Source organism: Anomaloglossus baeobatrachus, chromosome 6 (genome assembly GCF_048569485.1).
Source record: "Anomaloglossus baeobatrachus isolate aAnoBae1 chromosome 6, aAnoBae1.hap1, whole genome shotgun sequence".
NCBI classification, from domain to species: Eukaryota; Metazoa; Chordata; class Amphibia; order Anura; family Aromobatidae; genus Anomaloglossus; species Anomaloglossus baeobatrachus.
The window spans coordinates 381,427,524-381,571,702 of NC_134358.1; the positions used below are offsets into that span (position 1 = coordinate 381,427,524).

The 144,179-nt window shown below is 48.2% G+C and overlaps 1 protein-coding gene across 1 annotated transcript; it reads left to right on the forward strand.

The window, feature by feature from the left end:
* The first annotated feature begins 293 nt into the window (after positions 1-293).
* Positions 294-84,662, forward strand: DCLK3 (doublecortin like kinase 3). Its single transcript, XM_075315071.1, has 5 exons — positions 294-519; positions 53,251-54,998; positions 66,522-66,654; positions 73,609-73,776; positions 74,001-84,662. The coding sequence occupies exons 1-5, from the start codon at positions 390-392 to the stop codon at positions 74,195-74,197; spliced, it is 2,376 nt and encodes a 791-aa protein (XP_075171186.1). The 5' UTR covers positions 294-389; the 3' UTR covers positions 74,198-84,662.
* Positions 84,663-144,179: the final 59,517 nt, after the last annotated feature.

Below are 144,179 nucleotides of genomic sequence, written 5' to 3' on the forward strand. Positions count from 1 at the left end.
TGTGTCTACTATGAGAACTGGCAGGGTTGCTAAGCTGCCTGCTAAATATCCAGGGTAATGTCTTGAGCCCTCGCACAAACCCCAATAGAGCTGCATAGTTTATCTCCCTAGGTCTTGTTGCTGAGTGAGACTTGGAAGACACTGAAACATCCTATACAAAAACCAAGGTCAAATTAATATGAGGACAATAAGAAGACACACTAAGAAGATACATAGAGACAGCAATTCTTCATGCTGGCAGCCTCAGACGGTGCTGGTCCCTCCTCTCCCTCAAGTCACAAGTCTCCTGAACAACAGAACTTCATTATTTATCGCCAGGAGTTAAAGTGCTGCAGAAAGTTAATGCCATCATCTACAGACATAGGCGCTGACCACGGAAGCACCGGCCTATGAATTACAGATGCAGCAGAACTAATCAGTGGCCATTAATTAACCCCATTCCTGGGAATTGCAGAGGTATCATGCCAAGTGGGGCTTTGGTTACTACTGAGCCGGCATCCTGTACCTGCAGGCACCATGGTAAATAGGACCTTTTCTATTAGGATATGTTTGCTATAATGTGTGTGTTGTGGTTATATACTGTATGGACATATTTTACATCACAATTTAGAAGCTGCTGGTTACATTAGTTGTTTGTAATTTCTTTAATGATAATTTTTATTAATTTTTTATTAATTATTTCTTTCATAATGTCTTTTATTTTTATCCCATAAAAAATGAGTTTTAAATAAAAGGCATATATATATATATATAAAAGCATTATAGATTTTAATACAGGGGAGAAACTACAAATGATTAGTGTTAAATCATAGTTTAAAAAGGCTCCAATATCAGATGAAATACAAATTTAGACGTTTTGACATTTGCACTTTTCTTAGTAAGTTACTTTGGAGCATAATACTGTACATTGGAGGAACTATATTTGGTAATGTGCGTCTTGTTCCCTTCCGTGATTCTGTAAATGGTGGTAAAAATGGATTGATTTCAATAACTTGTTGGATAGACTGCATCCGTCACGCTAAGCTCTTCTGCTGTATGGTTAATTTTACTAATAATGTCTGAAATAGAAGATGTGCAGCTTAGTATGTGATCTTATGTATCTGTTAGCTTTTTGTGTGGTAACATTGAATACTTTTCCCAACTTAGATCATTTTACATGTGTGCATTTTGGTTTATTAGTCAGTAGTTTGGATCAGTAGTCTATAGTTTGTGCTTTCCACGTATAGTGCTGTGTAAAGGTTGTAGGCAGAAGGGGTAAATTGCTGTGAAGTAAGAATGCTTTCAAAAATTGAACTGTTAAAAGTTGTTTTTGTATCAATTAAAATGCAAAGTGAATGAATTAAAGAGAAATCTAAATCAAATAAGTTTTGGTGTGACCACCCTTTGCCTTCAAAAAAGTGTCAGTCCTTCTAGGTACACTTGTACACAGTTTATGAAGGAACTCAGTAGAAAGTTTGTTCCAGACACCACAGATATTCTGTGGATATAAGATTGCAAAAATCCATCTCTGTCTTCATGTAATCTCTCACAGACTTGATGGCGTTGAGATCAGAGCTCTGGGCCCAGTGGTGTAACTAGTGTTTGATGGGCCCTGGTAAAAAGTTTGGACCTGGGCCCCCCCTCCACGTACACCGATACTCGAGGTTCGGGATAATGACGCTAACACTCAGGGTACGGTATAATGACGTTGACACTTGGCTTTTTCCCTCAGCACCCAGGTTTCCCATGATCTGAAATCACTCTTTCTATCAGCATCCAGCTTTCCTATGTTCTGAAATCCATCTTGTCCTCAGCTGCCAGCTTCCACATGCTCTTCTATACATCTTTCCATCATCACACAGCTTTCCCATGCTCTGATATATATCTTTCCCTCTTTCCCTCTTTCCCTAATATCAGAGCATGGAAAAGCTGGGTGCTGAGTGAAGATGTATAGCAGAGCATGGGAAAGCTGGGTGTTGATGAAAGAGCCTCTTTCCCTCAGCACAAAACTTTCCAATTCTTGTATCTTTGCCCCCCCTCATATATAGCTCTCCAAATACTATAATGTCCCCCACATAGCCATCCATATAGTATGATGGGTCCCACATAACCCTTCATATATTAGACACATAATCCTCCATGTATTATAATTCACCCCATAGTCCTCCATATATTATACTGCACCCCATTGTCATCCATATATTATAGTGCACCCCATAGTCCTTCGTATATTATAATGCAACCCCATAATCCATGTATAAGGTAACCCCATTAGTTCTCCATATAATGCAGTTCCCTTAGTCCTGCATGTATTATAATGCAGCCCCATAGTCCATATTGCATTACTCAGCCCCATAGTCTATATTGCATTATGCAGCCCCATAGTTCAAATTGTATTATGGAGCCCCATAGTCCATATTGCATTATGCAGCCCTGTAGTCCATATTGTATTATGCAGCCCAATAGTTCATATTGTATTATGGAGCCCTCTAGTCCATATTATATTATGCAGCCCCATAGTACAAATTGTAATATGCAGCCCTATAATCCATATTGTATTATGCATCCTCATGGTCCATACTGTTTTATGCAGCCCTATAGTCCATACTGTATAATGCAGCCCCATAGTCCATAATGCTTTATGCAGCCCCATAGTCCTCCATATATTATAATGTACCCCCATAGTCCATGTATAAGGTAACCCCATTAGACTTCCATATAATATAATGCAATTCCCTTAGTCCTGCATTTATTATAATGCAGCCCCATAGTCCATATTGCATTATGCAGCCCCATAGTAAAATTTGTAATATGCAACCCTATAATCCATATTGTAGGATGAAGCCCCGTAGTCCATATTGTAGGATTCATCCCCATAGTCTATATTGTATTATGCAGCCCTATAGTCCATATTGTATTATGCAGCCCCACAGTCCATATTGTATTATGCAGCCCCATAGTTCATATTGTATAATGCAGCCCTATAGTCCATATTGTATAATGCAGCCCCATAGTCCATATTGTATTATGCAGCCCCATAGTTCATATTGTATAATGCAGCCCTATAGTCCATATTGTATAATGCAGCCCCATAGTCAATATTGTATAATGCAGCCCTATAGTCCATATTGTATTATGCAGCCCCATAGTCCATATTGTATCATGCACCCCCATAGGCCTCTGGCCACCGTGTGCTCACTCTTTAAAAAAATAAACATTAGTAGTCCATATTGTATTAAGCAGCCCTATAGTCCATATTGTGTTATGCAGACCGATAGTCCATATTGAATTATGCAGCCCCATGGTCCATATTGCATTATGCAGCCCCATGGTCCGTACTGTATTATGCAGCCTCATGGTCCATACTGTATTATGCAGCACCATAGTCCATATTGTATAATGCAGCACCATAGTCCATATTGTAGAATGCAGCCCGGTAGTCCATATTGTATAATGCAGCCCCATAGTCCATATTTGATCATGCAGCCCCATAGTCCATATTGATCATGCAGCCCCATAGTCCATATTGTATAATGCAGCCCCATAGTCCATATTGTATTATGCAGCCCCATAGTCCATATTGTATTTTGCAGCCCTATAGTCCATATTGTATTATGAAGCCCCATAGTCCATTTTGTATTATGCAGCCCCATAGTTCTCCATATATTATAATGTACCTCGATAGTCCATGTATAAGGTAACCCCATTAGTCTTCCATATAATATAATGCAATCCCCTTAGTCCTGCATTTATTATAATGCAGCCCCATAGTCCATATTGCATTATACAGCCCCATAGTAAAATTTGTAATATGCAGCCCTATAATCCATATTGTATAATGCAGCACCATAGTCCATATTGTAGGATGCAGCCCCGTAGTCCATATTGCACAATGCAGTCCCATAGTCCATATTGTATAATGCAGCCCCATAGTCCATATTGTATTATGCAGCCCTATAGTCCATATTGTATTATGCAGCCCCATCGTTCATATTGTATAATGCAGCCCTACAATCCATACTGTATTATGCAGCTGTTACGCTCACCGAGGAGCGGCGAGCGTCCAGAGGTGGACTCACTGGACCGTGCCCCGGACTCCCCTGAGAAGGAAACCAGCAGCGAACCCCTATACAGGGACTGTGCGGTGCCTCCCCAGAAGGCCTAGAAGCACGGCAGCCAGGAACCGGTGGTAGGAGTCTCTGTACGGCCAGGCGTAGCTCGGGTACGACATCCGCAGCAGGCAGAACATGGGTGTGGCACCGGAGATGATCACAGCAGGTGGCACGGAGACATCCACTGCGGGTATGACCGGTGACATCCACTGCGGGTATGACTGGTGATGTACACTGCGGGTATGGCCGGTGACGTCCACAGCCGGAAGGTACAGATGGCACTACGGTGAGATAGAGTATTAGTAACGGGCAGGAACACACGGATAACAGTAGTACAAAGGGGCCTGAACACTAGCAGGGCTCTGGTAGAAGCGTTGCTCGGGCGCCTGCTGCCGGGGGAGGTGAAGTTAAATAGTCTTTAGGTAGCAGGTGGCCTCTGAGGTCACTTCCATAAAATGAGGCACTGCTGCTGTAAGAAAGGGGGCGTGGCCTCGCGTGCAGCCTAGAGTTGCTCACTGCAGAATTGTGTGTGGACGGGAGACAGGAAGAGACTACAGCAGCTCCAGGAAGAGGACGCCTGACCCGGGAGTGAGCAGAGCCATGGGACTGGTAAGAGGAAGCACGTCGCTGCCGAGGGCTGGGACCGGGAGTGCACGTGGGGGCTGTGCTGGGGCTGGGCAGATGTGAGGGAGAGCGCCCCCCTCGGGATCTGGCGGGACCAGGCGCTACAGCAGCCCTTTAGTCCATATTGTATCATGCAGCCCTATAGTCAATATTGTATCATGCACTCCCATAGTCCAAGTATAAGGTGTCTTTCATATTGTATTATGCATCCCCCATACTGTTTAATGCACCCCCATAGGCCTCTGGCCACCGTGTACTCACTCTTTAAAAGAAAAAAAATAAACAAGTCCTCAACTCTCCTCGTTCCCCCATGCTCCAGTCAGGGTGTCCTACCGTCCCGCACTCTGCATGGCTCAGCACAGCACTCACGCTGTGTTGATGTCACCGCGCTCTGCTGCACTGAGATGTCGAGCGCAGGCACAGGGGTAGAAAGAAGAAGGATGGAGCGGAGCACTTCGCTTCATCCATCATCATTGCTGTGTGTGATGATAGCGAGGGCCCGCGGGCAAGGGGGGCCCAGTGCCGCCACTGGCACTGGGCCCCCCTGACACACGGGCCCCATAGCGTACGCGTGGTCTGCTGTTACACCTCAGCTCCTCTCTCACAGAGGGCTGCAGGGCGGGCGTCGTGCCCCTAATCCAGCCGGGCCCTGTTGCAATCACGATCTCTGTGACCGTGGTAGTTATGCCCCTGTCTGGGCCATACTGTATCATCATTTCCAGATCACCTTTTTCTTTACTCTGAAGATAGTTCTATATGTTTAAAGTCATTGCCCTGCTGCAGAATTTGAAGGTAATTGGATAACTCCCTAAAGGTTAAGTATCTGCCTGTACTTCTCAGCATTGAGGACACAAAGAGATGGGTAACATTGAGGATCACAGATGTAGTGGTCAGCCAAGGAAATATAGTGCAGAAATCCTGTCCAAATCCCCAACTCCATTTGCTGAAATAGAACCCCACTTCTGGACAGACTTCTCCAAACATTAGATGGGTGTAGCGGGGTCCCATTGGTTGCTGTCAGTTTTGAGTTGATAACATTGCTGGGCATCTTCCAGTTTCGAAGGCAAGTAAGAAAGCTGTGTCTTTGATCTGCTGCACCAAGTTTTCATACCCAACCACTGCATCTATGGTTCTCAAATTGGCCCATATCTCGTTGCTTTTTCAAAAAGTTTGAACAGCACATGTTGAAACCCCAGTCTGCTTTGAAATCTTTGCATGTAAGATACCTTGCTTATTCAGTATAACTACATTTTGTTTGCTGATATGCTCAGTATTGCCATGATGTATAACCTGTAACATGAAACTGTCTTCCAGAACCTCAACTTTGCACCAGAGTTTTGCTGTTCCTCAATGAATTCTAAGCAGGATCGGACTGGGCCACCAGGGTGTTGGGCCCTGGGTCCTTAGTGGTCCCCCCGTACTTCACATAGGGCCCCAGGCTGTCAACCGCAGGCTGGGCTAGGGCAGGGGGCCCCAGGCGGCACCACCAGCAGCAGTGCAGAGTCCGCGGGGCTGCCTGATTCTATCTCTGCCTGGTCTGCAATGCGCCGGCAATGTCACAGTTAACAGACGCGGCCGGGTCTGCTAACTGGGACGTCATGCAGCGCACCCTGCACTCAGCACTAATGCTTACCGAGGATCTGCGATGGGGCCTGGGTTGTAGTTAGATTCCAGTGGCTAGCAGGACCTTCCTAGTGGGCGTGATCGGCTTAGTTGGGGGCGTGGCCATGTTTCCTCCCGTCCACTATATGGTACAAGGGGGGAGTTTCTTCCTGGTATCAGCTATGTTGCCCCACCCTTTCTGATCACATGTGAATGACATCAGAACAGGTCCTTTAGCCCACTGGAATTTAGACTCTACCATTGAGCCTGTATGGCGGACGGGAGACAAGCCGAGGGAAGATAAGAACTCCTCTAATATGTGTATGTCTATGTACAGGGTCAGACTGGGGTGTGTGTCTGGGTGTGCATGTATAAGCCTGTGTATGAGTGGGCCTGATTGTGCTCTGTGTGCATGTATGACATTGATGTGTCTGTGTATTAGTGCCCATCTATGAAAGGGCCTGACTGTGCTCCATGTGTGTGCATGTAAGACATGTATGTGTCTGTGTATTAGTGTCCGTCTATGAGTGGGCCTGACTGTGCTCCATGTGTGTGCATGTAAGACATGTATGTGTCTGTGTATTAGTGTCCGTCTATGAGTGGGCCTGACTGTGCTCCGTGTGTGTGTGTGTGTGATGGCCCTGGACTATCAGGTTATCACAGGGTATTGTACAATCTGCCCTCCCGTACAATATCCACATCCTTCTTAGTTATGGGTCCCCAATTACATGGTGTTGCCCACATCAGCTAATCAAAATACTAGGTACACTCTGCACCACACCCACCAGACACACCAGTGGACGGCCTGAGTGGAATAGGGTCGCCCACTTGGGGGGTTGGTAAGGGGAGGTCAGGAGTGTCAGTCAGTGAGTCGAGGGAAGTGTTGAGGAAGTGAAGGAGAGAGAAGGTCAGGAGCCGTGCTCCTTGGAAGCCATCTAGGTAGCAGACGGTGGTTTGGGCCTAGAGGGGCTAGACCCCGGTCGCAGGGTATCATGGCAAGGGTTACGGAACTGTCGAGGAGGACAGCTGGCGGCCTTGCACCATCACCGGGCTGGGACCAGGGCACGACTGGGTTCGTGGACCCTAGGTCAGGGAGTAGCTTCAGGCAACCCGACTAGTTCCATACTACCGGGACCAACAGAGAAGTAACTTAGTGCAAGGAGGAAGGTCACGGATCACCAGGCAGCACCATTGGGAACGGGACCCGAACTAAGCTCCGCTCAGCGGCAGCGGTATACAGAACTTTGGTTTATCCAGTTGTCGGTGTTAGCTTAATGGACTGAGTGAGTACGAAAGTGACCCCTCTGCACCCAACAGCACTCCCCGAACAACATCACCGAGTCCCGGGGCATTCCCCCTACCCGTGGAGGGTCCTAACACCTGGCTGCCCCACTCCATCGCCCCCGGGCACTCCCAACTGCAGCGCTGGTACTCCACATTACCATACACCATGGGTGGTGTCACGAACTCTAAACACAATCCCCTGTAAATACCCCCTTCATTTGAGTGGCCACACGACCCCCAGGTCCAGACACCCCTCGAGCCACCGCGGATCTGGATCCAAGCAGCTCGGCTGCTGGCACGGGGGCAGTGTGAAGCCCCGCCGGTGTTGTGTCGGTGTCGGTGCATTACCTTCAGGGACTCCACGTTGCTGGACCTCCGTCACTGGTAGGAAATCTTCTTGTTTGATCGTGACGCCACTCTCAGTATTGCGGTCAGTGGGGACCGCCACTGCAGGTTAGGGGACGCCTGGGGCTGATGGTGGGTGCAGTCGGATGTAGTAGCCTCCTGAGAGTGAGGCAAGCCCCAGGGCCCGGTGTAGGTTTGTAGTACTACAAGTCGCAGAATGACCACACAGGCAGAGTGTCTTTCAGGGTTTTTACTCACATTTGATGGCAGGGTGAGTAACCCGGGCGTAGCTGGGACGAACCAGGTGGAACCAGGTATCCTTCAGGCTGACTTTATGAGGGTGACTACTGACTCGCCTTCCTTAGCCCTTGGTGGTTTGGGGTAACCCCGACTTTGAGTCCCTATGGGGGTCACCCAGGGAAGATGCTCCAAGCCTCTCTCCCCTTCTTGTTTGCCGTGTGCTTGTTCCCCGGACCAGGCCACTCCAGCCTCTTGCCTCCTATGACCTATGGGCCCTCACTGCGGTTACGTGGCTGCGGCTTTTGTAGTGTTGTGGTGTGGGCTTTAAGAGCCCCACACCGGCAGGTTTAGCAGGGAAAGGTGAATCTATCCTCGCTTCGGGATCTGCCGCCCGGTTGGGCCTGGTGCTCTCTAGCAGTCTCCTTACTTCCCACTCCGTTGCACTCGCTAGCTGAAGCTGGCTTTCAGGCAGCACTCCTAGTTGACCGTTCTCCCCCGTCTGTAGCCACTGCGCGGGCGCTGTTAGACAGCAACAGCCCCACAGGTCTGCTCCTCACTGAGCCCTATGGAGTTCTGCTCTAACTGACTCACTGCTCCTCCTCTCCTGTTCTTGCCTACGCCACCTAGCAACCAGACTCTCTTACCACACCCCTTGAGAGGAGATGGAGGCTCTACCCCCTCCACTATTCCAGTGAAGGTGAAGGCTTGCCCCCTCCTGGGATCCCCAGGGGTCCTCTCATGGGTACATGTGTGAGACCTGATCACTATGCGCCTGTGTTCCACACCCCAGTCAGCCTTCTGGATTACCTGTATTGTACTGTCCCCAGCATGGGTGCAGTACTCAGTGGTGCCTGACCAGGTCAGGGGCGCCACAGCAGCACATGTGCATGTATGACATGTATGTGTCTGTGTAAAAGTGCTTGTCTATGAGTGGGTCTGCCTGTGCTCTGTGTGCATGTATGACATGTATGTGTCTGTGTATTAGTGCCCGTCTATGAGTGGGCCTGACTGTGCTCTGTGTGTCTGCATGTATAAACCTATATGTGCCTGTGTCTGTGTAATCTGTGTATTAAGGGTGCTTTACACGAGACGATCTATCGTGCGATAGATCGTCGGGGTCACAGTTTTTCTCGCTTGTGACGTCGGGCTGTGTGAAACCTCCAAGTGACGCAGTATCGCTCACGAATCGTGAGTCGTGTACTCGTCGCTCGGTTTCATAATCTCGTTCAATTAAAATGGCGCTACCGTGTGACACCCCGGGAACGATGAACAGCAGCTTACCTCCATCCCGCGGCACCTGCGGAAGGAAGGAGGTGGGTGGGATGTTTACGTCCCGCTGATCTCCGCCCCTCCGCTTCTATTGGCCGGCCACTGTGTGACGTCGCTATGACGCTGAATGTGGGCGGCGAACATCCTCTTCCTGAAGGGGGAGGGCTTCAGGAAGAGGATGTTCGCCGCCCACAGCAACGTCGCACAGCAGGTAAGTGCGTGTGACGGGGATTAACGACTTTGTGCGCCACGGGCAACTAATTGCCCGTGACGCATAAACGACGGGGGCTGGTACGATCGATCGTGAAATTGCACAATAGATCGCACCGTGTAAAGCAGGCTTTAGTGTTTGTTTGTGAGTGGGCCTGACTGTGCACTGTGTGCATGTATGACATGTATGTGCCTGGGTGTCTGTGTATTTGTGCTTGTATATGAGTGGGCCTGATTGCGCTCTGTGTGCATGTATGACATGTATGTGCCTGTGTGTCTGTGTATTAGTTTCTGTCTATGAGTGGGCCTGACTGTTCTATGTGTGCATGTATGACATGTATGTGCCTGTGTTTCTGTTTATTAGTGTTTGTCTATGAGTGGGCCTGACTACACTCTGTGTGCATGTATGACATGTATGTGCCTGTTTGTCTGTGTATCAGTGCTTGTCTATGAGTGGGTTTGACTGTGCTCTGTGTGCATGTATGACAGGTACTGTATGTATCTGTGTATTAGTGCTTGTCTATGAGTGGGCCTGACTGTTGTATGTGTGCATGTATGACATGTATGTGTCTGTGTTTCTGTGTATTAGTGCTTTTATATGAGTGGGCCTGATTGCGCTCTGTGTGCATGTATGACATGCATGTGTCTGTGTATTAGTGCTTGTCTATGAGTGGGCCTGACTGTTCTATGTGTGCATGCATGACAGGTACTGTATGTGTCTGTGTATTAGTGCTTGTCTATAAGTGGGCCTGATTGCGCTCTGTGTGAATGTATGACATGTATGTGCCTGTGTTTCTGTGTATTAGTGCTTGTCTATGAGTGGGCCTGACTGCGCTCTGTGTGCATGTATGACACGTATGTGCCTTTGTGTCTGTGTATCAGTGCTTGTCTATGAGTGGGTCTGACTGTGCTCTGTGTGCATGTATGACATGTACTGTATATGTCTGTGTATTAGTGCTTGTCTATGAGTGGGCCTGATTGCGCTCTGTGTGCATGTATGACACGTATGTGCCTTTGTGTCTGTGTATCAGTGCTTGTCTATGAGTGGGTCTGACTGTGCTCTGTGTGCATGTATGACATGTACTGTATATGTCTGTGTATTAGTGCTTGTCTATGAGTGGGCCTGATTGCGCTCTGTGTGCATGTATGTGTGAAGCCCCGCCGGTGTTGTGTCGGTGCATACCTTCAGGGACTCCACGTAGCTGGTGCTGGTCACAGGTAGGGAATCTTCAGTTTTGATCGTGACGCCACTCTCAGATTTGCGGTCAGAGGGGACCGCCACTGCAGATTAGGAGGCACCTGGGGCTGATGGTGGGTGCAGTCGGGTGTGGTAGCCTCCTGAGAGTGAGGCAAGCCCCAGGGCCCTTTGTAAAGCTGTAGTACCACAAGTCGCAGAATGACCACACACAGGCAAAGTGTCTTTCAGGGTTTTTACTCACTTCAGGTGGCAGGGTGAGTAACCCGGGCGTAGCTGGGATGAACCAGGTGGGAACCAGGTATCCTTCCGGCTGACTGTATGAGGGTGACTACAAACTCGCCTTCCTTAGCCCTTGGTGGTTTGGGGTGACCCCGACTTTGAGTCCCTATGGGGGTCACCCAGGGAAGATGCTCCAAGCCTCTCTCCCCTTCTTGTTTTGCCGTGTGCTTGTTCCCCGGGCCAGGCCACTCCAGCCTCTTGCCTCCTGTGACCTATGGGCCCTACTTGCGGTTACGTGGCTGCGGCTTTTGGTTGTTGTGGTGTGGGCTGTAAGAGCCCCACACCGGCAGGTTTAGCAGGGAAAGGTGAATCTATCCTCGCTTCGGGATCTGCCGCCCGGTTGGGCCTGGTGCTCTCTAGAAGTCTCCTTACTTCCCACTCCGTGCACTCTCTAGCTGAAGCTGGCTTTCAGGCAGCACTTCTAGTTGACCGTTCTCCCCCGTCTGTAGCCACTGCGCGGGCGCTGTTAGACAGCATCAGCCCCACAGGTCTGCTCCTCACTGAGCCCTCTGGAGTTCTCTGCTCTAACTGACTCACTGCTCCTCCTCTCCTGTTCTTGCCTACGCCACCTAGCAACCAGACTCTCCACCACACCCCTTGAGAGGAGATGGAGGCTTTTAACCCCCTGCCACTATTCCAGTGGAGGTATAGGCTTTGCCCCCTCCTGGGATCCCCAGGGGTCCTCTCATGGGTACATGTGTGAGACCTGATCACTATGCGCCTGTGTTCCACACCCCGGTCAGCCTTCTGGATTACCTGTATTGTACTGTCCCCAGCATGGGTGCAGTACTCAGTGGTGCCTGACCAGGTCAGGGGCGCCACATTCCCCCTTAGTTATCACCAGCACGTCCTCGGGCTGCAAGACAACATTTTTAAAATGCATAAAACATTAAAACATGTTAAACATTTTTAAAACCACCATGTATCAGACATCACCACCCTCCACCCACAAGTCCGTTAACCCACCCAAAACCCTCTCAGGAGGCAGGTCACCGGTCCTGTTGGTAACCAGGTCTGGGCCATCCGTTTCCCCAGACCTTTCCTCCAATCTTCCTCTCCCGTTGGCCGCGACTTCAGCCACTTCTGGCAGGATGTAGAGGCGGCTTTCATGGGCTGGTGGTTTCAGGGTATACCTGGCCTGGTGGATCCGCGCCGTCAGCCTCTTCTGGCAGGTTGCAGAGGCGGCCTCCACAGTTGGTGCTGACCAGGTACCCTCTTTGTGGTGGTGAGCCAAGGCCCCATAAACAGGCGTGCTCTCTGGTCGCAGGTGAGCCAAGGCCCTTTTCTACGGACGGGCCCCCCTGGTTGCAGACGAGCCAAGCCCCTAAACAGGCTGGCCCTGGTGGTGGTGCCACTGGTGTAACTATTTACACTGCGAGAGTTTGTGGCTATAGCAAGTTCATAGCCTTAAGTTTATTTCTCACAATAGTTTTTGTGGGCGCATTTCTTTAACGTTGCAAACAAAACTTTCAAAACTTTAACTGGTCAAAACAGTAACTTCTTACTTTCCTTTACTTTACTTTTTACTCCTCTTTTTCACTAGGGCGAGGGCACGTCGGGCACTGGCACCTGTGACTTTCCTGCTCTTTGTCTCTGTCTTGTCTTTCTTGTCTTTCTTGTCTTTCTTGTCTTTCTTGTCTTTCTTGTCTTTCTTGTCTTTCTTGTCTTTCTTGTCTTTCTTGTCTTTCTTGTCTTTCTTGTTGCAGGGGATGGCTGTAAGGTTTGTTGGGACATAGCGTTACGTCCAGAGCATACAATCCTCTTTCGCCTTGATGCAGGGTGAACTGAACGGAATCTCCCATCTTTAGATTTCTGCAAGGGTGTCCTCTTGGCAGATGAGCGTTCACATCTCTGCGGTTTACAAATATCCCTTCTTTTATTCCTGGTGCTACAATGAAGCCATAACCACTTTTCAAGTTGAAATCTTCCACTACGCCATAACACAGGGGTCCTCTAGCCTGGGCTTTGGACTCTCTCAACAAACGCTTCTCCTTTAGGTCTCTGGCGGTGACTGCTCTCTGTTCAGGAGACTGTGGTGCTGGAGCAAACTGTGTTCTTCTGCGCCGTGTCTTGCGGGCTGGATCCATGCCTGTGGGCTCCCAGGTGAAGCTCTTAGGCAGCTCTTCTTCTGCAGAGGGGGTCAGGTCCTCCTCGTCCCAGCGGGAGTATGGCAGCATTTCCGGCTCTGAACACACAACTGCTACTGGTGGCACTGGAGTCGGAGTCAACCCTTCTGCTTCCTGGCCTCCTCTCCCCCTTAGTTCTTCCTGGCACTCCAGCTGTGGCAGTGCCGGGGATGGATGCTCTTCAGCCGGCCCAGGTGAGGGACTCCTTGGTGTAGCTGCTGCAGGAGTTAGCAGGAGACTCTTTGGGGTATGCGGAGGGGGTATGTACTGGCTCACCAACCATTGTGGGAATTTGGCCTCCAGGTCAGCCTTCATCTGCCAATATGCAGGGTCTTCACCCACCGTGGGCTGCCTATCAGGGACCTCTGTGGACCGGGGAGCGGTGTCTGCTCTGGCCTTCCAGGCCGGGGTAAATGCTGAGGTAGTCTTTTCTTGGCGGGCCGCGCCTGGCATGGCGGCGGCCTGGTCTTGGCGGGCCGCGCCCTGGATGGCGGCGGCCTGGTCTTGGCGGGCCGCGCCCTGGATGGCGGCGGCCTGGTCTTGGCGGGCCGCGCCCTGGATGGCGGCGGCCTGGTCTTGGCGGGCCGCGCCCTGGATGGCGGCGGCCTGGTCTTGGCGGGCCGCGCCTGGCATGGCGGCGGCCTGGATCAGTGTCGCTGTTGCAGGGGGCTCTGTGCAGGCTGGGCTGGACGTCGCTGCAGCAGTCTGGGCTTGGCGGGCCGCGCCCTGTATGGCGGCGGCCTGGTCTTGGCGGGCCGCGCCCAGGATGGCGGCGGCCTGGTCCTGGCGGGCCGGGCAGGGCATCGCTGCAGGGACTGGGTCTTGGTGGGCCGAGCAGGGCATCGCTGCAGCCGCTGGGGCTTGGAGGGCCGCACCTGGCGTGGCTGCGGCCTGCTTCAGCGTCGCCGCACCGGACGCCTCTTCAGGGACCGCGGACGTGGCAGCAGGGGTCGGGGCACTTGCGCGGGCCGGGGCATCATTCGACTCACCCGTTGTTGGTAGCACTGGGGTCTGCGTCGTCGCCGTCCCGCCTGACACCCGGCATGCAGCTCTCCCTTCATAGGCCCGAACCGCCGCGGTCAGCTCCTGCAGTTCCATCCGTTCCTCCCGAATCTGCTCCACGACCCGGGTCTCCAGCCGGTTGCAAAACTGGGCCAGCTCTCGGTACCACCAGGCAGCGGAGCCTGGTTCTGGGTTCCTGCGGTCAGACGCCATTTCTTCTGCGCCGTCTTCTGCACGGTCTCCCAGCAGTGGACTCTTCGCTGCCTTCTGTAACAAGCTGTCCAGTTTCTGCTCTGCCTCTTTCAGTAGCTCCTCTCCCAGCAGCAGGCTTGTGGCTTCCTTTCCTTCCCGCCGTCTCTCGACGCTTCCACTCTCATAGCTGGCAAGGTCAGAACTCTGCAGGGGATCTCTGGGTAGCCACACCTCTTCGTGGGCGGTAACTTCTTCCAGCGCGGGCTGCTGTTGTTTTTCAGCGCGCTTTTCATGGTGGCAATATGGCGGCGCTTCCAATTTTTCAAGCGGACCGCCTAGGCACATGGTCACCTGTCTGGACAGGTCTAGTCCTTATCCTGTTCGTGACGCCAGATGTGAAGCCCCGCCGGTGTTGTGTCGGTGCATACCTTCAGGGACTCCACGTAGCTGGTGCTGGTCACAGGTAGGGAATCTTCAGTTTTGATCGTGACGCCACTCTCAGATTTGCGGTCAGAGGGGACCGCCACTGCAGATTAGGAGGCACCTGGGGCTGATGGTGGGTGCAGTCGGGTGTGGTAGCCTCCTGAGAGTGAGGCAAGCCCCAGGGCCCTTTGTAAAGCTGTAGTACCACAAGTCGCAGAATGACCACACACAGGCAAAGTGTCTTTCAGGGTTTTTACTCACTTCAGGTGGCAGGGTGAGTAACCCGGGCGTAGCTGGGATGAACCAGGTGGGAACCAGGTATCCTTCCGGCTGACTGTATGAGGGTGACTACAAACTCGCCTTCCTTAGCCCTTGGTGGTTTGGGGTGACCCCGACTTTGAGTCCCTATGGGGGTCACCCAGGGAAGATGCTCCAAGCCTCTCTCCCCTTCTTGTTTTGCCGTGTGCTTGTTCCCCGGGCCAGGCCACTCCAGCCTCTTGCCTCCTGTGACCTATGGGCCCTACTTGCGGTTACGTGGCTGCGGCTTTTGGTTGTTGTGGTGTGGGCTGTAAGAGCCCCACACCGGCAGGTTTAGCAGGGAAAGGTGAATCTATCCTCGCTTCGGGATCTGCCGCCCGGTTGGGCCTGGTGCTCTCTAGAAGTCTCCTTACTTCCCACTCCGTGCACTCTCTAGCTGAAGCTGGCTTTCAGGCAGCACTTCTAGTTGACCGTTCTCCCCCGTCTGTAGCCACTGCGCGGGCGCTGTTAGACAGCATCAGCCCCACAGGTCTGCTCCTCACTGAGCCCTCTGGAGTTCTCTGCTCTAACTGACTCACTGCTCCTCCTCTCCTGTTCTTGCCTACGCCACCTAGCAACCAGACTCTCCACCACACCCCTTGAGAGGAGATGGAGGCTTTTAACCCCCTGCCACTATTCCAGTGGAGGTATAGGCTTTGCCCCCTCCTGGGATCCCCAGGGGTCCTCTCATGGGTACATGTGTGAGACCTGATCACTATGCGCCTGTGTTCCACACCCCGGTCAGCCTTCTGGATTACCTGTATTGTACTGTCCCCAGCATGGGTGCAGTACTCAGTGGTGCCTGACCAGGTCAGGGGCGCCACATATGACAAAAAACAAAACGTGATGAACAGCTGAAAATGCCTGAGCCATAATAAAAGACGTGCTTTATGCTGGTGAATAACCAGGTGGAGGGAAAGAAAAAAGTGCTAGTTGTGTATATAGAGCACACCACTAATAAATGACAATGAAAAAACTTTATTAAATACCACACATGTTACAAGTATACAAATAAAACCATTTAAAAGCACGGGGTATGAAACCCCAATAAGACCATCAGTCACCCAGCCACAATATAAACAATGTGAAAAACTGGAACCCCAGAAAAGTCAATAATGCTGCACAATAAACAATACATGTGGGCAGTGGCGTAGCTAGGGTTTCAGCTCAGGGGGGGCAAAACATCTGAGTGGGCCCCTTACCAGGTAACCATGATAACTACGGTAGCGCAGACTAATCGTGGGTATAGTGGAACCTCGGCAGATGACACTGATATTACCGCTATATGGTGATACAAGAGATCACAGTGCAGATATAGATGGTGACTTACAGCTGACGTTCTTTCGGATGGAGTTGTTCACCTTTTCTGTGTTTTCCATCTGGTCCAGACCGACATTACAACTTCTTCCAGCCACAAGTCATCTACAGAAATTACAACGAAGACACATTTGACTCCTCACACTTCCGGCACCGTACCCCATCTAATCCCAACCTGCACAAACTCCTCATCCTGCCATCACCGCAATACTGAGCTGCTGCTGCTGCTGTTGTATGTGTTCTTATTACGGCACCTACTGCTCCTCTTACTGCCACACATAGTAATGCCACCACTGTGCCCCCACATAATAATGCCAATGTGGCGCCCTGGACAAGCCAGGTCGTCACAGGTTCTGCAACAACACCCCCCACACCCCGAGATAGGCACACCAGTCACACACAAATCCTTGTTTCCTCCCTCCAGGGGCTGATGTCCACACCAGGTGGGGTGGAGCCAGGCGGTTGGCCCCACCCACTGAGGAGTTCACAGTCCTGGAGGCGGAAAAGGAAGGGAGTTGAGTTAGGGAGAGTGAAAGAGAAGGAGTGAAGTAGTAGTAGAGGAGCAGACTGACCGTGTCCGGGTACGTGGCCCGGGCACCGAGAGCAAGGTTGGCAGACGGTGGTGGCCGTCTGCAGGAGAGGCTGATTGACGCGGAACCGTAGAACCGGGGACGGGCGATGGTCCGCCGGTACCGAACCGGGGAGCGAAGAGAAGCCAGCACAAACCGGCAGGGCCTGCGGACCCCGACCAGGCTTGGAGTCGCCGTTAAACTGGTCACATCCGTTAGCGACCGGAACCTCCAAGGTTTCCCAGCAGCAAAGACCCGACTGAAGGCAACCGTCCAAACCGAGAAAGGGAAATACAACTACCGCCACAGTTAGAATTTCAGGGCCAGAGCGTGCGGGCAAAAGGAACTCCTCCGGCCCATATCTAAGCTGGGGAGCGGGTTACCGATGGGAAGCCATCGGGACCGAAGATACACAACAGGTGCAGGGAAAGGCAGCCACCACCAACCTACCGGGAGTAGCTACCGCAGCCGGCTGCGGGACCCGTCCATCCAGTCGTTTGTTTTACCGGAGACTCTGTATCCATCATTGGCTGAGTGAGTACTACTGTGCCGTCTGGCACCGCGCTGCCCCCGCGACCCTGCACCTCGCCAACCCGGCCTCCCCTTCCAACCTCACCGGGCCCCGGGACCACCAACCCCCCTACCCACGGAGGGGAGAGAAACATCTTGGCTGCTCCCTGTCATCGCTCCCGGGATCCCTGTCCAGAGCCGCGGTGGTGTCCCAACCTCACCACAAACCGTGGGTGACGTCACGGACCAACTTTCAAAACCCAAAACACCCCTTTCACTGTCCGGGCGAGGAGTGCCGCTCGAGTCCCCGGATCCGGCCCACCGCTTGAGCCACCGAGCAGCAGCAGCAGCAGCAGCACCGGACCCGAGCGCCAGCGAGGGCACAGCGGCGGCGGCATCCTCCCCGCCTGTGACATCAACACTGTGCTTCGACATGATAATGCCACCACTGTGCCTCCACATAATAATGCCACCACTGTGCTTCGACATAATAATGCCCCCACTGTGCCCCCCACATAGTAATGCCACCACTGTGCCCCCACATAATAATGCCCCCACTGTGCCCCCCACATAATAATGCCCCCACTGTGCCCCCCACATAGTAATGCCACCACTGGGCCCCCACATAATAATGCCACCACTGTCCCCCCACATAATAATGCCCCCACTGTGCCCTCACATAATGCCACCACTGTGCCTCCACATATTAATGCCACCACTGTGACCCTCACATAATAATGCCACCACTGTGCCCCCCACATAGTAATGCCACCACTGTGCCCCCACATAGTAATGCCACCACTGAGCCCCTACATGGTAATAATACCACCACTGTGCCTCCACATATTAATGCCACCCCTGTGACCCTCACATAATGCCACCACTGTGCCCCCACATAGTAATGCCACCACTGTGCCCCCCACATAGTAATGCCACCACTGTGACTCCACATAATAATGCCACCACTGTGCCCTTTACATGGTAATAATGCCACCACTGTGCCTCCACATAATAATGCCACCACTGTGCCCTTCACATGGTAATAATGCCACCACTGTACCCCCACATAATAATGCCACCACTGTGCCTCCACATAATAATGCCACCACTGTGCCTCCACATAATAATGCCACCACTGTGCCCCCACATATTAATGCCACCACTGTTCCCCCCACATATTAATGCCACCACTGTTCCCCCCACATATTAATGCCACCACGGTGTCCTTTACATGGTAAAATGCTTCATTTGTGCCCTCTAAATTGTAACATTTCCCCCTAGAAAATATTAATGACCTGTGTAAGTGCCCTAGAAAAGTGCCCACATTATGTTCCTAGAAAGTAATAGAGCCCCCAGTGTGCCTTTGAAGGTCACAATACCCTGACTGTCCCTATAACAATAATGGTTCCTAAGTGTCCACTTAACATTTAATAATGTCCCTCCAATGTACAGCTCGTCTATACACAGTATGAAGCCCTTATACCTCCCCTATACACAGTATGATGTTCCCATGGCTCCCCTATACACAATATGATGCCTCCCCTATACACAGTATGATGGGCCTATAGCTCCTTACAGACACCTGCGTAGAGCCGTATAAACATACACACACCTGCGTACAGCCGCATACACATATACACACCTGCGTACAGCCGTATACACATACACACACCTGCGTACAGCCGTATACACATACACACACCTGCGTACAGCCATATACACATACACACACCTGCGTACAGCCGTATACACATACAGACACCTGCGTACAGCCGTATACACATACACACACCTACGTACAGCCGTATACACATACACATACACACCTGCGTACAGCCGTATACACATACAGACACCTGCTTACAGCCGTATACACATACACACACCTGCATACAGCCGTATACACATACATACCCCTGCGTACAGCCGTATACACATACAGACACCTGCGTACAGCCATATACACATACACACACCTGCGTACAGCCGTATACACATACACACACCTGTGTACAGCCGTATACACATACAGACACCTGCATACAGCTGTATACACATACACACACCTGCGACACATATATACAGACACATATACAGATATAGTCACATAGAAGCGTATACATATTTGAAAACATTCACATACTCATACACATAATCATATTCATACACATAGACAGACACAATCCTATACACACAGACACAATCCTATACACACAGACACATACTGGGGGTGCTTTTTACTTTTGATGATGGGGGACACTTCTCTCTTCTTCTCTCCCGTGCCTCCACAGACTAGTTTCATGGTAAATCCCTGTAGGCTAAAGGACCTGTGGTGACGTCACAGCGTGTCACACCCATGTGATCAGAAGGGGCGGGGCCTCAGCAACGCAGCTGGTAACAGAAAGAAACTCCAGGTGTCCTGGAGTTCTTTATAATAGAAGAGGGGGTCTGAGGTAAGACCTCCAGATGGAGGGTGCAGGGGGAGAGGGAGGAAACATGGCCACGCCCACTAACAAATTCGGTCACCCCCACTACCCAGGCAGTTCCTAGCCACTGGTATGTAGACGCAACCCTTGTCTGATTCAGCTCCTCGGCTGGATGGAGGCAGCGCGCGCTGCATGACGTCATTATAACACACGTGGCCGCGCACTGTGCACTCACTGCGAGAGGCCGTGCCTCCTGTGCCATGCGGCCAGTCAGCACTGTCTGCGCCTGTCAGTGTACCCGGCCACATCACATCACAAGAGACACGGCCGCGCGCAATTCACTGTGCACGGCCATGTGTGTTATAATGACACTATGTAGCAGGTGGCCGGCCCTCTACAATAGCAGCCCCTGCCCGGCGCTGAGCGATGACGTCACCACGCTAGGACTCCGTGTCCTGCGTGAGCGTTATTATTAGCAGCAGTGCAGGGAGATCATGTCGCCTCCGCACTGCCGCAGAGGTTAACTATATCGGCGCGCACTGTGCACGCTGATATAGTTAATGGTATCGCAGCTCCAGGTGGGCCCCCTCTGAGCACGGGGCCCGGGGCGGCCGCACCCTCTGCACCCCCGCTAGCTACGCTACTGCTTGTGGGGTTAGCCCCCAGCCATTGTTATCTGTGGATCTTCTCATTTTGTTGGTCTCCATATACACCTTGAGGTACCATAGGGTATTTCATCCTCTATGTCAGAGGTTCCCAACTCCAGTCCTCAAGGCACACCAACAGTGCATGTTTTCAGGATTTCTTTAGCATTGCATGGGTGTTGGATTCAGCACCTTTGCAGGTGATTAAATTATCACCTGTGCAATACTAAGGAAATCCTGAAAACATGCACTGTTGGTGTGCCTTGAGGACTGGAGTTGGGAACCTCTGCTCTATGTGACCGTTGGTTATCTAATATATAAAGCTGAATGTGTGTATGTGTGTGTGTATGTATGTATGTCCCGGATTGGCATCTGTACCGTCGCAGCTACAACCACAAAATTTTGCACACTCACACTTCTGGACCCCGAGAGCGTCATAGACTATGTTTTGAGGGGAAATTTTAACCCCGCACTTTACAGTTATTCGCCAAAAAACCTGTCTCCATTAAAGCGAATGGAGCTGGGAGCCACAGGGCAGCCAGAACTTCAGAAGAATGCGCAGACACGCCCTTATATGGAATGTTGGCGTGTCACAATGCAGCCAGCGAAAGAGACAGATACAGACAGGGAAAGAGGCAGACACAGACAGGGTAAGAAACAGACATAGACAACGTAGGAGACAGACACAAAGAGACAGACACAGACAAAGAGACAGACTGACAGGGAAAGAGACAGACAGGGAAAGAGAGAGACAGACACACACAGGTAAAGAGACAGACCCAGACAAAGAGACAGAGACAGACACAGGGAAACAGACAGACAGGGAAAGAGAGGGAAAGAGACAGACAGGGTAAGAGACAGACAAAGACAGGTAAAGAGACAGACACAGGGAAAGAGACAGAGGGAAAGAGACAGACAGGAAAAGAGAGGGAAAGAGACACAGGGAAAGAGACAGACAGGGAAAGAGACAGACAGGGAAAGAGAGGGAAAGAGACAGACAGGGAAAGAGAGGGAAAGAGACCGACAGGGAAAGAGACAGACAGAGAGGGAAAGAAACAGACAGAGAGGGAAAGAGACAGAGAGGGAAAGAGACAGACAGGGAAAGAGACAGACAGAGAGGGAAAGAGAGAGAGAGAGATATATACAGAGGGGGAGACAGACATTATAATTATATTTATATCCATTTGTTTTGTGGTTTTTGTGTGCAGAATACATTTTTGTTAATACATTCTATTTTGTTAACAGCAGTTATTAACCCGGGCGAAGCCGGGTAGTACAGCTAGTATTAGTTAATATTCCAGTGGGAAAAATGGGGATCCAGTATAGGAGAGATAGTCAAGCAGCTTGCCCGACGCGTGTCGCCGCCTATTATGGCTTCAGGAGCAAGAACCTGGTGGATCTGAACATCCACGGGTATGCACATGCCTGTTTGGGAGTTATTAAAACATCTGTATCTAAAGTATACTTTTTTTAGTGCTGACACATATGGATATTTTCTGTAAGCAGAGAGAGCAGCTGACCAGTTCTTCATACTGTAAATATGTATAGAGAGTATGGAAAGCTTTAGTTTGCTGGCTGTATTAGTAAATTGCTGTAATGTATTGTTCACATACACAATCTCTGTCCCCTGCGAGGGGAGAAGAGCACATGAATATGCACTAAGAGGGTTTCATGAACTGAACCACAAGCACCTTTCCTATAAAGGTTTTATTAAGCCCTTGAGATGAACCCTCTGTTTAACACACTCCTAAAACTTTCTGGTTTTAAATAGATTTGGTCATATAAAGGAGAAAACCCCAGCACTCAAAGAAAAATCAAGGAGGAAGTATACAGTGTGTCCACCCATATCCTGTCCACCGCCATTAACTTGAGAACAGCGGCAGCTATAGGCATAGAAGTGGTGTCTAGGTATAGGAAAGTAGCCATGCACTACGCAATGAAACTACCTATAGCGCCACCTGGTGGAAAACAACGGAGTTAGCATTTTTATTTCGAAAACGGAGCGAAATAGAGAAAAAAGTTAATTACAAAGTTGTAGGGCATCATCAATTCAATGCAAATCAACACCTTGCATACAGAAATGCTATGATTAGAACGTGTAAAACTCACAAGGCTGCAGACGTGAAGCAATACCTCATGGAGACCTTCCTACAAGTTATTGGGTATGGTGGCTGCATGGAGTGGCCTCCACGCTCACCTGACGTGATCCTATTGGACTTCTTTCTGTGAGGTCACATTAAACAGCAGGTGTATGCAACCCCTCCACCAACATTGCAGGAACTATGACGACGTATCACAGATGCTTGTGCGAACGTTTCACATACCATATTGCGCAATGTGCAGCAAGATACAGTATGCTGTCCAGAGTCCAGATGTGCATTGCAGCTGACGGTGGCCACTTTGAGCATCAAAGATAAATGAACGCTATATGCGTGACCAGCATTCAATATTTTGGGGGGGTCATGCGTTTCATATCATAGCATTTCTGTATGCAATGTGTCGATTCATATTGAATTGATGATGCCCTACAACTTTGTAATTCACTTTTATCTCTATCTCGTTCAGTTTTCGAGATAAAAAAATCTAACTCTGTTGTTTTCCATCAGGTGCCGCTATAGGTGGTCTTATTGCGTAGCGCATAGCTACTTTACTATACCTAGACACCACTTCAATACCTATAGCTGCCGCCATTCTCAAGTTAATGGCAGTGGACCGGATATGGGTGGACACACTGTATAATGCAAAAAAAATGTTTTTATTATTTTGATTTTCTGCAAAATTGTACTAAAACAAAGAAAGCAATAACCAACATTTCGGATATAATAAGCCTTTTTCAAGGTTGTGCCTGAAAAGAGTGAAAAGAGTGTAAGTATATGCAAGTGACAAAAATGCAGAAAAATACAAAATATTTACAATATATACAATAACTGGGGGAGCACATACGTAATGTTTAGATGCGAGACAGAGTGGGTCTCAAAGGACAACCATTCAGAATAGAATGTGAGGTGCTCCTAATTTTGCAGTTCTCAAAAATCTGTCTCACATGAAAAATATGCAAATTTCATGTAGAAATCCAATCATATTAATGGTCAGGAATTCACATAATGATAAACAGCTGAGTCAGGTAGCATACACGCTAAATGTAGATAACTCAAAAATATACAGTATATGGACCACAAAGCAAATGAAGAGATAGATGCAGGGTGGTGCGATATGGGGAGTGCGCCTATAAGGGTAGCGAAGGGTTAAAGGAGTTGTCCGACATAAACCCAAAAAAATTTTTTTAAGCTAATGTATTGTCATATAAAACATCCCTACATTATATTTTTGTTTTCTAACTTTTGTTCCTCTTGTATTATCACTTTATTCTCTGCACACACTTTGTTTACATGCATCTCAACCAAACATGACATTTTCCTATGCCAAACTTCACAGTCACAGCTGGCACCACCCAGCCTCAGTGTCCAGACCCGCCCTCTGCCCGCCCCCTGCATACTCATTGTCTGTCAACAGTCTGCCCAGAACCTAACCTTTCATCACTACATCATTAGAAATAACTGAGCAGAGATCCTGCTTCTCTCATCTATGACAGCACAATCACCTCACATCCACAATGGTGACAGAAAGTATTTACTGTATACGCTATGTATGGTACATGTGTGTGTGTGTGTGTATATATATATATATACACACACACATACTGTATATCTGAAATAAACACTGGAGAGGCACCAAAACGTTTTAGAATGGAAACAAAACTTTGCCACATGGGAAATAAAATAAGTCCACTTTTTAAACAGTTTGTTGGAATGCTGCCTCTTTTTCTTTTAGGGTGTGCACCCACGATTAGTGTATGCAGCGTTTTGGATGCAGCGTGTTCTCACTGCGACAGCATGGCAGGTAGGTAGTTGCTATCTACTTACCTGCCCCAATGTAGTCCAATAGTGAAATAATAAAAAAAAACAAAATAAGCTGGATAACCCCTTTAATAATGATAGTGAAGGAACATAAGCTAACACAACAGTAGCAGGAGGAGGTGGCAGGTATGTGGGGAGGCAATTACCTTGGATGTCAGCCACGGTTAGGCATAGGACACACAGTGAGAAAAATGGTGCGAGTGGAATGCGTTAAAAAATCACATTCCACTCGGACCAATATTACTCTATGGGGCAGCTCCCATGAGCGATTATTTTCTCAGCCATAATCGGACTGAGAAAACAGTGGCAGCATGCTTCGAGTGTAATGCAATCCTCTTCCACTCACACCCATGAAAGTCTATGAGGCGAGAGAAACATCACACTGCTCTTGCGTTACACCGGTGTAGCGTGACAGCACTGCGATTCTTGCATCAGTCAGCAACGGAGGAGATAGGAAAATAAATTCCTCCCTCCCCTCCACAGGGCCGGCCTTCCCCTCTGCAGCACTGGACCTCCCCTCCACAGCGCTACCCCCCTCCGCAGAGCCAGCCCCTCCTCTGCAATCTGCAGCTGTGGTCTGATTGCACGATCGGAGCACAGTCGCATGACACTCGGCTCCCGCTGTGCTGCGAGCGTGAGCCGAGTGTCATGCAAGCACTCGCACAAAACCCCATGTGGCCTCGGCCTTATAGGAAGAGTCCTACAATGCAATGGTGGCAATGGCTATAGTGGTGGCTATTCCTGGGACAGGAGCTACCCTTTTACACTGTGTGCAAGCTGTCTCATCACTTCCGGTTCCAGTCAGTGACATGCATGAACTGCACATGCGAGAAACTCATGCGACTGCACGTGTGGGTGATGTCAGTAATTACCAGGCCCAGACAGGCCATAGATGGGCCGGTTTCTGTAATGGGCCGGTGCCTGTAGTGTGCCGCTCTCTCTGCAGTCACCGCCGCTCTACTCAGCAGTGTGCAGGCTGGGCAGCATTATTTGCCATGCGCACACTAGCTGCAGCAGGACCAAGAGGCAGCATGCTGTGCTGTGCCGACCCTGCTGTGTGATAGTGTGCCCGGCATGCACACACTGCTGAGGAGCGTGGCGGTACCGGTCACCGCTCTCCATGACCTATTCTTTCTCCTTCCTCCCGGAGTTCTCCTAACCGGTCATGGTTCTCTCACATCGCAGGCGGGACCTACTTGCCGCTCTTTTTCTTGCACGCCCCCGTTCTCCTTGCACGGGGCTAGTTTAATTGCGGTGACAGTTCACTACTGCGCAATTCAGCAGTTCATAAACACACAGTACTTAGGCACACAGTACCCGGTGGTACTGGGCACGTCATCCTGTTCATGACGCCAAATTGACACACCCAGCTCCAGGGCCGGGAGATACTCGTTACCGGGCCACACTAGTCCGGTGATATCATGGCGGCGTGGCCCAGTTCCATGACCCTGGCGGTGTTTTTTAATATTTAAGAGATGATGATTGAGATGATGGGAGTTGTAGTTTACCAGTAAAAGTTCGTGACGCCACCTGTGGTATTGCGGCTACGTGGGCCGCTGCTGTATATTCCCCTGGGCAGATGATGACGCAGCTGAGGTGATATTGCTCCCCATATGTAGAGCTTGAAGCCCGGGGATCATGGGAAGGACGTAGACGACACTGTGGATTGCAGTCAAAGTCTTTACTCACGGTACCAGTTCCACAGGTGTACAGTAAGCCGGCAATCACCCGCGGTATGTTGGGATCCACCGTTATGGGCTCCTGCCGATCCCAGGCAGCTCGGAGGTCAATACCGATTCACCTCTCAGATGTGCCTTTCCTGGTCATCTCTACTGCGCTGACTCTCGCCCTCTTGTTCCGCGCCTCTGCACACAGAGCCCTGATCTAGGAGCCGCGGACCTTCAATGGGTTTAATGCCTGCTTTGCCAACTGATCCTCTGTGGCCCCCTTCCAGTGGATTCGTGTGCTGATTTTTGGCCCTAGATGCTTGTAGTAATCCAGGCCCACAGTGTTACTAAAGAGTACGTTAGTTTTCTTTTAGCCTAGTGACCGGGTCCCCGTTTTGCGGCCAGATCCTTCAACATGGTGTTCTGTGGAGCAAGCCCACGGGTCCCTCCCGCACTCCCGTGTCTCTAGGATCACTTCTTTGTCACCGGGTCCAACTGTCACTGTCAACTGTCAACCATCAACTAACTTCCTGCCCACTCACCTCAGACACCTCACCATCCAAGCTCCACCCCCTGACTGGCTTCGGGGACGGTGCTAGCCACTATTCAAGTCCAGCTGCACTAGGCCCTAACCACGGTTTAGTGGAGTGTTGTGATGAGTCTGCGTGCGTGTGTCATGTGAACTGGTGAATGACCCCTTCCTTACCCTGGGATGGGATACCACACCTCTGGATGAGGTGCAGCACCTCTGTGGCAACGGAAGCCTCAGGGGCGCCACATATAGGCATCACTATATTATTATGCCCTCAATTATGTGGTGTTAACCGATGACAGTGCGGTGTCCACTTTAAAAATTCCACACCAGTTAATGGGTTATTATATTGGTTCCAGTAAAAAGAACACAGTTCTGCTTAGAATCCTGAAAAGGATGGATTTGTATCTAGTTCTGTATAGCTACTGCGGTCTTGATGTCCTCAAGATGTGCCAGCACTCAAATTTTCTCATTTTTTCCATAACCCAACACAGCTTTTCTTCCCTTTGGATTCATCAGGAATGGTGTAAGGGTATAATAAATTAGATGGTTAGAATTAATCTGTCATGTGTCTGGGTTAGCAGCTTAACCCATGTTAGGAGACTACCGCAGGTCTTATTAAGGAAACGTTTTTACTTGTTTATTAACTATTCAAAGAATGTATCATCATGGACCTGAACCCAAACCTCAATCAGGTTCCACATGCTTATACACATGTATATTTACAGTGCCTACAAGTAGTATTCAACCCCCTGCAGATTTAGCAGGTTTGAAGTTAGAGCCTGCAAACTTCAAACAAGAGCAGGATTTATTAACAGATGCATAAATCTTACAAACCAACAAGTTATGTTGCTCAGTTAAATTTTAATAAATTTTCAACATAAAAGTGTGGGTCAATTATTATTCAACCCCTAGGTTTAATATTTTGTGGAATAACCCTTGTTTGCAATTACAGCTAATAATCGTCTTTTATAAGACCTGATCAGGCCGGCACAGGTCTCTTGGCCCACTCCTCCATGCAGATCTTCTCCAAGTTATCTAGGTTCTTTGGGTGTCTCATGTGGACTTTAATCTTGAGCTCCTTCCACAAGTTTTCAATTGGGTTAAGGTCAGGAGACTGACTAGGCCACTGCAACACCTTGATTTTTTCCCTCTTGAACCAGGCCTTGGTTTTCTTGGCTGTGTGCTTTGGGTCGTTGTCTTGTTGGAAGATGAAATGACGACCCATCTTAAGATCCTTGATGGAGGAGCGGAGGTTCTTGGCCAAAATCTCCAGGTAGGCCGTGCTATCCATCTTCCCATGGATGCGGACCAGATGGCCAGGCCCCTTGGCTGAGAAACAGCCCCACAGCATGATGCTGCCACCACCATGCTTGACTGTAGGGATGGTATTCTTGGGGTCGTATGCAGTGCCATCCAGTCTCCAAACGTCACGTGTGTGGTTGGCACCAAAGATCTCGATCTTGGTCTCATCAGACCAGAGAACCTTGAACCAGTCTGTCTCGAGTCCTCCAAGTGATCATGAGCAAACTGTAGACGAGCCTTGACATGAAGCTTTGAAAGTAAAGGTACCTTACGGGCTCGTCTGGAACGGAGACCATTGCGGTGGAGTACGTTACTTATGGTATTGACTGAAACCAATGTCCCCACTGCCATGAGATCTTCCCGGAGCTCCTTCCTTGTTGTCCTTGGGTTAGCCTTGACTCTTCGGACAAGCCTGGCCTCGGCACGGGTGGAAACTTTCAAAGGCTGTCCAGGCCGTGGAAGGCTAACAGTAGTTCCATAAGCCTTCCACTTCCGGATGATGCTCCCAACAGTGGAGACAGGTAGGCCCAACTCCTTGGAAAGGGTTTTGTACCCCTTGCCAGCCTTGTGACCCTCCACGATCTTGTCTCTGATGGCCTTGGAATGCTCCTTTGTCTTTCCCATGTTGACCAAGTATGAGTGCTGTTCACAAGTTTGGGGAGGGTCTTAATTAGTCAGAAAAGGCTGGAAAAAGAGATAATTAATCCAAACATGTGAAGCTCATTGTTCTTTGTGCCTGAAATTCTTCTTAATACTTTAGGGGAACCAAACAGAATTCTTGTGGTTTGAGGGGTTGAATAATAAATGACCCTCTGAATAAACTTTTCACAATTTAAAAAAAAAAATATAAAAATAAATAACATTCTTTTTTGCTGCAGTGCATTTCACACTTCCAGGCTGATCTACAGTCCAAATGTCACAATGCCAAGTTAATTCCGAATGTGTAAACCTGCTAAATCTGCAGGGGGTTGAATACTACTTGTAGGCACTGTATTTGCATATTCATATTAGGAAGCATATAAAAAATCTGCACATTCTTAGGACTCATTCAACTGAGCATATACATTGTCCAAGTACTATCCGATGTTTTATTGGATAGCACTTGCTCCATTGTTATACTATGGGGCAAGAGCAGCGCTTTTTTTTCTCATGATAAATCAGCATGACAAAAAAAATCGCACTATGCTGTAATTGGCAACGTATATCGAATGGAGCACACCCATTCAAGTCTATGGGTGTGTGCAAAACATCGGACTGCACCCGGATGTCATTTACGTCAACACAGACAATGGAGAAATAGAGAAATTAAGCTCTCCATTTTTCTCCCCACCGCTTGCAAAGAATCAGATCAAACTAAATGACACTCAGATCTCTGAACTCAGAACACTGATCAGGTAATCTGCATAATCAGGACGATTCTCTCGCATGAGAGACTATATGACCCACTGACCCAAGCCTTATGCTTTACATGTGCATGTATACATTACACATGTATATATACAGTATAACATGAAAAGAGTTCAAGTCCTCCTCCTCTCTGAAGAGGTAATTTGTATAGATCTAACATATGCATATACACAATGTTGGTTTTTTTTGTGATTCACATGTTCAGATGGCCTGAACATTGTTTTTTGCATTCCTTCATAGTTATAACAGCTAAAACTTTAATATTTTTATTTAAGCTTCACTATATGAGTGTTATTTTTGCGAGATAATCTTTATTTTTTTTTAATTGTCATCTTTTCAAACAAATATGTGCTATATACAAATTAAAATCCACATTTATTCTTGAACAAAAAATCATTTATCAAATATAGCCATATCAAATTCTTGAACATCAACATAACTGTCCAAACCCTGTGTGTATCATGTATCTATCTATCTATCTATCTATCTATCTATCTATCTATCTATCTATCTATCTATCTATCTGTGTGTCTGTCTGTCTATCCATCCATCCACACAAACACATTTGCATATACATACCAGCCCGTCTCCTCTTCATCTTTAGACTCCTGCAATTAAGAGACCTTTTGGTGACAACATACTCCCATGATGGGATGTCACAAAGGTGCTTAAGCAGTCTTATTAGGATAAAAATGCAGGGGTCCTTAGGACAATAAGGACCCTTTGAAATTGCCCAGTTTGTTCTACCTTCTCCCTAATGGCAGTCCTGTATACCAGCCTTTCTCCTTTTCTGATGTTTTAGATTCCTAAGAGACCTTTGATTACATAACTGAAGTTACCAAAGGTCCTTAAACAATCTTAACCTTAGAATGCAAACGTTGGGGTTCCTAAGAGAGTGGGGGCCCTGAGAAATTGCGCAGTTTGACTCCACCTATCACCAGCCCTGACTGTAACCAGGGCTTATTTTTGGAGTAGGGGTTATATTTCAAGCATACTCCAAAAATCCTATAAAATCATGCTAGGGCTAATTTTTAGGGTAGGTCTTATTTTCAGGGAGACACAGTATGTTAAATATTTTTTTAAAAGTTTAATGGAGAAAACAAATAATCATAATTTTTTATGCACTATACTGATCAAAATGCATAATCCGTTCACAGTATAATATGTGTTGATAGGGAAACCAAATATGTCCATATTATTTTCTAATTTGTGATATTTATTTTTATAATATGTACTAAAAATGTGATTGTTTTTGTGAAATTGTTTTTCATTATTTTTAAGTAATTTTATAGTAAAAATATTAGATCACCTTACAGTATATTACAAAAGTGAGTACATCACTCACATATTTGTAAATATTTTATTATATCTGTTCATGGGACAACGCTGAAGATATGACACATTGATACAATGTAAAGTAGTCAGTGTACAGCTTGTATAAGCAGTTTTTTTTGTAAAAAAATATTTGCTGGTACGCATCTCTGAGACAAGGAGCGGGGGGGGGGGGGTGCTGTTAGGTGCAGGCATCCAAGATTGAGGAGGGGGGGTGGGGAGGATGATCTGTCAGCCAGCGGCCGAATTTGAGGAGTGGGAGGGAGTGCTGTCGTTGCTGTCGTGCTTCCGGGGGATCCTGTGCACGGTTTACTACTACATACTACATACGGTACTGTATGCTGCAGAGGGAGGCAGGGGGAGCAGAACTATAAGGCTCAGCATACTCCATCCACTAGTGTATGCATGTATGCAGGAGAGCAGATAGCAGCTGCCGAACTATAAGGCTCAGCATCCTTCAGTCAAGACTGTATGCAGGAGTTTTTTGCCCAAAAACGTAAAAAAAAAAAAAAAATGACGTGGACTTTGCCATATTTTTGTATGCTAGCCAGGCTGCCCCCAACCCCCAGCTGCCTATTTGTACCCAGCTGACAACCAAAAATATAGGAAAGCCCTTTTTTTAATTATTTCATGAATTTCATGAAATAATTTAGGAAAAAAAAAATGACGTGGGCTTCGCACAAATTATGTGTCCAGCCAGGTACAACTAGGCAGCTGGGGATTGGAATCCGCAGAACAGAGTGCCCAAGCTTTCTGGGCACCCTTGCTGCGAATTGCAGTCCGCAGCCTCCCCAGAAAATGGCGCTTTCATAGAAGCGCCATATTCTGGTGCTGTATCCAACTCTTCCAGCGGCCGAGGAGCTGGGTGGCTCACTGGGTATAAAGGGGTTAGGGCCAGCTGTATATTATCAACTGGCCCTAAGCCCGAAATTCATGGTGTCACGCCAATATTAGACATGGCCACCATGAATTTCTTGTAAAGATAAAAAAAAACACAAGACAGAGAAAATAAATTTATTAGAAATAAAACACAACACAATTAGTGACTCCATCTTTATTGAAATAAAGAACCCCCCTCCGCAGTAATCCTGGGTCAAGGGTCCCGCGCCGTCCAATCCAGATCCAATATCATCTGATTGGTTTGCTGGAAGGCAAAGCGATCAGATCATGTCAGGTTAAAGGACATGAATCACATCACAGAGCAGCTGATTGTATAAAAGCCGGTTATACAATCAGCTGATGCATCAGTGCAAAAGAAAAACTACTCACCTGCCTGCAAAATCCCAGGACACGACTGATCGCTCCAGGAGCTGCTGGTATTCAGCTGCTGCAGTCACCTCAGAGCATCACCTGATCGCTTAAACCAGCTGGGCAGTAAAAAGCACCGCTGGACTTAGACTGTCAGCTGATGCCGTGGCGTGACTGCACCAGCTGATTACCGGCAGGTCCTGAAGCCGATCAGACGTGTCCCGGGAGGCTGCAGACCAGTAAGTGTGAGATTTTTTTTTCTAGTGTTCCCGCTTAGCAGCTGGGAGCGGACATGGCGCCGGTGGTAGCAGGTGGTAAGCAGTGGGGGGTGAGCACTGGGGGCCGGGGGGGTGAGCACTGGGGGACCTGATTGCCGGCTGCAGGAGCAGTACAGTGATTACAGGGCAGGTGGGAGGGAGCGGAGGTCGTGGGGGGGGGTTTGAATCGGACGACGGGGGGGAACGGAGGTCTGGGGGGAGTGGAAGACAGCAGAGAGGAGCAAATACCTTACCGGATGGCGGCAGATCGGGGTGACCGGCCGTGACCTCGATCTTCAGCGTCCATAAACATCTTGAAGAGGGCGGGCACCCACCGCCCCTCCACATCACACACATCGCATGGATGCTAGCACTGTGTATAAGTGTCAATTTAGTGTTTCTTCTAAACAACTCAACATATAGCCATTAATGTCTAAACTGCTGGCAACAAAAGTGACTACATCCCTAAGTGAAAATGGCAGAATTTGTTCAAAATGTTAATATTTTGTGAGGCCAGCATTATTCTAAAACTCTGCCTTAACTTTCTTGGGCATGGAGTTCAGTAGAGCTTCACAGGAGCCACTGGAATCTTTTTCTTCTGCTCCATGATGACATCATGGAATTGGTGGATGTTAGAGATTTTTCGCACCTCCACCTTCTCTTCAAGGTTGCCCAATACTGTTTAGGTTTGGAGACATGTTTGGTCAATCCAACACCTTTACCTTCAGTTTCTTTAGTAAGGCAATGGGCGTCTTGGAGGTGTGTTTTTTGTCTGCTCTGTGGCCCAGTTTCTGAAGGGAGAGGATCATGTTGGCATTCATGGTTCGCTCAGTCAACTGAAGCTCCCCACAGCCGGCAGCACTCATGCAGCTGTGGCGCTCCTGGGCTTTGGGCGCTACAGGATACTACACCACTTTTCAGAGGTAATATCTTTCCCGGGTCAGGAGAGGGTTAACCTGCCGGTGCCTTCACAAAACACACACATACAACAGTAAGGTGCTTACTCACAGGGGGTTGGACTAGGGCAGACAGGATGGTTAGCTATCATGAAGCATGGGACTTTCCCCGTCGCTAGGACAACCACTGGGGGCGGGTACCACATGGGGTAGAAGTAGGCGCAACCATCACACTTACAGCAGAACCATTCTGGGCACAGCTTGGGATAACATCTAGCACTGACAACTGGAGTTAGTGTTTCTCTGTGTTCATGGGCCCGAGGCTTGGAGCAGGAGGTTCGGCCCAGGTTCCAGATAGCAACCGAGGGACACTTCACTAAAAGACTTTCACGGGCATCGGCGCTGACTGCCGACTATCCGGGATTGGCTGGAGCCCATCGTTGCAGAGATCGGTACTCTGGCGCAGTGCCTGAACTACTTGTGAGTAAAAGACCTGGAGCCGCAGCCCCTGTCTTTGCCTCTCCTTTACCGGCGCCGTCGCCCAGCGCTGTGGCACCAACGGGGACTACCACCACCCCCGTCCTTACTCCATAATCCTCCCTGGGGTAATCCCATTTCGCCTGTGGGAAGCGACACCATACCGACTGCGACCTTCACCATCAGCCCCGGAGACCAGCACCCACAGCGGCGGCCCCCATACCTGGCCGCGAACAGGTGGAATCACGATCATCTAATAAATTTAACTAACCGTCACTACCACTCTCATCCTCCTTCCTGCCTCTCTTCCACCCTCTAACCCTCCTTCTGTATGCCTCGGGGCCACGAAACTGGGCCAGGCCACCTGCATCCCCGGCCCGGCAACAAGTAGGTTAAAACATCTGCCCCGTGGGGCGCTACACAGCCCCAAACCATGACACTCCCACCCCAGGCTTGACTGTAGGCCAAACACACTTGTTTTTGTACTCCTCTCTTGGTTGAAATCATCTGAACCAGATAAGTTTATCTTGTTTTCATCACACCATAGGATAAGGTTTCAGCAAACCATGTAGTTACTCTCTTTGTTTTCAGTAAACTATGGCCGTTCGTTGGAATAAGGTGGCTTTACACACTGCAACATCGCAAACGACATCGCTGTAACGTCACCAGTTTTGTGACGTTACAGCGACCTCCCCAGCGACATTGCAGTGTGTGAAACACATCAGCGACCTGGCCCCTGCTGTGAAGTTGTGATCGCTACAAATCGTTCAGGACCATTCTTTGGTCCTTTGTTTCCCGCTGTGGAGCAAAGTTTTAGTGTGTAAAGGGGACTTTACAGCGACTTAGTTAGCGACTTCCCTTTCAAAAAGCTGCTTTACAACGTCCCCAATGACTAGCTATGTCGTTCTGCAGGTCCGGATCGCTGTTGCGTCGTTGGCCAGGTTTGCCTGTTTGACAGCTCACCAGAGACTTTGTAGCGATCCTGGCCAGGTTGGGATCGCTGGTGGGATCGCTAGAAAGTTTCAGTGTGTAAAGGGGCCTATAGGCTTGCTTCCTGTAGGAACTGACATGCCTTATCACTGCTCCATTCATTTCCGTGGGATTAATTGCCGAGTTAAGTTGCAAATCCCATAGAAGTGAATAGCATGGTGTCAAATGTGGTGCCCTGGACTAGCCAGGTCGTCACAGATAACACACAAACACCCCCACCCCTAAGACAGCAACATTAGTCAAACACAAAACCCTTGTTGCCTCCCTCCAGTGTCTGATGTCCACACCAGGTGGGGGCGGGGCCAAGGCGGTTGGCCCCACCCACCGAGGAGTTCACAGGCCTGGAGGCGGGAAAAGTGACAGTTTAGTCCAGGAGGTGGAAGTGAGAGGAGTAAACACTTGGGTGTCTGGGTTGGAGCCCAGGCACTGACAGCAAGGTTGGCAGACGGTGGTGGCCATCTGCAGGAGTGGTGGAGCAACGCGGACCGGGGAGCGAAGTAAAGCCAGCACACACAGGCAGGGCCATTGGACCCCGACCACGCTTGGAGCCGCCGACAACAGTCAAATCCGAATGTGACTGGAACCCCAGGGGTTTCCTAACAGCAAAAGTCCTGATTGAAGGCAACCGTCCACACCGTGAGGGTATACAGCCACCGCCAATGGCTAGAGACCCAAGGGCCAGCGCCTGCGGGCACAATGGGCTCCTCCGGCACTCATACACCGGGGAGCGGACTACCACTGGGAAGCCACAGTAGTCAAACAAGAACACTAAGGTGCGGGGAGAGACAGTCACCATCACCTGTCCAGGGAGAGATACAGCAGCCGGCTGCGGGACCCGTCCATCCAGCCGTTTGGTTTACCGGAGACTTTGTGCCTCATTTGCTGAGTGAGTACATCTGTGCCATCCGGCACTGCGCCGCACTGTCCCTGCAACCCTGCACCTCACCTGCCCTGCAGCCCCATCACATCACCGGGCCCCGGGACCACCAACCCCTACCCACGGAGGGGGTAAACAACATCCCAGTTGCTCCCACCATCGCTCCCGGGATCCCCGTCACCAGCAGCGGTGGTGCCCATCTTCACCACAACCCGTGAGTGGCGTCACGGACTAAATCCCCAAACCAAATCACCTCTCCCCTTTCACTCAAGGGCGAGGAGCGCCGCTCCAGTCTCCGGATCCGGCTCACCGCTCGAGCCACCGAGCAGCAGCAGCAGCAGCAGCGCTGGACCCGAGTCCCCTCCTCCGCCAGCGACAACTTGGCGTCACGAACAGGAGTGAACCCCATCTAGTTACTAGTAGAAGTGTGCCTTGTGATCTCCGCCGGCGGTGTCCGGCCGAAAAATTTGAAGCGCGCCATCTTTGGCGCGAAAATCTCCCGCTCGAGCGTCTTCCCCGAGCAGGAAAGGCGCGAAAACAAAGCCCCGCCCCCAACAAGCGGAAGTGCTAGAAAGAACCAAGGGGGGACGGGAAGAAGATGTCTTTGCCAGACGGAGCTGTTGGAGATGTGGCAGTCGCAGCCGCCGCCGCACCCGTAGTTGGAAATGGGATAGCCCATGCTCCGGCCGCAGGAGCGGGGGAGGCCGCGGGCCCAGCGGTCGCCCAGCGGTCGCCCAGGTGATGCCGTTCTCCTTGCCCTTTGTGCCCGGTGCAACCTGGCTACTGCAGTATGATGGGAAGCCTGATGCTTTGCAGGTGTTCCGGAAAAAGATTAGCCCGGTCCTCGATTTATATCCCTTGGCTGATAGGCAACGGGCAGCGGTCGTGCTAGGGCAGCTAACCAGCGCGGCTGAGCAGGAGGCGGAGAACTGGACCGACGCGGACCGGGCCTCGGTGACTACCATTTTCGAGAAACTACAAATCGCTTTTGAGACCCGCACAGAAGCGGAGCTGCGGATGCAGTTTTATCAGTGCCGACAACGGCCTGTGGACAATGTAAGAGACTACGCCCTGCGCCTGCAAACAGCCCTCCGTACACTGAAGCGGGTGGACACTATTAATGATGCAGACAGTAATAAGATGTTGATGGAACAATTCCTGCAAGGGCTGGGGTCCATGGAAGACCGCAAGCAGCTGCGGCTGTGGGCCTTAGAACACCCCAATCTGGACTTCGCAGTGCTGAAAGAGTGGGCCATCAAGGCCCTGCAGGCCCCAATGCCAGACGCTCCTGAGGCGGCTTTATGGCCGGCTGAGACTGCTCCTATCACGGTGGCACCTCCACCCCCAGCTCTACCGGCCCCTGCAGCACCCATCGGGATGATGGAGGAACTAGCGGCCCAGGTCCGCCGCATGGATGGAGACCTAGCCAAGATCCTCACAGCACTCCAGCTTCCGACGAGAGTCAAGCCCCCAGGAGGGATCCAGCTCGCCGACAGTCCGGAGGACATCCCCTGGATGCAGCGGAGAAGGACCAATAACTCACGGTATGGGCCTCCTATTTGTTACAGGTGCAGCAAGCCTGGCCACTACACTAGGAGGTGCCCGTTAAATGAGCAACCCCTGGGGCCAAGGGTCAATCCTCAGGAGTAGACACCAATGGCCCCCCCGATTGGCGAGACCAGTACGTCAGAGCTCGCCCCATCATCCCCCTGGCAGTGGACGGCATCCCGCTCATGGCCCTCCTGGACACAGGATCACAGGTAACCACTATACCATATACACTGTACCAGCAGTATTGGGGCACTGACGAACTTGCCCCCTCTGATGATAGCCTGACCCTTATCGCAGCCAATGGACTCCCGCTAACCCAGGTGGGATACAAGCAAGTGACCCTGACTGTGGGGCGTGCAGAGTTAAAGAATCATGGGATGATTGTGGTAATGAATGAACCCAGTGATCATACCCCGAAAGTAATCTTGGGGACCAATGTAATGAAGCATTGTATGAGTGAGGTACTGAATCTGTTGCAGCAGTTGGCCGCCACAGCAGGAGGGGGCCGACAGAGGGCTGTGCAGCGTGAGATCCGGGCCCTTCTGTATCGGCAGCAAGTGAGCTCGACTGGCGGAGAGATTGGTGGAGTGAGGGTGATGGATGTGGCCCCCTTAGTAGTGCCACCCCGAAGTGAGATGATGATCTGGTGCAGGGCAGCAGTAGGCCCCCAGGGGCGCGACTACCCGGCGATGGTGGAACCCACGCCTTCTGAACACTGGCCCACGGTGATGGCGGCCAGAGGGGTGGTTAACGTTAAAAAGGGGAGAGTGCCTGTAAGAGTGCTGAATTGTGGAGAGGAGGAAGTCAGGCTCCACCGTTATGCTACCCTCGCCAAGTTGCTCACCCTAGACCCTCACACCATTCACGGAGCCGTCCCTCCTACCTCAGCATCCCCTGCCAGTAACCAAACACCCCCTGAACAGTTAGAGGAGTGGTGCCAGGAACTACACGTAGGTACTGAAACCACACCCACGCATCACAAAGAGGGGGTACACAGGGTAGTGCAAGAGTATGAACAGGTTTTCAGCAAGCACCCATTAGATTTCGGGAAGATTAAGGGTATTCAACACCATATCCCTATAGGCCTACACCCACCCATCAAAGAGAGGTATAGGCCCATTCCGCCAGCGCACTATCAATGCGCCAAAGACATATTGAGGAACATGAAGGAGGCAGGGGTCATTCGGGATAGTTGTAGTCCCTGGGCAGCCCCATTGGTGCTGGTGAAGAAGAACGGCACCATGAGAATGTGTGTGGATTACCGGAAGATCAACCAGATCACGCATAAAGATGCCTATCCTCTCCCCCGTATTGAAGAGTCGCTAGCTGCACTGAGAACTGCTAACTTCTTCTCTACCCTTGACCTTACTAGCGGGTACTGGCAGGTAGCGGTCGCACCAGAGGACCGAGAAAAGACGGCATTCGCCACTCCCATGGGACTCTGTGAGTTTAATAGCATGCCGTTTGGGCTGTGCAATGCCCCTGGAACCTTCCAATGGCTCATGGAGTGCTGCCTGGGACATCTCAACTTCGAAATGGTCCTACTGTACCTGGGCGATATGATCGTGTATTCCCAGACGTACGAGGCCCATCTGGAACATCTGGCTGAAGTGTTCGCGTCCCTAGCCAAGTATGGGATGAAATTAAAGCCCTCTAAGTGCCACCTACTGAAACCCAGGGTGCAGTACCTCGGACACGTGGTGAGCGCGGAAGGCATTGCCCCAGATCCCGAAAAGATCACTGCCATTCAGGACTGGCCAAGGCTGACCACGGTGAGGGAGGTGAGACAGTTCCTGGGCCTGGTGGGCTACTATCGTCGCTTCATTAAGGGATACACGAAGATGGCCGCCCCCATGCAAGACCTCCTCGTGGGACAGACCAAGGGTGGCAGGCCCTCCGGAACCCCGTTGGCATGGGAAGAGAAGCACGAAGAGTCCTTCCGCCAGCTGAAGACCGCCTTGACCGGGGAAGAAATCCTGGCGTACCCCGACTATAATCTCCCATTCATCCTCTACACCGATGCCAGTAATGTAGGCTTGGGAGCAGTCCTGTCCCAGGTCCAGAACAGAAGGGAAAAAGTGATCGCCTACGCCTGCAGAAAACTCCGGCCCACGGAGAGGAACCCTGAGAATTACAGCTCCTTCAAGCTTGAGTTCCTAGCTCTGGTGAGGGCCATTACTGAGCGATTCCGCCATTACCTCGCAGGAGCTAAGTTCACCGCCTATACGGACAATAATCCGTTGACCCATCTGGACACGGCCAAGCTGGGCGCGTTGGAACAGCAGTGGGTGGCCAGGCTGTCTAATTATGGCTTCACGATCAAGTACCGAGCCGGCCGCAAGAACACCAACGCGGACGCGCTATCTTGGATGCCCCACCTATCGGATGAGGGACCGGAAGGCAATGATCTCGAAGAAATCGAACTGCCCGCATTCCACTGGCCACCAGTCGAGAAGTTGCATGTCCAGCAGCAACAGGCGAGCCTGGACCCGCTACCCAGTCAGGGATGGCAAGAAGCCCAAGACCAAGCACCTGCCGTCCAAATGGTCAAGACCATGATTGAACAAGGTTCCGCTAGAATGGACCCTGCTGCTCCTCCTGAAGCCCAACGGCTGTGGAAAGAACGAGCCCGGCTGCATCTGGACCAAGGGAAACTGTATCGGGAACTGATCAACCCGAAGACCCATGAGAAGGTTCGTCAGCTGGTGGTTCCTCAGGCTAGTGTGCCCACAGTTCTATGGGCTTACCATGACGGTGCCGGGCACTTTGGGTGGAAAAAGCTGGAGATGCTGTTGAGAGAGCAGTTCTATTGGAGTGGGATGCGGGAGTCTGTGGAAACCTGGTGCCGAGAGTGTGGTCCCTGTGCACTGAGAAGAAGGAACGAGGCCAGCCAGAAGGCCCCTCTATGCCCAATCATCACTCATCAGCCTCTGGAGTTGGTCGCCCTTGACCACGTTAAACTCACCCCCAGCCGAAGTGGGTACACCTACGCCCTGACCATTGTAGACCACTATTCGAGATTCATGGTGGTTGTCCCAGTTAAGGACCTGACCGGCCGTACCGCCGCTAAAGCATTCCAGGCCTATTTCTGCCGACCGCACGGGTACCCAAGAGGGTGCTTACTGACCGGGGCCCGGCTTTTGAAGCGGAGGTGTTTCAAGAATTCTGCCAGTTGTACGGCTGCAAGAAGATTCGGACCACGCCTTACCAAGCCCAGACTAATGGCATGTGTGAACCATCTGGTCCTGGGTCTCCTCAAGACGTTACCGCTAGAAGAGCGGAACCTGTGGCCAGAAAAGCTGCCTGACCTGGTCGATATGTACAATAACATCCCTTCTAGCTCTACCAAATGTACACCAGCGTATTTGATGAGAGCTCGGCCAGGCCGGTTGCCGGTGGACCTAGAAATGAGCTTGGAAGCTCCAGAAGCCCTCCCTTCGATTGCTGGATGGGACACTCGGCGGAGAGCGCAGTACCGACAGGTCCAGGAGTACGTAGAAAGGAACCTGTGTCGGAGCCGGGAACAGCAGGAACAGTACTTCAACAAGCGGGCTCCAGCTGGCCCCTTTAAACCTGGAGATGTAGTGCTGAAACGAAAAAGAAGAATCCATAAGCTTGATGACCAATGGGAAAAGACCCCGTATGTCATACAACCCACTGAATGGGAGAATGAGAAGGCCTACCAGATTAGTCGTGACCAGGGGAAGACATGGGGCACCGTGTCCAGGGACCACCTGATGAGGTGCCCATCGCCGTTGAAGGTGGCAGCTGAAGTTCCAACCCCCAGACCAACCGGGGAGAAAGAAAAAGAGGTGATCCACACAGTGATGGGTGATTTCCCAGCGGACTGGCCTACACAGAATGGCGCGGTGCTTATTTCGGTAATAATGTTCCCACAACCCGTGGAGGAAAAGGAGACGGAAGTAACCGCCAGTGAACCAGTGCCCAGGGCTGCACCTGTACCCAGTCCCCCTGAGTCTCTGCCAGCCCCACATAGTAGACGGGAAGAGGAACTGACTGACTCTTCTGTCCCCTTGCCCTCCACTGATAGCATTGGGCCCAGAAGGTCCACACACCCCAACCTAGGCCAACCCCCGCTTAGGTACAGGGAAACTACCATTTAAGGGTGTCATATGTTAAGTTTGTAAATATGTGAATGAATCAGCAAAAATCAACCGAGTTTCACCTGATTGTCATCAGTGATTATTCCGGCTGTTGCCGGCAAGTTGTCCCCGGAGGGACACTATGTGTTTAAAGTATGCATGAGGAACTGCTCATGGACAAGGCCGAGAACTTACAGGCCACCCACGAACTTGTGGGCTTGTAAATAAGTTGAGGGTTGATTTTCCATCGGTGCCGCCTCCGGAGAGGCAGATTGGAGGAAGGGCCCGCAGCAGAGCAGGCTGGGGCCTGGCCACCACCAGGACCGGTGGCCATCCTCCGGAGGTCAGGGGCCCCCCCAAGGATGTGGGGTCCCCTGAAGTGACAGCCGGATGCGAGATACCGTACCCGTTCCCGCTCGGGCAGCCTGAACCTGGACTGGGGTCAAGGGGTGCTGCCCACTTCTTAGGGGCAGCATCTGGGCTAGGTTGCTTGGGTGGGAGAGCGGAAGACATCCGTCTGTCCATCTGTGATTAAACTGTTTTTATGTACAACGTTCAAGTGACCTAACAAGTATGCTTGTGTTGAAATGTTTTACTGTTACATGTTATTTATCTTTTACAGTTTTGAAAACAAAATAAAACCGGTGATGGACGGGCAGCCCGCGGACGGTCTGCGTTTTACCAAGGGGGAATGTGGCGCCCTGGACTAGCCAGGTCGTCACAGATAACACACAAACACCCCCACCCCTAAGACAGCAACATTAGTCAAACACAAAACCCTTGTTGCCTCCCTCCAGTGTCTGATGTCCACACCAGGTGGGGGCGGGGCCAAGGCGGTTGGCCCCACCCACCGAGGAGTTCACAAGCCTGGAGGCGGGAAAAGTGACAGTTTAGTCCAGGAGGTGGAAGTGAGAGGAGTAAACACTTGGGTGTCTGGGTTGGAGCCCAGGCACTGACAGCAAGGTTGGCAGACGGTGGTGGCCTTCTGCAGGAGTGGTGGAGCCACACGGAACCGTAGGACCGGGGTCGGACGTTGGCCCACCGGTACCGACCGGGGAGCGAAGTGAAGCCAGCACACACAGGCAGGGCCATCGGACCCCGACCAGGCTTGGAGCCGCCGACAACAGTCAAATCCGAATGTGACTGGAACCCCAGGGGTTTCCTAACAGCAAAAGTCCCGATTGAAGGCAACCGTCCACACCGTGAGGGTATACAGACACCGCTAACGGCTAGAGACCCAAGGGCCAGCGCCTGCGGGCACAACGGGCTCCTCTGGCACTCATACACCGGGGAGCGGACTACCGCTGGGAAGCCACAGTAGTCAAACAAGAACACTAAGGTGCAGGGAGAGACAGCCACCATCACCTGTCCAGGGAGAGATACAGCAGCCGGCTGCGGGACCCGTCCATCCAGCCGTTTGGTTTACCGGAGACTTTGTGCCTCATTTGCTGAGTGAGTACATCTGTGCCATCTGGCACTGCACCGCGCTGTCCCTGCAACCCTGCACCTCACCTGCCCTGCAGCCCCATCACATCACCGGGCCCCGGGACCACCAACCCCTACCCACGAAGGGGGTAAACAACATCCCAGCTGCTCCCCACCATCGCTCCCGGGATCCCCGTCACCAGCAGCGGTGGTGCCCATCTTCACCAGAACTCATGGTTGGCGTCACGGACTAAATCCCCAAACCAAATCACCTCCCCCCTTTCACTCACGGGCGAGGACCGCCGCTCGAGTCCCCGGATCCGGCTCACCGCTCGAGCCACCGAGCAGCAGCAGCAGCGCCGGACCCGAGTGTTAGCGAGCGCAACGGCGTCCCCTCCTCCGCCCGTGACATCAAACAGTAGCTATATACCTTCATAAACCCCTTTTAACTTATAATACAGTGCAGGGATAATCCTCACAGTGATTTATCAGTATAATGTAGAAGTGAATGTGACACCATTGAGATAGTGTAAACAATAATATCATAGAATAGGGATAATGCACACAATGGTGTAACAGTATTGGAATAAAGAGCAGGCTTGTGTCACAGCATAATACTAAAAAACATGATGATGATAGTCCAGAAATAATGTAGCTACAAAAGAATCGTACACGGTGACACGGCTTGTAGGGATAAATGTATTTTTATTATTATTATTATTATTATTTTTTTTTTTAACGTATTTAAGACATACACAAGAATAATCCTAAAGTTAAAAGCAGAGTGTCTTATAAAGAAACTTTAATCGGCCCACACTGATTGTGCCTTATGTCTGCATAGAGCCCCCATAATTGTAGACCCCTATAGCAGTTGCTATCTTGTCTACTCTTGTAGTTATGTGTGATGCCACTGGACTATCAGGTCGTCACAGGGTATTGCACAATCTGCCCTCCCATGCAATATCCACCTCCTTCTTGGTTATGGGTCCCCAACTACATGGTGTTGCCTACATCAGCTAATCAAAATCCTAGGTACACTCTGCACCACACGCACCAAACACACCAGTGGACGGCCTGAGTAGAATAGGGTAGCCCACCTGGGGAGTTGGAAAGGGGGGTCAGGAGTGTCAGGAGTGGAGAGTGTTGTGTTGGAAGTGAGGGAGAGAGGAGGTCAGGAGCAGGGCTCCTAGGAAGCTATCTAGGTGGCAGACGGTGGTCTGGGCCTAGAGGAGCTGGACCTCCGGTCGCAGGGGATCGTGGCAAGGGGCACGGATCTGTCGAGGAGGACAGCCGGCGGCCTTGCACCATCACCGGGCTGGGACCAGGGCACGATGGGGTACATGGACCCTAGGTCAGGGAGTAGCTTCAGGCAACCTGACAATTTACATGACGAGAACGGAGCCTGCAAGATTCGCTCTCCACCTACTCCAAAATCAGGGTACTAGCGCAACGAGGTGGATAGGACTTTCCACTAAAATGGTCCAGGAAATCCCAAGCATGAACCCTGAGAGCAAGCTCCCACACTTAGCCATAGTGAGGAGCGGGACCCGGCAAGTTCCATACTACCGGGACCAACAGAGAAGTAAACTTAGTGTCAGTAGGCAGGTCACGGATCACCAGGCAGCACCATTGGGGACGGGACCAAGACTAGCTCCCCTCAGCGGCAGCAGTATCCAGAACTTTGGTTTATTCAGTTGTCGGTGTCAGCTTAATGGACTGAGTAAGTACGCGAGTGACCCCTTCGCACCCAATGGCACTCCCCCACACCGTCACCGAGTCCCCGGGGTATCCCCCCTACCCGTGGAGGGTCACAACACCTGGCTGCCCCGTTCTATCATCCCTGGGTACTCCCAACCACATCGTTGATACCCCTAATTACCACATACCATGGGTGGCATCACGAACTTTACAATCCCCTGTAAATACCCCTCTTAATTTGAGTGGCCACATGACCCCTGGGTCCGGAGACCCCTCAAACCACCGCGGATCCGGATCCGAGCACCTCGTCTCCTGGCACAGGGGCAGCACACCTCAAATTCCTGGCGTCATGAACAGGATACGAGCAGGACCCACTTACCTGGGTGACATGCGCCTTAGAAGTCGAAATCGTGAGTCAAAATCCCCGTTCCTCGCCATTTCTGCCATCTTCTGGTGCCAAAACGCCTTCTTCTCCACGAAAGTGCACGAAGTAGAAGCCCCGCCCTTCATCCTGAGAGTGAGCCGGAACCAGAAGTTCCCAGAGGGCCATAGCACCAAAGAGAGTGGTTAGCGAAAACCGAGGGGGCGTGACGGCATGTAGTAGCAGAAGAAAAGCAGGGACGCCAGGACTCTGCCATAACGTTCCTGGATCCTGGAGAGGAAAGATGTCGGCTGAGCGGAGCTGGTCACCGAAACGTGCTGTTCCCGGGACCGTGACCTGGATTGAGGTAGAGACTGAGCAGCTTTGCAGAAGGATGCGGACGCAGTTCCTGTATATATTGGATCACTGGAGGGAAGAGATGAGGATCCTGGCGGTGGCAGTGCGAGCCCATGAGATAGAAATCCCACGTGAAGAGAGGGTAAGCGGTTGCCCAGTCCCTGTTGATTACCCTTATCCGGCCGATGCGGCTGAGGGATCTGGACCGCCCCCGCTCCCGGCAAGCACTCCGCCGCCACCAACCCCGTCCTCGGCGGATGCCGAGCTGCCTGCTCCCACCATGGCAGCGGAACCTTCAGCCCCTGTTTATGAAGATGCAGCTGCAGAACCCCCGGTTCTGTCACCTAACCAGGTCACGTCAACGGTCACCCTGACACCGGCCTGATCAAACCCGGCCGCATCACGAGGCCCGTCCTTAGAGGCAAAGCACCCGGACTCTGCAACCCCGGCTGCGGAGCAGTCGGTTCCTTTTCACACAATGGCGGAGGTGGAGCCACCACCGCGCGGCATCCCAACGGCTGTTGGGGCCACAAGAGTGCATTTAAAGCCTATGCCAGCTAGGGAGCAGAGGCTGGATGCTGACGCCCCCTACTGGAAACGACACCAACAGAAGCTGCAGATGAAGATGACAGCACGAGAACGGCGATGACGGGAACTTGCTGCCCGCAACCGAGAAGAAAAAGAGCAGGTGAGGAGCGCTGCTTCCTGAGTCTGTGGGCCACGGTGCCGTGGTCTGGTGGATCGTTTTGACCCCGTTCAGGGTTGGGGGTTCATCTGAGAGGCAGGCCTTACAGCCGGGGTGTTTGTGTCCCGATGGGACGTGGCACAGCACCTCCCAAGGGGGCACCCCGAGCAAAACTTAGCACCAGAAGATATGGTTACCTATACTTGGCATTGTGGAGGGCGGGGCTGGTATGCCCTAGAGGTGACCAAGCACATAATGCTGGAGGAGAAGTTTGTTCCGGCGTCTGTGGTGCGTAGCCGCAAGCAAGCATGGCTACGGGACCCGGCCATGTAATGTTATTACTAAACTGTTAGGTATCTGTTTCTTTTATTGTTTTACAAAGTTTGCTATTTTTCATATCAAAACATTAGGACAGTGTTTAATCAACAAGGTTTAAATCAACAGAGAAAGTTACCTGATCGGAAAGAAGATTTTATAGTGTGTACACCAGGTGCATGGACTTCGTTTTATTTATGCACCAATGTTAGTAGTAAACATGGACCATGGTCATGGGACTGGTTGTGATCAACACAGACTTGTGTATTGTAAATAGTTGCACCTCCTGTGCCCACCTGAGTCGTCTTATGCAACACCTGGGACCTTAACCTGGTCACAGACCCACAATAGGTATGCAGCGGGTCAGGTTGTTTGGGTGGCGGGTAAATGGGATCTGGGACAATGGGGCTGGACTGCCGCAGGAAGAGGCTGCAACGGAGCAGGTTGAGCCTCCGCTATTAGCCTAACCGGTAGGGTTCCACTGTTGCACTGATGAACTTAAGAGTTACATAACGTTTAAGTACCCAGCCTCCCTAATGTGTGATGAATCTTGTAAATAAAAATTTTCTTTTTTTCTACTTTTGCAGTTTTGAAAAAAAAAATAAAATAATAAACCTCTGATGTCCTGTAGCTCAAGGACGGGCTACATTTAACCAAGGGATAATGTGACGCCCCTGGACTATCAGGTCATCACAGGGTTCACACTCTTCTCTCCCGTGCAATAACCACCTCCTTCTTGGATATGGGTCCCCAACTACATGGTGTTGCCTACATCAGCTAATCAAAATCCTAGGTATACTCTGCACCACACCCACCAAACACACCAGTGGATGGCCTGAGTGGAATAGGGTCGCCCACCTGGGGGGTTGGAAAAGGGAGGTCAGGAGTGTCAAGAGTGGAGAGTGTTGTGTTGGAAGTGAAGGAGAGAGGAGGTCAGGAGCAGGGCCACTGCGGATCCGGATCCGAGCAGCTCGATTGCTGGCACGGGGGTGGCACATATGTCCATAGGTATTGTAACATTTGTCATATTTGTTGCAGAATTTGCTGTGAACTAACTTCATAATTGAGTCTTGTAGACATCTATGTGCCTCTGACAAAAAACACATTTCCACCTCCCATTAGTATCACAGAGCTCTCTCGCTACATGGGCACTAGTCAGTATATGGTAACAATATGGGCAGCTACATTGTATTTAATGCTGCTACAATTTTGTTCTAAAATTTATTTGACTTAAACATATTAGTTATTCTTGTTAACCAAAAAGGATATTACGGTATATGTTATCTGGTCCCTGATATTCTGTAGTATACTATTCCCAGACAATAAAATGAAACTCTGTAATTTCCTGTAACTTTATATTTCATTTTATGTGCAGTCCATAGTAAGGAAATAATACATTTAGGTTTATAATATTCAATCCTTTGGGGGGTCACACCATGCAGTGCTATGCATGGGACAAAAGAAAAGTTGAAGAATGGTATGCTCCTTTAAATTTAGGATAAGATATAGTGCCTTTATTAGTATACAGTAGTGGTTTCTCACGGATTCAGCAGATGTTGGTTAAACAAATTTACTCTCAGAGAGGCCACAGGCTTGGTGGTTACACAATCTTACATATGGCAATGAGCTTGATGGTTTCACCAGTGGCACAACAGGCAGCAGCAGAATTTGGAAAGGGATAAACTTTTTTTGTGACAACAAGGTCCTGCAGTTTCTTGTCCGGATCTTTTGCTCAGAGAAGTGGCCTCCTCTTCACAGTTACCTTATCACTATCACCCACACACAGGTATCAGATGTAAAGTTAATTGGCCCCAGTTTGACCTCTCCGCTCTGTACAGTATTTGTGCCTAGAACTGTGGGGGTTCAGGCAGATGGCAGTATAACACACCGTAATGCTCGGATTGGCCTCCGGCTCTCCTGACTGAGTGTCACAGCTTCATAGGAGTACACGCTGATACAATTGGGTCAGGAAGCTGCCAGCTAGTCCGAGTTTACGAAGCAGTCATCGTCCGTGTTATACTGACTGCGCCCTAATAAGGAGACGATTAAAAATAAGCCAGTATTTAGCCTTGGGGGGGGGGGAGATTTAATACTGATCACTGACAGACAACTGCATGATTGACAACTTTATTTTGCACCTAGTGCAAAATATTTGGCTTCTAGTTTTTCTGTGTTGTGCAATAGTATTAACTTTCCCTATGTAAAATTTACTTGCTGAAAGGGAACGCTAGTGATAAGACTTATTTCCATCCTACTGAGTAAATGTAATAAGGAGAGTTTAGTTACAGTACAGATCATTTTCTTATAGAGTGTAGTTCTCTAAGTCGTACCACTCTCTAGCACTATGCTAGCATTCTTAATTATTTACATTAATGTACCAGTATCATTACCGATCTTCTATTACCTCATGTAGATAATATCTTCCAGACTGGGCACGTACATGTGCATTTAAGTAAGCTAACAACAGTATTTAAAAGTCTTTCATTAGGATCATGCAGGATTGGCATGCAGATAGGGAATTTTTGTATGTACTTGATGGAGTTTTCCTGGTTGAAAAGAAATGTCTGCAGTCACTTGCAGTCACAGAACGAGTGGGCAGCCACTTGTCCACAGTTGACCCCTAACGCAGGTATGCAAATCACAAAAATTCAGTCACATGACCAGCCACTCGTGCTTCGAATACAGGAAAATTGTGGAAATTTGTGCATTTCTCACCAAACCCTAACATTACACATTTCCTGCTCAACTTTAGCAATATACAATGCACATTGATTTTAACTGTCCTTATTGCATTTACTCAGTAGGATGGAAATGAAGGTCCATTGGCACTATGCTGTTCATCGTATAATATGCTGTTTACACAGGTTGACCCCAGTTCAGATATGCCCAGAACAAGCAGTAACAGATCGTTCAGTGTGTATAGGCTAACAACTAACAATGAAGCCACCTGTTTATTGATGAAATGCTAACTAAAATACGTTCAAAACAACATTTGTGGAGTAAAAAAATACTCAACAAGAAAACAGTGATTTTAGTATATAAAATTTGTTTATTGAATAATTATTATAAAAGCATGCATGTCAAAATTCATAAAATAGTAATGGTACTTCAAAACACGAGGGACGATCTATAAGCAATATAATAACAATAATTAGTGCACAAAATTACATATGGAGCCGACTCGTTTGTTATAATAAAGATAAAACAAAAAATATTTGTTTCATTCTATATCATTTTGAAAAAAAAACATACTAGAGAATCTTTAAAATATTTTTAAAGTGAAGCTAATGTATCCAGGGAATAAGGATGTGTAATAAGAAAAGGATATTGTGACTGTATAAAATGAAGAATAATATTAATATTGGGAATATGTATCAGTCCAATAAAAGGCCTGCCAGCCAATTCTTACAAGGTGTATGTGCAGTATAACAAAAAGGTATAAAAGTGAATAAATAAATAAATATAAAAAGACACAATAGTCAAAAAACGCTATAACAAGCACAGTCAGTGTAAAAAAAATTATAAAAAAGAGGCACAAAGTGACTGGTGTAAAATATTAATGACTCTGAATTCACAATAATAGATTGGTGAGCAATGGGCTACAATGGCACAAAAATGAAAAATAAAGTGCAAAGTGCTAAACAGTACTAATGTATTTTATATAAAAAAAAGTGTAAATAAAGTGCATAGTGCTAACTTGCAAAAAATCTCCCGGATATCATTAAAAATAGCACTGAAAAAACTCCTAGATGTCTAGATAAAAGAGGTATATACTGACTGAGTGGAAAGAATTCAACTAATCATGGATCATATGGAAACAAATAAACCGCCTAATAATTTAGCAGAAAGCCGCATAAATAGTGAAGCCCCTGCATAAATAGTGAAGCCCCCCTCTCCCCTGAGGAACTCTTGATATTGAGAGGGAAACGCGTCGGGAGGATATACATTTTTTTTGGTTGCGGGGCAGACATCTCATTTGGGTGCTGCCCTTGTCAGAGCGGAAGTCCATCCACGGGGCACGACAGGGGTTATTTACCACACTTGTCCACCCTTCTTCCAGCCTGTGACCTCTCATCTTGGGACCGGTGTGCAGTCCAGCCCATGGATGAAGCTTGGGTGAGATCAAACCTATATGTTGCCATGTGGCATTTTGTTCCTTGCACTATTTATGCACAAGCACTTTAGTACTGATTTTATCTATTGTTAGATTAAAAGTTATGTTTTAGTCCCTGCTATTACTGGTTTAGGGAATACTCTAATGTGGGCTTTTAATGATAGGGGACAAAACATGTACCTTCATCTAATGAATTAAAAGTATTGGCCATTACCAATGTAAGTTGTTCTCTAAAGAGTTTACAAAATGCCAAAGTGAAGAAATCTGGTCTGGGACACTTATAGTACCAGATGATGTAGATTGAATTGCCAAATATATTTCCCCTTCTGAGAGATCATTCTCCAGTGTATCAATGACCAGACTATCCACAGTAGGTAAAGCAGTTCCATGAATGTTCTTTTTAATTTGAGTACAAAGATCTAATGGAAATATATCTTAATATTGACCTTTGACACTGTATAATTTCTCATAACATGAATTAAATAATTCAACAATTTGTTTTCCGAATTATGAGTGTCCCCACCATCATACCATCATATCTTTTGATACATAGTATATATGTCACAGAAGAATGAAGGTGAAGCAATCTTGAGAGGTCTCCCCATTTGTCTGTTTCATAAAAGAAGAGTTTGAATTTTTCCCTATGTTTAAGATATTTCTGAAGAAGAAAATTCTTTTATATAAATATTTTTTGTACATGTGCACTATTGCAGGTGGTCTTATTTCACTTGAAAGGAATCTGTTACCAGGTTTTGCCACCTAATCTGACAGCAGCATATTATTATTATTATTATTATTATTATTATCAATAATAATAATAATAATAATAATCATAATCATAACATTAAATTTGATGAAAAGCTAACAACTCTTTCAAGGTACAGCAAAAATAAGTTACCGTATATCTCTTGACCTGAGAAAGTAATGTAGTAGCAAAGTCAGTCATATTCCTTCAGAAATAAAAGTTTTAAATCAACCTCTAAGACTGTTTCACTGGGACAAAATGATAAAGATTCTCTAGGACATTACTAGATCTGTGGGGGTAAAGCGGGCTTTACACACTGCGATATCGGTCCCGATATCGCTAGTGTGGGTACCCGCCCTCATCTGTTGCGCGACACGGGCAAATCGCTGCCCGTGCCGCACAACATCGCCCAGACCCGTCACACATACTTACCTGCCCGGCGACATCGCTGTGACCAGCGAACTGCCTCCTTTCTAAAGGGGAGGTCCGTGCTGCGGTCCGTGCGGCATCACAGCGACGTCACTGAGCGGCCGCCCAATAGCGGAGGGGCGGAGCTGAGTGGGACGTAACATCCCGCCCAGCTCCTTCCTTCTGCATAGCGGCCGTGAGGCAGGTAAGGAGAGCTTCCTCGTTCCTGCGGTGTCACACGGAGCGATGTGTGCTGCCGCAGGAATGAGGAACAACCTCGTTACTGCTGCAGTAACGATTTTTGAGAATGGACCCCCATGTCACCGATGAGCGATTTTGCAAGTTTTTGCAGCGATGCAAAATCGCTCATCGGTGTCACACGCAACGGCATTGCTAATGTGGTGATGTGCGTCACCAATTCCGTGACCCCAACGAGTTCGCATTAGCGATGTCGTAGCGTGTAAAGCCCCCTTAACAGCCTTAGAGGTTGATTTATGACTTTTACCTCTGTAAATAGCTTTTCTCATGAAAGTAATTTATATTTTATACAATAATAGGTGATAAATGTCTGATTGCTAGCTTTTTACACTGCTACAGATCATTAGAACGAGGTCAAGTGTGTTGATCAGGCCTAAGACACACGGCATGAAAATCAGAGCGAGTGGAATGTGGTAAAACATTGCATTCCACTCGGACCAATATTAGCCTATGTTCAAGCACCCATGAGCGATTATTTTCTCGGCCCTAATCGGACCGAGAAAACAATGGCAGCATGCTGCGACTGTAATGCGTTCCTGGTTTCTCTCGCACCCTTTCAAGTCTATGGGGCGAGAGATAAATCGCACTGCACTCGCAGTTCACCGGTGTACTACGAGTGCAGGGCGAGAATGGCAATAGCCGACAATGGAGGAGAGAGGGAGATAAATCCCTCCCTCCCCTCCGCAGCGCCAGCCCGCCCCTCCTCAGCACCAGCCCTCCCCTCATGAGTGTCGGTCCGCACCCCTACAGCTGAGGTCCGATCGCATCATTGGACCTCAGTCGCAGTGACACTCGCATGACACTCGGCTCCAGCGTGAGCCGAGTGTCATGCGAGGATCGCATTTGTCCCCCGTGTGGCCCCGGCCTTATACTCTGTATTAGGCTTCCATCACACGTTATCATCACACGGTATTATCATTGTGTCCACTTTTACCATTAGTGTTTTTTCTGTAAGGATCAAGAAAGAATTAAATTACAAAACTTCTATACTTTTCAATGTTAAACACATATAGCACATCTATATTCTGTGTGGGAATGTGTTTTTCACTGACTCATAGACTTGTATTGGCCTTTGTCATTAAAAAACAGACGTCTCCATGTGACTTGCACTTTCAGGTCTGTGTAAAAACGCGAACAAGTGGGCAGCCCCATATATTATAATTGGTATATGTGGAATCTATGAAAAGAATGGATACCACTCGTATTGTATACACGGACATATGAAGGAGGCCCAATCCCTATAGATCCCTATCATCAGAGGAACTGAGAATAGGAATCCCTATACTAGATATCATGGGGGTTCCAGTGGTTTGACCACTAAATTTCATACATTTGTTACTTATCTTGTCATAGAAAATACATTAGTTTAATATATTCTGAAATGTTACTTTACTGGATATTTTTGCACTAATTTCATGGAGAACAAGTAGATTTTGATTATTTCTAGAAAACTAATACCATCATATGTCAAAATAAATTGTTATATTTTTGGCAAAGGTAATATTGCTGCAAGCGTGCAGCAATATAGATTTTGATTATTTATCAAAAACTTGTGAGAATTCGTATTTATTGGATATTGGTGAAACTCAATAATATATTACTGAATAATAAATTTCAGCTATTTCTTGCTATTCCTTCTATATTTCTGTTTTATCAATTAAAATTTATATTTTTCAGGACAACAAACACTTTATGGTCATCTGTATAACAACTTACATGTAAGGTCCACAGACAGAAGGCACCAGGTGACTTGTCCACCAATAGGTCCTAGATCATTTGGCAAGCCATTTCAAGGCATAAATAGCTATACTTCACCCTATTTTCATTCTCAGAATGGTTTTCATACCATACATTCTGAAAACAGTCCAGTAAAACCAAGAATTGTGACTGTGGTTAAACCGGGATCTCATCCTTTGAAAAAAATCACATTACTTCTCAACCGGAGGTCTGTCCAGACCTTTGAACAACTCATTGCTGACATATCAGAAGGCCTTGGACTCCCAAGGTGGAAAAATGATCGTGTGAGGAAACTTTATAACCTAAAAGGCAAGGAAATTCGCAGTGTGTCTGACTTCTTTCGTGGGGATGATGTTTTTATTGCACTAGGAAGAGAGCAGCTTACACTGAAGAGCATTGAAATTGTTTTTAATGAACTTTATCCCGATAGGTCATTTAAGCAAAACAGGGATCATTATGAAAAACTGAGATGCAAGCTCAATGATAATGGGTTAAATATTGATAGTGGATATGAAGACACAGATACAACCCACAAATTAAAAAATATCTGCCAAATTGATGACAAAATACATGGCAAGTGCAGGACTGAAGAATCCAGGAGGACAAAAAAACATGACAAATTTAAAGGCAATCAAGAACACTTAGCTAAAGCAATGAAAAAGCTTGAAATATGCCATAGTAAACCAAATAAACTACTGAGCACAAGTTTGGATTACAACTTGCACTGTAAGCACTGTAAAACATACAAGTATCAAAAAGATATGAACAGTGACTTTGAAAATGACATAAGAGAAGATTTATCTCCAATAGAGAGTTGTAGGAAACAACCAATAATTAAGTATAAACCAGAGAAAGCAAAATCCAAGTGTGTAGTTTGCCTAAACAGAAGTAGAATACTGGATACGGATTATAGTAAGGTAGAGAAACCAATAGAAAACATTGATTTGAAACAGAATTCAATCTGTCCCCCTCATAGATTTCAAAGCCAGAACTCAGTCATGAAAAAAAAGAAATGTCACTTAGAGAGAAAAAAATGCAATGGTGAACATCCGGACTGCTCACCAATAAAATCCAGTAGACGGCTAATAGAAGATTTTCTGGAAAATACAAAGGAGAATGTTCTCATAAACAAAGACATATCAGTCACCGACAATGAATCTAACAGTAAAAAGGAAAATATGGAGAACATTGACTCTACTGCACAAAAGATCTTAGATGATCATTCATGTATGGCCGAGGAAGGGGAAATTATCAAAATTAGCCAATATTGCATCAAAGATAGGATGGATATAGACAAGTATTATGAGATTGGCAGGAGTATTGGGGATGGAAACTTTGCAGTTGTCAAGGAGTGCAGACTACGGAAAACCAATCAAGAATTTGCCATGAAGATTATCGATAAAGCCAAGCTGGCAGGAAAGGAAGACATTATTGAAAATGAAGTAAAGATCATCAAATTACTCTCCCACCCTAATATCATCAAACTTCTGCATGATTTTGAGACTGATAATGAGATTTACTTGATAATGGAATACATAAAAGGAGGAGATTTATTTGACGCAATAACTGAAAGTATTAAATTCACTGAACATGATGCCGCTCTTATGTTGAGTGACTTGTGCGAGGCTCTTGTGTATATGCACAGTAAAAATATTGTTCATCGGGACTTGAAGCCTGAAAATCTACTGGTAAGTGACTAGTGTTATTTTAGTAGGTCAGAAAGTAGAGAAGTATGGTGCACAATATAGGCCATAGGTCGAGCTTAGTGATGTTAATCATCTACATCATCAGTCCAAAAGGGAGCCTGTCATGTCAAAAATATGGGTTTAATGAACAGGTTAATATAATTTTAAAACTATGGGTCCATCACGCTAAAAGTCTGGCTCAGTAATAAATGAACATTATATTCCCCGGTAGTCTCCATCTTTCAGTTATAGAGGTGCCAGATGCAACTCAAGTCAACGCTCAGTACAAAGTGGGCAATGATTGTAATTATGTCCCAGTACTGACTGACCTGAGCCGGCTGTCAGTCAGTGTCGGGTTGTAGTTATAGCTGTTGCTCACTGTATTCTGAGCAGTGACTGAACCTGCGCCGGCTGCGCCTCTATGACTGAAAGGTATCGAGGTAGATAGAATTCCAGTGCGACCGCCACACACAGAGATGGGATTAAATTTTTTTACATCAGGTTCCCTGTTTTTGTTAGTAACCCATGCCCATTTTTTAAACTTCCATTTCAATGCCACACTCATTATGTTAACCATGCCCATTTTCGAGCACTTTTCTCAACCATATAATACAAGTAACAGCTACTAAAATTAAAAGGGCTTTCCAGTGATTGGCGAACACGAACTGTAAAGTTTAGGGTCTGTACCAGACACCAGGTGTCTGTGTACAGACCCCGAACACGGACCTCTCAGGGAAGTCTGTGTTACTGTTCAGACTTGGTCACGTGGATAAAAAGAAAATTAAAAAAAGAAACAAAATGAGGATAAAAGCAGGACAATTATATTTAACGAGTCTCTGCACAGGTGTCACAAGTTTCCGGGTCTGCTCATTAATTCTCATGAATATTCACTGCCTCTGTGACAGCGTCTATGATTGGTTGCAGGCAGACTAACGGTGTGCCGGCGTCTGTTATTGGTTGCTCTCAAACTAGCTATTTGAGTACCCAAAATAGAGTGTAAAAATAGGTAAATAATTGAAAAAAATGTCATAGGGTCCCCCATATTTTGATACCCAGCGCAGATAAAGCAGACAGCTGGTCCCTTGTATTTTGATACACAGCCAAGACAACGCCCACAGCTTAGGGCTACAGCTGGGTATAAAAATACAGGGAACCCTACGACATTTTTTCCAGACAACTAGTGTGAGGGCAACCAATCACTGATGCCATAATGCCGTCAGTTTGACTGGAACTGAAGCCTGCTTTACACGAGACAACTGATCGAGCGATTTTGTAGCCGATGCGTGACGGCCATGTTTTTTTTTTTTTTTGATCGCACATAGGTTGCTGTCTATGCGTCACACGTTTTGTTGTGCTCAACGACACAATAGCGATCCACGATGTATTGATTGTCCATGGCGGTCGTGCCAAAGGCACATGTTTTTTTCTAGTCAATCTGTCTATCCTATGGGCGTTTTTATGTAAACTATACACCCCTCTATGACGTTGTCTATAATCTATCACGTCCAGATTCTTGTTTTCCAGCACACTCCTGTCTTTATTCTTTGGCTGTTTGGTTAGATTTAATATAAATCGTCTCTCGTGCGTTCTCTTTTTTCCCTTATATCTGCAAATATTTTTTCCTAGCATCCTTCTCTTGGAGAATTTTGTTTGTCTTGCATCAAAGGTATTTTTTTTTTTATTTTTTTTTTTGGGTTGGTGTTTTTAATGTTAGGTTTTAATATTGTTCAAATAATATTTTGGTTAGGAAAAATGTTTTCCTTATTCTTGTAAATTTTTTAAACAAAGGTTTTTACATTTATGTATTCAATTGATATTGACATTTTATGTTGTTTTACAAAAAAAAAGGGGCTAAAATAAAACTTACCACAAATACGGTTGCAAAAGGACACAAGCAGATGAATCCTGAAAAAAACAGAAACAAATAAGTAACACTGTACTATTATACACACTGCGCCAAGGCTACCCAGAATGGACGAAATTCAGAACACTAGCTCCGGCTTTTATTTCATGATTAGCAAATCAAAACGTATCAGCGACATCCAATGACAACATATTAGGCGTGTCTATTTAAAATAGCAACTACGCCCTGGACGCTGATGACGTTAAAAAAAACGACGAAGAAGGACGATGAAAGGGAGTCACACTTATCAATGTGTCGTTCGGAAAGTCAGAAATAAACGATATTATGGAATTAAACGACGAGTACACGATGGCCGATTTTTAAACGATTAGTGATCATTTACAAACGCACGGAGCTGACACATGCAAAGATGTCGTTACAAACGGCGGAAGTGCGACACCAAAACCGTGACCCCAACGATGCATCGCACAATAGATCGACTCGTGTAAAGCAGCCTTAAGAACAGAAAGTGAGCAAGGGAAGCAGATGAGCAGACCCGGAAGCAATGTGACAGTTGCCCGGAGACTCGATAAGCATAACTGTCCTACTTTAATCCTCATTTTGCTTCCTTTTACAGTCAACCTAGCCCTTACTACCACCATTTTACAGTACACAAGTTCTGGTCCCCAAAGACTCGTATGGGTTTCAAGGTCCAGGCTCAAGTTTGGGTTCAAGTCTGAACCCTTAACAGACTTTTGTTTTAAGTCCGACTTGACTTACCAAACCCAAATATCTGCGGACTTACCTATCTCTAGTACTGTCTCCTTACCCTACCTCTACCTTCATTTACAGTCTCATTGCCTCCTGGCAGGTCCACATTGTTCCAGTCACTGTTAGTCACTTGCTAGTATGGTCAGTATTATTAATTTTTTTTGCAAGTTTGGAAAGTTGGTACTAATGAACCTTGCTCAGATTGGAAAGGATGTCCTGTCCATCTGTTACCTCAACTGTAAGCTGCACTTAATTTCTGGCATTAGCAGCTACAGGCAAAAACTGCCACACCATGACCAGACCACATATTAAAACAACAGAATGACCAAACTATACAACATACACAGGAGAAATACCACCACACCGTAACAAGACCACATATCATCACCATATAGTGACCAACTAATACCACATAAAAGGGACAAATACCACCACACCATGACCAGACTACATAGTAAGTGAATAATAACATATACAAGGGATAAATTCTGCAACCCGATGACCAGAACCCATATTACCACCACAGTGTCCTAATAATACATGCAAGTAGCAAATAGCGCCACACCATGACCAAACAACATATTATGACCACATAGGGACCAATTAATACCACATACAATGAATAAATACTACCACACCATGACCAGACTACATATTACCTTCACATAGTGACCAAATAGTACCACATATGAGGGAGAAATACCATCACACCATGACCAGACCACATATTACTATCACATTGTGACCAAATAATACCACTTACAAGGGACAAATACCACCACATCGTGACCAGACCACATATTACCACCACATAATGAGCATATACTACAATTCTTATCATTAGTAAAAATAATAATACTAACAGAACTAATAATACCATCAATGCCGTTATGCACAGGATCGCTGTATATAGTGTACAGTGTACAGGTAATACAGCGATTACCAGTGACATTATACGCAGGAGCTCTGTATATAGTGTCAGTGTACAGGTAATGCAGGCCTTACATGTGACATTATACACAGCAGCTCTGTATATAATAGTGTATAGTGTGTGTTTACCTGTAGTATACTGACTTACCAGTGACATCTCTAGTTGAAGTCTATCATCTTTACTTTTTTTTATCACGGCCAGACCGTTATCCCTTTTTCCAACCAGTACTCGTGTCTACAGAAAATAACACACAGTTAACTATAGCTGATCGCTTTTAGTACACCTTTCCCACTTTTTTCCATGACACCAGATGAAAAAAAAGTGCCGCCCTACGCAGTAACACAACTTTCCTTTTGTTCCCTCCATGGAAAACAATACCCTCAAAGTAAAATATTGTATATTACAGCAGTAATAACGTTTCCTAATTGGCCCCTACACTAATGACTTCCCGCACTTGTCACGATAAACTAATAATCTATGTTCATCTTTTTAGCCTCATACAGTAATTATGTCACCTATCTGGTCCTTTCCTGTAATAATATCACCCATCCTGTAATCATCATGCTCCATCTTGACCATTTCCTGTAATAATGTTGCCCATCTGGTAATAATATGCTCCATCCCGTCCACTTCCTGTAATAATGCACCCCATCTTGGGCTTGTATGTCAGCTATCCTGAGCCTTTATACCTCTCACCCTGGGTCCTCATGTCATCCATCCTGAGGACTATTATCAGGCCTTATGTCACCTGTCCTGAGCCCTTTTGTGACAAATTGGCCAAGGACTGGTGATATAAGGGCCCATGATGAGAGACATGAAGGTCCAGGATGGGCGTCATAAGAGCCAAGATGGGTGACAATAGAGCAAGGATGGGTGACATATGGGACCAAAATGTATGACATAAGTGCTCAGAATGGGGGACATACTGTATGTGCCCCATCCTGAGCATTTATGACCCTCATCCTGGCCCTTATGTCCCTCATCCTGGCCCTTCTGTCCCCCTTCCTGGCCCTTATGTCCCCTATCCTGGCTATTATGTCACCCATCCTAGCCCTTATGTCACCTATATTGACCCTTATGTTCCCCATCCGGGCCCTCATGTTACCTATTTTGGCCCATGAGGTTCTTAGTTTAACATTCTGATCATGCTGTATGAAGCCCACTGCCACCTTACAGCGAACCTTTCGGTGTGTCACTAACTTTTTAATCCTTAAAGGTGCGGCGCCGTGTGCCAACTATGGGTCCCTGGTTTTTATGTACCCCAACATGGCCATTATGTCCAGCATCTTGGCCCTTTTGGTCCTCATCACTCATCCTGGGCCCTTATGACCCCCTTCCTGGCCCTTATATTCCCATCCTGGTTGCTACGTTACCCATCCTGGCCCTTATGACCTTATCCTGTCCCTTATGTTCCCCTTCCTGACTGTTATGTCAAACATCCTGGTCCTTATGTCTCCCAGCCTGGCCCTTATGTTCTCCAGCATTACGCTTATGTCTCCCAGACTGGCCCTTATGTCCCCCATCCTTGCCCTTATGTCCCTTATTCTGGCCCTTATGTCTTCCATCCTGGCCCTTATGTCACCAATCCTGGCCTTTATGTTAGCCATCTTGGCCCTTATGTCACACATCCTGGCCATTATGTCACTCATTTTGGCCTTTATGTCACCCATTCTGGCCCTTATGTCATCCATCCTGGTCCCTATGTCCCTCATCCTGGTCATTATTTTAACCATCCTTTATGTCCCTCATCCTGGGCCCTTATGTCACCCATTCTGGGCTCTTATGCCACTCATCCTTGGTCCTCATGTAATCGATCGTTGCCTTTATGTTCCCCATCCTGATCATTATGTCCCCAATCCTGGCCCTTATGTCCCCCATCCTGGCCCTTATGTCACCCATCCTGGCCCTTATGTTACCCATTCTGGCCATTATGTCACCCGCCTGGTCATTATGTCACCCATTTTGGCTCTTATGTCACCCATCCTTGCCTTTACGTCACCCATTCTGACTCTTATGTAATCCATCCTGACCCCTATCTCCCTCATCCTGGTCATTATGTAGCCCATTCTGGCCCTTATGTTCCAAATATTGATCCTTTTTTCACCCATCCTAACCCTTATGTTCGTCATCCTGGCCTTCTCTGTCCCTTATTCCGCTTCCCACTGTAAAACACACACACACACACACACACACACACACACAAAGAAATTATTCTTACCTCTTCTATCTTCTTGTTCTATCTAAAGAGGCCAGTAGCCGGGCAGCCCACGTTGGCGTATAATGTCACTGCCATGTACCAGTGACATGTGTGTGTGTGTGACATTAGTTGCCGGCCTCTGATAGGCCAGAGCCTTCTTAACTATTGCAGTGCTGGAGGCGGTGAGTTTCCTTACAGAAATACATTACAATTGAATGTGTGTCCGAGGACGCACAATTATTTGGAATCAGTGGGCTCCCGGTCTTTAGAACTGGATCGGGGCATCAGTTCTTGTCAGCTCAGGGAACACATGGTAATTTGAAAACCGGTTCCACTGACTCTGGGAGAACTGGCTTTATCCCATCATTGGCAGTACAGCTTTAGAATTAAATTAACTTGCAGATTAACCACAGACCTACAAATTAATAGCGTTTGTAGACATGGCAGGTTCCCTTTAAAGATAGTAGACTATTGACCATATCTTTAGTGTGTTAAAGAAGAAGTCTCAGTGATTTTTTTTCCCATAAACCCTCCTAATTATGATGTGATATAGTGCAAGTGTATTAAAATAACTACTGATCATCATCTTCCCTGGTTTCCAGTACACCTCCCATCCTCTTCTGGCCATGTGACAAGTTTTCAGCTTTGCCAATTCTCAATATGTGAGGCATTTATTATTTTCCAGTGGAAATGTTGCGGACGGGGGCCGGGGCGCTGCAGGGGCTGCTCGGGTCTGGGTTCGTTACTGCGGCTCAAGTGGTAGCCGGACCCGGGGTCGTTCTGCCGTCCGTCCTCACAACCGTAGGAAGGGGGGGTATTTACAGGGGGTAGAGTTTTTGTTAGTGACGCCACCCGTGGGTTGCGGTGAGAGCTGGTAGCACCGCCGCTGCCTGGTAATGGGAGGCCCGGGGTTGATGGAGCAGGGCAGCAGGATGGAATCCCCTCCACGGGTAGGGGAGGTGTTGTCCCGGGGCCCAGGGTGTACGGGGGCAATGGCTGCGGAGAATGACATGCAGGTTGGACCGGGGATAGATAGTGTACTCACAGTTCCAAAGAATTGCACACAAAGTCCAGTGGTAAACCAAATTGCTAGTGACCGGTCGCCTCCGCCAGGTGTATTTGGGTCCCACACCCGGGTGTAGCAAACAGGGGTCCCTTACTTCTGCACTCAGTGTTTGTGTTTTCAATGGGACAACTCTGCTTGGAACGGGGAAGTCCACTTCCGGTACTTTGTATGTTGGGAGCTGTGGCCCGCGAAATCTGACCCTTGGGATCTCTGTGGGTTCTGGCGGACACCCTATCCCCCGTGTTGGGCTTCCGTTTCGCTCTCTGGGCTTCTGTAGAATAAGGCCTGAAACCTTGTCCCCGGCTGGTCAATTGACAAGGGGCTTGAAACCTTCCTCGCCCTAGGGTCCAGGTACCCCGTCTGTGCATGGCCTCCGGACCGGATTCCCGCTGTTGGCACCGGCGGGTTACAACCCTGCCCAAGTCCACTTTAGGTCTCCCGCGACCGGATCTCCGTTGCCTTTGGTCCTGCTTGCCGTCTGCCACCTATTCCGGTAGTCCAGGGGCCCCAACCCCTGACTCCGCTGCACTTCACACTCCTCCACTGTCAACTGTCAGTACTCGACTACTGTCTGGACTGTTCTGTTGTGTTCCCGCCCCTGACACCTCAGGACCCCTAGGTGGGTGCTCCTATCCACCTGGTCCCGCCTACTGGTGTGTCCCTATTGTCATAGGGGGTGACTAGGCTTTACTGGCTGGCGTTGTGCACTTGGGTGTGGGTTTTGTGTTGGACTGCCAAGGAGGATCGAGTTTTGTACCTGAGAGATTTGTACAACTTCTGTGACTCCCTGGTTTTGCCAGGGCGTCACATAAATCTATGAAAATCAAATTTGGGCTTTATAGACTAACATTAAGAAAGTTACTTCCATTCCACACATAAATCTCTGTATGAGCCCATTAGTCTGTTTTCAGGTCACATGGGCCAGAAGAAGACTGGATTCAGGAAACCTTGGAAGATGGTGTTTGGTAAGTATTTTAATACACTTGCTGTACATCACACATATAAATGTTTTTTACTGAGACTTCTTATTGCAGAAATTAATACTGCATATCATTATTTGCAGGATGCCGGTGTATTCAAACATTATTTTTAATACAAGTAAAAATTGATGTTGGCTCCTTTAAAAATATAGGACATGTCTAGGGCAACATCCAGTTAGAGTGACAATTTTCCATATACATTAACCACAACAATTTTCCACAATTTTTGCCATTTATTCGTAGTACGTATTCTCTCTGACAAAGATCACTATTACTGTATATTTCAACAATGTGAAATGTCAGAATAAGGCCATGTTCACACATTCAGTATTTGGTCAATATTTTACATCAGTATTTATAAAACAAACTCAGGAGTGGAGCAATCATTGCGAAATTAATGGAAACGTGTGCACCACTTTGCATTTTTCACCCCCTCCTGGTTTTAGGTTATAGATACTGATGTAAAATACTGACCAAATAATAAACGTGTGAGGGTGACCTAACACTAGAGTCAATGATTTATTTCAGCTTTCACTAGTTGAATGAAATCCCCAGAAGTTAACATACACGTGGCTAATGTTTGGTAGTATTGCCTTTAACCCCTTCTCCCCCCCAGCCTGTTTTGCCAATTTTACATTTCTGACCAATGTCATTTTATATGGTACTAACTCTGGAACACCGCAACATATCCCAGTGATTCTAACATTGTTTTTTCATGACTCGTACTTTTATGTAAGTGGTAAATTTTGATCAATATGATTTAGATTTATTTATGAAAAAAAAATGTGCCAAAAATGTTTGCAATTTTTTAACTTAGATTTTTTATGCCCTTAAGCCAGATAGTTATATCAAATAAAATCATTAATAAATAACGTTTGCCACAAGCTAAATTTACATCAGCATCATTTTTAATCATTTTTTATTTTTTTGTTATACAGTTAGATGTGTTTATCAAATTCTCATTTTTCCAGCAAAATTTATAAAACCAAGTTTTTTAAAGACCAAATCACATTTGAAGTGACTGAGGGGCTTTATGAGACCATTTTAAAAATGGCTACTTCTCAAAGATCAAGGAGTTCAATGTGTTTGTTGACCCTTTTGGTACTTCACAGGAATTAAGGCAATGTGAAAGGAAAAAAATGAAAATTTTCTTTTTTCAAAGAAAAATATTGCTTCAGCCCCAAATTTTGCATTTTCAGGAGGGTAACAGAAGAAAATGGACCATAAAATTTCTTGTGCAATTTCTTCTGAGTACACCAATATAAACTACTGTTTGGGCACATGGCAGGGCTCAGAAGGAAAAGAGCACAATATGAATTTTGGAGTACAAAATTGGCTGAAATAGATAGTGGACGCCATGTCATGTTTGCTCAACCCATGATGTGCCTAAACATTGGAAACTCCCCACAAGTAACCAGTTTTGAAAGGAACATCCCTCAAGGAACTTTTCTAGAGGTGTAATGAGCACCTTCAAGCTAACTGTATAGGATAAAAGAGGAATCCCAAGTGTGTAGTTAACAAATGTTAAAAATTTCTAAAATATGATTTTTATTAAATATGCACTAAAATTATTTTCTAATAAATAAATACCACAAAAACACTCCCTTTTAAAAATGTACACACAGTAGAGACAGATTAGGGGAATTGAGGTAGCTGTACTGAGCTGCAAGATCCGATACATCTTGTGTCTATATTGCCCTGCTGTTGCCTCTAGTTGACCGTCTTACCTTACTGCGTAGGTCGGCACTCTAATCTGCACAAATGGAGCCCCCACTCACTGTAGACTCTCCCTAAAGTTCCTAAGACTATTCCTGTCTCACTTTGTTTATTCCAAACCACCGCAAATCCAAACAACCAAAAAACAAACCAAAAACATCTCTGTATACCTGGTCCTAATAAATAACCAGAAAAACTGACTTCTGCCTAAATGTGATTGATTAGAGGAGAACTACTTCATACCTGATCCTACGTCTAACAAACATGAAGTCAATACTCGCACCAGTGGTACAATACCAATCAGTCCTTCACTTCAATAAGGTTCTTATATATAGAAAAAAATCACATTCACATGCGACGTATAATAACAGAGATGTTAAGGTGGGTTACTTCACTTTTAGGAGCCTGATATAATGTAGCCTCAACATGTTTCTCCTGCCTCTCAGGTTCGTCGGGAGGCTTTAGATAAAGGGATAAATTTCCCAGGATATGGTAGATGCTGGATATGCTCCTGCAGATAGCTTATGTTGCTTCAGTTAGTTTTTTTGGTTATATATTAGGACCAGGTAAACAGAGATGTTTGCTTTTTTTGTGTGGATTTGCAGTGGTTTGGAATACACACAGTGAGACAGGGATAGTCTTTGGGACTTTAGGGAGATTCTACGGTGAGCGGGGGCACCATTTGCGCTGATTAGAGTGCCGACCTCCACAGCCAGGTAGGGCAGTCTATTAGGGGCAGCAGCAGGGCAATTTAGACACAGGATTTATCGTATCTTGCAACTCAGTACACCTATCTCAATTCCCCTATTCTGTCACTACTGTGTGTACATTTTTAAAAGGGAGTGATTTTGTGGTGTTTATTTATTAGAAAATAATTTTAGTGCTTATTTAATAAAAGTCATATTTTAGGAATTTTTGATATTTGTTAAGTGAGCACCTTCAACCCACAGGTACTTCTAGAATTTTATAACTTTGAACCCTGAAAATGAGAAATTAATTTTTCCTACAAAAATGTAGCTTTAGCCCCAAATTTTAAATTTTTACAAGGGTAACCTCAGAAAATAGACTGTACAATTTGTTGTGCAATTTCTCCTGAGTACAATGATGCCCCATATGTGGGGGAAAACTACTGTTTGAGCACATGGCAGGGATCAGAAGGAAAAATGTTAAATTTTAGAGCACCATTTTGGCTGGAATAGATGTAAGCAGGTTATGAGGATGCAGTGGCACAAAAAAGATGTCTCAGTAGAGTGTAAACAAGAGGGATTTATGTTACACAAACAAAGAGATAGTGCCTGCAATATTTGTAAAGAGCACAACGCAGTTGGTGATAATTTGAAAGATTATTTTACAGTAAAAAATGCAACTATACAAATGCACAAAGTATAGATACAACATGATTTACACTCTATTATTTATACTACTAAACAATAGGTATTGTCAATGCTGTCTCAGTCTCCCTGTCAGGGATGAGTATTTGTCACCCTTAACTAATAACATAAGCAAACAGTACACAGGCCCGTAGGAGACAACAGGACAACCCCCCCAGGCTGCAAGTCCAATTTTAGAGAGTAAACTTCCTCATTTAGCACCATATGCCCAGTTCACTTGGATCTTCTGGTTCCTTCTGGAGTTGGTGTTCGGTATTTGGTCTTTGGGTTCCTTCTATGGCTGTAGCCATTTACTGAGCTCAGTGGTTCATGTGGTCTACCTCAACACAATAGCCGAGCTCAGTGGTTAGCTACAACAGTGATATGCGCTATTGAGGTTAATTTACCACTGCAGTCAAAGCACTGAGTAAGACACAGGCAATGCCAGCGAGCCAACACTGACCCTAAAGACGATCAGTACCTGTGTTGTTTGCTATTTTAGAGAGTTTGACCTCCACTTTCCTGAAAGTTGCAAGGAATGATTTTTTTTTGCAGTTATGTGAGGACAGGGATTTGGATTCATGTAATGTCACCATGACAATGCTTTTTTGTCTTTGTGAATCTTTTCAAAATGTTTTTTCTTTTGTTTTAGGTTCAAAATAATCCTGATGGATCTTGTACTCTAAAGTTAGCGGATTTTGGACTTGCAGTGTTTGTGTCAGAGCCTATATTCACTGTGTGTGGAACGCCAACATATGTAGCCCCGGAAATCCTCTCAGAAAAGGGTATAGTCAGCCTGTAACGTGGCCTATTCTATATCATTACTAACAAGTCTGATGTTAACTAATGTGGGTAAAGCATACTAGGCCCGCCATTGCTGACAGAGATGAAAGAACTTGGTAAAAAGTCATGTGGTCTTTTTAATTTGAAGAAAACAATAGTTTAAGAAAAAATAAATTAGGTAAAAATTTGTATTGAGTTGTCTAGATCCTTAAAGGGGTTTTCACATGAACAAGGTTGTCTTTAATCAATAGATCTTGGAAGAAAAAAAGATCCACAATTGGATGAGACTAAAAAAAATGTCCTGAAATAATCTTTTATATATTCCCCTCCTATGTACTGTGTAATGGCCGTGTCTGACTGTACAGGGACATGGTCTGATCATACCACATCTCCTGGGCAGGGGAGGACACAAAGGACTATAGAGACATTACAGCACTGGATCAGAAATTATTATTTGTTTGAAGTAAAACATTGCTGAAAAACAGACAGAGAAATGCTCTACCTAAGAGTTCACTCACATCTGCATATAAATACGCCGAGTGCAATTTGACAAAAAATTGGATTGCACTTGCACTAATGTTAAACAATAAGTCAGTGCCGAGCTGCTATTTTTATTACTCAGTTGTTTTTGGCCTCAGGAAAAAAATTGCCGCTTGCTGTTTATGTATGGTTATGTAAAACGTCCAGGACTCGCCAATGTATGTTTATGAGTGAGAGAAGAGAGTGGACGGCACACGGACCATCTACAGTTAGGTCCAAAAATATTTGGACAGTGACACAATTTTCGCGAGTTGGGCTCTGCATGCCACCACATTGGATTTGAAATGAAACCTCTACAACAGAATTCAAGTGCAGATTGTAACATTTAATTTGAAGGTTTGAACAAAAATATCTGATAGAAATTGTAGGAATTGTACACATTTCTTTACAAACACTCCACATTTTAGGAGGTCAAAAGTAATTGGACAAATAAACAAAACCCAAACAAAATATTTTTATTTTCAATATTTTGTTGCGAATCTTTTGGAGGCAATCACTGCCTTAAGTCTGGAACCCATGGACATCACCAAACGCTGGGTTTCCTCCTTCTTAATGCTTTGCCAGGCCTTTACAGCCGCAGCCTTCAGGTCTTGCTTGTTTGTGGGTCTTTCCATCTTAAGTCTGGATTTGAGCAAGTGAAATGCATGCTCAATTGGGTTAAGATCTGGTGATTGACTTGGCCATTGCAGAATGTTCCACTTTTTTGCACTCATGAACTCCTGGGTAGCTTTGGCTGTATGTTTGGGGTCATTGTCAATCTGTACTATGAAGCGCCGTCCGATCAACTTTGCGGCATTTGGCTGAATCTGGGCTGAAAGTATATCCCGGTACACTTCAGAATTCATCCGGCTACTCTTGTCTGCTGTTATGTCATCAATAAACACAAGTGACCCAGTGCCATTGAAAGCCATGCATGCCCATGCCATCACGTTGCCTCCACCATGTTTTACAGAGGATGTGGTGTGCCTTGGATCATGTGCCGTTCCCTTTCTTCTCCAAACTTTTTTCTTCCCATCATTCTGGTACAGGTTGATCTTGGTCTCATCTGTCCATAGAATACTTTTCCAGAACTGAGCTGGCTTCATGAGGTGTTTTTCAGCAAATTTAACTCTGGCCTGTCTATTTTTGGAATTGATGAATGGTTTGCATCTAGATGTGAACCCTTTGTATTTACTTTCATGGAGTCTTCTCTTTACTGTTGACTTAGAGACAGATACACCTACTTCACTGAGAGTGTTCTGGACTTCAGTTGATGTTGTGAACGGGTTCTTCTTCACCAAAGAAAGTATACGGCGATCATCCACCACTGTTGTCATCCGTGGACGCCCAGGCCTTTTTGAGTTCCCAAGCTCACCAGTCAATTCCTTTTTTCTCAGAATGTACCCGACTGTTGATTTTGCTACTCCAAGCATGTCTGCTATCTCTCTGATGGATTTTTTCTTTTTTTTCAGCCTCAGGATGTTCTGCTTCACCTCAATTGAGAGTTCCTTAGACCGCATGTTGTCTGGTCACAGCAACAGCTTCCAAATGCAAAGCCACACACCTGTAATCAACCCCAGACCTTTTAACTACTTCATTGATTACAGGTTAACGAGGGAGACGCCTTCAGAGTTAATTGCAGCCCTTAGAGTCCCTTGTTCAATTACTTTTGGTCCCTTTAAAAAGAGGAGGCTATGCATTACAGAGCTATGATTCCTAAACCCTTTCTCCGATTTGGATGTGAAAACTCTCATATTGCAGCTGGGAGTGTGCACTTTCAGCCCATGTTATATATATAATTGTATTTCTGAACATGTTTTTGTAAACAGCTAAAATAACAAAACTTGTGTCACTGTCCAAATATTTCTGGCCCTGACTGTATATGCTGTCTATTTTTTACAGATACGCTACCATTCTGTAGCATAGAATGGTAATGGCCCTGTAAATGATTGTAGAATAATATTTGCTGAGAAAAAAAACGATTGCATACAGATGTCTTACGGATGCTAGACGAGAAAATAAAAATCGCACACTCGCTGACACATAGAATACCAAACAGATTTTACTTGTCCAACCTTTCTGGATGAAAATCTTGCTTCTACAACTATAAATATATGAGCAAAAAATAAATCTATAGGTCTCACCTAGAGATGAGCATGATGTACAGATGACATAGTATTAAGAAAGCATGAAGAATTCACATCTGCACCAAAAAAGCATACAATAAGGGGGAAAATGTACAAAAAAACCCGCAATAAACATGCAATAATCAGAGAAGAATTTTATTGTGTTGTGTGGTGCCGACAAAATGGAGAAAATGTACAGGAAAAAAGCACTAGAAAAATGCAGCATTTATGTTACTGTACAAATGTTATTACAATTTGTATAGGTTAAATAGAGAAAAATAATCAATACAGCCATGTTTGTACTCCATTATCCAATCACCATAAATAATCTGATCACTGTGTTGTTTGGATTGTTACGATTACAGGGACATCAAAGATGTCCATGCTATTTGGTAATTTGTGATGTTTATTTTTTTAAAAACATATTAAGAATGTTATTATTTTATTTTTTGTATTACTATTCAGCAGTTTTATATTAAGAGAAGAAAAATCTCTTTTATTCATCCTCTAGAATACAGGTACATAGTAATAAACTTCTATGACCAATGTATCTCTATGTACCAGTATAATGAGAGCCGACACTGCAGCTTCAAGTATACAAAATGATACCACTGCCATCAGCATTGCCTGTGGCTCAAAGGTTTAACTCCAGATTGTAATTATAGATGTTGTTGGTTCAAATCCCAGGGAGATTCACAAAAAAGAGAAAAAAATATCTGCAATTAGAAATTGCTATTTTTATTAACTATTTTTTAGTACTTTACAGGAACAAAACAACCTGATTATTTCTTCACCTCTAGAATACAGGGACATAAGATACGCTACTGTGTACAGATGTATCTCTATGTACATGTATAATCTGTGTCTGGGGTCACACCATGCAATACATGATATTTATACCAAATTCTTCCATCTTCATAAATTTGGGCTGTGGTTCATAGCTAGAGCAGCTAGAGCTGCTGTCTACAAACATTGAGTTTAATTCTTGGTGCGACCATAGAAGTGATTTTTTTTAAAAATTATTTATGTTTGCAGAGAGTTATCCCCTGCCCTCCATCATCCGAGGAAGAGTTACAGAGGCGGCGAAAGAAAATGAAAAAGTCAGGACAAAGAAGCTCAAGAAGTCAAGATAGTAAAATATATTTTTTATTGAAAATATTTAAAAAATATTATTTTATTTCCACAGTATAGTACCCAAGAACATGGAAAATAGGTCATACATGTGTTACTAGCATCAGCATCAAACGTCCCGCCGGAAATGCGGAAGGAAGGAGGTGGGCGGGATGTTACGTCCCGCTCATCTCCGCCCCTCCGCTTCTATTGGCCAGCCGCTTAGTGACGCCGCAGTGACGTCGCTATGACGCTGAATGCACCTCCCTCTTGAGGGAGGGATTGTTCGGCGGTCACAACGACGTCGCTGACCAGGTATGTGCGTGTGACGCTGCTGTAGCAATAATGTTCGCTACGGCAGCGAGCACCAAATGTCGCACGAGCGACGGGGGCGGGTGCTATCACGCTCGACATCGCTAGCGATGTCGCAGCGTGTAAAGTACCCCTTAGTCCCACACTACTCTTTAGCACATAGCACTTTAAGTGCCTTAGTCAGCAATCTGTTTCAATGATGAATGTGTACTATTGATGTAACTAGCAATTGTGATGTTTGTTGATCTTAGCAACATAAATATACCTTAGGCCTCTTTCACATGTACGTGCCTCCGGTACGTGTTTGGCAGTTTTCTCACGTACCGGAGACACGTACACACGTGGACCTATGTATTCCTAATGTTTAGGACACTCGTAAGTATTTTTGCACGGAACGTGTGTCTGTTCCGTACTTACGTGTGTCCGTGTGTTTCTCACGCCGACATGTCCGTTTTTCTCCGGCATCATGGGTGTCACACGGAACGCAAACGTGTCACACGTAACACACACGGACCACACGAATGTGTTCCGTGTGACACGCACCGGAGAAAAGACATGTGTTAGTGAGAAAAAAACAAAACATTACTCACCTTCTCCAGCCCTCTTGTCTCTGCCGCTGCTGTCACTTGCTGCTGACCGCCGCTCATTATGCTCATTGAATATTCACTTCATTGCGGCCGGAAGCAGCAGCAGCGGGGAGTCGGCAGGACCGGAGACCGAAGATCAGCACCACGGACAGCGACGCCAGGGACAGGTGAGCAGAAAGTTCCCGTTCTCCGTGTGTTATCACGGATAACACACGGAGAACACACGTAGTCCATGCACACAGCACACCGAGGGCAATACGCACCTTTGACATGTCCTTGAAATACGTGCATGTTTTTCAGGGACGTGTGAAAGAAGCCTTAAGGCCCTGTCACACACAGAGATAAATCTGCGGCAGATCTGTAGTTTCAGTGAAATTGTGGACAATCAGTGCCAGGTTTGTGGCTGTGTACAAATAAAACAATATGTCCATGATTTCACTGCAACCACAGATCTACCAAAAATGTATCTCTGTGTGTGATGGGGCCTTTAGAGAGATTACATTGAGGAGATTTATAACATCTGTTTAGTACTAAAATTGTATGGTTGTTATGATATATGTATTTCATACTCTATGAATTGCTATGAGATTCATTATTGTGATGGGATATTGTTTGATGCTGATGCTAGTAACACATGTATGACATATTTTCCATGTTCTTGGGTACTATACTGTGGAATTAAAATAATAATTTTTAAAATATTTTTAATAAAAAATATATTTTACTATCTTGATATATTAAGCTTCTTTAATCTGAATACCAATATCAGATTATTGTGTCTAGTCTTGTTGTAGAAGCTTTACCACTTAGGTGGGGAAGTCCATACAATTATTTTGGCAAACTTGTGAGTTAAAGTGAGGACAAAGCCCTGATGTGCCAGGATAAGGGACTGAGCCTTCAAATCGAGACAGTCCCGCTGACTCCGGGATGATTCAAAGCTTTGGATTTAGCTTTCAAAGATTTGCATGTGTAGCGCTCCACGGGGCAGGTGTTTTAACCTACTCGTTGTTGGGCCAGGGTGCAGATCCTCTGTGTCGTCACGAGGTGCCTGGCCAGGTTCCGTTGCACCGAGGAGTACAGGGAGGAGAAAAGGAGGGTGGTGGCAGGGAGGATGGAGGTAGTAGTTGGAGGTTTAGGAAAGTCTTTTAAGGTGATCGTGATGCCATCTTTGGTACGTGGACAGGGATGGAGGTCGCCGCTGCAGGGTCTCTCACTGGGGCAGATGTTAAGTGCAGCCGTGATGGTGTCGCTCCCTACAGGTGGTGTGGGATTACCCCAGGAGGATGGCGGGGGTAGTAGTGATCCCCGTTGGCACTGCAGCACTGGGCGATGGTGCCGGTAAAAGAGAGGCAGAGACAGGGGCTGCAGTTCCAGGTGTTTTTACTCACAAGTCTTTCAGACACTGCCCTAGGCACCGTTCTCTGCCACGATGGTCTCCAGCCGATCCCGGATCCGTGAAAGGTCAAGTCCGGTGTGTATGTCAGCCTGTGAGATCTCTCCTCCTTTGATGCGCTAAGTATCGGACCCCCGTGGCATGAAGCATTTGAGGGTCCCGGTGTCAGTAAAGTGTCTCCTGTTCTGTATGCTGATAGCGCGGTTCCGCTATGGGGCCGCTCCTCAACCCCAGATCCTATGTGCTATTTGCTGCAGACTAATTGGACGGGTCCGGTGACTTTCTGTAGCCGTACCCCGCGACCCTTGCAGAGTTGGTAGACAGCGTGAAGTATGCCTGCCGTAAGAATCTGTATCCCGACAGTGCCAGTCCTGTGGAAGCAGCTTCCCTGGCTTCGCCGTGGCCCACAGAGTTGCGCGCGGCACGTCCACTCTGCTCTGTGTCTGAAGCTGAACTCTCCATAGTTGTTGTGTTGTGTGGTCTGAGCTGTTGCCTCCAGCCGCTGCCACCGGCTGGTTCACTACTCTCACTAGGTCAACCTGCTCTTCCCACTGTGCTCTTTACTCCCCCTGGTGGTTGCTTTTTCCTGACCCTGAGTCCCCAGTCCAGTGGAGCCTCTGGTGTGGTGGTATCTTGTAAACCCACCACTGTAGTGACCCACTACTGTGATCCGACCCTGGCCCGATCCCTACTGGGGAGGGAAACCCAGTGACTGCATGTGTGTGTATGTGTAAACTGACCTCAACCTTCCTTGGACCTAGGATGAGTACTACACCCTAATGGGGGTGCAGTACCCTGTGTCGCCTGAAGCCGTAGGGGCACCACACATGCCCATATATAGTGGAAAGGGGTAGGGTAGTCTACTGAAAGATTTTCTTTAAGTACTGTATATATTTTTTGCTTCCATAGGTTATGGCTTAGAAGTTGATATGTGGGCAACTGGAGTTATCCTGTATGTACTACTCTGTGGATTTCCACCTTTCAGAAGTCCAGAACGCAATCACGAGGAATTGTTTGAGAAAATACAGCGTGGAGAATATGAATTTCTCTCACCTTATTGGGATAATATCTCAGAAGGTAAAACTTAATATAAATATTGCATTGTAAGATTATTTATCTTTGCAAATATATATATATATATGTGTAATTTGTGGCAATAATAGTTTGTATAAACACTGAAACATAGTAAGCATCTGCTTATAGAACAGGAGAGTGAGAATTGCTGTCCTGCCTATTTTTATGCTTTTATGGCTATATATTGCCATCTAGTGGTTAATGATGTAATTTCTATCCTGTTCCAGAAGCAAAAGATTTGATCAGCAGGTTGCTAGTGCTAAGTCCACTGAAGAGATTTACTGCCCAGAGTGTGTTGCAGCATAACTGGGTGAAGTCACGTGGACAAATGAATAATCGGAATCTGCAGAGAGAAGTTACTATGAATATAGAGCGACATTTCCGTAATCGACGTCAGAAGAAGGACACACAGAGCGATCTGTAAATTTATTGTATATTTTGATATGTTCCTGACTTCTTACTGCAGCTATTCAGGTTTTTTTCCATTTGTTAAAAAGAGTTTGTCATGGGAAATCTGGCTGTTTAACTAATGGCATTCTGCTATAATGATTGTGAATAAACTTTTGAGGATACACTTGACATAATTCAGGGATTTAAAGACTAGAGAGAAAATGATGCTAATTTCCCACCATGTGCTAATCAGTTCCACTCATCTGGGTGAGGCCACAGCACTAAGCATCTACAGAGGAAGAGTACAATACAAAGGGCGCTCAACTTCAAAATTCCCAATTCATGTGTGGGATCTGTGTTCAGTGAATACAGATTTCCCTATTACTAAGATAGGAAGAGAGAGTTGGTGCTTACAAATTTCTGTGAAATTTTGAACAGAATGTCTATGTATGCCTCTAGATTCCTCTCCCGCCTCTGTAGAATTTTAATAGGACAGGTGAGCAGTGTCCGAGGTCAGTGAGTCACTAACACCGCTCACCGCCTGCGCCCCAGCAGGTACACTTTCCTTGTATTACAATTGTATTTACATCTGTATGACGTGGATAGAATTGAAGGGAGCATCGCTCAGGAAGGGAGCAGAGGCACTGTAATCAGTTCTGCCAGAAAGACATGGGCTATCTCCAGCTGGTGCCATATCACTTTATGTATAATAGGGGTCTATTTAGATTCCATTACGTTATCCACCAAATGCTACACATCTTAATTGAAACCAAACAGCCCCCAATACAGTTAATGTATATTAGTTTCCATGACTATCCTTGGGTTTGACATTTAATATATTAATATTATTATTTGTCACTTGTATTGTGTAAATGGTCCACAATCAATGAATGATTCTATGGCTAACTTTAAAATTGCATGCCCTATTAAAAGGAATCTGTCAGCAGGGTTTTTCTACCTCATCTGGCAGCAACATAATATCGACAAGGAGATTCTGAATCCAAAGGTGTATCACATAGATTACTGGCTGAAACTGTTCTGAAACAATCAAAGAATTTAGATTCAGGAACACAGCAGGGTTGAGATAGCTGTCTGTACCCACACCAGACTCTCAATAGAGATTGTACATTCATTGTGAGGTATCACTAACAGCAGGGAATGTTTATAGTCCTATAATCTTAATCACAGGGTAATAAACCATTCAGATTACATAAACAATTCTACACACATTGATAAGAGAAGCACAGTTGCTTTTTGCATTTTAACTCTTACAGCATGCTGTCCTCAGCTTACATAGCAAATAGCTTCTGACAGATTCCTTTTAAGTCACACCCATAAATTACTCCACTTTTTTTTACTTATGCTGGTATTTTTAGGTGAAAAGTATAGCAATATTAGTGAAATTGGTCATTGGAGCTTGTTACCAGACCCATCGGAGGGGGTGTGTTAGGGCTCCTGTCACCTTAGTCTCTGACCCATTCCTTTGGGGTGGGGGTGATTCAATTGCTTTGATCTGCCTTGATTTCCGGCCCTGACATTCAAATTATGTTTATTTTAATTGTCATCAGTTTTTAGTACACAGTGATGCTGTCGTGGGTGGAGGAAGGGATGCTGCGCTCTCCCACTGCTCGGGATGCAGGTGATGTTGTCGTGGGTGGAGGAAGGGACGCTGCGCTCTCCCACTGCTCGGGTCCGGCCGCTGCTGCTGCGGCTGCTGCTGCTTGGTGGTGGCTCGAGCGGTGGGCCGAATCCCGGGGACTCGAGCGGCGCTCCTCGCCCGTGAGTGAAAAGGGTGGGGATTGGATTGTGGGGATTTGGTTATTGTCCGTGACGCCACCCACGGTTGTGGTGATATTGGTGACACCACCGCTCCTCTGGACGGGGATCCCGGGAGCAATGACTGGGAGCAGCCTGGATGTTAGTTCTCCCCTCCGTGGGTAGGGGGTTGGTTGTCCCGGGCCCGGTGATGGGGTAGGGATGGATGGCAGGCGGGTTACGGGGCCTGGCGAGGTGCAGGGTCGCGGGGCAGCGCTGTGCCGCACGGAATGGTGGTACTCACTCAGCCAATGATGAGGACACAGTTCTCGGTAAAACACATGGCTGGATGGACGGGTCCCACAGACGGCTGCGGTGTTTCTCCTCCCGGCAGGTTGATGGTGACTGACTTTCCCTGCACCTGTGTAACATGTACGGTTCCAATGGGTTCCCACCGGTAACTCGCTCCCCAGCTTGGATGGGTGCTGAAGGAGCCCCTTTTGCCCGCAGGCTCTGGCCCTGGGAACTTTAGCCTTGGCGGTGACTGTGTTTCCCTCTCTCGGTTGGACTTCTGACGGGACTTGGCTGCTGGGAAACCCAGGAGGTTCCCTCCGCTAACGGATTTGGCAAATTCACGGCGACTCCTAGCCTTGCCGGGGTCCGTAAGCCCCTGCCAGATGGTGCTGGCTTCTCTTTGCGTGCCGGTCCGGTACCGCCGGGCCACCGCCCGTCCACGGTCCTTACGGTTAGTTCCAATAGGCCTCTCCTGCAGATGGTCACCACCGTCTGCCAACTGATCCGTCCGGGCCACACACCCGGACCAACTTCAGGCTTCTCTTCTGGCACTTCCCTCCTTCCACTTTCACTTCCAACACAATCTCTGCCCTACTTTTCCCGCCTCCAGGACTGTGAACTCCTTGGTGGGCGGGGTCAACCACCTGGCCCACCCCCTGGTGTGGACATCAGCCCCTGGAGGAAGGCAACAAGGTTTTTTGTCTGACTTTGGTGTGCCTGACCAGGAGTGTGGGGTGTGTTGGTGTTGTTCTGTGACGACCTGGCTTGTCCAGGGCGCCACATTCCCCCTTAGTAAAATGCAGACCATCCGCGGGCTGCCCGTCCATCACCGGTTTTATTTTCACAAACTGGAAAAGATAAAACGGTAAACATATTACAAGTATAATAACATCTTCCCACATCGGGAGGTACTCTTACTTAAATGTTGCTAACGGTGTTGGCTTCCGCTCTCTCACACCCAAGCAACCTGGCCCTGATGCTGCCCCTAAGCAAACAGGCAGCACCCCTTGACCCCAGTCCAGCACAAGTTACCCGAGCGGGTTCTGTCCTTTTCAGGGGACCCACGTCCATGGGGAACCCCTGAAACCCCCAGAGGATCGCCACCGGTTCCGGTGGTGGCTGGGCCCCAGCCTGCTCCACTGCGGGCCCTTCCTCCAATCTGCCTCTCCGGAGGCGGCAACGGTGAAAGCCACAAACATAATTATTTACAAGCCACAAGTTCGTGGTTGCCCTACAAGTTCTCAGGCTTGTCCATAGTAGTTCCTACGTATTTGGTAAAGGGGTCCCAACGGGGACCAGTTGCCGGCAACGACCGGTTTAAATCAAGGCTTTGTCAATCAGGTGAATCTTCGGTTAATCATTCACTTATCATTGGTTAACACTTTCAAACGGTACTTTCAACACATACAGACACAATTCCCCCCCTTTAAAGAGTAGTTTCCCTGTACCTAAGTGGGGGTCTACCTAGGTTAGGACGAGTGGACCTCCGGGGTCCGGTGTCAGTGGTGACAGGCAGTGGGGCAGAGGGAACAATCAGTTCCTCTTCCCTGCTATCGTGTGGGGCAGGCGGAGGCATAGGGGAGCTGGGTACAGGTTCATCCCTGGGCACTGGCTCATGGTTGACCACTTCCATCACTTCCTCATCCACGGGTTGTGGGAACCGTATCACTGGAAGAATCACCGCGCCATTCTGGGTAGGCCAGTCTGCTGGAAACTCACCCATTATGGTGTGGATTACCTCTTTTGCCTTCTCCGCCGGTCTAGGAACCGGAGCTTCAGCCGCTGCCCTCAATGCTGGTGGGCACCTCTTTAGATGGTCCCGGGAAACCGTGGCCAAAGTGCCCCCTTGGTCACGACTGATCTGGTAGGCCTTCCCATCTTCCCATCCTGTGGGCTGTATGACATATGGGGTTTGCTCCCATTGATCATCCACCTTGTGGGTCCTTGTCTTTCACTTCAGCACTACATCTCCAGGCTGGAAATGGCCAGCAGACGCCTTCTGGTTGAAGCGCTGCTCCTGTTGTTCCCGACTCCGACTCAAGTTCTTCTCAACATACTCCTGAATTTGTCGATACTGCACCCTCCGCCGAGTGTCCCATTCAGCTGTCGAAGGGAGTGCTTCTGGGGCTTCCAATCCCATGTCCAGATCCACTGGTAGCCAGCCGGGGCGAGCCCTCATCAGGTATGCTGGGGTGCATTTCGTTGAGCTGGAAGGGATATTGTTGTACATATCGACCAAGTCAGGTAGCTTCTCCGGCCACAGGTTCCGCTCTTCTAGCGGCAACGTCTTGAGGAGGCCCAGGATCAGGTGGTTCATCTTTTCACACATGCCGTTGGTTTGGGCATGGTAAGGCGTGGTCCGGATTTTCTTGCAGCCGTACAACTGACAAAATTCATGGAATACCTCCGCTTCAAAGGCCAGGCCTTGGTCAGTAAACACCTTCTCAGGGTATCCATGTGGTCGACAGAAATAAGCCTGGAATACTCTAGCTGCGGTACGGCCAGTTAGGTCTTTGACTGGGACAACCACCATGAACCTTGAATACTGGTCTACAATGGTTAGAGCGTAGGTGTACCCACTTCGGCTGGGGGTGAGCTTTACATGGTCCAGGGCAACCAGCTCCAGCGGTTGATGTGTAACGATCGGGTGTAGGGGCGCCTTCTGGCTGGCCTCATCCTTCCTTCTCAGCGTGCAAGGGCCACACTCTCGGCACCAGGCCTCTACAGATTCCCGCATTCCACTCCAATAGAACCACTCTCTCAACAGCATCTCTAGTTTCTTCCATCCGAAGTGTCCAGCACCATCATGGTATGCTTGCAGGACGGTGGGCACGTTAGCTTGGGGAATCACCAACTGGCGGATCTTCTCATGAGTCTTCGGGTTAATCAGCTCACGGTACAACTTCCCCTGGTGTAAATACAGCTGGGTCCGTTCTCCTCACAGGCGTTGGGCTTCGGCTGGGGCGGCAGGGTCTATCCCAGCAGCGCCTTGTTCCACCAAGATCTTGACTAGGCGGATAGCGGGTGCCTGGTCCTGGGCTTCTTGCCACTCCTGGCTGGGCAGCGGTTCCAGGTTTACCCGTTGTTGATGGACATGCACCTTCTCAGTCGGTGGTTGATGAAATGCGGGCAACTCAATCTCTTCGAGGTCGTCATCCTCAGGCCCTTCTTCCAACAGGTGGGGCATCCGAGAGAGTGCATCGGCATTAACGTTGGCACGGCCAGCCCTGTACTTGATAGTGAAATCGTAGTTTGCTAGCCTAGCCACCCACCGCTGTTCCAACGCGCCCAGCTTGGCTGTATCCAGGTGGGTCAGCGGGTTATTATCCGTGAAAGCCGTAAACTTAGCCGCTGCCAGGTAATTGCAGAACCGCTCGGTGATAGCCCACACCAGTGCCAGGAGCTCAAGCTTGAAAGAGCTGTAGTTCTCAGGGTTCCTCTCAGTCGGTCGAAGCCTTCGGCTAGCATAAGCAATCACTTTTTCTTTTCCGTCTTGGACCTGGGATAGGACTGCCCCCAAGCCTACATTACTGGCATCGGTGTAGAGGATGAAGGGGTGGTTGTAATCAGGGTATGCTAGGATTTCTTCTCCGGTCAGGGCCGCTCTCAGCTGACGAAAGGATTCCTCATGCCTTTCTTCCCACACCAATGGGGCTCCTAGGGGTCTACCACCTTTGGTCTGTCCCACGAGGAGGTCTTGCATGGGGGCGGCCATCTTCGTGTACCCCTTGATGAAGCGACGGTAATACCCCACTAGGCCTAGGAACTGCCTCACCTCTCTCACCGTGGTCGGCCTCGGCCAGTCCTGGATGGCGGAGATTTTCTCAGGGTCAGGGGCGACACCCTCTGCACTGACCACATGCCCTAGGTACTGCACTCTGGGTTTCAGCAGATGACACTTTGAGGGCTTCAACTTCATCCCATATTTGGCAAGGGACGCAAACACCTCGGCTAGGTGCTCCAGGTGGGCTTCATATGTCTGGGAGTACACAATCACATCATCCAGGTACAGTAGGACGGTCTCAAAGTTTAGATGCCCCAGACAGCATTCCATCAGCCGTTGGAAGGTTCCAGGGGCATTGCACAGCCCGAACGGCATGCTATTAAACTCGCAGAGTCCCATAGGGGTGGCAAATGCAGTCTTCTCTCGGTCTCCTGGCGCCAGAGCCACCTGCCAGTACCCACTTGTGAGGTCAAGGGTGGAAAAATAGTTAGCGGTTCTCAGCACAGCCAGAGATTCCTCAATGCGGGGCAGAGGGTAAGCATCCTTATGCGTTATCTGGTTAATTTTCCGGTAATCCACACACATCCGCATGGTGCCATCCTTCTTCTTAACCAGTACCAACGGGGCGGCCCAGGGACTATAGCTGTCCCTAATAACCCCTGCCTCCTTCATGTTCCTCAACATGTCCTTGGCACATTGGTAGTGTGCAGGGGGAATAGGCCTGTACCTCTGTTTGATAGGGGGGTGCTCACCGGTGGGGATATGGTGTTGGACCCCTTTAATCTGCCCAAAGTCTAGGGGATGTTTGCTAAAAACTCGCTCATACTCCCGTACCACCCGGTATACCCCTTCTTTGTGATGTGTAGGGGTATCGTCAGTGCCTACATGTAGCTGTCGGCACCACTCGTCTAACTCCCCTTGGGATGGGTGAGTGCTGGCAGTAGGTGGTGAGGTTGGGGGAACGGCCTCGCGGATGGTGTGGGGATCCAGAGTGAACAACTTGGCAAGGGTAGCGTACCAGGGAAGCCTGACTTCTTCCTCCCCGCAGTTCAGCACCCTCACGGACACTCTCCCCTTCTTTACATCTACCACCCCTCGGGCGGCCATTACTGTGGGCCAGTGTTCAGAGGGCATGGGCTCTATCATGGCAGGTTAGTCACGCCCCTGGGGCCCTACCGCTGCCCTACACCAAATCATCATCTCGCTCCTGGGAGGTACAATCAAAGGGGCAACATCCATCACTCTCACCCCACCAATCTCTCCTCCTGTCGAGTTCACATGTTGGCGGTACATCAGGGCTCTGATCTCACGCTGCACAGCTCTCTGTCGGCTCCCCGCCGCCGTGGCGGCCAGCTGCTGCAGTAGGGTCAGCACATCACTCATACAGTGCTCCATTACGTTAGTCCCTAGCACTACCTTCGGGTTATGATCACTGGGTTCATTCATTATCACAATCATACCCTGGTGTTGCAGTTCAGCTCGTCCCACAGTCATGCCCACTTGCTTGTACCCCACTTGGGTCAATGGGAGTCCATCAGCAGCAATCAGTGTCATACTGGCATCTGGGGGAGCCAGTTCGTCTTTTCCCCAATACCATTGATACAGTGTGTATGGTATGGTGGTTACCTGTGATCCAGTGTCCAGGAGAGCCATAACCGGTATGCCGTCCACAGCCACGGGGATGATGGGCCGGGCCCCGTTGTACCGGTCCCGCCAGTCTGGGGGGCCATGGGGTTCTACTCCTGAGGATTGGCCCGTGGCCCCAGGGGTTGCTCGTTTAACGGACACCGTCGGGAGTAGTGGCCGGGTTTGCTGCACCTGTAACAGGTTGGGGTCCATACCGTGAGTCATTGGCCCTTCGCTGCTGCATCCAGGGGACGTCCTCAGGGCTGTCTGCGAGCTGCATCTTCACCGGGGCCTGGGATCTGGTCGGAGGCTGGAGTGCGGCGAGGATCTTAGCGAGGTCCCCATCCATGCGGTGAACCTGAGCAGCAGCGAGTTCTTCCATCGTTCCGCTTGGGGCTGCAGGCACTGGAGGTGCTGGTGGGGTAGGGGCCACCACGACGGGAGCAGTCTCAACCGGCCACGGGGCTGGCTCAGGGGCTTTAGATGCGGGGGGTTGCAGAGCTTTGATGGCCCGTTCCTTTAATACGGCAAAGTCCACATCAGGGTGTTCTAGGGCCCACAGCCGAAGTTGTTTGCGGTCCTCTGAGGACCTCATCCCCTGCACAAACTGCTCACTTAACATTTTGTTACTGTCCGCACTGTTGATGGTGTCCACCCGCTTCAGTGTGCGGAGTGCGGTTTGCAGGCGCAAGGCATAGTCCCGAATACTATCTGCGGCCGTTACCGGCATTGATAGAACTGCATCCGCAACTCTGCCTCGGTACGGGTCTCAAAGGCGGTCTGCAACTTCTCAAAGATGGTGGCTACAGAGGACCGGTCCCCCTCGGCCCAGGTCTCCGCCTCTTGCTCAGCCGCGCCGGTTAGCTGCCCCAGCACTAGCGCTGCACGTTGCTTATCAGTCAGGGGGTACAGCTCTAGTAGCGGACTAAGCATTTTCCGGAAAACCTGCAAGGCATCAGGTTTCCCATCGTACTGCGGTAGCCAGGCGCAGCTCCGGGCACATAGGACAGAGAGAACGGCATCACCTGAGCGAGAGCTGGGGCCGCAGCGCCCCCCGCCAGCGCGGCCGGGACCTGTGCAGGCCCATTCCCATCTACGGGTGCTCCCACAACTGCGTCCGCCGCCCCTCCAGTGGCTTCGTCGGGCGCAGACATCTTGTTTCCGTCCCCCTTAGTCTCTTTCCGGCTCCTTCTCTACAGGGGCGGGGTTTTGGCCTTCGCGCCTCCACTACTCGAGGAGACGCTCGAGCGGGAATTTTTCGCGCCCAAGATGGCGGCTTCTCAAATTTTCCGGCCGGACACCTCCGGCGGTAACAAGGCGCACCTCTACCAGACGGCAGAGCAGTAAGATCCTGTTCGTGACGCCAAGTTGTCGTGGGCGGAGGAAGGGACACTGCGCTCTCCCACTGCTCGGGTCCGGCCGCTGCGGCTGCTGCTGCTCGGTGGTGGCTCGGACGGTGGGCCGGATCTCGGGGACTCGAGCGGCGCTCCTCGCCCGTGAGTGAAAAGGGTGGGGATTGGATTGTGGGGATTTGGTTATTGTCCGTGACGCCACCCACGGTTGTGGTGATATTGGTGACACCACCGCTGCTCTGGACGGGGATCCCGGGAGCGATGACTGGGAGCAGCCTGGATGTTAGTTCTCCCCTTCGTGGGTAGGGGGTTGGTTGTCCAGGGGCCCGGTGATGGGGTAGGGATGGATGGCAGGCGGGTTATGGGGCCTGGCGAGGTGCAGGGTCGCGGGGCAGCGCTGTGCCGCACGGCACGGTGGTACTCACTCAGCCAATGATGAGGACACAGTTCTCGGTAAAACACATGGCTGGATGGACGGGTTCCACAGACGGCTGCGGTGTTTCTCCTCCCGGCAGGTTGATGGTGACTGCCTTTCCCTGCACCTGTGTAACGTGTACGGTTCCAATGGCTTCCCACCGGTAACCCGCTCCCCAGCTTGGATGGGTGCTGAAGGAGCCCCTTTTGCCCGCAGGCTCTGGCCCTGGGAACTTTAGCCTTGGCGGTGACTGTGTTTCCCTCTCTCGGTTGGACTGTTGCCTTCTGACGGGACTTGGCTGCTGGGAAACCCAGGAGGTTCCCTCCGCTAACGGATTTGGCAAATTCACGGCGACTCCTAGCCTTGCCGGGGTCTGTAAGCCCCTGCCGGATGATGCTGGATTCTCTTTGCGTGCCGGTTCGGTACCGCCGGGCCACCGCCCGTCCACGGTCCTTACGGTTAGCTCCAATAGGCCTCTCCTGCAGACGGTCACCACCGTCTGCCAACCTTGCTGATCCGTCCGGGCCACACACCCGGACCAACTTCAGGCTTCTCTTCTGCCACTTCCCTCCTTCCACTTTCACTTCCAACACAATCTCTGCCCTACTTTTCCCGCCTCCAGGATTGTGAACTCCTCGGTGGGCGGGGCCAACCGCCTGGCCCACCCCCTGGTGTGGACATCAGCCCCTGGAGGAAGGCAACAAGGGTTTTTGTGTGACTTTGGTGTGCCTGACCAGGAGTGTGGGGTGTGTTGGTGTTGTTCTGTGACGACCTGGCTTGTCCATGGCGCCACATTGTCTTCATATCAGAACTATGGACTGTATCACTTATAATCAGAAGGATTTATTATGTTTTTCTAATGTGTCTGTAAAAAATATTTGATGTCGTTTTCTGTCAGTGAATTTTTGATAATCTGTCCAGAAAAATTGAAAAGTCAAGTTGGCAACCTTGGCGAGATATCAGTCATGTATCCGTGCACATAATCACAAATGTAACTGTCTAGTGTCTGCAGTCCCATCATGATAAGTGGCACTGGGCGGTGTGCAATAGGCACATAACTTCATTTTCTTCCTGCTCCATATTCTTCAGATTTTCACAGTATATGTGCTGATAGGATATTTGCATGTAGTTCAGCAGTATGCCTTTAGTGAAATATTCGCATTCCTTACTACAAATCTTCTTTTCTTAAGTTAATAATCAATGTCCAAGTGTGAAACTTTGGTTTTCTAAACCTGTAACATGACAACACTCCAACAGCTCTACAACTTTCTAATATATATTGCGTTTTTCTCACATTTTCAAGATCACTGTTTGCTGTGAAAAGAATAAAAACCTTCCCTGATTATATACGGATCATCATTCTGTCTTTTGTAAAAGTGATAAAACTAAGTTTGGTTATGATTGGTAAGGATTTTCAACCTCCAGAGTTACTGGAGGCCCATCCTACTGTAAAAAAGGACTACCTAACACCATAATGAAACTACATGTTGGCAGGCCCACCACCAGAAATTTCAAGGCCCCATACTGGCAAAATTTTCGGGCTCCCTTGAGACTCCACCCAGTCTCCACCCAGCCTCGCCTCCACCAAGCTCTGCCTCCAGTCCTCAAACCTTCCACAGTCCCACTGTCCACTCTGGAAAAACTCCACTTCTGCACTCCCTCCGCCAAAGCGGTCTGAGTAGTCGTTATGTGACCAATCATTCTAAAGCGATGTTCATACTTAGAGTCATGTGATGACGAGCTGCTCTTCCTAACTCTCTCAATGTTCAGTGGAAAACAGAATGGCAAGAAGAAAGCGAAAAGCGGTCACATGACCGTAAGTATGAAAATCACATATGAGTGGAGTGGCCATGTGATGATTGCTGGAACCAGCAAGCAAAGCTGAATCCTGATAGTGAGTATATTACACGCTGTTAGGATTGGGCATGCTACAGTGCTTAGTTTTATAATTAAAGGGCTTGTCCAGGTTTGAGATGAATGTCTGCAGTCACTTTAGGGGACTGAAGGCTTTTGAATTCTCTCAGCGCTTGCACTGCACACTTTTAGGATTCACTAGTACCAATGGTGAGATTGGACGGTCATATAAGCACAAGTACGAGATTTGTATACTTCTGGTCACATTCTGACTGGACATGTTCGGCCTCACGCAATTCATTTTCATTGATCAAGATCACGCATGTGTACTCGACACGTGACTGCATGTATGTAAATAGCATACTTGTGGTTTTGTGACCACCCACTCTCACTGCTGACACCAAAGAATCCTGACAGTGTGCAGTGTGCGCACTGTGAGAACTCAGAAGTCTGCAGTCACATAGAGTGACACAGAGTGACTGCAGACTCATCACAAACTGTAATGCTCCTAATATTAAGAAAACACAGTAACCCTTAAATTGGCAGATGGCACAATACTTAATTAACATAGCCCTGTATAATGTAATCTTAAAAATTCTGAACTGTTAAATTTTTACAGGATCAGGACTTATAACAGCGCAGGAATACATTAACTGGGAGTCATCAGAGGTACAGAAATACATCACTAAAGCCCCCATCAGGACAGAAACACAGCATCAAAACCCACATCAGTACAGAAACACATCACCAGAACCACGATAGATGCAGAAACAAAGCATCAAAACTCTCATCAGTACAGAAATACATCACAGAACTACCATAGCAGTAATGAATGACAAAGGAATTCAGCTCACCCACTCCAAGTCTCCAGGCCTTCTCTCTGCAGCACGGACAATCGGGCGGGCAGCTACAAGCATGTAAGAAGAGATCCAGCGCAGAAAGGAATGCACTCTTCAATATAAATTTCCATATGGTTTATTCCATGTGCACAAATGTGAAAGGTAGGTATAGACAGCCCCTAAGCAGGGGAAAAAAAATGACTAGCGACGCGTTTCGACCGTATTACACATGACTAAGACCGTGTAATACGGTCGAAACGCGTCGCTAGTCATTTTTTCCCCTGCTTACGGGCTGTCTGTACCTACCTTTCACATGTGTGCACATGGAATAAACTATCTGGAAATTTATAAAGAGAAGAGTGCCTTCCTTTCTGCGCTGGATCTCTTCTTACATACAGAATTACCATAGGTACGGAAAGAAAGTATCATAATGTTCATCAGTACAGAAATTCATCTTCAAAACCACCATAGGTACAGAAACAAAGCTCATAACCACCAGCAGTACAGAAATACATCCATATAACCCCACCAGTACGGATACAGCATCAAAACCCTCATCAGTAGAGGAATACATCACAAGAAAGAATCGGTACACGGTTCATCAATTTTAATGTCAGGTCAGCCTAGTATATATATATTTATCGCATGAACCTAGAACTTCCAGTATGTCCTTAACAATTGTAAGAAGACCCTGGGAGTTGTAGTTATCAGTCATATATCAGACCATACAGGAACCACAGTACTGATGAGAATTAGTCAGTATCATAAATAAATATTTACATCCAGGTATTTTATAGATGACGTCGTCTCTGATCGGAGTTGTTCTTTTTCTTTTCTTCATCTTGTCCAGATACCATGATGACTTTTAATGGCCGCAGCTTGTCTCTGCAGACTTCCATCTTCTCCGCTTTTCTTTAGCACATCCTGACACGATGCCTGAAAAATAAGAGTGTCATTACAATGTCCCTGAATAAAAATATCTGCCCTACACTGCGCTCCTGAATAAATTATTGCCCCTCACTGTGTTCCCTGCACAAAATATGATGCAAACACAATCCCTCTTATGGTACATGCCCTTCACACTGCCCTCTCCTTTCCATACAGGGCTTTCTCTTCACACTGTCCTCTACACTTTGTCCCTCTCTACTGCCCAGTCTCTATACTGTTCCATCTCATCACACTCCCGCCTCCTTGCCAAACTGTCCCCTCCTTGCTGTGGCCTCTCACTGTCCCCCATTTAGCCTCTTCTACATACTACCCCCAACCACACTACCCAGTCGTATCTGCATCCATCCCGCCCCCACACTACCCAGTCTTTATTATGTGCCACCTCACATTTTTATCATCCCATATGGTCTTATAACAACCTCCGTAGTCATCACCTCCTTGCTTCCCATACTATCTCTGCACCCATCCCCTCCTTATACTGTGTCTGCACCCATTTCCCCTCTTCATACTGTGTCTGCACCTATCTCCCCCTCAATCCTCATACTGTGTCCAAACCCATCTTCCTCTATCATAGTGTCTGCATTCATCCCACCATTCCTCATACTGTGTCTGCACCCATGCCCCCTCTCCTCATGCTGTGTCTGCACCCATCCCCCCTTACTCCTCATACTTTGTCCACACTCATCCCCCAACTTACCATACTGTGTCCGCACCCATTCCCTCTCACTTTTCTTACTGTGTCCACAACCATCCCCCTCACACCTCATACTGTGTCCACATCCATCCCACCTTACTCCTCATGCTATGTCCACACCCATATCCCCCTTATTTCTCATACTTTGTATGCACCCATCCCCCGTCAATTCTCATACTGTGTCCGCACCCATCCTCCTCTCACTTCTTATACTGTGTCCGTATATCCACCCTCACATTTCATACTGTGTCCGCACCCATCCCCCCTCACTTTTTATATTGTATTCACTCCCATTCTACCCTCATGCTCCTCATACTGTGTCTTTACCCCTTCATGACCTTTGACGGATCTAGCCGTCATGGTGCCCTGGTACTTAAAGACCCATGACGGATACATCCGTCATGGCGGAATCGCGGCACCAGAGCACCGGGCACCGCGATCGGTTTTAAAAAACTGTAGATTCGGGAAGGAGAGGACTTGTACCTGACCTCAGGAGGGGTGGTGTCTCCTTCCTGGACCTACGGAGGCTGTGATTGGCTGAGCGGCGTTCGTCAGCCAATCACAGCCAGTGTTATGTTTCAGCCATTGAAAATGGCTGAAGCATTGAAATCCAGCTATGTCAGTGCAGCTGCAGCACTGGCCATTGGCTGGAGCTCAGTGAGTTTTACTGTACCCGCCCCCAGCTCTGATTGGAGAGATCGGCCTTGTGACCGATTTCTCCAAGCAGCACCGTGCATGTCAGGTTTCCAGGTTTTCCAGTTCTCTTTTGAATGAGCTTGCCCTCGGTTAACATGGAGTTTACTGTTCTGTTGCCCTACTTCCTGTCCAGCTGCTTAAAAGGCCGCCTCTAAGCTTAGTCCAGTGCCTGAGTATACTGCTTGCTGTGTGCTCCTGCTTTGCTGCTGCTAATCCTGATTGCCTTTGGATCCTCCTAAAGACTACCGACCGACCGACTCTGGACCTTACCCGGTTTCTCAAAGCTGTGCCCGGATTCCGTCTGCCATCTTCGGTCAGCACTCTGCCCGGTTCTCTCTGGTTCGTAACCACTCTGGACAATCATCCCGTACGGACACTCCTGGACTTTTACCGCTTGCCCCTTGTGTCCCGGCTGCGGCGCATTTAGGCCTTCTGGGGTGATTGCCGGACAGTCCCTGTATAGGGGTTCGCTCTGGTGGTCTCCCTGGGGGAGTCCGGTGCGTGGCCCCGGGAATTCCCTTCGCTCCGTTTCGGGAAGGTATTTTGTGTAGTTGTACCGCTGTGTTTTCCGTTGTGTATCTACCGTGGTTACACATTATAAAATATCTTGTACCAAGAAGTCGATCCACCGCTGCCCTGCTCCATGTGCTTCGCCCCTGCTCTCCAGCTGCGCTCCTCCATGTGACGCCGCTACTTTCCCGCTGCGCCCCTGCATGTTACGCCGCTACTCAGCAGTAAGAGAGCAGCGGCGTCAGATGCAGGGGGTGGCGCAGCGGGAGGAGAGCAGCGGCGTCAGATGCAGGGGGTGGCGCAGCGGGAGGAGAGCAGCGGCGTCAGATGCAGGGGGTGGCGCAGCGGGAGGAGAGCAGCGGCGTCAGATGCATGGGAGCATCTGACGCCGTTGCTCTCCTCACGCTGTGCCCCCCCCTACATCTGACGCCGCTGCTTTCTTTCTGCTGCCTGCTTGTATCTGCCGCTCCACCGCCCCTGCATCTGCCGCTGCACTCTCCCCATCAGCCGCTCCACCGCCCCTGCATCTGCCACTGCACTCTCCCCATCAGCCGCTCCACCGCCCCTGCATCTGCCGCCGCACTCTCCCCATCAGCCACTGCACTCTCCCCATCAGCCGCTCCACCGCCCCTGCATCAGCCACTGCACTCTCCCCATCAGCCGCTCCACCGCTCCTGCATCAGCCGCCGCACTCTCCCCATCAGCCACTGCACTCTCCCCATCAGCCGCTCCACCGCCCCTGCATCAGCCGCCACACTCTCCCCATCAGCCACTGCACTCTCCTCATCAGCCACTCCACCGCCCCTGCATCAGCCACTGCACTCTCCCCATCAGCCGCTCCACCGCCCCTGCATCAGCCGCCGCACTCCCCCCATCAGCCACTGCACTCTCCCCATCAGCCGCTCCACCGCCCCTGAATCAGCCGCCGCTCTCCCCATCAGCCACTGCACTCTCCCCATCAGCTGCTCCATCGCCCCTGCATCAGCCACTGCACTCTCCCCATCAGCCGCTCCACCGCCCCTGCATCAGCCGCTGCACTCTCCCCATCAGCCACTGCACTCTCCCCATCAGCTGCTCCACCGCCTCTGCATCAGCCGCCGCACTCTCCCCATCAGCCACTGCACTCTCCCCATCAGCCGCACCACCGCCCCTGCATCTGCCGCCGCACTCTCCCCATCAGCCACTGCACTCTCCCCATCAGCCGCTCCACCGCCCCTGCATCAGCCACTGCACTCTCCCCATCAGCCGCTCCACCGCCCCTGCATCAGCCGCCGCACTCTCCCCATCAGCCACTGCACTCTCCCATCAGCCGCTCCACCGCCCCTGCATCAGCCGCCGCACTCTCTCCATCAGCCACTGCACTCTCCTCATCAGCCGCTCCACCGCCCCTGCATCAGCCACTGCACTCTCCCCATCAGCCGCTCCACCGCCCCTGCATCAGCCGCCGCACTCTCCCCATCAGCCACTGCACTCTCCCCATCAGCCGCTCCACCGCCCTGCATCAGCCGCCGCTCTCCCCATCATCCACTGCACTCTCCCCATCAGCCGCTCCACCGCCCCTGCATCAGCCACTGCACTCTCCCCATCAGCCGCTCCACCGCCCCTGCATCAGCCGCTGCACTCTCCCCATCAGCCACTGCACTCTCCCCATCAGCTGCTCCACCGCCTCTGCATCAGCCGCCGCACTCTCCCCATCAGCCGCCGCACTCTCCCCATCAGCTGCCGCACTCTCCCCATCAGCTGCCGCACTCTCTCCCCATCAGCCGCCGCACTCTCTCCCCATCTGCCGCCGCACTCTCCCCATCTGCCGCCGCACTCTCCCCATCTGCCGCCGCACTCTCCCCATCTGCCGCCGCACTCTCCCCATCTGCCGCCGCACTCTCCCCATCTGCCGCCGCACTCTCCCCATCTGCCGCTGTGCCCATGCATCTGCCACCTCACTCCCCCATCAGCCTCTGCGCCCCTGCATCTGCCACCTCACTCCCCCATCAGCCTCTGCCCCCTCCCTGATCTGCTGCGTGCTCTCTCCCATCCCCTTAATCCTCTGCCCCCTTCCTCCCTCCCGGATCTGCTGCAATCCTGCTGCCTAGATCCATTCTGTAAGGTAGCTATCCCCAATCTCACCTCCCGCTCCCCTTCCACCCTTCCCCTCGCCACCCCCTTCCTCTGCCGCTCCTGCATCCGTTGTGCCCTGACCCATCCTCTGCCGCTCCTCCATCCGCCGCGCCATCTCCCATCCTCCGCCGCGCCCCCTCTCCCATCCTCCGCTGCTCCTGCATCCGTTGCGCTCTCTTCTATCCTCCATCCATCTTTTTTCCATCCCACCTAGTCCCCCCCTTTTTGCAGCACATCCGTGCGTTCGTCCTAATTTTTTTTATGTAAACTAAGAAAGAAATACAAATAAACTTAGTTTAGGGCCAGTAAAATGATACTGTAGTAATCGGCAACTACAGTATTTTTTACTGAATATTGTAAGGGTCAGCCCAGTGTCACACATGAGAGCGATGCACAAGTCTCACATCGCATCATCCGGCATGGTCGCTCTCTTCCAGACAGGAATGTGCGGCTATGCCGCGTGATGCGAGATTTGTGCATTGCTCTCATGTGTGGCACTTGCCTTAGTGTCAGTTGCAGGCGCTTATATATATATATATATATTTTTTTTTTTTTTTTTTCTTTTTTTTACTGACGTCTGTATTTTTTATTTTGCCAAACTAATATTTCTTTGTATGGGGGGGTCTAGTTTCCAACATGGGGTCACATGTGGGGGAGCTCCACGGTTTGGGCACATCAGGGGGATCTCCAAACGCAACATGGTGCGGCTAACGATTCCAGCGAATTTTCCATTTAAAAAGTCAAATGACGCTCCTTCCCTCTGGAGCTCTGCCGTGCGCCCAAACAGTGGTTTTCTGCCACATATGAGGTATCAGCGTACTCAGAACAAATTGCCCAACAAATTTTGCGGTCCATTTTATCCTGATACCCCTGTAAAAATTAAAAAATTGAGCCTAAAATAACATTTTTGTGGAAAAAAAGTACTTTTTTGTTTTTATGCCTCAATGTATGAAGCACCTGAGGGTTCAAAGTGCTCATTACCCATGTAGATTTATGCCATGGGGGTCTAGTTTCCAAAATGAGGTCACTTGTGGGGGAGCTCCATTGTTTAGGCACCTCAGTGGGGTCTCCATACGTAACATGGCGTACGCTAATAATTCCAACCAATTTTGCTGTGAAATGGCGCTTCTTCTCTTCTGAGCCTCGCCGTGTGCCCAGACAATTACTTTCCACCACATATGAGGTATCTGTGTACTCAGGAGAAATTGCACAATACATTTTATGGTGCATTTTTCCTGATACCCTTGTGGAAAAAAAGCTACCTGGTTGAAATAACAATTTCATGGTAAAAAAAAAATATATATTTTCACGGCTGAACATTCTAAACTTTTGTGAAGCCTCCAGGGGTTCAAAGTGTTCAGTAAACATCTAGATAAATTCAATGAGGGGTCTAGTTTCCAAAATGGGGTCACTTGTGGGGGAGCTCCATTGTTTAGGCACCTCAGGGGGTCTCCAAACACAACATGGCATCCACTAACGATTCCAGACAATTTTGTGTTTGAAAAGTCAAATGGCGCTCCTTGACTTCCGAGCCTTGCCGTGTGCCCAAACATTTGATTTCCACCACATATGAGGTATCTGTGTACTCAGGAGAAAATGCACAATACATTTTATGTTGCAATTTTTCCTGATACCCTTGTGAAAAAAAGCTACCTGGTTGAAGTAACAATTTCGAGGTAATTTTTTTTTTTTTTATTTTCACGGCTCAAAGTTATTAACTATTGTGAAGCCCCTAGAGGTTCAAAATGCTCAATAAACATCTAGATAAATTCCATGAGGGGTCTAGTTTCCAAAATGGGGTCACTTGTGGGGGAGCTCCATTGTTTAGGTACCGCAGGGGGTCTCCAAACGCAACATCGCGTCTGCTAATTATTCCAGACAATTTTGCTTTCAAAAATTCAAATGATGCTCCTTCTCTTCCGAGCCTTGCCGTGCGCCCAAACAGTTGATTTCCCCCACATATGAGATATCGGTGTACTCAGGAGAAATTGCACAATTAATTTTATGGTGCATTTTTCCTGATATCCTTGTGAAAATGCTAAATTTTATGCTAAAGTAACATTTTTGTGTAAAAAAGTAAAATTTTCATTTTTTCCTTCCACATTGCTTTGGTTGCTGTAAAGCTCCTAAAGGGTTAATCAACTTTTTGGATGTAGTTTTGAGCAGTGTGAGGGGTGCAGATTTTAGAATGGGGTCACTTTTGGGTATTTTCTGTCACCTAGGCCTCTCAAAGTCACTCCAAATGTGATGTGGTACCTAAAAAATTTTATTTGTAAATTTTGTTGGAAAAATGAAAAATTGCTGATGAACTTTGAACCCTTCTAACTTCCTAACGGAAAAAAAAATTGTTTAGAAAATTGCGCTGGTATAAAGTAGACAAGTGGGAAATGTTATATAGTAACTATTTTGTGTGACATATCTCACAGATTTATGGGCATAAAATTTAAAATTTTGAAAATTGCGAAATTTTCGCCAAATTTCCCAAATTTTCACACATAAACGCAAAAAATATCGGCCTAAATTTACCATTGACATGAAGTACAATATGTCACAAAAAAACAATCTCAAAATCGCCAGGATCCGTTGAAGCGTTCCAGAGTTATAACCTGTCAAAGTGACACTGGTCAGAAATGTAAAAAATTGCCGGGTCTTTAAGGTGAAAACAGGCTGGGGGCTGAAGGGGTTAAATTTAACCCATGGCTCCCCATACTCACCCTCCATTCAGTCCCCATACTGTGTGTGCACTTATCACCCCCTTGTTTGCTCCCCATTCCAGGTTCTCAAACGTCCCCCATTTGCTCCACATACACCCCCCCTCCCCTGTCCCCTAATTACAATTAATCTTCGATGTCTTCAGCTTCTTTGGAACACTTTCCACCAGCTCTGTGTGCGCCTTTGCAGCTTCGAGGAGTGACATCAGCAGCATGATCAGCTGACCGGCTCACACTGTTGATGTCGCTGGGTCAGGGCTTCAATTGTACCACCATCTAATAGACGCTAGTATAGTTGATCCCTGGGAGCCGATGCTGCAGATTCTGTTGACAGTGGCTCAGACAATGTCCGAATCCCATGCAGCCACTGGAAAGACACCGCGGACCCCCATATCAGGTGGCCCGATGCCACCACACTGCCCTCTGCGTCCACCTGCCTCCTCTACATGCAGCTCTGGTTCCTGCCCTCTGCCCCAGGGCCCGGTGAGCATGAGAATGAAAGAGGAGGGGCCCGGGCTGCCAGCATGTCCGGGTCCCCCTGTGTGCTTTTGCTTACCGGTTGCACCCTCGGACGCGCTTCCTGCTAAAACAAGGCAGGGGCTGGGGTCGATGGGTCCCCCCACCACCCACTGCTCTGCCCCACTGACTGTGCCTCCAGTCAAGGAAATGGCTAATTTGCATGCTCTGCCCCTCTGCATGCAAATTAGCCAGGTATATTAATCGAAGCAACACTGCCTGGCCCCTCTGCTGCAGCTGTGACTAGAACCTGGTGAAGAGGGGGGCCCAGCCGGCTCAGGGCTTAATAAAGCTAATTAATTAACTATTGAAGAAACACATATGGAAATAAGGTGTAAAAAAATGTATTAAACCAAAATATGTTAAATCTCTGATTCCTTAAAGTACCTTCTTTTAACTCTGATGAAAGCTGACAGCTTTACACCCCCTTGGCATGCTCTCAAGATGCTTCATCTAGTAGTCACCTGAAATAGGTTTCCAACAGTCTTAAAGAACTTCCCAGAGGAGCTGAGCACATTGGTTTCTTTGCTTTTGCTTTATGCTCCAACTCATCTCAAGCCATTTTAATTAGGTTGAGGTGGAGTGGTTGTGGAGTTTTCAAATCTGATCCCACACTCCACTCTTCTTATTATTGCTCACATATTCATTCAATAGCCTGGAGGTGCATTTTGGGTCATTGTTCTGTCGCAGCCCAAATGATGGCCTCACTAAGTAAAAACCAGATGGCATTGTCACTGTACCCTGCATGTGTGGAGCCCCTGAGGCTCCGGTAGCCACAGGGTACTGCACCTCAGTTAAGGTGCAGTACCCATCTCAGGTGAGGATGGGGTTAACCATTGGTGTTGTCAGATTTAATCTTACATACAGTTAGGTGCCTTCTCACGGGGAGTTAGCTTTGGGCAAACAGGGGGTGGCCATCACGAGACATGGGACTTTCCAGTCACCAGGACAACCACCTGGGGGGCAGGTGCCACTTGGGGTAGAGGTAGGCGCAACCATCACACAAACTTCAGTCTAGTCGGGACCACAGTTCTGTCAACTCAAACCACTTGGGACTATTCTTCTTCACGGGAGCCGAGGCTTGGAGCGGGTTCCTTACTTCTAACGGGGACACCCTGCAGAAAGGACACTCTCTGTCTCTCTCTCTCAAACACCGGTGGTGGCTTACCGATTCACATGGGATTGACCGGAGCTTGTGACGGCAGAGACCAGTAACTGGGGTGCAGCGTCCAATCAGTGAGTAAAGAAACCTGGAACCGCAGCTGCTGACTAAGGCTCTGATTACTGACGCCATTGCCCCGCGCTTCGGCGCTCCCAGGGATTGCCATTCCCCATTGCACCACTACCACCCACATCATCCTCCCAGGGCCCGCTCCGCCTGTACGGAGCGACAACACCTCAGCTGCATTAACACCGGCCCCGGCAAGGATCCCTGCAGCGGCAGCTAAATACCTGGCCACGTACCACAGGTGGCGTAACGACAAACCTTCCCAATCACCCAACTTTCCCCTCCATTTGTGCACACCTTGGTAAAATGGAACCGGGCAAGGCCACCTGTGACATCTCCAGGCCTGACCCTCAACGGCCCGGCTACGAGTAGGCTAACCCCCTGCCACGTGGGTTGCTACACATGCTTCACAGAGGGGACAACACATGTAGAAACCATACACTCACTTTTTCTGTGTCTTACAAAGCCAAGGCATTAGGTACCAAAAAAGCTCACATTTTAAAGGGAACCTATCAGGTACAATATGCACCCAGAACCATGAGCAGTTCTGAGTGCATATTAGTAATCCCTGCCTAACCGTCCCTGTATACACTAATATAGATAAAGGGATCTTTTGAAAAAGTATTTCTAAAGATCCTTTATTATATGCTAATGAGGCCAGGGACTAGTCATGAGGGTGTTATTGTGACGCCCTGGCCTATTAGGTCGTCACAGGGTATTGTGCAATCTGCCCTTCTGCACCGTATCCACCTCCTCCTTGGTTACGGACCCCTGACCATTGGTGTTGCCAAGAACATCTAATTAAAAAATCCTAGGAACACTCTGTACCACACCCACCAGACACACCAGTGGACGGCCTGAGTGGAATAGGGTCGCCCACTTGTGGGGTTGGTAAGGGGAGGTCAGGGGTGTCAGGAGACAGTGAGTTGTGAAGTGACTCTCGAGAGGAGAGGTCATGGAGCGGTGAAGTGTTGGAGGAGAGAACAGGAGATGGGCTCCTTGAGACTACTAGGTGGCAGACATTCGTCTGGACCTGATAGGAGCTGGACCCCGGTCGCAGGGGATCATGACAAGGGGCACGGACTGTCGAGGAGGACAGCCGGCGGCCTTGTGCCATCACCGGGCAGGGGCCAGGGGACGACGGGGTTCGTGGACTCTACGTTAGGAAGAAGCTTTAGGCGTCTTGACAATTTACCCGACGAGGACGGAGACTTCAAGATCCATTCTCCACATCCTCCAAAATCGGGGTACTAGCGCCATGAGGGGGATAGAACTTTCCACTCACATGGTCCAGAAAATCCAAAGCCTGAGAGCAAGCTCACCCAGTTATCCATACTGGTGAGTGGGACCCGACTAGTTTCATACTATAGGGACCAACTAGAGGACAAGGTGCAAAGGAAAAGGTCACAGACTAACAGGCAACACCAACGGGCAAGGGATCCAGGCGTGCTCCCTCCGAGTGGCAGTGGTGTCCAGAACTTTGGTTTACCACAGTTGTCGGTGTCAGTGTTATTGGACTGAGTGAGTACACAAACGACCCCCCGACCGTCTCAACGGCACCTTCCCGTCACCATCACTGAGTCCCAGGGCATTCCCCCTACCAGTGGAGGGGTTAAACATCTGGCTGCCCCCACCATCGCCACCGGGTACTCCCCATTGCAGCGGTGGTACTCCATCTTAACACGCACCACGGGTGGCATCACAAGGTGAAAAAAGGTGATCCAGCAACTCATCTAAATATATAAAGCAAGTCTTTATTTCATACTATTAAAAAACATTGGTTGGTCAGATGTGCAGATACATACAGTGCATATTACGCGTTTCAAACCCAACAGGGCTCTTAATCATGATGTATATGATTAAGAGCACTGTTTGAAACGCATAAGATGCATTGTATGTATCTGCACATCTCACAAACCAATGTTTTTTTAATAGTATGAAGTTAAGACTTGTTTTATATATTTTGGTAACAGAGAAAATTGTAGAGAAGGGTTTCTATACCGCGCCAATGATCACAAGTCTGGATGTCAGATTAATGTGGCTTTATTGCAGCATACGTCTACGCGTTTCAGGAGCTCAGCCCCCTTCCTCAGGACCATAGAAAAGACAACATCAGAGATTTGATGTTGTCTTTTCTATGGTCCTGAGGAAGGGGGCTGAGCTCCTGAAATGCGTAGACCTATGCTGCAATAAAGCCACATTAATCTGACATCCAGACTTGTGATCATTGGCGCTGTATAGAAACCCTTCTCTACAATTTTCTCTGTTATCAGCCACTTGGGTTGCCGCTGCCTGGATCCATTTCTACATGCGATTACAGTAGTTGTGACTTTCACAACTACAGTTGCTGAGTATTATTGCTCCCCCCCCGTGCCCTGTGCCTATAAGGGTAAGACCCTATTGCGCTTTATTTTCCACAGCTTTCCTTTATATATTTTGGATGAGTTGATGGATCACCTTTTTATTCCTTGCTGCACTCTTGGAAATGGCGCTCTATCCGTGGACCATCCTGACCTTGAAGCCCACATCTTTCGGGAGAGCAGAAAATACTTTTTCCCCTCCTTTTTACAGTTTTCTTTAGACAGATGATATTGAGATTTGTCTGTTATTTGATGTCTGTGCATCAGTTATGAGGGCTGTTAAATGTGGTGCTTTAGAGAAATGAGTGGATCTTTTGAATTTCAAAAAATGCCGGCCTTGCTGAATCTTTCCAAACAGTGAAATTTGCATCAATTGAATTTGCGTGAATCTCAATACTGAAAAGCTTGTAATTGCTCTTAAAATACACATTGGAGAGAAGAGAGAAAGAAACCCACACACTACAGAAGAAAGAGAAGGAGAAAGGATACACTTATCATAAGAGCTTACACTCTACTGGAGAGAAAGAGGATCCTGCTGACCATAGGAACTCACATACTACAGAAGAGCAAGACTTACAAGTAGGTACTCTGGAGATAGAAAATTATTGTACAAACTGTGCTCCATTGGATCTTTCATGGTCCAAGTACTGATTAGAGATGAGCAAACTTTTCGAAAAAGGTTTGCCAATTTCAAATATGGCATAAGCTTTGCCCATTCTGATTTATGTTCAGATGACCGAGCACTTTAATCAAAATTGTCAAAGTTTGGCTTTGTTTGGTAACTGTTCGTGATTGCACTACTGCTTTACTTCTATCTTATTATCACTTTGGCTTGGATTTTGGGGCTGTATGATGAACAGGGGGACGTGTTTAATGAGGGGAGGGGACGGGATGGGGGGGAGGTGGACTTTTTGTTTTTCTTCTTAACTTTATGTGTAGATGTTCTGACAGCCAATCAGGGCACAGAAAACATCCACAACGTTCAGACACAAGGGCTTATGTCATTGGCTGCATAGGTCACATGTCACTCTGCATATAAAAAGTGGACATACGGCGTCAGCACCACTTTGTGATTGCTACAGCTTAGGGATGGTGCTGCTGCTGCTAGACAGATAGCTTGGCTAGAGGGTTTAATTTTAGTTAGTTAAGAGGGCTATAGTGTAGAATAAGGAACTGCAGGGGCATGCAGTGTAGGGAAAGTTGTGTGCCACAAATTAATATTTCATTAGTGTTTGCAAATGTGACAATTTGCCATTTCATCATTTACAGTTGAAACCCGAAGTTTACATACACTATGTAAAAAAGAAACATATGCATGTTTGTCTCACTATCTGTCATGAAATCAGAATAAACCTTTCCCGTTTTAGGTCATTTTGGATCATCAAAATTATTTATATTTGCCAAATGCCCGAATAATGAGAGAGAGAGAAAGAGAGAATGTTTTAAGGCATTTTTATTACTTGCTGCAAAGTCAAAAGTTTACGTAAGAGTAATATGCCTTTAAACAATATGGGTCAGACCATATAATGATATCATATCTTTGGAAGCTTCTGATAGTTTTATAGGCAACATCTGAGTTAATGAGAGACACATGTGGATGTATTTTAATGCACACTTGAAAAACACTGTTTCTTTGTGTGTCATCATGGGAAAGTCAAAAGTAATCAGCCAAGATCTCAGGAAGAGAATTGTGGACTTGCACAAGTTTGGTTCATCCTTGGGTGTAAATTCCAGATACCTGAAGGTGCCTCTTTCATCTGTACAAACAATTATATGCAAGTACAAACAAGATGGGAATGTCCAGCCATTATACCGCTCAGGAAGGAGGCTGGTTCTCTGTACAAGAGATGAACATGTTTTGGTCAGACATGTGCATATCAACCCAAAAATAAAAGAAAAAGATGTTGTGAAGATGCTGGCGGAAGCTGGTAATATTATATCATTATCCAGAGTGAAACGAGTACTGTATCAACATGGGCTGAAAGACTAGTCAGGGAGAAAGAAGCCATTACTCCCTGTTAGGCCAGGTGGACGGGCAGACCCAGGAGGTGGATCCACTGGGCCGAACTCCTTGATGATGGTAAGGGGTCCGGTAGCTGGAGCACTACAGGTAGCAGGGCAGTCCGTGCACACGAGTATAATGGAGAAGTCCCTGGGACCACGGAGTCACTGATGGTAGTCCGGGTGACGGAGCTCAGGTTCGGAAGCCGAGATGATGTCAGGCGGAGTCCGAAACCGGTGGAGCGAGATGACGGGTCACCGCAGGGATCAGAGATGGTACGGACTGTCAGGATGGCAGATAGACAGCGTTCGGGGTTCGGGATTCGGCAGGACCGGATGGCAAGGCAGGATCGGCTCTAGAAGAGAGAGAGGTGAGTATCTCACAGGAACACAAGGAGACCTGACTCCTAGCTTGGGAAACACGAAGAACAGGCCCCGCCCACTTGGACACTAAACCCCTTTATACCCTGTACCTGTGTGCTTCATTTCCTGTCAGTGGACGCTGGCCCTTTAAGAAAGGGTCAATGACCGCGCGCGCGCCCTAATGCGCATGCGCGCGGCCCGGGTGCCAGAAGCCAGAGCAGGAAGCTGTGAGGAGGAAGCAGCAGAGCCGGGCTGGGGCTGGGAAGCCGACGGGCGCCGGGAGCGGGGACCAGGGGGCCTGGGAAGCGCGGGCAATGGAGGCTGGAGAGCGGGGAGCGTGGCAGGTGAGCCAGGAAGCAGAGCAGGGGACCCGGGGAGCGTGACAGTACCCCCCCCACACCCCCCTCCCCGCAACCGGGACAGGAAGGCACGGATCAGAGGAGTGCCCACATTCTCCTGGGGCTCCCAGGACCTATCCTCAGGACCATACCCTGCCCAGTCCACCAGGAAGAACTGTCGACCCCGTACGGTCTTCATGGCCACGATATCCCTTACCGCATAGATGTCGTCATCGGCAATAGGAGGAGGAGCCGAACTGGCAGCAGCGGAGAAGGGACCAAGGACAACCGGCTTGAGCAGGGAGACGTGGAAGGAGTTGGGTATCCTCATCGTGACCGGGAGCTGTAGCTTGTAGGAGACCTCATTGATCTTGCTGAGAACTTTAAACGGCCCGATGTAGCGAGGTCCCAGCTTGTAGCATGGTAGCTTCAATCGGACGTACTTGGAAGCAAGCCAGACGAGATCTCCTGGAGAGAAACACGGAGGGTCCAGACGTCTCTTGTCTGCGTGTCTCTTCATCCGCAGGGAGGCACGTGCGAGGGACGCCTTAACCGAGTCCCAAATGGTTGTGAAGTCACAGGCTACAGCATCAGCAGCAGGGACATCCGAGGAAGAGGATACAGGTAATGGGACGGTAGGCTGAAGTCCGTAAACGACATGGAAGGGAGAGCTGGAGGAGGACTCACTGACGTGGTGATTATGGGAGAATTCAGCCCAAGGAAGAAGCGTGGACCAGTCGTCATGATGGGCGTTGACGTAGTGACGCAAGAAGGAGGTCAATATCTGATTGACCCGTTCCACTTGGCCGTTCGACTGAGGATGGTAGGCTGAAGAAAAGTCCAGAGACACTTCCAGATGTTTGCAGAGAGCCCTCCAGAAGCGGGAGGTGAACTGAGTTCCTCTGTCGGACACAATGTGTGATGGAAAGCCATGCAAGCGGAAGATGTGATGTATATAGGCGTCCGCGAGCTCCTGGGCAGAGGGCAGTCCAGCCATAGGGACGAAATGAGCCATTTTAGAGAACCGATCCACCACGACCCATATGACTGTGTGTCCGGAGGACAATGGCAAGTCCGTAATAAAGTCCATCGCAATGTGTTGCCACGGAACTGAGGGTATAGGCAGAGGCAGAAGACGGCCATATGGCAGATGTTTGGGCGTCTTGTTCCTGGCACAAGAGGAGCAGGCAGAGACAAAAGAGGCGACGTCCGTGCGAAGGGATGGCCACCAGTAATGACGTACAATCGCACTCCAAGTTCTCTTCTGACCAGCATGACCGGCTGTTTTCGAGGCATGGCCCCAGTGTAACACTTTTTTCCTGTCAGTCTCAGAGACGTAGGTCTTCCCGGGCGGTATCTGGGCCAGGGTGACAGGAGCCACTGGAATGATTTTACTAGGACAGATGATGGGTTGGGATGTCTCCTCCTCCTGCTCCTTGGGCATGAAAGACCTGGACAAGGCATCAGCGCGTACATTCTTGTCCGCGGGTCGGAAATGGAGCTGGAAATCGAATCTGGCAAAGAACAAGGACCACCTGGCTTGCCGTGGGTTCAGTCACTGAGCAGACCGCAGGTATTCCAGGTTCTTGTGGTCCGTGTAAATAATAACGGGATACACTGCTCCTTCCAGAAGATAGCGCCATTCCTCCAGAGCCAGTTTGACTGCTAATAGCTCTCGGTCACCGATGGTGTAGTTGCGTTCAGGTGCTGAGAAGCTCTTGGAGAAGAAACCGCAAGTAACCATCTTCCCGGAGGAGGACTTCTGCATGAGCACTGCTCCGGCTCCCGAGGAGGAGGCATCCACCTCCAAGGTGAACTGTCGGTTTAACTCCGGACGGTGGAGTACAGGAGAGGAGGCAAATGCCTGCTTCAGAGAGTCAAACGCGGCGTCGGCCGCAGGTGACCAGTCCTTTGGATTAGCCCCCTTCTTGGTCAAGGCGGAGAGAGGAGCAGTCAGAGCAGAGAAGTGAGGGATGAACTGGCGGTAATAGTTGGCGAATCCCAGAAAGCGTTGGATTGCCTTCAGTCCAGAAGGAGGGGGCCAGTTGAGGATGGAGGAGACCTTCTTTGGATCCATCTGCAGTCCGGTATCGGAGATGAGGTACCCCAGGAAGGGGAGAGAAGACTGCTCAAAGACACACTTCTCGTACTTGGCGTACAGACGATTCTCTCTCAGTCTTTGTAGAACCAGCTGCACGTTCTCTCTGTGGGTCTGGAGGTCCGGAGAGAAGACAAGGATATCATCCAGATACACCACCACACAGACGTAGAGAAGGTCCCGGAAAACGTCCTTCACCAATTCTTGAAAGACTGCTGGTGCATTACACAGGCCGAAGGGCATCACGCAGTATTCATAGTGGCCATCGCGAGTATTGAACGCGGTCTTCCATTCGTCCCCAGAGCGGATGCGGACCAGGTTGTAGGCACCTCGAAGGTCCAATTTGGTGAACACACGAGCTCCTCTAAGCCGATCAAACAATTCGGGGATGAGCGGCAGGGGGTACTTGTTTTTCACGGTGATTTGGTTCAATCCCCGGTAGTCTATGCATGGGCGTAAGTCGCCTTCTTTCTTCTTAACGAAGAAGAAACCTGCTCCAGCAGGAGAGGAGGATCTCCGAATGAATCCCCTTGCCAGGCTCTCTGTGATGTAAGTAGACATGGCCCTTGTTTCGGCTGGAAACAGTGGATATATCCGTCCTCGAGGTGGTGTAGTTCCCGGGAGCAGGTCGATGGCACAATCGTAAGGACGATGTGGCGGAAGTACCTCTGACTCCTTTTTATCAAAGACGTCCGCGAAGGACCAATAGGCCGAGGGCAGTCCCGGTAGGGACTCTGGAACCGGAGGTCGCCGGATGGGTTGTATGGTCTTCAGACAGTTCTCATGGCAAGAAGAGCCCCATCGGGTGATTTCACCAGTGCCCCAGCTGACTGATGGTTCGTGTGTCCGCAACCAGGGAAGTCCCAGCAGGATTTGATGGGACATGTGTGGGAGGACGTAGAGAGCGATGTTCTCGGTGTGCAGGGCACCGATACGCAGTTCGACTGGCCTGGTGATCCAGGAGATGGTGTCAGAGAGGGGTCTCCCATCCACAGAGGCGATCACGAGGGGTTTGTCGAGTGGAGTAACAGGCACCTGGTACTTGTCCACCGTGGCCTGCTGGATGAAATTGCCTGCTGCCCCAGAATCGAGGTACGCCTCAGCCGTGAACCGCGTCTCTCCCGTTGTCACTTGCACCGTCCATGTAACCGGGTCTAAGAGAGTCCCAGCACCTAGAGTGGCCTCTCCTACCAACCCTAGGCTTTGGAGTTTCCCGGCCTCTCTGGACAGGAGCGTAGCAGGTGTGTGCCCTCTCCGCAGTAGAAGCAAAGGCCCTTGGCGAGCCGCTCTGCTCGACGTTGTTCAGACTGCCGCACACGGTCGATCTGCATGGGCTCGTGGACGGAGACACCAGATGCCGCTGACTGGAGTACAGCGGGCTTCTGCGGAGGAGAGGAATGCCGTACCGGACGTCTCTCACGGGACACCTCTTTGGATCGCTCCTGAAAGCGAATGTCCACTCGAGTCGCTAGGGTAATCAGGGCATCCAGGGTGGACGGTACGTCACGACCAGCCAGCTCATCTTTGATTCGACCCGAGAGTCCTTCCCAGAAGGCGGCGGTTAGGGCCTCGTTGTTCCACCCGAGTTCCGAAGCCAAGGTGCGAAAATGGATGGCGTATTGACCCACCGTCAGAGTCCCCTGACGTAACCGGAGAAGAGATGAGGCAGACGCGGAGGCGCGTCCGGGCTCGTCAAAGGTGCCACGAAAAGCCTGCAGGAACTCCTGGATGTTCTTGGTCACCGGATCCTCCCTTTCCCACAAGGGGTTCATCCACGCCAGTGCCTCACCCTCTAGATGGGACATGATGAAGGCGACCTTGGCTTGGTCGGAGGCAAACAAATGCGGCAGCTGCGTGAAATGGAGGGAGCATTGGTTTATGAATCCCCTGCAGGTCTTGGGATCTCCGGCGTACCGGGGTGGTGAGGCCAAACGAAGTCTGGAAGCATCCGAAGAGGCTGCCACGGGAGCTGGAGCTGTGGATTGACTAGTGGAAGCCCGAGATGCTGAAGATGTAACTGACGCTTGTAGCATGTTCAGGCGGGCGTCCACAGAAGACATGAATTGCAGCATGCGGGTCTGAGTCTCACGCTGGCGTGAGAGTTCCTCCTGTAAAGCTGCTAGTGCTGCAGCGGGATCCATGGCCTGTTCTTACTGTTAGGGCCAGGTGGACGGGCAGACCCAGGAGGTGGATCCACTGGGCCGAACTCCTTGATGATGGTAAGGGGTCCGGTAGCTGGAGCACTACAGGTAGCAGGGCAGTCCGTGCACACGAGTATAATGGAGAAGTCCCTGGGACCACGGAGTCACTGATGGTAGTCCGGGTGACGGAGCTCAGGTTCGGAAGCCGAGATGATGTCAGGCGGAGTCCGGAACCGGTGGAGCGAGATGACGGGTCACCGCAGGGATCAGAGATGGTACGGACTGTCAGGATGGCAGATAGACAGCGTTCGGGGTTCGGGATTCGGCAGGACCGGATGGCAAGGCAGGATCGGCTCTAGAAGAGAGAGAGGTGAGTATCTCACAGGAACACAAGGAGACCTGACTCCTAGCTTGGGAGACACGAAGAACAGGCCCCGCCCACTTGGACACTAAACCCCTTTATACCCTGTACCTGTGTGCTTCATTTCCTGTCAGTGGACGCTGGCCCTTTAAGAAAGGGTCAATGACCGCGCGCACGCCCTAATGCGCATGCGCGCGGCCCGGGTGCCAGAAGCCAGAGCAGGAAGCTGTGAGGAGGAAGCAGCAGAGCCGGGCTGGGGCTGGGAAGCCGACGGGCGCCGGGAGCGGGGACCAGGGGGCCTGGGAAGCGCGGGCAATGGAGGCTGGAGAGCGGGGAGCGTGGCAGGTGAGCCGGGAAGCAGAGCAGGGGACCCGGAGAGCGTGACACTCCCAAAGAAACATAAAAAGGCAGATTAATGTTTGCAAATACACATATGAGAAATACCTTAATTTTTGGAGACATGTCCTGTGCTCTGACAAAACTAAAATTGAACTGTTTTTCCATAATGACCATTGTCATGTTTGGAGGAAAAAGGTATAACCTTTGAAGCCTAAGAATACCATCCCAACTATGAAACACGGGGTTGGCAGCATAATGTGGGGTTGTTTTGCTGCCGGAGGTACTGGTGCCCCTAACAAAATAGATGGCATGATGAGAAAAGAAGATTATATAACAATACTGAAGCAACATCTCAAGACACCAGCCAGGAATTTACAGCATGGGCAGAAAGTGACCTTAAGCATACTGTCAAACTGGTTACAAAATGGCATAAGGATAGCAAAGCCAATATTTTAGAGTGGCCATCACAAAGCCCTGATCTCAATCCTATTGAAAATTTAAGGGCAAACCTGAAAAGGCAGCTGCGAGCAAGGCGACCTACAAACATGGCAGTTCTGTCAGGAAGAATAGGCCCAAATTCCTACCAACTCTTGTCAGCTAACACTTGTTTTTTTACTGTATAGTGATATAGAAGCAGAGAAAAGGAATTCCTTCAAAACTTTTCTTAAGATGGTACTCTAGTGCAGGGCCGCCATCAGGGCATTACTGCTGTGCCTGGTTTAGGGGGCCCGGTGAAGAGAGGGGGCCAGACGAGGCCCGGGGTAAATGCATATCTTTAGCCTCAGGCAGGACGGCCCCTTCTCTTCACCAGGCCCCAGTCACAGCAGCAGCAGCAGAGGGGCCCCGCAGTGTCGCTTTACTACCAGACATGAATAATTTGCATGCGAAGGGGCGGAGCATGCAAATTAGCTATGTGCTGTAGTGGAGGCAGGATGATTGGAGCACAGCAGGGCGCATCATCGCTGGGCCGTGCAGCAGGAGGTGAGGTCATCACTCTGAGACCTCGTTACACTCCTGCAACAGCGGCTGAGGTGGCAAGGACGCGGCAGCCAGCGGGACAGGTAAGCGCAGTAAGCCAAAGATTTGCTGATCTCTGCCAAGGGGGGCGCTGATCTCTACCCGGGGCCTGCGCTAATCTATGTCGGGGGGGGGGGCGCTGATCTCTGCCGGGGGGGGGCGCTAATCTCTGCCCGGGGCCCGCACTGAACTCTGCCGGCGGGGGGGGGATGCTGATCTCAGCCCAAGGCCTGTGCTGATCTCTGCCTGGGGCCCACGCTGATCTCTGCTGAAGGGGGGGCACTGATCTCTGCCCGTGGCCACCTGCCGACCCCAGCCCCTGTCTTGCTTGCTTCAGCTAGATCAGGGGTGGGGAACCTCTGGCCTGTGGTCTCCTGGCCTCTCTGCTGTGAGCCTCCTGGCCTCTCTGCTGTGAGCCTCCTAGCCTCTCTGCTGTGAGCTTCCTAGCCTTTTTGCTGTGAGCCTCGTGGCCTCTCTGCTGTGAGCCTCCTGGCCTCTCTGCTGTGAGGCTCCTGGCCTCTCTGCTGTGAGCCTTCTGGCCTCTTTGCTGTGAGCGTCCTAGCCTCTCTGCTGTGAGACTCCTGGCCTCTCTGCTGTGAACCTCCTGGCCTTTCTGCTGTGAGCCTCCCTCTGCTGTGAGCCTCCTGGCCTCTCTGTGTGAGCCTCCTGGCCTCTCTGCTGTGAGCCTCCTGGCCTCTCTGCTGTGAGCCTCCTGGACTTTCTGCTGTGAACCCCCCTCTGCTGTGAGCCTCCTGGCCTCTCTGCTTTGAGCCACCTGGCCTCTCTGCTGTGAGCATCCTGACCTCTCTGCTGTGAGCCTCCTGGCCTCTCTGCTTTGAGCCTCCTGGCCTCTCTGCTGTGAGCCTCCTGGCCTTTCTGCTTTGAGCTTCCCTCTGCTGTGAGCCTCCTGGCCTCTCTGCTGTGAGCCTCCCTCTGCTGTGAGCCTCCTGCCTCTCTGCTTTAAGCCTCCCTCTGCTGTGAGCCTCCTAGCCTCTCTGCTGTGAGCCTCCTGGCCTCTCTGCTGTGAGCCCCCTGGCCTCTCTACTGTGAGCCTCCTCTCTCCAGTGCTGTCTGTGCTCCCTCAGTCCTGTTCATGTCTCCAGTCCTGTTTATGCCCCTCTAGTGTTGTCCGTGCCACCGCCAGTACTGTCCAAGCCCCAGCCCCTCCTGTGATGTGTATATGCCCCCAGTCCCTCCTGTGATGTATATACAGTGCATTGTGAAAGTATTGGGCCCCCTTGAATTTTTCAACCTTTTTCCACATTTCAGGCTTCAAACATAAAGATAAAAAAATTACATTTTATGGTGAAGAAACAACAACAAGGGGGGCACAATTGTGAAGTTGAACGATATTTATTGCTTATTTTAAATTTTTTGTATAAAATAAATAACTGAAAATTGGGGCGTGCAATATTATTTATCCCCTTTACTTTCAGTACAGAAAACTCACTCCAGAAGTTCATTGAGGATCTCTGAATGATCCAATGTTGTCCTAAATGACTGATGATGATAAATATAATCCACCTGTGTGTAATCAAGTCTCCGTATAAATGCACCTGCTGTGTGATAGTCTCAGTGTTCTGTATAAAGCGCAAATAGCATCATGAAGACCAAGGAACACAACAGCCAGGTCCATGATACTGTTGTGGAGAAGTTTAAAGCTGGATTTGGTAACAAAAAGATTTACACAATCCCAAGGAGCACTGTGCAAGCGATCATATTGAAATGGAAGAAGTATCATACTACTGCAAATCTACCAAGACCCGGCCGTCCATCCAAACTTTCCTCTCAAACAAGGAGAAGACTGATCAGAGATGCAGCCAAGAGGCCCATGATCACTCTGGATGAACTGCAGAGATCTACAGCTGAGGTGGGAGTGTCTGTCCATAGGACAACAATCAGTCGTACACTGCACAAATCTGACCTTTATGGAAGAGTGGGAAGAAAAAAGCCATTTCTCAAAGATATCCATAAAAAGTGTTGTTTAAAGTTTGCCACAAGCCACCTGGGAGACACCAAACATGTGGAAGAAGGTGCTCTGGTCAGATGAAGCCAAAATCAAACTATTTGGGCACAATACCAAACGATATGTTTGGTGTAAAAGCAACATAGCTCATCACCCTGAACACTCCATCCCCACTGTCAAACATGGTGGCAGCATCATGGTTTGGGCCTGCTTTTCTTCAGCAGGGACAGAGAAGATGGTTAATATTGATGGGAAGATAGATGGAGCCAAATACAGGACCATTCTTGAAGAAAACCTGTTGGAGTCTGCAAAAGACCTGAGACTGGGATGGAGATTTGTCTTCCAACAAGACAATGATCCCAAGCATAAAGCAAAATATACAATGGAATGGATCACAAATAAATGTATCTAGGTTTAGAATGGCCAAGTCACAGTCCAGACCTGAACCCAATCGAGAATGTGTGGAAAGAGCTGAAAACTGCTGTTCACAAAAGCTCTCCATCCAACATCACTCAGCTTGAGCTGTTTGCAAAGGAAGAATTGGCAAGAATTTCAGTCTCTCGATGTGCAAAACTGATAGACACATACCTCAAGCGACTGCAGCTGTAATCACAGCAAAAGGTGGCGCTACAAAGTATTAACTTACTTGAGATGAATAATATTGCACGCCCCAATTTTCAGTTATTTATTTTTTATAAAAAGTTTAAAATAAATTTTGTTCAACTTCACAATTGTGTCCCACTTGTTGATTCTTCACCAGAACATTAACATTTCCATTTCCTAGTGGTGGCCCTGGTCTAGTGTATTGCTGTGATGTTTCTGGGCTGATGGAAAAATTTTACATTGTGAGCTAGAGGAAACTCTTTATTGATTCATCACAAAAAATGTCTGAAAGCTGTGCTACTGCACAATGGCAGCAAGTATGCTTCAGTGCCTATAGGGCATTCTGTGCACTTGAAAGAAAGCAAGAATTTAGACTTCATTCTCAAGAAACTTAACTATGAAGTTAAAGGATGGTCAATATGTGGTGATCTGAAAGTTCTCTCTATGCTCGTTGGGCAGCAAAGAGGATACAGAAAGTACTCATGTTTTTTGGGTGAACGGGAAATAGGACTCACTGGAACTAGAAATGTTTGCCAACAAGAACAAGTTTACAACCTGGTCTCAACAACATAGCTGTGGAAAGTTTTGTTGATCTCACTAAAGTTCTCCTGCCACTGCTCCACATTAATCTTGGACTGTTGAAGCAGTTTTTGAAAGGTCTGTAATAGGGGGAAGAGAGCTGTCAGTGTGGATGTTCATTCCACATGTAACAATAACGTCTGGCCACTAGATGTCAGTAACACTCGCTATTGGTCTGAATTTAGTAAGTGTTGAAAAACAAAACGAATAATTTTATGTAAACTGTGATGTATTTAACAGAAGAGCTGTGCAGTGAAAATGTAACTTTGCTGCGGGATGTGAAAAATACTTTTAATGCATCATTGCTCTGTCACTAAAGCTGATGTAAGGGAGCAGTTGGAGGTTGCCACGGAGATGGAGCTGGGACTGAACGTATGTTAGGAGAGCTCTTAGAAAAGATGGAAAGAAAAGGAAGGGAAGGATCTGAACTAGCAATCCTGGTCCCTTGCATACTGCAGCAAGTTTGTCCTCCTGTGAATGGTGACACCTGGAACAGTCAACCTGTGCCTCTGTTCAGGGGAGAGAGCGGAGAGGCCCACCCGTGTGTTAGCAATGGAAAATGGCGGCCATCTTATGCGGAGTCATGCAGCACCTGTAGAGGGTAAAGTACCCTGTGTTACAACCCAAGATAAGGTACCTTGTTCTCATCCACCTGTACTGAAGCTATTTGACTGGTCCAATGAGCTAGTTAGGGATAGATAGGTATTTGGACTAATCTGAATAACTTTTCTTTCAAAACTGCAGATTGAACGATGCCAAGATCCAAAAGGCCAAAGTCCGTGGTGAAGCTCTCAAGGCACCCAACTATACAGATTGGATCATCTGCAAAGACTGCTGATTGAGTAAAAGTGCTAATAAACAGACTCCTGTGATTGGGAATGAAATAAGGTTGTTTTAATGTTATAGTTGTTATGATATTTTGATGTTTCTTTAGCCTCGCTGCACAGTGGAGATAGGTTACACCGGGATCCCGGAGGGTTAATTGGTTGGGGTAGATTTAAGATTGTGAACCAGGAGAAAGGACACATATCACAGCTTCCCTGTAGAAACTAGCCCTGTTTATGTCCGGTCACATTTAGGGGAGGAAGCAGCATTGTGGGCCCAAGGGAAGACCCTCCTTACTGGGACCAGAGATATGTGGGCATTCTCCTGGAAAGGAAAGACAAAATAAAGACATAGATTTCTCCTTTTTTAAATGTTGCTGGGGTTAGGTTTATTGTTTAGTCCATTTACTGGAGGTTAAGTTATTTATACTCTTTTTCCTCTCCATAAAAACAGGGGTGAGTTTGTTGAATAAATCTTGTCATTGTTATACCACCGGCTTGGAGGCTTGCCTTTCCTGTCAGTGGCATTACTGTATTGAAATGGATCCGGGTCTCCGCAGTTATCGGGGACCATTACAGCTCCACCAAAAGAAAACTTTTAAGTATCCGTGTGCCAAGTTTCAGGGGATGTCCAAAGCAAAACTGAAGGAAGGCATTTTAGTAGGTCCCGATATTCGGAAACTCATAAAGGACAATGTATTCGAAGCAAAAATGAATGCTATTGAGAAAATGGCTTGTGATTCTTTAAAAGAAGTTGTGAAAAAATTTCTAGGTAACAACAAATATTCAAAATTTAAGTCCAAGTCCATGGTGGGAATCATGCTGAAATGTTTCAAAAGCTTGGATTGTCGGATTGTTATGTAGCGCCCCACAGGGCAGGCGGTTAACCTACTTGTCACTGGGCCATTTCAGGTCGAGTCAGGCGTTGTAACAGGGTGGCCTTTCTCAGTTCCGTTGCCCTGAGGCATACAGTACATGGTGGAGGAAGCGGGGTATTGGGAAAGGTTTGTTGTGACACCACCTATAAAAAAAAAAGAAAGAAATACGTTTTAAAAATGTTGTAGGCTCATGCTATATTTTTGATAACCAGTATGGATAAAACAAACAGCTATGAATTGCAACCTCCAGCGATCTGTTTTAAGGGGGCTGTACACGGAGCGAAATCGCTAGCAATATCGCTAGTGATGGCACCCGCCCCCGTCGTTTGTGGGTCACGAGCAAATCGCTTCCCGTGGCGCACAATCTCGCTTGTCCGTGTCACACGTACAGCCCTCCCTAACAACGTCGCTGTGGGCGGTGAACAACCTCTCCTGAAAGGGAAGGTTCGATCGACATCACAGCGACGTCACAGAGCGGGCCGCCAAAAGAAGCGGAGGGGCGGAGAGCAGCCACATCTCCGTCACTCCCATCTCGGTGCTCGTTGAGGACACAGGTACGCTGTAGTTCGTCGTTCCTGAGGTGTCACACATAGCGATGTGTGCTGCCTCGGGAACGACGAACAACCTGCGTCCTCAACAACCAACGATTTTTTGAAAATGAACGACGTGTCAACAATGGATGATTTGGTGAGTATTTTCCATAGATAACGGCCGCTCGTTGGTGTCACACGCAACAACGTCGCTAACGATGCCGGATGTGCGTCACGGAATCCGTGACCCCGGCGATATATCGTTTGATACGTCACAGCCGGCTCAGAAGTGGTGCATCTGTTAGATACGACAAATCTGGTGCTTTACCCTGCTCATCCTGATTGACCTGGTGCGGTGGCAATCGAGGTAATATATGGTGTTTATGACAGCTCGGATTTATCAAAAATCACAGCTGCCATCAAGCCATAGGATACTAATTCAGAGGCATCTATGAGACACCCCCCATTACTAACCTGTAAGTTAAAAGAAATAAACACAAACACCAAAAAAACCTTTATCTAATATATAAAGCTGAGTGTATGTATGTATGTGTGAGTGTGTGTGTGGGTGTGTGTGTGTGTGGGTGTGTGTGTGTATGTGTGTGTGTATGTATGTATGTGTGTGTGTGTATGCCCACTAATGGAATCCACACCGTCGCATCACAAAATTTGGCACAGACACCGCATTTGACTAATGGTTCGTCATAGACTATGTTTTGAGGGGAAAATTTTACCTCGCGCTTTACAGTTATTTGCCAAAAAACATGCTTACATTAAAGTCAATAAAGCTGGGAGCTACAGGTCATTAATAGGAGCTCTGATTGGTTGCGATAGGCAACGAAGGACATTCTTATTATAAATGGCTTATGTGTGAGGTAATATGATCTCGGTAGAGACAGACACACAGACAGACACACAGAGACAGACACACACAGAGAAAGACACACACAAAGACAAACACAGAGACAGACACACACAGAGACAGACACACACTCACACACACACACACACACACACACACACACACACACACACACACACACACACATATATACAGACACAGAGACAGACACAGAGACAGAATAGATACACACGGCACTTCTGGTAGGATGGTGCACAAGTAGGTTCCAAAACCATCTTCAATCAATTACAGAAAACTTGGCACTCATATGGTGATTGAAAATTTTTTAATGAACGAATTTTTCAAACCAGCAAAATGCAGACGTTTCGGTCTGTCAAGATCTTTATCAGTGTGCGAGGCTCAATGCTGCTGTAGTGCAGGTGCCTTGGCTGGTGTATAGATGGTTAAATAATCAGCAAACAATACTGAGAGGAGTCCTGTGGTGTCCACCGCTGTGGAGGAGATCTCCTCCACAGCGGTGGACACCACAGGACTCCTCTCAGTATTGTTTGAAAACTTATGGGGATGTAAAGTAGACAAGGGGTAAATGTTATTTATTTACTATTTTGTGTGATATAGCTATCTGGTTTTGGGCATAAACCTTAAGGGGTACTTTACAGCGCAATAGTACCCGCCCCCGTCGCACATGCGATATGTGGTGATCACTGCCGTAGCAAACATTATCGCTATGGCAGGTTCACACGCACATACCTGGTCGGCGACGTCGCTGTGACTGCCGAAATATCCCTCCTTCAAGGGGGAGGTGCGTTCGGCGTCATAGCGATGTCACCGCGACGTCACTAAGCGGCCGGCCAATAGAAGCGGAGGGGTGGAGCGGACATAACATCCCACTCACCTTCTCCCTTCCACATTGCCGGCGGGACACAGGTAAGGTGATGTTTGTCGCTCCTGTGGGTTTGCATACAGCGATGTGTGGTGCTGCAGGAACGACAAACAACATCGTACCTACGGTCGACCCGACATTATGGAAATGAACGACGCTACACAGATCAACGATTTTTGACGCTTTTGCAATTGTTTATCGTCACACCTAGGATTTACATGTTGCAATGTCGCTACCGACACCGAATGTGCGTCACTAATGACGTGACCCTGACGATATTTTGAAAGTAATGTCGCAACGTGTAAAGTACCCCTAAGAGTTTAAAATGTGCCAAATTTTATAAATTTTTGCCAAAATTCGGATACTTTTGCAAATAAAGCAAAAAAATATTGTCCAACTCCTTTCACAGGGTGTTGGTGCTCTGTGGTTGCCATTGTTGCAGTGGTTTTGTGTCGGTGGGATGGTGTGGCCTGGAGTCATAAGGGCTCAGTCATGCAGCATTGGTGTTGGGAGGCATCAGGTCACCTCCCCTGTTGGTGCACTGTTGCTGCGGCGGTTGTTGGCATGTGGAGCGGCACCTTTTAAGGCTTCATATATGTTAGGGACCCACTCAGAAGTTTGCTGTGACGTGGCAGTGGGCTTCATAAAGTACATACTTTTTTACCTCATAAAGTGACATTAGTCAGAATTGTAAAATTTAGCCAGGTCAGGAAGGTGAAGAGAGTCTGGGGGTGAAGAGTTTAATTATGTCAGTGCCTGTGCATTTGTATGGACCTACTATAAAGCACACTGAGGTCATGTTGCAGGCAGTGTAATGTCAAATCTGGTGTACCTATGACTAAAGATGTTCTGGATCGGTGGCTCCGGCAGGACTTAAAAAAACTAAAAGGCCAGTTCAGGAAAAGACTTGAACCCGAACATAAACCAGACGGGCAAAGAGACAGATGGGCAAAGAGCCAGACAGGCAAATAGACAGACGGACAAAGAGACAGACCTGGAAAGAGAAAGACGGGGAAAGAGACAGACCAGGAAAGAGACAGATGGGAAAAGAGACAGACGGCAAAGAGACAGATGGGCAAAGAGACAGCCCTGGAAAGAGACAGCCCTGGAAAGAGACAGATGGGCAAAGAGACAGATGGGCAAAGAGACAGACTGGGAAAGAGACAGATGGGGAAAGAGACAGATGGGGAAAGAGACAGACCTTGAAAGAGACAGACAGGGAAAGAGACAGACGGGGAAAGAGACAGACAAAGACAGACAGGGATAGAGAGACAGACAGGGAAAGAGAGAGACAGACAGATACACATAGAGAGACAGACGCAAAGATAGAGAGAGACAGACAGACACAGAGATGGAGACAGACTGACACAAATACAGACAGAGAGATAGAAACAGACAGACATAGACACAGACAGACAAATAAAGAAAGACACAGACAGAGAGACACACAGACAGCTACACACAGACAGAGACTGGGAGAGAGACAGAGAGACAGTTACTATCCTGGGCAACGCCCGGGTACTACAGCTAGTCTATTTTATAAAGCTGAGTGTATGTATGTGAGTATGTGTGTATGTATGTGTGTGTGTGTGTGTGTGTGTGTGTGTGTGTGTGTGTGTGTGTCCGCTAAAGGAATCCACACCATCACATGTACAATCACAAAATTTTGCACAGACACTGCATGTGATTCAGGGAATGTCAAAGACTATGTTCTGAGGGTCAATTTTACCCAGCGCTTTACGGTTGTTCGCCAAATAACCTGCTTACATTAACGTCAATGGAGTTGGGAGCTGCAGGTTATTAATAGGAGCTGTGATTGGTTGCTATAGGCAACGAAGGACATTCTTAGTATAAGAAGCTTATGTGTGAGGTAATATGATATCGGTGGAGAAAGAGAGAGACAGAGACAGACACAGACAGACAGAGACACAGACAGACATAGGCACAGATAGTCATAGGCACAGACAGACAGGCACAGACAGACAGACAGAGACAGACAGAGAAGGAGGCAGACCAAGACAGACAGGGAAAGAGACAGACAAGGAAGAGACAGACAAAGAAAGAGGCAGACAGGGAAATAAACAGATAGAAAAAAGACAGGGAAAGAGAGACATCAAGAGGAGGAGGGGAGGAGAGAAGATCCAGCACCGTAATAAAAGATTATTTATTCAAAATTCATAAAAAATGTAATTCCAACCCAGTGCATAATATATTTACCCTTGACGCGTTTTTGGAGAAAGTAGACTCCTTATTCATAAGCAACTTGTCGCACGTCGGTGCTGGATCTTCTCTCCTCCCCTCCTCCTCTTGATGTGACTGATTATTCAGCTGTGGAAGCCAAACCACTTGTTCCATGCACCGGACCAGAAGTTGGAGATACCTGCTTTGGAGTGTTGAGCTGAACTAAATTTCTTATTAGGGAAAGAGAGAGACAGAGAAAAAGAGACAGGGAAAGAGAGACAGGGAAACAGACAGACAGGGACAGAGACAGACATAGACATACAGGGAAAGAGGCAGACAGGGAAAGAGGCAGACAGAGAAAGAGACAGACAGAGAAATAGACAGACAGGGAAAGAGACAGACAGACAGAGACACACACAGACAGAGATAAACAGACAGAGACAGACAGGAAAAGAGATAGACAGAGAAACAGAGACAGACAGAGAAAGAGGCAGACAGATAGAGAGACAGGGAAAAAGGCAGACAAAGACAGACAGGGAAACAGACAGACAGAGGCAGACAGGAAAAGAGACAGACAGGGAAAGAGACAGACAGACAGACAGAGACAGACAGGGAAAGAGACGAACAGAGACAGACAAAGAGATAGAGAAACAGACAGACAGGGAAAGAGAAACAGACAAACAGAGACAGACAGGGAAAGACACAGACAGAGACAGACAGACAAAAAGATAGAAACAGAGAGATAGAAAGACAGACAGAGAGGGAGACAGAGAGAGGCTGGGAGAGAGGGAGAGTGGGAGAGAGACAGAGAGACAGTTACTATCCCGGGAACGCTGGGTACTACAGCTAGTCTAATATATAAAGCTGAGTGTATGTCTGTGTGTGTATGTTTGTGTATGTATGTCCACTAAAGGAATCCACATTGTCACATTTACAATCACGAAATTTTGCACAGACACCTTACTTGACTCAGGGAAAGTCATAGACTATGTTTTGAGGGGAAAATTTAACCTCACACTTTACAGTTATTTGCCAAACAACCTGCTTACATTAAAGTCAATGGAGCTGGGAGCTACAGGTCATTAATAGGAGCTGATTGATTGCTAAATGCAATGAAGGGCATTCTTAGTATAAGAAGCTTATGTGTGAGGTAATATGATATTGGCAGAGACAAACACACACAGTCAGAGAGACAATAGAGACAGAGACACAGAGACAGAGACACACAGAGACACACACACACACACACACAGACACACAGACACACAGATAGAAAGAAACACACACACACACAGACACTGGGACACACAGAGACAGAGACACACAGAGACAGGGACACGCAAAGACAAACACAAAGACAAAGATACACAGACACACAGAGAGAGAGAGAAACAGAGACAGACACACAGAGACACACAGAGACAACGACACACAGAGACAGACATACACAGTGACACACAGAGACACACACAGAGACACACACACACTCACACACACAGACATGCAGAGACAGACACAGAGACACAAACACATACAGAGTTTCATAGAACAGAGACACACAGACACACACAGAGACACAGAGAGACACACACACAGACACAGATACAGAGATATACAAAGACCGAGACACACACACACAGAGACAAACACATACAGACACACACACACACACACAGAGACAGACACACAGACTGACACACAGATTAAAATCATGGCCAGCATCCCAGAGGTATTTTTAATTTTTCTTTACTCCATTAGGCTGATACAGAGACAGAGATACACACACAGAGGCTGAGACACACACCGACTGATACAGAAGTACACACACACACACACGCACGCACACATACACACACACACACACACACACACACACACAGAAACAGAGACATACAGACACACAATGACACACACAGAGATAGACACACACAGACACACACAGAGATAGAGACACACAGAGACAGACACACACACAGAAACAAACAGAGACACAGACACACAGAGACAGACACAGAGACACACAGAGACAGAGAGACACAGATACAGACACAGAGACAGAGACACACTGAGACAGACACACCGAGACAGACTCACCAAGACAGACACACCAAGACAGAGACACACAGAGACACACAGAGACAGACACACATACAGACAAAGACACACAGAGGCCGAAACACACAGAGACACACAGAGACAGACACAAACAGAGAAACAGACACACACATACACACAGAGACAGAGACACAGACACACACGTAGACAAAGACACACAGAGACAGAGACACACAGACAAAGACACAAAGAGACAGAAAGACAAAGAGATAGAGATACACAGAGACAAAGATATACACACAGAAACACAAAGACAGACACATACAGAGACAGAAAAAAAGACACACAGAGACAGATACAGAGACAGAGGCAGATACAGAGACAGAGACACACAGAGACAGAGGTACACACAGAGACACACATAGAGACAGACACACCCATTGAAACAGACACACACAAAGAGACAGAGACACACAGACATAGAGAGAGACAGAGTGAGACAGACAGACAGAGATGAAAATACAGACAAAAAGCAAAATATACAGACAGAGGGCGACAGACAGTCATAGAGGGAGCTAGACAGGGAGAGAGAGTGAAAGAGAGGAAGAGAGGGAGAGTGAGAAAGACAGAGAGACACTTAGTTACTATCCCGGGCAAAGACGGATAACACAGCTAGTTCTGCTAGCTAGTTCTGCTTTAAAATGGTGTTAGTAAGGTATAGGGGGATTAAAGCAGGAGAAGTATAATTATACTTACCAAGTCTCCTTTGCAGCAGACACACTACTTCCAGGTCCGCTCATTAACCCTCATGCATTTTCACTGCTTCCGTCACCCACACTCTATGATGGCATCTGTGATTGATTGCAGTCAGACTGCTGGCATCTGTGATTGGTTGTGGACGGTAAAAATAAATAATTGTGAAAAAATGGTGTAGGGTCATCCATATATTATTATTAATTATGATAATAATAATAATAATAATAATAATCTTTATTTCTATAGCGGCAACATATTCCGCAGCGCTTTACAATTCAGGAAGATCATATACAAACAAGTAACAGTTATATAAAATACAATAATTAGAGGGAAAAAAAGACAACCCTGCTCGTGAGAGCTTACAATCTACAATGATATGGGGGGGGGAGACATGGTACAAGTGCTTATTTACAATGACAATCCAGACATCTCAAGGAAATGGGGGATAGATAATGGCTGCCTGGACCAGTTGTCCAGAACCTTGAGATGCATTTGGGTGCCATGGAGTTTGACGTGGGGTTATGTTCTGAGAAGGTGTGGAGGGACTATGTTAATTTAGTTTGGCTAATGAGTGTGATACGCCGCACTAAAAAGATGCGTTTTTAGGGTACATCTGAAGATGAGTAAGTTGTGATTCGTCCTAGCTTCTTGGGGTAGAGCGTTCCAGAGAATTGGTGCAGCTCGGAAGAAGTCTTGGATCCGGGAGTGGGAGTTTCGAATTAGTGTGGTTGTTAGTTGAAAGAGAACGGGTGGGGTGATAGACAGAGATGAGGGCGGAGATGTAGGGTGGCGCTGCACTGTGGAGAGATTTGTGGGTGAGAACAAGCAGTTTGAATTGGATCCTGTGATATATGGGCAGCTAGTGCAATAACTGGGACAGAGCAGAGGAATCCGAGTAGTGCTTAGCCAGATAGTTGACCCTGGCTGCTACATTAAGGATGGACTGTAGAGGAGAGAGTCTAGTTAGGGGGAGACCAATTAGAGAGTTACTGTAGTCAAGGCGGGAGTGGATCAGGGCCACGGTGAGGGTTTTTATCATTTCCACTGTGATAGTACAGTACAGATAAAGCAAACAGCTGGAGGCTGCAGTTTCTAGGGTTGGGTGGGGGAAGCAGAAAATATGCATGAGGGTTAATGAGCGGACCGGAAAGTAGAGTGACAGTTACCTGGAAGAATCGGTGAGTATAACTGTCGTATTTTAATCTCTCAGGTTTAAACTATTGATGCTTTACACATGCAAACCTCTTGTGCAAGCATCACTGTGCTTGGGTAAGCCCGGTGCTCAGCCCAGTGCAAGCTGCTTGCAGTGTTTGAATGGCTTACACTGGGGGTAACAACAGTGTGATTGGATGAAAGGAAAAAAATGGAAACAAACAAAAAAAAAATGGAAAAACCCCACCTACCCTCTCCCGGAAGTGTTCTGTTTATGGCTGGCTACATGTGGGCTACATGTAAGCTCGGTGCTCAGCCCTGTGCAATCTGCTTGCAGTGTTTGAATTGCTAGCACTGGGGGTAACAACACTGTGATTGGATAAAACAAAAAAATGGTAACAAACAAAAAAAAAATGGAAAAATCCCACCCACCCTCTCCCGGAAGTGTTCTGTTTATGGCTGGCTACATGTGGGCGGAGACCCCCAACTGCCAAATTAGTGACTTCTATTGCGGTTCAGGTCAAGTCTAGGTCCCAAACCGAACCTTCCATGGGTTCTCTCATCTCTATCTTTGACATGATATCCATGTGCTATGCAGCTGTAGACAGAACAAAAAAGTGTCCTATTTTTACAGACTGTCCTGGAATTTCTGGATGGCTGGCAACCTAGGATGAGAGTCCTCTGACAGGAGGTCTAAGGATGTTTCTCCTTATGGAGAGTGACAATTTGGTGTCAGGAAACCATGCAATCTTCCTCTGCAAATTTTAAGCCTTTTTATATTGTATTTTATTTTTAGGGATACTGTTACTGTGGAAATGGAAGAACAGTGTGAAAGGTGCTCTTGAAGTGATCAGTAGTTTTGGGATAGCGTGCTCGGCACTGGTTGGTACTCAATGCTTTTATTCAGTCACAAATTATGAGGGGATTGATTTGCCTCACAATCATTGTGAAGCCATAGCCATGTTGCTTACTGTTATTACTGTGATTGGCTGGTCACATAGCGCCATCGGGTCTATATAAGACCCAGTGACACTATGCTTGGTGCACTGTACCTGAAAATAGTGTAGGAGAAGTTTCTGCTGGAAAACAGACATTGTTTTGTAACATTGCAGCTGGTAATGTTAGTGCAACATTAAACCTACAGTCCTTTTCAGGGTTAATTTAAATACATTATAATCTCTAATAATACCACTTTTAGTCTGTAATTACTGCAGGGGTTAGTTTCTAGAATAGGGATAGTGAAATTAGACTCATTTAGGCAGAGTTCATTGCATTACAGTTATTGGTGCTACCACATACAACCAACAATCCTTTTTCAAGGCTAATTCAAAAACATTTTATTATCCGATAACACCACTCAGTCTACAATTAGGGTATAGTTAGCTCCTGGACTAGGGATAGTGTACTAGAGGCATTTAGGCAGGTTTCATTACATTATAGTCCTTGGTGCTGCCATGTACAACCAACAGTTCTTTCCAGGGTTAAATTAAATACAATATATTCTTAAATAATACCACTCTTAGATGCGTACATAGCTTAAAATGAGCAAGGCATGCAATAAGGGATGGAAAGTGGATGTCCCGCTAATGGGTCTGGACCCCATAATCCTTACCCTGATCCTCTTTCCTCCCTCCATGGCGAGTCCCAGGAGACAAGTGACCCCACACTTGGACACTGCAAGGAGCTCTTTACCTTTTCATTTAGGGAATTTTCTTGCCTCTCACTGTGCATGTTTCACAAGGGAGATGAGGAAATCATGTGTTGTCTTGCCCAAATATTTGAGCAGCCATGGTCAGAAGAAGCCAACGGTGGAAAACGGCAATTATTGTCTCAAAAGGTTGATGATAATGAGACACAGTTGCCAACAAGCCATGGTAAGTTAACAAGTCAGGAGGAGGAGTGTGTAAGTGGAAGACAAGGGGGTGGATGATGAAGTTACTGACCCAATCTGCCAATGTAGCATGCCGAGTGAGCACAGCCTCACAGAAGGGGAGGGCTCCGCAGCCTCCGCAACACACAGGAAGAAGCAGTGGGGTGGCTAGTGGGAGAAAGCAACTGTTCACTAGAGCACTCAAAGGCGGCTAGATCCCAGGCCGATGGTTAGGTGTTCACTGTCTGTGGCTTTTTCTGGAAGGCGCAGAAGAAAAGAAAGCAGTCACTTGCAACCTGTGCTGTGCCAAGCTCAGCAGGGACCAGACCACCAACAGTCTGACCACCCCCAGTATGCTCTGACACATGTCATCCAAGCAACCATCTCCTGGGTACACAATTAGTGTCTGCGGATGACCCCACTGCCTCTTACCCTGTTCTATGTGCTGGGCAATCAATTTTCCATGATGAAGGTGCACTTGTTGTTGCAGATTCGCAAACACCATCAGCAACCATATCCATTTCCTTGTTCCAATGCAACGTTCAGCTGTCTCTATCCCAGGCCTTGGAATGCATGCAAAAATATCCAGCCATCCACCATGAGGCCCAAACACTAAACGGTCACATTTCCAGACTGCTTGCCATAGAAATGATGCCAATTAGGCTTGTGGACACTGAGGCGGTGGCAATCCCTCAGTACTCGGTCCCCAGCCACCACTATTTCTCCTGATGTGCAGCTCCTGCCGTACACAAGCATGTGTCTCATAACATCACCCGTGCCCTCACCAATGCAGTTACTAGGAAGGTCTACTTAACCACCGACATGTGGACAAGTGCTTGTGGCCAGGGATGGTACATTTCCTTGACGGCACACTAAGTGATCCTTGTGGAGCTCAGAACTAAGTCAGACCTTGTGACGGCATATGTGTCACCGACACCTAGAATTGCGGGCCTTAGTTCCATCAGGGTTTCCCCCACCTCCTACACCAGTTCCTGCACCCCCTCTTCCTCATCTTCAATCTCCGTATTGTCATCTCTTTCAGTCAGAAGCTGGAAGTACTGCAGCACTCCCTCGGTGACGCAACAATAGTCTTTGTTGAAACTGATATCTTTAGGAGACAAACAGCACGCTACTACAGAGCAATTGTCTAACAGAGTAGACAGATCCGTGGCTCTCGCCGCTCAACATCTAACCAGGTATGGTGGTGCGTGATAATTGTCATAACCTAGAGACAGCTCTGAAACTTGGAAAGCTGCCACACGTACCATGCCTGGCCCATGTGCTCAACTTGATGTATTTGGTATATGTCCGTATTATTTAGAAGCACTACTTAGAAAATTAACTTATTGCCATATTTGTCTGTAAGATTTATATTGTATTTTCATTTTGCACTATTTTTTCTATAGGGGGCTAAAATGTCGCGGGCGGAGGAGGGGACGCTGCGCTCACCCACTGCTCGGGTCCGGCTGTGGACATCAGCCCCTGGAGGAAGGCAACAAGGATTTTGTGTTTGGCTTCGGTGTGCCTAACCGGGGTGTGGGGTGTGTCGGTGTGGTTCTGTGACGACCTGGCTTGTCCAGGGCGCCACAAAAACATAACCTATAAATGCTACTGGGGATCATGAATATGACCAACATGCTGGTGGGAGGGACCAAGGTTTAAATTAATATTTGAGCCCATCGGATTTTAGTTATACCAATGCCAGTGGATAATGCGGGTCCTGACCTGTGGGGCAGTGAGTCTCCTCCACAGTAGACCGCTGATGCTCATGTCCAGGATCCGGGCTCGGGCAGTTACGATTAGAGATGAGCAATGTTCGAGGTTCGCCAATTCATGTTCGAGTGATTTTGGGGGGTGCTCGAGATCGAACTCGAGCTTTTTGCTAAAAGCTCGATAGCTCGAGTTACGTTCGAGAACGGTTCGATCACCAAAAACGTGGCTTTTCACAGTAAGGCTATGTGCACATGTTGCTATCTGCATGCGTCCTGCGTCCTCAGCACAATCCCTCTCTCTTTCCTACTCACCGATCACATGCGTCTTGCTCCACGGCTGTCACAAATCTGCGGCGTCTTTTCCTCTTTACAAAATGGCTGCCGCTTCATTAGTCAATTAGTTATTCCGTGCTTTCCCTGCCCACTGGCGCTTATGATTGGTTGCAGTAAGACACGTCCCCAAGCTGAGTGACAGCTGTCTCACTGCAACCAATCACAGCCGCCGGTGGGCAGGTCTATATCGTGCAGTAAAATAAATAAATAAAAAAAAAAAAATGCGGTTTCCCCCATATTTGAAAGCAGCCAGGAGAAAGCCTCACAGCTGGAGGCTGGTATTGTCAGGATGGAGAGCTCCACGCTATCAAGAGCCCACTACCCTAACAATATCACCCACCAGCCACCCGGAATAGCCGCATCCATTAGGTGCGACAGTCACAGGGGACTCCACCCAACTCATCCCGAATTGCCCTGGTGCGGTGGCAATTGGGGTAATAATGAGTTTAATCATGCCAGGCGTCTCCCCGAGATACCTTTCATGATTAAACTGAAAGTTAAAGTAAAGAAACACACCGCGAAAAATCCTTTAGTTGGAATAAAAGACAAAAAACAACCCTGGTTCACCGCTTTATTAATCCCAAAAATACCCCTCCAGGTCCGAAGTAATCCACATGACACTGTCAGCTATGCTCCCTCAAGATGTGGCAGCACCGTAGCAATGAAGTGACTCATGCGGGTAGCAGAGACTTCAGTCAGCACTGCAGACTTCAAGATTACAAAATCTGCCTATCTATATTGTAAGAGGCACTAGACTAGTGGATAAAGCGCCTGCCTAAGAAGCATAACATCGGAAGTTCTGGTCCCGGTAAAGAATTTAATTTTTTTTTATTTATAATTTTAAATTATAATTATTATCTATTTATAAAGTGAAAGTAAATAAACACACACCGCAGTGACGAGCCTACCGAACATTATGTTGGAACTTCACAGATTTGGCTCTCTGAGCAATTTTAAAATGAACATGCACAAGTCGGAGGCGCTTAATATTTTCCTTACGCACCAGGTGACCGATCAGCTTCGAGCGTCGTTCCCCTTTAGGTGGCAAGGGAAATCATTGTCATATCTTGGCATTGACTTGACTGCTGATGTCTCGTCCTTGTACGGAGCTAATATCCTTAAAGTTTTGGGGAAGATAGAGGCGGATCTCCTGAAATGGAATAAGCTGCCAATATCCTGGTTAGGCAGGATAAATGCCATAAAGATGGATATTCTGCCTCGCCTGTTATATTTTTCCAGGCAATTCCCATACCCTTGCCAGCTTCCCTTTCTTCACGATTACAAAAGTCCATAACCAGATTCGTCTGGGCACACAGACGCCCTCGGCTGACCTATAGAGTCCTGAACAAGCCAAGACTTGCGGGGGGGCAGGCCTTCCAGACCTCCAAAAATATCACCTTGCTTCATTGGGAACATGCCTTCTGGATCTCTACCATAACCAAAACCTCTAAGTGCTGGGTGGAGGTGGAGATATCTCAGACAGACTGCGCCCCTCTCGTAGCATTGTGGTCGCCAGCCCCTTCGCACCCGTGCACTCAGGCCAGGCCGTTCCTCGTAAAGAGCTTGTCCTCATTTTTCAGGAGTTCGAACGCACTCCTGGGCATTTCCACTATACCTGGACCACTGACACCTTTACATAATAATTCTCTACTCCCGACAGTTTTAACAGGCAACATATTTCTTCACATGTCCAGAGGCATGGTGTCCATAGTGAGGGATCTAGTGTCCAATGTGGGTATGAGGCCCCTTCATTCTTTCTTTCCTGACAACCGCACTCCCGCAGGAGCTTGGTTTGGTTATGAGCAATTGAAGAGCTTTATTAACTCCCTTTCACCACAAACTAAACTAACTTTTATAGGCCCTTGACGCCCTTTGAGTCTCTGTGTCTGGGGGGAGAGCCTCTGGAACACACCATTGCCCTGCTATACAAAATTTTCCAGATTGAGTTGTCTGGACAGGAGGATGATGCCCCTTTCTTCTTGAAATGGGAGGTGGATTTGGGGAGACCCCTCACGCGTGAGGAACGCTCAAAAATATTACTCTTTACCCACAAGTCGTCGCTGGATGTAGCGTCACAGTAACGGGGCTACAAAATAGTTTCTAGGTGGTATCACTGCCCCTCCAGAATTCGTTCCATGTTCCCATCTGTCTCTGAAGAATGCTGGAGATGCTCAAACATCCACATGTGGTGGTCTTGACCTCTCATACAATATTTTTGGCTAGACGTGTTTGCCCTTCTGAATAAAGTGTCATCCACTAGGTTTGAGCCAACGCCGGAACTGGCTCTTCTATCCTTAAGCAATATCTCGATCACCAACTTCAAGAGAAGCCTGTTAAGGCATTTTTTGACGGGGGCAAGGAGATTAATCCCAAGGTACTGGAGGCAGACCAAAGTGCCCTCGCGGGCTGAACTGGTGGCTGAGATGAACCAGATCTATAGGATGGAGGAGCTGGTCGGCCGGGCGTCTGACTCGGGGGAGCAAGTGTTCAGGCTGTGGGCGCCGTGGATTATGTATAGAGAGACACCAGACCTGGTACTATGGCTTCAAGCTTCAGTTGAGGGTGTGAGACCTCTGTGATTGTCCATTCCACAAAACAAAAGTGCCGGGGGCTGCACACGACCCAGACAAGACATCTTCTTCGTTCTTCTTTTCTTTTCCCTCTCCCCCTACATTTCCTCTTTTCTCATCTTTCTTTCCTCTTTGTACATTTTATGTTATGTTTACATTGTTAGAAAGGATTGTCATCTCAGGGACTTTGTGCATCTACGTTACCTCCTGTTTCTAAATGAGGCTGCATACATTTTTGTATGGGGGTCGGATTGTTGGTCACCCAGTGGGCATCATCTCCAAAGCAAAGCTATTACATACATAGAATTATTATGCAAGTAGAAAAGTGTTGTATTACTTATTACCTCCAAGATTTGAGTTATTCTGCTGTATATCATATGTTGCCTATCCTATAACTTGTAAACATGTTCTTTATTCGAATAAAATCTGATTTACACAAAAAAAAAACACACACCGCGAAAAATCCTTTATTTGGAATAAAAGACAAAAAACACAGTTTCACCATTTTATTAAAATCCTCCAATACCCCTCCAAATCCGACGTAATCCACACGACACTGTCATCTCTGCTACAGAACACGAGTGCTCAGTATGAGCTCCACGTAGCAATTAAGTGAATCACGTGGTCAGCTGAGACTTCAGCAATCCAGACTTCAAGATTAGCAAATCTGCCTATCTTTCACATAGGAGGCAATAGCTGAGTGGATAGAGCACTCACCTCGGAAGCATAAGGTTGTGAGTTCTAGACCCAGTAAACTTTTTTTTTTTTAAATTATATTTATAATATATTTATAATTATAATTTAATTATGCACTGAGGGGAGGAGCCGGACATCAGCTGTGAGCTCTCTCTCTATCTCTCTCTCCTTTCTCTCTCTCCTTTCTTTCTCTCCTTTCTCAATATCTCTCCTTTCTCTCTCTCTCCTTTCTTTCTCTCCATTCTCTCTCTCTATCTCCTTTCGCTCTCTCCTTTCTTTCTCTCCTTTCTCTCTCTCTTTTCTTTCTCTCCTTTCTCTCTCTCCTTTCTTTCTCTCCTTTCTCTCTCTCTCCTTTCTCTCTCTCTCTATCCTTTCTCTCTCTCCTTTCTTTCTCTCCTTTCGCTCTCTAACTCCTTTCTCTCTCTCCTTTCTCTCTCTCCTTTCTCTCTCTCCTTTCTTTCTCTACTTTATCTCTCTCCTTTCTATCTCTCCTTTCTATCTCTCTTTCTATCTCTCCTTTCTCTCTCTCCTTTCTTTCTCTCCTTTCTCTCTCTCCTTTATCTCTCTCCTTTCTCTCTCTCCTTTCTCTCTCTCCTTTATCTCTCTCCTTTCTCTCTGTCCTTTCTCTCTCTCCTTTCTTTCTCTCCTTTCTCTCTCTCCTTTCTCTCTCCTTTCTTTATCTCCTTTCTCTTTCTCCTTTCTCTCTCTCCTTTCTTTCTCTCCTTTCTTTCTCTCATTCTCTCTCTCCTTTCTTTCTCTCCTTTCTCTCTCTCTCCTTTTTCTCTCTCTCCTTTCTTTCTCTCCTTTCTCTCTCTCTCTCTCCTTTCTCTCTCTCCTTTCTCTCTCTCCTTTCTCTCTCCTTTCTTTCTCTCCTTTCTCTCTCTCCTTTCTCTCTCTCCTTTCTTTCTCTTCTTTCTTTCTCTCCTTTCTCTCTCTCCTTTCTGTCTCTCCTTTCTCTCTCCTTTCTTTCTCTCCTTTCTCTCTCTCCTTTCTTTCTCTCCTTTCTCTCTCTCTCCTTTCTCTCTCTCCTTTCTTTCTCTCCTTTCTCTCTCTCTCCTTTCTTTCTCTCCTTTCTTTCTCTCCTTTCTCTCTCCTTTCTCTCTCCTTTCTCTCTCCTTTATCTCTCTCCTTTCTTTCTCTCCTTTCTCTCCTTTCTTTCTCTTCTTTCTCCTCTTTCTCTTCTCTCTCTTCTTTCTCTCTTTCTCTCTCTGCTTTCTCTTTCTTTCTCTCCTTTCTCTCTCTCCTTTCTTTCTCTCTCTCCTTTCTCTCTCTCCTTTCTTTCTCTCTCCTTTCTCTCTTTCCTTTCTCTCTCCTTTCTCTCTCTCTCCTTTCTCTCTCTCTCCTTTATCTCTCTATTTTCTCTCTCTCCTTTCTCTCTCTTTTCTTTCTCTCTCTCTCTCTCTTTCTCTCTCTTCTTTTTCTCGCTCTCCTTGCTCTCTCTCTTATCTCTCTTTCCTTTCTTTCTCTTCTTTCTCTCTCTCTTCTTTCTCTCTCTCTTCTTTCTCACTTTCTCTCTCTTCTTTCTCTCTCTCTCTTTCTCAGACTTGGTGATGATCAGCTGATGCGGTCACCTGAGGGAATCAGCTGACACTATAAGTCAAGCAGTGAGGCCGGCTTTTTCCCGCCCGGCCGGCTAAACTATCAGCTGATGCTGTCGGACAGGACTCTGCACTAAAGTGTGTAGTCCTTTCTCTCTCTCTCCTTTCTCTCTCTCCTTTCTTTCTCTCCTTTCTCTCTCTCCTTTCTCTCTCTCCTTTCTTTCTCTCCTTTCTCTCCTTTCTTTCTCTCCTTTTCTCCTTTCTCTCTCTCCTTTCTCTCTCTCCTTTCTCTCTCTCCTTTCTCTCTCCCCTTTCTTTCTCTCCTTTCTCTCTCTCCTTTCTTTCTCTCCTTTCTCTCTCTCCTTTCTTTCTCTCCTTTCTCTCTCCTTTCTCTCTCTCTCCTTTCTTTTTCTCCTTTCTCTCTCTCCTTTCTTTCTCTCCTTTCTCTCTTTCTCTCCTTTCTCTCTCTCCTTTCTTTCTCTCCTTTCTCTCTCTCCTTTCTTTCTCTCCTTTCTCTCTTTCTCTCCTTTCTCTCTCTCCTTTCTCTCTCTCTCTCCTTTCTTTCTCTCCTTTCTTTCTCCCCTTTCTCTCTCCTTTCTCTCTCTCCTTTCTTTCCTTTCTTTCTCTTATTTCTCCTCTTTCTCTTCTCTCTGTTCTTTCTCTCTTTCTGCTTTCTCTTTCTTTCTCTCTCTCCTTTCTTTCTCTCTCTCCTTTCTCTCTCTCTCTCCTTTCTCTCTCTCCTTTCTTTCTCTCTCCTTTCTCTCTCTCCTTTCTTTCTCTCTCTCCTTTCTCTCTCTCTCTCCTTTCTCTCTCTCCTTTCTTTCTCTCTCCTTTCTTTCTCTCTCCTTTCTCTCTCTCCTTTCTCTCTCTCTCCTTTCTCTCTCTCTCCTTTCTCTATCTCTCTCCTTTCTCTCTCTCCTTTCTCTCTCCTTTCAAATTCAAATTCAAATTTTCAAATTCAAATATGCTTTATTGGCAGGACCAAAATACAATTAGTGTTGCCAAAGCAAGAGAAATACAGTAAGTGTGGTGGGAGGGGATCAGGGTTATGGGGAGTTGGGGGGCACAATTTGGGCTCTGACAGTCCATTTAGGGGTCTTAGGTTCCCCTCAGCTTATGACATGTGGTGACATATTGGGCGGCGATCTCCACCATTGATTCCTCTTCCCCCAGTAAGAAGCGGAGTTTCATGTCCTCATCCATGGATGGAAAGCCCGGGCTATGGGTGGTAAATTTCTGGAAGTGGGAGCCCCTCACTGCTGAGTATTTGTCACAGTGCAGTAGGAAATGCGTCTCGTCCTCCAGAGCCCCCTGCTGGCAGTGCTGGCACAGTCTGTTCTCTCGCGGCTTGTATGTCTGTCGGTGCCGCCCTGTTTCCACCTCTAGGCTGTGGGCACTCAGTCTGTACAGGCTCAGGGTCTGCCTGTCTTTGGGGTGGCGTAGCCTTTCCAGATATGGGGCCAGAGTGTAGTCCCTCCGCAGTGACCGGTAGATGGTGAGTTTCTGGGAGTTCTCTAATTCACTCTTCCAGTCCTCTATGTATTGCATCTTGCAGCTCTCTGAGATCTCTTTTATTTGGGCTTTTGTCAGGGGGTGTTGCTGACTTTGGCTGGACTGGCTGCCGGGGTTCCTGGCTTGCTCTGGGCTCCGGCTCAGCAGGGCTTTATGATGGTAGGAGCTGGGGTTGCTGTTCTGTGTGTGTGCCTGGTGTGATAGCGCCCTCTTGTGTATAGTGAACCATAAGGGGAATCGGCCCAGCTCTGCCCTACAGGCTATGTTTGAGGTGCTGCGATGGACTTGGAGGAGATATTTACAGAACTCCATGTGGAAGACTTCGGTAGGGCTGGAATCCCACTTTGTGTGGTCTGGGTAGGTCACTGGGCCCCATACCTCGCTGCCATATAGCAGTATAGGGGTGATGACGCTGTCAAATATCTTGAGCCAGACTCTCACAGGTGGTTTGAGGTGGTACAGTTGTCTTCTGATGGCATAGAAGGTTCTGCATGCTTTTCCTTTCAGGGCTTCTGCTGCTTGCTTGAGGCTCCCGTTATTGCTTAGCTCCAGACCGAGGTAGGTGTAGCTGCTGGTGTTCTCCAGCGTGGAGCCATTTAATGTGAAGGAGGGAGTGTTTATTTTGTTCTGGTTCCTCTTCTGAAACACCATGACTTTGGTCTTCTTTTGGTTGATGGGAAGCGCCCATGTGGTGCTGAATGTTTCCAGTACTGCCAGGCTATCTTGGAGGCCTCTTTCAGTTGGGGAGAGTAGCAGGAGGTCATCTGCGTACAGCAGGAACTTCACCTCTCGGTCATGCAGACTGAGGCCTGGAGTGGGGGAGGACTCCTCTCTCTCCTTTCTCTCTCTCCTTTCTCTCTCTCCTTTCTTTCTCTTCTTTCTTTCTCTCCTTTCTCTCTCTCCTTTCTGTCTCTCCTTTCTCTCTCCTTTCTTTCTCTCCTTTCTCTCTCTCCTTTCTTTCTCTCCTTTCTCTCTCTCCCCTTTCTCTCTCTCCTTTCTTTCTCTCCTTTCTCTCTCTCTCCTTTCTTTCTCTCCTTTCTTTCTCTCCTTTCTCTCTCCTTTCTCTCTCTCCTTTCTCTCTCTCCTTTATCTCTCTCCTTTCTTTCTCTCCTTTCTCTCCTTTCTTTCTCTTCTTTCTCCTCTTTCTCTTCTCTCTCTTCTTTCTCTCTTTCTCTCTCTGCTTTCTCTTTCTTTCTCTCCTTTCTCTCTCTCCTTTCTTTCTCTCTCTCCTTTCTCTCTCTCCTTTCTTTCTCTCTCCTTTCTCTCTCTCCTTTCTCTCTCCTTTCTCTCTCTCTCCTTTCTCTCTCTCTCCTTTATCTCTCTATTTTCTCTCTCTCCTTTCTCTCTCTTTTCTTTCTCTCTCTCTTTCTCTCTCTTCTTTTTCTCGCTCTCCTTGCTCTCTCTCTTATCTCTCTTTCCTTTCTTTCTCTTCTTTCTCTCTCTCTTCTTTCTCTCTCTCTTCTTTCTCACTTTCTCTCTCTTCTTTCTCTCTCTCTCTTTCTCAGACTTGGTGATGATCAGCTGATGCGGTCACCTGAGGGAATCAGCTGACACTATAAGTCAAGCAGTGAGGCCGGCTTTTTCCCGCCCGGCTAAACTATCAGCTGATGCTGTCGGACAGGACTCTGCACTAAAGTGTGTAGTCCTTTCTCTCTCTCTCCTTTCTCTCTCTCCTTTCTTTCTCTCCTTTTCTCCTTTCTCTCTCTCCTTTCTCTCTCTCCTTTCTCTCTCTCCTTTCTCTCCTTTCTCTCTCTCCTTTCTTTCTCTCCTTTCTCTCTCTCCTTTCTTTCTCTCCTTTCTCTCTCTCCTTTCTTCCTCTCCTTTCTCTCTCCTTTCTCTCTCTCTCCTTTCTTTTTCTCCTTTCTCTCTCTCCTTTCTTTCTCTCCTTTCTCTCTTTCTCTCCTTTCTCTCTCTCCTTTCTTTCTCTCCTTTCTCTCTCTCCTTTCTTTCTCTCCTTTCTCTCTTTCTCTCCTTTCTCTCTCTCCTTTCTCTCTCTCTCTCTCTCCTTTCTTTTTCTCCTTTCTTTCTCCCCTTTCTCTCTCCTTTCTCTCTCTCTACTTTCTCTCTCACCTTTCTCTCTCTCCTTTCTTTCTCTCCTTTCTTTCTCTTCTTTCTCCTCTTTCTCTTCTCTCTGTTCTTTCTCTCTTTCTGCTTTCTCTTTCTTTCTCTCCTTTCTCTCTCTCCTTTCTTTCTCTCTCTCCTTTCTCTCTCTCTCTCCTTTCTCTCTCTCCTTTCTTTCTCTCTCCTTTCTCTCTCTCCTTTCTCTCTCTCTCCTTTCTCTCTCTCTCCTTTCTCTATCTCTCTAATTTCTCTCTCTCCTTTCTCTCTCTCCTTTCTTTCTCTCTCTCTTTCTCTCTCTTCTTTCTCTCGCTCTCCTTGCTCTCTCTCTTATCTCTCTTTCCTTTCTTTCTCTCCTTTCTCTCTCTCTTCTTTCTCTCTCTCTTCTTTCTCTCTTTCTCTCTCTCTCTTTCTCAGACTTGGTGATGATCAGCTGATGCGGTCACCTGAGGGAATCAGCTGACACTATAAGTCGAGCAGTGAGGCCGGCTTTTTCCCGCCCGGCCGGCTAAACTATCAGCTGATGCTGTCGGACAGGACTCTGCACTGAAGTGTGTAGTCCTTTCTCTCTCTCTCTCCTTTCTTTCTCTCCTTTCTCTCCTTTCTTTCTCTTCTTTCTCTTCTTTCTCCTCTTTCTCTTCTCTCTCTTCTTTATCTCCTTCTCTCTTTCTTCTTTCTCTCTCTTTCTCTCCTTTCTCTCTCTCTCTCTCCTTTCTCTCTCTCTCCTTTCTTTCTCTCTTTTCTCTCACTCCTTTCTCTCTCTCCTTTCTTTCTCTCCTTTCTCTCTCTCCTTTCTTTCTCTCATTTTCGCCTTTCTCTCTCTCCTTTCTCTCTCTCCTTTCTCTCTCTCCTTTCTTTCTCTCCTTTCTCTCTCTCCTTTCTTTCTCTCCTTTCTCTCTCTCCTTTCTTTCTCTCCTTTCTCTCTCCCCTTTCTTTCTCTCCTTTCTCTCTCCTTTCTCTCTCTCTCCTTTCTTTCTCTCCTTTCTCTCTCTCCTTTCTTTCTCTCCTTTCTCTCTTTCTCTCCTTTCTCTCTCTCCTTTCTTTCTCTCTCTCCTTTTTCTCTCCTTTCTCTCTCTCCTTTCTTTCTCTCCTTTCTCTCTCTTCTTTCTCCTCTTTCTCTTCTCTCTCTTCTTTCTCTCTTTCTCTTCTTTATCTCTCCTTTCTTTCTCTTTCTCTCCTTTCTCTCTCTCTCCTTTCTTTCTCTCTCTTTTCTCTCTCTCTCATTTCTCTCTCTCCTTTCTTTCTCTCTCTAGTTTCTCTCTCTCCTTTCTCTCTCTCCTTTCTTTCTCTCTCTTTCTCTCTCTTCTTTCTCTCTCTCTCCTTTCTCTCTCTCCTTTCTCTCTCTCTCCTATCTGTCTCTCCTTTCTCTCTCTTCTTTATCTCTCTCTCTCCTTTCTCTCTTTCTCTCTCTCTTCTTTCTCTTTCTTTCTCTCTTCTTTCTCTCTCTCTCTCTTCTTTCTCTCTCTCTCTTTCTCAGATCTGGTGATGATCAGCTGATGCGGTCACCTGAGGGAATCAGCTGACACTATAAATCGAGCAGTGAGGCCGGCTTTTTAGCGCCCGGCCGGCTAAACTATCAGCTGATGCTGTCAGACAGGAGTCTGCACTGAAGTGTGTAGTATGTTTTGTTTCTTTTTGCACTGATGCATCAGCTGATTGTATAAAAGCCGTTTATACAATCAGCTGCTGTGTCATGTGATTCAGGCCCTTGAACCTGACACATCATCTGATCGCTTTGCCTTCCAGCAAACTGATCAGATGATATTGGATCCGGATTGGACGGCGCGGGACCCTTGACCCAGGATTACTGCGGAGGGGGGTTCTTTGTTTCAATAAAGATGGAGTCACTAATTGTGTTGTGTTTTATTTATAATAAAAATATTTTTCTGTGTGTTGTGGTTCTTTTTATCGGTACTAGAAATTCATGGTGGCCATGTCTAATATTGGCGTGCCACCATGAATTTCGGGCTTAGGGCCAGTTGATAATATACAGCTAGCCCTAACCCCATTATTACCCAGCGAGCCACCCGTCACCAGGGCAGCTGGAAGAGTTGGATACAGCGCCTGAAGATGGCGCTTCTATGAAAGCGCCATTTTCTGGGGCGGCTGCGGACTGCAATTTGCAGCAGAGGGGCCCAGAAAGCTCAGGCCAACCTGTGCTGTGGATTCCAATCCCCAGCTGCCTAGTTGTACCTGGCTGGACACAAAAATATGGCGAAGCCCACGTCATTTGTTTTTTAATTATTTCATCAAATTCATGAAATAATAAAAAACGGGCTTCCCTATATTTTTAGTTCCCAGTCGGGTACAAATAGGCAGCTGGGGGTTGGGGGCAGCTCATAGGTGCCTGCTGTACCTGGCTAGCATACAAAAATATTGCAAAGCCCAAATAATTTTTGGGGAGGGCAAAAAGTCCTGCATACAGTCCTGGATGGAGTATGCTGAGCCTTGTAGGTCTGCAGCTACTGTCTGTCTGTATGGAGGAGAGCAGACAGCAGCTGCAGAACGACAAGGCTCAGTATGCTCCATTCACTAGTGTATGCAGGAGAGCAGACAGCAGCTGCAGAACTACAAGGCTCAGCATACTCCATCCAGGACTGTATGCAGGAGTTTTTTGCCCACCAAAAAAATGACGTGGGCTTCGCCATGTTTTTGTATGTTAGCCAGGTACAGCAGGCAGCTACGGGCTGCCCCCAACCACCAGCTGCCTATTTGTACCCGACTGGGAACTAAAAATATAGGGAAGCCCATTTTTTTTTAATTATTTCACTTATTTCATGAAATAATTAAAAAACAAATGATGTGGGCTTCGCCATATTTTTGTGTCCAGTCAGGTACAACTATGCAGCTGGGGATTGGAATCTGCGGCACAGGTTAGCCCGAGGTTTCTGGGCGCCTCTGCTGCGAATTGCAATCCGCAGCTGCCCCAGAAAATGGTGCTTTCATAAAAGCGCCATCATCTGACGCTGTATCCAACTTTTCCAACAGCCCTGGAGCCGGGTGGCTTGCTGGGTAATCATGAGTTAATACTAGCTTTGTTTTACTAGCTAGTATTAAGCCAGAGATTCTTAATGTCAGGCAAGTTTGACCCGGCCATTAAGAATCTCCAATAAAGGGTTAAAAAAGACACCACACAGAGAAAAAATACTTTAATAGAAAAAAATACACAGACACACTTAGAGACTACATGTGTATTACTCCCTCTTATCCCTCCACGATCCTGCTCTTCTGTCTTCTTTCTCCTTCAACACATGCAGCTCTGCTACATCAGCAGCGCTACATGTGAGGAAGGACGCTGCTTCCCGTGCAGCCTTTTCACTACGTGAGTGAGAAGGAGCTGCTGCCTTTAAGCGGTGATGTCACCACTGACAGGTGCGTTGCTATAGCAACGGTGACCTCCGTTATTGACCGGCTGTGGCAGCCGGTTAAAAATGGAACGGGGAAGCAGACCGGGAACCCGACCATGTGCCAGAGCATGTCGCCGGTACACGGAGATACACAAACGATGACCGCGTACTGGAGAGATGCACTGACAGGTCCTAGCATGATGCGTCATAGTCATGTGACCAGTCTGTAGCCAATGAGATAACAGACACGTGACTGGTCACATGCTATTTTGACATCACGATAGGTCCTATCATCAGTGCTGGTTACCGGGAGGATGCAGCGATCATCGGAAGGAATAGCGACAGGAGACAGAGTGCAGGACACATTGCGTGGACCGGTAAGTGTTATGGCAATGTTTATTAACTGTATGTGTACATTTATAATGTGTTTTTATGTGTTTGTGATTGCCTCCCATCGTTTTCAATGGGGTTTGAGAGGTTCGTCGAACGGTTCGCCGAACCGAACTCGAACGCGGCCTCCGTTCGACGAACCGAACCGAACTCGAGCCTCTAGAGGTTCGCTCAACTCTAGTTACGATCTCTTGCTGTGTTCTCCCTGCAGAGATTGCTTGCATCTCTGCAGCAAAGAATTGGCATGCTAAAGCTCGGGAAGCCACACCACAGGTCAGTTATTGCTGTGGAAAAACAAGCACAATGGGCATAGGATTTCTAGAAATCCCATCCACTGTGGTTGTACTGTACAACGCAGCGTTTTGGATGCAGCTGAAACATACTGCATCCAAAATGCTACTAGCACTGATCATGGGCACACAGCCTTAGGGGTACTTTACACGCTGCGACATCGCTACCGATATATTGTCGGGGTCACGTCGTAATGCCGGCGTCACACGGGACGATCTATCGTACGATCGCACGAGTGATCGTACCCGCCCCGTCGTTTGTGCGTCACGGGCAATTAGTTGCCCGTGGCGCACAAAGTCGTTAACCCCCGTCACACGCACTTACCTTTCGGGGGCGACGTCGCTGTGGGCAGCGAATATCCTCTTCCTGAAGGGGGAGGGACGTTCGGCGTCACAGCGACATCACACGGCAGCCGGCTAATAGAAGCGGATGGGTGGAGATGAGCGGGATGTAACATCCCGCCCACCTCCTTCTTTTCCGCATTGCCGGCGGGACGCAGGTAAGATGTGTTCGTCGTTCCCGAGGTGTCACACGGAGCGACGTGTGCTGCCTCGGGAACGATGAACAAGCGGAGCACAGAAGGAGGACCGACATTTTGAAAATGAACAACATGTCAATGAGCAACGATAAGGAGAGTGTTTTTGCTCGTTCACAGTCGTTCGGAGGTGTCACACGGTACGATATCTCTGACGCTGCCGGATGTGCATCACTAACGACGTGACCCCGATGACATATCGCCCGATATATCGTACCGTGTGACGCCGGCATTAGTTACGCACATCCGCCGCTGGTAGCGACATCGCAGCATGTAACACTAATGAGCGACAATCAACGATCGTAAAATTGTTCCAAAACGGTGATCGTTGACACGTCGTTCATTTCCTTAATATCACTGCAGCCACCGGTACGATGTTGTTCATCGTTCCTGCGGCATCACACATCGCTAAGTGTGACACCGCGGGAGCGACGAACATCTGCTTACCTGCGTCCACCGGCATTGCGGAAGGAAGGAGGTGGGCGGGATGTTACATCCCGCTCATCTCCGCCCCTCCGCTTCTATTGGCTGGCCGCTTAGTGACGCCGCAGTGACATCGCTATGACGCCGAACGCACCTCCCCCTTGAGGGAGGGATTGTTCGGCGGTCAGAGCGACGTCGCTGACCAGGTATGTGCGTGTGACGCTGCCATAGCGATAATGTTCGCTACGGCAGCGAGCACCAAATGTCGCATGAGCGACGAGGGCAGGTGCTATCGCACTCGACATTGCTAGCAATGTTAGCGATGTCGCAGCATGTAAAGTACCCCTTAGAGTGCAATTCTAGTGAGCAGTAACGGTTCTAGAGGAAGACTCTGTTATAGATTAGTGGATCAGGCAAAATTCTAATTTACCTTCCCAAAATTATAATTTACCTTCCCCAAATTATAGTTTACCTTCTCAAGAAATTCGATTTGCAGAGAATTTATTCTCTGTGAATTTAAAGTCCCTTATTATGCTCTGTGCTGTCTCCATACCCCAAAGCATAATACATGCATTATGTCAAAATGAGAAAAAAATCCTTATACTCACTATGCCGCTTTAGTCTACGACCCCTCCGTTACTCTTCTTCACATCTGCAGACCTTCTTGCATCTTTTTATCACCACCACAATTCCGGATTGGTTCTGTGTAAGAGAACGAAAGGTTATGATGTTATGACATCATGACGTGCATCGTGACCTCGCGTGCATATTGCGCAGATCCGGCCTCTTCAGAGTGAGCTTAGTGCGAGAGGTCTGTGGATGTCAGTGCTTGTGACAAAGAATACAAGATGCAATGAGGTGCTAGAGGGGTGAGCAGTAAGGTGAGTAAGATATTTATTTAACCTTTTAATCTTATGGTGCGATGCAGAAAAATGGCCACTGGTCACTCATTCCTGGGCCCACACAGAAGTGAATTACAAAAAGTCTGTAAAATTCAAGCAAAATTCAATTTATTCACTCATCTTTACTATCTATCTATCTATCTATCTATCTATCTATCAATCAATCATATAGTTAGATTAATAACATAAAATGATATGGTAGATACATGTCTGATATATATGTACCGCCCCGGGGCTCGGCCGGCTGCCGAGCCGCTTGGATCCGTGCTTGTCGGTGGGTGGCTCGAGCTACTCCCCGACCCAGGGGTCACGTCGCTCTGAAGGGAAGCTGGCGCTACGTGTAGGGATTTCGGTGGGGAAGGTTCACGGCCGAGGCCGTGGCATTTAGGGGTGTAAGTTCGTGACGCTACCCACGGGTTGTGGTGAATGTGGACACCACCGCTGCCATTGACTAGGCTCCCGGGGACAATGTTATGCAGCCTGGTAATGACCCCTCCGTGGGCAGGGGGTGATGGTCCTGGGGCCTGTGGTTGTGAGGTGCGGGCTGGATGGTGCGGTGCGGTGCGCGGCCTGAGGGCAATGTTGTACTCACTATGACAGATACACCGGAGTCTCTGGTAAACCAAAAAGGATGGTGGTCGGTGCCCGCAGCCGGCTGCGCTTTGCCCCTTACACAGGTTGGTGGTTCCCGCCTTTCTCCTGCACCTCTGTGGTATAACTTGACTGCCTATGCTTCAGCAACGGTAGTCCGCTGCCCAGCTTTATGTTTGTCGGGGAACCCGTTTGCCCGCAGGCGCTGACCCGTGGGATCTCTCTGCCTGTGCGGTGGCTTTCTATCCCCCTCGGTGGGCTGTTGCCGTCTTTTGGGTCTTGGGACGGGAAAGGACCTAAGGTCCAGACCTCAATCAGTGAATTCGACGTGGTCCAGTGGCTTCTGGACCTTGTTCTGGGTCTGAGTACCCCTCCTGGTGCTCCAGTTTCCAGTGGGTTCCCCGGTTCGGTATCGGCGGGCCACTACCCTGTCCCGGTCCCTTACGGTTCCACCAGCAGTCTTCCCGGCTCCTGCAGGCGGCAACCACCATCTGCCTCCTGGTCACAGGGTATCTGGGCTCCTACCCAGATCCCTGACAGACGTTGACACACTGCTACTACTCTCCTCTCCTCCATAATTTCATCTCCTCTCCACCTCCAAACTAATTTGTTTTATTTTTCCGCCTCAGGCTATCCGAACTCCTCGGAGGGCATGGCCAACCGCCTGGCTCCGCCCCCGGGTGTGAACATCAAGACCTGAGAGGGGGGACTCAGGGTTTTTAGGTTGGCTGGTTACACCTTTTTAGGGGCTGGTGTTTGTGCAGGGGGTCTACCTGTGAATACCTGGCTAGTCCAGGGCGTCACATTCCCCCTTGGTTTAATGCAGACCGTCCGCGGGCTGCCCAACCACCACCGGTTTATTTTTGTTTGCTGTAAAGATAAAACGGGGAAACAGAAATACAAGTATACTAAACTTTTTACAATTCAAGCATGCTTTTGGAGAATCATCCCTTGCGGGAGGCACATTTTTAAACGTTGCATAATAAAACAGTTTTATTAACGGGAAAGGGACCGGGTATTTCAGTTGCCCACCCAAGCAAACCTAGCCTTGATGCTGCTTCTAGGAAACAGGCAGCACCCCTTTTCCCCAGTCCAGGAATGGGTCAAGGCCCGGGTATTGCCCTTGCGGTCGGGTAAAAAGTTCCTTACCCGGCAGTCTCTCAGAGGCCCCACGTCCAGGGGACCCCTGGACCCGGAGGGTTGTCACCGGTTACATTGGTGATGGGACCTCGGCCTCCTCTGCCGCAGGTCCTTCCTCCAGTCTGCCTCTCCGGAGGCTGTGGGATCTGAAGGGTGGTCCGGGAATTATTTACAAACCCAAAAGTTATTGGGTGGCCTGCAAGTTCACAGCCTTGTCTATGTTGGAATGGGGTAAAACAGCAAAGTCCCAACGGGGACAGGCAGCATAGTCCCAATGGGGACAACAACTGGGGTAGCCGGGATCCGCTACCTTTTTCAACAGTCCATTCTCAACCGTGGGGCTGCAGTGCCTCCTTCACATGGTGCACTGCTCTGGACCCTGGTGGCAGCTTGCTGCAGATGATCACTCTCCACATACATGCGGGCATGCACATCTGCTTTACACCTTTGTCAGGCAGCGATCTCCCCGCGCAGCTGCTGTTGCTGCCGCTCTGCTCCCCTCTGCAGAGGGGTCTGTACCATTCGGACGGCCTCACTGCCGGCTATGACCAGGCTCACAAGGAGTGGAAGAGGGCTCCGTGGATCCGCGGCCTGCTATGCCGCCTTGCAGACACATACCAGCTGCGCCCCAACCGGGACCAGGTACTGGGAAGCGGTCGGCGTTGTCGCTGACTTCCGGACAGGCGTCGCCTCCTCCGGGACCGGGAATGATGTCATAGCTGGTGCGGCCGGGCGGACTGCCGGGGCCGGGACCAACGTCATCGGGGTCTTGGCTCTTCACGGGCTGCTACGGGTGCCGGAGCGGTGACGTGCTCCAGGCCCAAGGACTCCGTCGCCAGGTCCTCGCAGGCGGACGGGACGGAACCCGCTGCCGTTGCTGGTGGCAGCGGACCGAGCAGTGGAAGAGCGGCAACCGGTACGAGCGGCGAGGGAGGCAATGTAGAGGGCAGGGGCAGACCGTGTCCCTCAGCCACGTTGGCTGGTCCCTCGGGGACATAGGGGCGTGGGTCGTTTACCCGCTTTTCCAAAGTTGCCTTCACTTTGCGTGCTCGCACGGCCGCAGCCAGCTCCTCCATCTCGGCCATCCACTGCTCCATCAGGGAATCAGCCTGGGCCTGGCTCCTCCGACACATCCTTCCGCGTTGGTGTCCAGGAACGGGTTTCGGCAGAGTCAGGGCGTCCCTGCACTCCACAGCGCTAGTTCCATGCCGCCATTCTTCACCCACTCTCCTTTGGTCTTTTCGGGGCACTCCGCTTTCTTTCTGTTCAGCTTCACTTTTCAGCCGCACACTTTTCTGCACCGCTCTGTTCCCAGGGGGTGGGGCTTCAACTCTCACGCTCTTTTCGCGGGAAAGACGGGTCTGGCGGGAAACTTCGCGCCAAGGGATAGTGACAAGATGGCGGATTCTGAAATTTTTCAACGACTCACCGCTGACTTCTGCTTCAAGGCCCACTTTCACCGGTAAGTGTATGGGTTCAATCCTGTTCGTGACGCCAGAAGAGTCGATGTGCACCGCCCCGGTCTCGGCCGGCTGCTGAGCCGCTCAGATCCATGCTCATCGGTGGGTGGCTCGAGCTCCTCCTGGACTCGGGGGTCACGTCGCTCTGAAGGGAAGCTGGCGCTACGAGTAGGGATTTCGGTGGGGAAGGTTCACGGCCGAGGCCGTGACGTTTAGGGGTGTAAGTTCGTGACGCCACCCATGGGTTGTGGTGAATGTGGACACCACCGCTGCCATTGACTAGGGAGACAGTGTTATGCAGCCTGGTGTTGACCCCCCGGTGGCAGCGGGTGATGGTCCCGGGGCCCGTGGTTGTGAGGTGCGGGCGGGATGGTGCGGTGCGCGGCCCAAGGGCACTGTTGTACTCACTATGACAGATACACCGGAGTCTCTGGTAAACCAAAAAGGATGGCGGTCGGTGCCCGCAGCCAGCTGCGCTTTCCCCCTTATTCAGGTTGGTGGTTTCCGCCTTTCTCCTGCACCTCTGTGGTAGAACTTGACTGCCTATGCTTCAGCAACGGTAGTCCGCTCCCCGGCTTTATGTGTCTCGTGGAACCCGTTTTCCCGCAGGCGCTGGCCCGTGGGATGTCTCTGCCTGTATGGTGGCTTTCTATCCCCCTCGGTGGGCTGTTGCCGTCTTTTGGGTCTTGGGACGAGAAAGGATCTAAGGTCCAGACCTCAATCAGTGAATTTGATGTGGTCCAGTGGCTTCTGGACCTCGTTCTGGGTCTGAGTACCCCTCCTGGTTCTCCTGTTTCCAGTTGGTTCCCCGGTTCGGTACCGGCGGGCCACTACCCTGTCCCGGTCCCTTACGGTTCCACCAGCCGTCTTCCCGGCTCCTGCAGGCGGCAACCACTGTCTGCCTCCTGGTCACAGGGTATCTGGGCTCCTACCCAGATCCCTGACAGACGTTGACACACTGCTACTACTCTCCTCTCTACCTCCAAAACTAATCTGTTTTCTTTTCCCGCCTCAGGCTATCCGAACTTCTCCGAGGGCATGGCCAACTGCCTGGCTCCGCCCCCAGGTGTGAACGTCAAGACCTGAGAGGGGTGACTCAGGGTTTTAGGTTGGCTGGTTACACCTTTTTAGGGGCTGGTGTTTGTACAGGGGGTCTACCTGTAACTACCTGGCTAGTCCAGGGCGTCACATATACATGTACTATTTTATCATGAGCTATATTCATTATGAATATTTATGACACCACTATGGCACACTTGATTGATGGGAATCGATATCTATCCACCATTTTAATGTTTATCCAACAGAAAAATATATCATGTTTTCCATTAAAAATGAAGTGCTAGCTAGTTTGATTTACACCTTGATGCTACACCTGACTCTTATTTTTGTACTGACATAAGATAAATAGAGAATATGGGTACTGTCTCAGTAAACGACGTACCAGTGATTCCGACCACGATATGACCTGGTCAGGATCACTTGTGCGTCGCTACATGGCTGCTGGTGAGCTGTCAATCAGGCAGATCTCACCAGCGACCAGTGACCAGCCACCAGCACGCAGCGACTCGTGGAAACGATTCTGCGCTTGGTAACCTAGGTAAATATCGGGTAACTAAGCAAAATGCTTAGCTTGCTTACCCGATATTTTCCCTGGTTACCATCGCACACCGCTTAGCGCTGGCTCCCTGCACTCGTAGCCAGGGTATACATTGTGTTACTAAGCAAAGCGCTTCGCTAAGTTACCCGATGTGTACTCTGGCTACGTGTGCAGGGAGCCAGCACTGGCATCCTGAGAGCGGCATACGCTAGCAACCAAGGTAAATATCGGGTAACCAAGCATAGTGCTTCGCTTAGTTACCCGATGTGTACCTTGGTTACCAGCATCCGCAGCTCCAGACGCCGGCTCCCTGCTCCCTGCTCATTCAGATCGTTGCTCTCTCGCTGTGAAACACAGCAATGTGTGCTTCACAGCGGGAGAGCAACGAGTAAAAAATGAACCAGCACTGTGTCTAATGATCAGCAATTTCACAGCAGGGGCCAGGTCGCTGCTTAGTGTCACACACAGCGAGATCGCTGATGAGGTCACTGATACGTCACAAAAACCATGACTCAGCAGCGATCTCGCTAGCGATCTCGCTATGTGAGAAGTACCCCTTACGTCAAGTTTAGACAGTAGACAAATGATGTCTTGACTCCATTTGCTTCAGTGCATTAATCTATCACAGCGGCAGAGATTGCTGCATAGCACTGGTTTTACATTGATTTGCAGCATATTCTGTACATTTTTGAGATTATGTCCTCTTGACTGGAGTTGATTATGAAACACGTCATTTTATGAAATCCAAATTCACCATGTGTATCTATTTTATGTTATGTTTGGAAACACTTATTTTATGGTTAAATGAAAACTTTCTCAAGCTAAACAATCTCACAGGATATTTTTATACATGTTGACTGTGGTCAACATGTATAAAAATATCTTAACTCCATTAGCCATAATACTTCAATTAGAAGAAAAATGCCATAAAGGAAATCTGTCATCAGTAGCAAACCCCAAACTATTTATTTGCATATGTAGCTCTTTCAAAGACAATTTCAGCAATATCTTCACCTAGACAGTCTGTTCCCCCATTACTCAGAAATCAGAGTTTTAATCATTATGCAAATGGGTCTCATGTGCTTTTGTGGATTGGAAGCTCTTCTAAGCCTTTGTCACTATTAACCTCTTAGCACTACTTTCTCCTGCTTGACTTATATATATATATGCCTTTGTATAGAATTACACAATGGACCTGACAGGCAAGCAGAAGAACGCAGCACTGATTAGAGCTGGGGAGAGCAGAGGCTTGAGAAAGCCTCCATGTGCCGAATGCCCTTTAACCTCATTCGCATATCTATTTAAAAGCTGATTTATCGGTTATAGAGTAACGGTCTTTCTAGGTAAAGGTATTGCTCAACTTGTCTAAGTGCTATATGTAGATATCATTAATTTGCTGGTTGGGGGGTAAATTCTGCAGACAGACTCCCTTTATAACTACCCCCAGCATTTTTTTTAACATTTACTCGCCCCCTCTCACCTGT

Excerpts from the sequence above, each read along its gene's own strand:
- DCLK3 (XM_075315071.1), top strand. The coding sequence starts at position 390 with ATGAATTACAGATGCAGCAGAACTAATCAGTGGCCATTAATTAACCCC. Across the intron at positions 520-53,250 it reads CTGTACCTGCAGGCACCATG|GACAACAAACACTTTATGGT; the intron begins GTAAATAGGACC and ends TATATTTTTCAG. Across the intron at positions 54,999-66,521 it reads TGAAGCCTGAAAATCTACTG|GTTCAAAATAATCCTGATGG; the intron begins GTAAGTGACTAG and ends CTTTTGTTTTAG.